Source organism: Oncorhynchus nerka, linkage group LG13 (genome assembly GCF_034236695.1).
Source record: "Oncorhynchus nerka isolate Pitt River linkage group LG13, Oner_Uvic_2.0, whole genome shotgun sequence".
Classification (NCBI taxonomy): Eukaryota; Metazoa; Chordata; class Actinopteri; order Salmoniformes; family Salmonidae; genus Oncorhynchus; species Oncorhynchus nerka.
In genome coordinates this window covers 92,655,494-92,791,846 of record NC_088408.1, presented here as the reverse complement: position 1 = coordinate 92,791,846, position 136,353 = coordinate 92,655,494, and the positions used below count along the sequence as shown (strand labels likewise).

The window sequence follows — 136,353 nt, the reverse complement described above, 5'->3', positions numbered from 1 at the left end:
CTATATTGAAAAAGAAAATGCTATTTATTAATTCCATGTGTGGCGAGAGAGGGGGGAAAGTGTCTGTTGGTTTTTGTATTTTTGGATATTCGTGTCAAGGTATATAGTAGATTAGTGGTCTTTATGAGGTTCTTCAGACTTCTATGGGGAAGGTGTAAATAAAAGACAGATAGTGTTTTAGCTAGGGGCTTCTCCTTTTCCCCCGAAGATGCCAATGGATTCATCAGGGATGGACCACCAGTGTGTGTTGTAAGACAATCAATGTGATGATGATGATGAATGTGACATGTGTAGGGTACATTACTATAACGGGGACTGTGAGCCCTTTCCTGCTTTCAGATGGACTGGGGAATGGGGACTGGGGTGAGAGGTCCTGGTCTAAGATTTTGGGGTGGAAAAACTGAAAGGTTTGTTTCTGTCTGTGTGACCAAGTGACAATCGGAACAGTAACCTAATTAGAAAAATGCCTCCTGTCCTGACAGATATACCTATATATATATATGTGTGTTTATAATTGACTATTTATTTTGCATAAAATTCAAGTTGTATATTTTTGAGATTTTTTTTTTCTTTTTTTTTTCGCATTGTAAATTTTGTTGTCTGTGTTTTATAATCTAACATTTTCATTGAGAATATTGTCTTTATCACGATGAGATTCCTTTTAAATGTAGCAGTTGAACGCGGTGGTTGACAGCCAGTCCAGTGCACAGTGAATCCGTTTTACGCTTTGGTCTTCTAGACCCATCTCATCAGTCCTAAATCATATCTTCTATTTCCCAGACCTGTCCTGCACATTTGCCCATGTATTGAATAACACTGTGACATTATCATTTTACCAAGTCTATAGTAGTTGTCCAAATTAACAGCATTGTTATACCAAATAATCAATGAATATTTCCTCTCAATTCTATATGAAATGTTTTACATACCAAACAAAGCACAGTACCACTGCAGGTTCCACAAAAAGGACACCGTCACCAAAGGGATATATTCTCTGAAGTAATATCTTTGTGCTGGACTGGTATGGGCCAACCCTCAACTCCTTTAAAACAAGTGTTCACATTGATCATGGAACCAGAACTGGGCTGGACTCTCCTGAAAGGGAATGATCAAGCACTTTTTTTTCTACAACATTATTTTTCATTTTTAATAGTTGGGATGTGGTGTAGTTATGAATCCAAAGGATGTGGATGAATACTGTGGAGAAAAAATAAATAAAAATCTCTTTTTTTTCTCTTTTTTTTAAAAAATAAATTGGAATGATTCAGGGTTAATATGTTATGTTGAACTGTACACCTTGTTCAGAGCAAATGTGACTCAGTGGTCTAGACAGACACAGGGAATATTAAAAATGACTTCAAATATATGTTTCCCTGTGACATCAATGCATGATTTAAGATTACGTCCCAATTATTATTATTCTTTTTTTGCACACTCGTTGTGGATGTAAAAGCATAGGATTGATGTAAACATTGGCAAAAGGGAGTTTCCACCATTTGCTAAATCCATGCAAGAGACTACGCAAGTGCACACTTGTGGAGAATTGGGACATGACCTATGTGACAATTGGACATAAGTAAGTAGAAGGATAGGATTTGGTCTGACAGTAGCTCTCCAGGAACAGGGTTGGAGTGGAAACCTACAGGACAGTAACTCTCCAGGAACAGGGTTGGAGTGAAAACCTACAGGACAGTAGCTCTCCAGGAACAGGGTTGGAGTGGAAACCTACAGGCCAGTAGCTCTCCAGTAACAGGGTTGGAGTGGAAACCTACAATACAGTAGCTCTCCAGGAACAGGGTTGGAGTGGAAACCTACAGGACAGTAGCTCTCCAGTAACAGGGTTGGAGTGGAAACCTACAGGACAGTAGCTCTCCAGGAACAGGGTTGGAGTGGAAACCTACAGGACAGTAGCTCTCCAGGAACAGGGTTGGAGTGGAAACCTACAGGACAGTAGCTCTCCAGTAACAGGGTTGGAGTGGAAACCTACAGGACAGTAGCTCTCCAGTAACAGGGTTGGAGTGGAAACCTACAGGACAGTAGCTCTCCAGTAACAGGGTTGGAGTGGAAACCTACAGGACAGTAGCTCTCCAGTAACAGGGTTGGAGTGGAAACCTACAGGACAGTAGCTCTCCAGGAACAGGGTTGGAGTGGAAACCTACAGTAACAGGGTTGGAGTGGAAACCTACAGGACAGTAGCTCTCCAGTAACAGGGTTGGAGTGAAAACCTACAGTAACAGGGTTGGAGTGGAAACCTACAGGACAGTAGCTCTCCAGTAACAGGGTTGGAGTGGAAACCTACAGTAACAGGGTTGGAGTGGAAACCTACAGGACAGTAGCTCTCCAGTAACAGGGTTGGAGTGAAAACCTACAGTAACAGGGTTGGAGTGGAAACCTACAGGACAGTAGCTCTCCAGTAACAGGGTTGGAGTGAAAACCTACAGTAACAGGGTTGGAGTGGAAACCTACAGGACAGTAGCTCTCCAGTAACAGGGTTGGAGTGGAAAGCTACAGTAACAGGGTTGGAGTGGAAACCTACAGTAACAGGGTTGGAGTGGAAACCTACAGGACAGTAGCTCTCCAGTAACAGGGTTGGAGTGAAAACCTACAGTAACAGGGTTGGAGTGGAAACCTACAGGACAGTAGCTCTCCAGTAACAGGGTTGGAGTGAAAACCTACAGTAACAGGGTTGGAGTGGAAACCTACAGGACAGTAGCTCTCCAGTAACAGGGTTGGAGTGAAAACCTACAGTAACAGGGTTGGAGTGGAAACCTACAGTAACAGGGTTGGAGTGGAAACCTACAGTAACAGGGTTGGAGTGGAAACCTACAGTAACAGGGTTGGAGTGGAAACCTACAGTAACAGGGTTGGAGTGGAAACCTACAGTAACAGGGTTGGAGTGGAAACCTACAGTAACAGGGTTGGAGAGGAAACCTACAGTAACAGGGTTGGAGTGGAAACCTACAGTAACAGGGTTGGAGTGGAAACCTCCAGTAACAGGGTTGGAGTGGAAACCTACAGTAACAGGGTTGGAGTGGAAACCTACAGTAACAGGGTTGGAGTGGAAACCTACAGTAACAGGGTTGGAGTGGAAACCTACAGTAACAGGGTTGGAGTGGAAACCTCCAGTAACAGGGTTGGAGTGGAAACCTACAGTAACAGGGTTGGAGTGGAAACCTACAGTAACAGGGTTGGAGAGGAAACCTACAGTAACAGGGTTGGAGAGGAAACCTACAGTAACAGGGTTGGAGTGGAAACCTACAGTAACAGGGCTGGAGTGGAAACCTACAGTAACAGGGTTGGAGTGGAAACCTCCAGTAACAGGGTTGGAGTGGAAACCTCCAGTAACAGGGTTGGAGTGAAACCTACAGTAACAGGGTTGGAGTGGAAACCTACAGTAACAGGGTTGGAGTGGAAACCTACAGTAACAGGGTTGGAGTGGAAACCTACAGTAACAGGGTTGGAGTGAAACCTACAGTAACAGGGTTGGAGAGGAAACCTACAGTAACAGGGTTGGAGAGGAAACCTACAGTAACAGGGTTGGAGTGGAAACCTACAGTAACAGGGTTGGAGTGAAAACCTACAGTAACAGGGTTGGAGTGGAAACCTACAGTAACAGGGTTGGAGTGAAAACCTACAGTAACAGGGTTGGAGTGGAAACCTACAGTAACAGGGTTGGAGAGGAAACCTACAGTAACAGGGTTGGAGAGGAAACCTACAGTAACAGGGTTGGAGTGGAAACCTACAGTAACAGGGTTGGAGTGGAAACCTACAGTAACAGGGTTGGAGTGGAAACCTACAGTAACAGGGTTGGAGTGGAAACCTACAGTAACAGGGTTGGAGAGGAAACCTACAGTAACAGGGTTGGAGTGGAAACCTACAGTAACAGGGTTTGAGTGAAAACCTACAGTAACAGGGTTTGAGTGAAAACCTACAGTAACAGGGTTGGAGTGGAAACCTACAGTAACAGGGTTGGAGAGGAAACCTACAGTAACAGGGTTGGAGTGGAAACCTACAGTAACAGGGTTGGAGTGGAAACCTACAGTAACAGGGTTGGAGTGGAAACCTACAGTAACAGGGTTGGAGTGGAAACCTACAGTAACAGGGTTGGAGAGGAAACCTACAGTAACAGGGTTGGAGTGAAAACCTACAGTAACAGGGTTGGAGTGGAAACCTACAGTAACAGGGTTGGAGTGGAAACCTACAGTAACAGGGTTGGAGTGGAAACCTACAGTAACAGGGTTGGAGAGGAAACCTACAGTAACAGGGTTGGAGAGCTCTACCCCAGAGTGATACTGTCATCTGTTTAAACTGAGTAATGGCCATGAGTTGTATCACATAAATTCCCCTGCAGGGCTCTAACTTTCTAGGAACTCTGAAATGACCTTTGCAATATCATCATTACGCTGATTCTGTTGCTCAACGTTTCCTATATGGAAGCTAGTGGAACAAAACTGTGAGGGACCTAGCTGAATTTGTCCAATAGAAACTCTTGTTTGGACTAAGGATTTAACCCCTATAGTGGCCCTTACTTCAATTCTAATGACTTTTCAATATCACCTGGGATAACAGGAAACAACAGAACTCTTAAGGTTGTGTCCTAACTACAACGTAAAAAAAAAAAATCAGTTATGCATTAATATCAATGGGCCGGTTTATCAGACAGATTTAGTACTCTGTTCAATCTGTAAAGCTGAAGCGTTACAGATTGCACCATAGAAATGTAAAGGTCATTTTAAATTCAGCCGCCATACAGTGCATTCGTAAAGTATTGATTGATTAAATTGTATTTTTTCCTCGTCAATCTACACACAATACCCCATAATGAAATCAGACCCTTTACTCTCGCTGTACTTTGTTGAAGCACCTTTGGCAGTGATTACAGGCTTGAGTCTTCTTGGGTATGACGCTATAAGCTTGGCACACCTGTATTTGGGGAGTTTCTCCCGTTCTTCTCTGCAGATCCTCTCAAGCTCTGTCGGGTTGGATGGGGAGCGTCGCTGCACAGCTATTTTCAGGTCTCTCCAGAGATGTTTGTTCGGGTTCAAGTTTGGACTCTAGCTAGGCCACTCAAGGACATTCAAAGACTTGTCCCGAAGCAACTCCTGCGTTTTCTTGGCTGTGAGCTTGGGTTGTTGTCCTGTTGGAAGGTGAACCTTCGCCCCAGTCTGAGGTCCTGAGCGCTCTAGAGCAGGTTTTCATCAAGGATCTCTCTGTACTTTGCTCCGTTTTAGCTTTCCCTTGATCCTGACTAGTCTCCCAGTCCCTGCTGCTGAAAAACATCCCCACAGCATGATGCTGCCACCACCATGCTTCACCGTAGGGATGGTGCCAGGTTTCATCCAGATGTGAAACTTGGCATTCAGTTCAATCTTGGTTTCATCAGACCAGAAAATCTTGTCTTTAGGTGCCTTTTGTCAAACTCCAAGCGAGCTGTCATGTGCCTTTTTACTGAAGAGTGGTTTCTGTCTGGCCACTCTACCATAAAGGCCTGATTGGTGGAGTACTGCAGAGATGGTTGTCCTTCTGGAATGTTTTCCCATCTCCACAGAGGAATTCTGGAGCTCTGTCAGAGTGACCATCGGGTACCTGGTCATCTTCTTAACCAAGACCCTTCTCACCTGATTGCTCAGTTCGGCCGGACAGCCAGCTCTAAGAAGAGTCTTGGTGTTTCCAAACTTCTTTCATTTAAGAATGATGGAGGTCACTGTGTTCTTGGGGACATTCAATGCTGCAGAATGATGGAGGTCACTGTGTTCTTGGGGACATTCAATGCTGCAGAATGATGGAGGTCACTGTGTTCTTGGGGACCTTCAATGCTGCAGAATGATGGAGGTCACTGTGTTCTTGGGGACCTTCAATGCTGCAGAATGATGGAGGCCACTGTGTTCTTGGGGACCTTCAATGCTGCAGAATGATGGAGGCCACTGTGTTCTTGGGGACCTTCAATGCTGCAGAATGGAGGCCATTGTGTTCTTGGGGGCCTTCAATGCTGCAGACCTTTTTTGTTACCCTTCCCCAGATCTGTGCCTCGACACAATCCTGTCTCTGAGCTCTACGGACAATTCCTTTGACCTCATGGCTTGGTTTTTGCTCTGACATACACTGTCAACTGTGGGACCTTATATAGACAGGTGTGTGCCTTTCCAAATCATGTCCAATCAATTTAATTTCCCACAGGTGGACTCCAAGTCGTAGAATCATCTCAATGATGATCAATGGAATCAGTATGCAAATGAGCTCAATTTCAATTCTCATAGCAAAGTGTCTGAATACTTATTTCTGTTTTTAATTTTTAATACATTTGCAAACATTTTGAAAAACCTGTTTTTGCTTTGTCATTATGGGGTATTGGGTGTAGATTGAGGGGGAAAAAATGTTTTAATCAATTTTAGAATAAAGCTGTGAAAAAAGTAAGGGTCTGAATACTTTCCGAATGCCCTGTACATTAGTTTAAAGTCAAACTATATGTAGCAACTAAAAATTATAGTTTTAAGTTAGGATTCACCCCTTAGAAAAAAAAGGGACAAACCTTTTACCCTCTGTAGTAGAACTAGTTATTGTTCTGGGTAGAACCCTTCCACGGGTTGGCAGGGTAGCCTAGTGGTTAGAGCGTTAACCGGAAGGTTGCAAGTTCAACCCCCCGAGCTGACAAGGTACAAATCTGTCGTTCTGCACCTGAACAACTGGCCGTCATTGAAAATAAGAATTTGTTCTTAACTGACTTGCCTGGTTAAATAAAGGTCAAATAAAAATAAAACCTACAGAACCCTTTTAGAGTTTAGCCAGCCAGTACTCTCATCTGTTGTGGACTTTAAATCAAACCGTATAGTCAGTCACTCTCAAGAAGACTTACCTTCACACACTACCAGAAAAGACTCTATTCTTTTCATTCCAGGTCTTTACAGATCCTCCCGTCTCCCTTCAGAAAGCAGATCAACCGTGGGTTGTTTTAGTTTTCTATCTATCTGGGTCTGTAGAGATTGCTATGGCATGTGTCCTAAATGGTACCCTGTTCCCTATATAGTGTGCTCCTTTTGACAAGTGCCCTCTGGGAATGGGGTGCCATTGGGGACACAACACGTGTGTCCTCAAGACTCTTGTTAATGTACCTGTTGACTTGTGTCCAGTCCACCCCCAACCTGACCCCATCCCAAAGTGTACATGGTTTGGGTTCAGTATGCGCATTGAGTCTCTGGTCGCTTATTTTTGTACCTCAGAACACCGTCAGTAATCGCGGTAAAGCAATCGTGATCATTATTGTCTTTATGGGGTCTTTATGGGGTGAGCCGATGGGGTGACTTGTTTATGAATTGGCTGAAACATGTAGTCTGGTCCCCGGTCTGTTTGTGCTTTCATGTCAACCCCTTGTCCTGCTAATGTTTGATATGACAAGTAATTAACCTGTTAGCACAAATCAATCTGGGGCCAGGTTATAAAAACATGCATAAGTCCTCTGTTTTCTCTGGTACGCTTTAATGTAAATGATAATGTGTACATATTGTTTTATAATTACTGTCTTAGCGTGTTTTGAAGATGAAGAATGTTAATAAACCTGATTTATTTTCTGGTTCTACTTTTTATTTGGTCCTGATTTCTTCTCAAATGAGTACGATCGACAGTGTGTATTCTTTACTTTTAAAGTTAAAGTTAAAATCAACGTCAATTTCTGGTTGATATTTAATTGACTTGTAAACGTTTGCTTTTTCGGTCCTGCTTTCTGTTCAGTTGTCTCATCAAAAGCCTTTGCTTTTCATTTTAGCATGTTTTAATGATACACTGTGAGTATGAACCCCCCTAATGTTTGAATTACACACTATGAATATGAACCTGCTTGACCAATTGATGAGGAATGATGTTATGAGTTGTATCATACATGGTATGTGACATGGGCTAAAGCCATTCAGATTTTAACATTTACATTTACATTTAAGTCATTTAGCAGACGCTCTTATCCAGAGCGACTTACAGATTGGTGCTTTCACCTTATGACATCCAGTGGAACAGCCACTTTACAATAGTGCATCTAAAATAATATTACACTTACGAACACGCTATGCAGACACATCGACTGACACAACTTCTTCAAACATGAATGAGGTGTCATTGTGTGACAATCTGTGGTCTCTTTTTGTGTATTCTTTTTTTCTGTTGTCAGAAATGGCATGGCCTGTAAACCGATACCATGTGTGTAAATCAGGAAGTGAAATTCAAAGATTAAGAGCTGAAGTGCGGTAGTGCCTGTCAAATATCATCTTGAGAAATACTTGACATGTTTCCAAAGATGTTGCATCACTGGGAATTCTGTTCCTTGTTCAGTTCTGGGATATCCAAAACAACAAAGACCCAAGTCTGAATCCAAAATGGCACCCTATTCCCTAAATAGTGTTCTACTTTTAAAGGAGGTGGGGAAATAATAGAGTAAGTTCATTGTGACTTCACAATATGACGAGCCGAGATGATAAAAGGAACTATCTCACATCTGAAAGTCCTCGAAATGTAAGCAGGCTTGACATCACAGGATATTTTGATTGACGATATTAAGAAATTATAGAATAGAATCAAAACTTCTTTCATTTCACCTGAGGAAACAACATGCTCACTCTCCATTTAGCTCTATGACCTCGGACGTCTTCAGAAATGAAGTTTCATTTCCGAGGCCTTTAGGAAGAAAGGTTGTGATTTAAACATTTAGTAGATGCAGTGGTGTAGTGCAATTTGTATTTTTTTTAATGATGTCAATTTCTCAATCAAAGTTTGTACCGACAGATGTAGCCTATTGAATATTGTAGAATAGGCCCACATACAGTGGGGCAAAAAAGTACTCAGTCAGCCACCAATTGTGCAAGTTCTCCCACTTAAAAAGATGAGAGGCCTGTAATTCATCATAGGTACACTTCAACTATGACAGACAAAATGAGGGGAAAAAATCCAGAAAATCACATTGTAGGATTTTTAATGAATTTATTTGCAAATTATGGTGGAAAATAAGTATTTGGTCACCTACAAACAAGCAAGATTTCTGGCTCTCACAGACCTGTAACGTCTTCTTTAAGAGGCTCCTCTGTCCTCCACTCGTTACCTGTATTAATGGCACCTGTTTGAACTTGTTATCAGTATAAAAGACACCTGTCCACAACCTCAAACAGTCACACTCCAAACTCCACTATGGCCAAGACCAAAGAGCTGTCAAAGGACACCAGAAACCAAATTGTAGACCTGCACCTGGCTGGGAAGACTGAATCTGCAATAGGTAAGCAGCTTGGTTTGAAGAAATCAACTGTGGGAGCAATTATTAGGAAATGGAAGACATACAAGACCACTATAATCTCCCTCGATCTGGGGCTCCACGCAAGATCTCACCCCGTGGGGTCAAAATGATCACAAGAACGGTGAGCAAAAATCCCAGAACCACACGGGGGGACCTAGTGAATGACCTGCAGAGAGCTGGGACCAAAGTAACAAAGCCTACCATCAGTAACACACTATGCCGCCAGGGACTCAAATCCTGCAGTGCCAGACGTGTCCCCCTGCTTAAGCCAGTACATGTCCAGGCCCGTCTGAAGTTTTCTAGAGAGCATTTGGATGATCCAGAAGAAGTTTGGGAGAATGTCATATGGTCAGATGAAACCAAAATATAACTTTTTGGTAAAAACTCAACTCGTCGTGTTTGGAGGACAAAGAATGCTGAGTTGCATCCAAAGGACACCATACCTACTGTGAAGCATGGGGGTGGAAACATCATGCTATGGGGCTGTTATTCTGCAAAGGGACCAGGACGACTGATCCGTGTAAAGGAAAGAATGAATGGGGCCATGTATCGTGAGATTTTGAGTGAAAACCTCCTTCCATCAGCAAGGGCATTGAAGATGAAACGTTGCTGTGTCTTTCAGCATGACAATGATCCCAAACACACAGCCCGGGCAATGAAGGAGTGGCTTCGTAAGAAGCATTTCAAGGTCCTGGAGTGGCCTAGCCAGTCTCCAGATCTCAACCCCATAGAAAATCTTTGGAGGGAGTTAAAAGTCTGTGTTGCCCAGCAACAGCCCCAAAACATCACTGCTCTAGAGGAGATCTGCATGGAGGAATGGGCCAAAATACCAGCAACAGTGTGTGAAAACCTTGTGAAGACTTACAGAAAACGTTTGACCTCTGTCATTGCCAACAAAGGGTATATAACAAAGTATTGAGAAACTTTTATTTTATTGACCAAATACTTAGTTTCCACCATAATTTGCAAATAAATTCATTAAAAATCCTACAATGTGATTTTTCTGGATTTTTTTCTCTCATTTTGTTTGTCATAGTTGAAGTGTACCTATGATGAAATTTACAGGCCTCTCTCATATTTTTAAGTGGGAGAACTTGCACAATTGGTGGCTGACTAAATACTTTTTTGCCCCACTGTATATTGTTAGAAGGACATTTTTCTATTTTTGAAAACCCTCAAAAACCAAAATAGGCCATCGCTGTCGATCATGAATGATAATATCAGAAAGTGAAATTCCAATTTTGAGAGCAAAAGCAGGGTAGTCAAGTATCATCTTGAGAAATCCTTGACGTGTTCCCACACGTTGCAACACTGGGAATTCCGTTGCTGATCCGGTTCTGTAACATCCATAACAGCGAAAGACCCAGGATGCGTCCGAAATGGAGCCCTATTCACTACGTAGTGAACATATGTTTTATTCGACCAGGGTTCATATTCCCCTATAGGCCCAGGTCAAAAGTAGCGTGTTGTACAGGGAATAGGATTGGCATTTCAGACACACCCCAGATATACATTGGGATGGTTCTGGGATGTAGTCAACATTCTAATGCCATGTGTTTCACCCAGTTTACAGGGCTGATTAGGATTGATTTACTGTTACACCACTTTTTTTTATTCAGAGTACAGTAGTTATTCTTTCCAGGTGAAACTTTATTGAGCCAAACACAATATACTAGAATAATACTTGTTTTGTGGTATATTATTGAACATACTGCCCGGATATTAAGCATAGCTCCATAGGGAGCCTACATATTATAGACATAGTCCTGATATTTGAGTGAATTGGGGAGATTCCCCTGAACGAGTCTTAAAAATGTCTAACACCTTATTGGCAAGGGTAAAGGCTAATATAGTAGTAGGAAGTTGGACACAGTCCAAGAGTCTGCCCGTCTGTACTGGAAATCTATCCAGCTGGCAGATTCTAGACTCTCGTGACATCATACAGGAAGTGAGGAAATAATGTAGTCAGTTCCTTGTTATTTCACAATATGGTGAGGAATTTTCTCACATCTGAAAGTCCATGAAATGTAAGCAAGCTTCGCAGAATATTTGATTGACAATATTAGGAAATTAAAGAATAGAACCAAAATGTTGATGTCAAAGGGAAACATAGAAACTCAGACATCTTTAGAAATGGTTGAAGTTTAGTTTCCTAGGACTTTAGAAAAAAAGGTAATGATTAAAACACAGTATATTGTATTAGCACTTACATTTGCATTATATGATATTTCAGTCATTTAGCAGAGGCTCTTATCCAGAGCGACTGACAGTCAGTGCATTCATCTAAGTTTAGTAGGAAAAAACAACCACATGATATCACAGTCATTTCAAGTGTAGACCCGTCCAGTAGCGGATTTAGGTATAGGTGACATGGGCAGCCGTCCAGGTCGGCATCTTGCCGGGGGCGACACGGGGCGCCCACACAAAAACATTTGGAACAGTGACATTCGCGCGATCGGTTTTCTATCGCTCATTTGAAGGTCACGTCAATGATATCATGTCACCGTGTGGGACTGTGGGTCAGTTAACCTTGTGGAAGTGGGCGCCCTGATTCTAGTTTGTGAGCTAGGCAGGTTACTGCCTGGGAAGGTCTCCCACTCAGAAGTACGAGATGGGGAGGGGGCGGGGGTAGATTGACCTCAGGTCTCTCCACTGGAAGTCCGAGGTAGGGGGCGGGGGTAGGTTGACCTCAGGTCTCTCCACTGGAAGCCCGAGGTAGGGGGGCGGGGGTAGGTTGACCTCAGGTCTCCCCACTGGAAGCCCGAGGTAGGGGGGCGGGGGTAGGTTGACCTCATGTCTCTCCACTGGAAGCCCGAGGTAGGGGGGCGGGGGTAGGTTGACCTCAGGTCTCCCCACTGGAAGCCCGAGGTAGGGGTAGGGGTAGGTTGACCTCAGGTCTCCCCACCGGAAGTCTGAGGTAGGGGTAGGGGTAGGTTGACCTCAGGTCTTCCCACTGGAAGCCCGAGGTAGGGGGGCGGGTGAATCTATCAAATAGCGAGCCTCTAACTTTGTACAGTACTAATGGAATTAGTCAAATCTGTCACACTACGAAATGCTACCAAATAAACCACAATTCATCCATAATACTGTGAATATATAGCTTCACAGACATATTGTTGCATTGTTTCCTGGTTTGTGTGAAATCGTTAAGAATAATATAAAACCAGTCTGCACACTACCAAGGTGAATTGGCTTAGTCATGACTCAGTGTTGTGGGATGAGTAATGTATTGATGCTCGAGTGCCAAATCAACACATATTTGTTTCTATTTGTCTTTGTTACTTATTTTTTTGTTGTCTTATTTTAGTATGTATTTTTATATTTATATAGTTTTAAATGTTATGATTTATTTATTTGTGTTGTTCCAAATGTCTGAATAAATTGGTTAGTGCAGAACGGTGCTTTTCTATTTTGGTAGGGGGGTTGAAGGAGAGGTTCATCCAGGCAGCCATACAAGCTAGAACTGCCACTGAAAACCGTCTTAGAAAATAGCCCTTCTAAGAAAATAGCCGTTATCAACACGTTAAACGTTAAAGTGTAGCATAATGTATGAGAAGTTATGCAAGGTATATTATAATACAGACATGTACATTTGTCTAATCGTAACTCATTTTACGTAGTGTTGACATGAACCATATTTAATATTTTGTTCTTCCAGTAATATTGAGATCTGAAATACAATTTCTCAGGGAATCCTGGCCAAGAACAGCATGAAAACACAACATCAATTCTTTGAATAAAGTATATTGGCAATATTACAAAACAATTACACCCCATCCCCCCATCCTGTTGGGTGTGAGTCCAGTATTTCATCACCAAAGTCATTAAAAAATACCTTGTCACTCATTGGTCTGGTGAGACTAAACCATCGTCCTTCCTCCCGTGTGCGTAGAGGGGAATTTCTGGAGAGTGTGCCCAGGATGTATATAAGACATACAGGTTACCACATGTAGTCAGAAAACATTGGTTCAGAGAACAAGTTGGGACTCACAACAAGGACCAAGGACTAGAAACAAGACGTTAGTACCTACTATCTACAAACTACCAAACAGCCAACTACAAACCTATTCATCCAGGTAAATGAAATGTAGAGTCTGTTTATATTCACATTGGCAACCATAAACTTACTCTTACTGTACGGCTGACCATATATTATGTTGTTGATCTGTTGTGGCAGTCTTTATTTCTATATAGTGTTTAGTAAACACTTTTATTTAGGACTAACTGTATATATGATTGCCTGTTTACACCAGATCTCTGAATGTGTTTTCAGATCTTGGCCATCTTTAAGCAACTGACTAAGCATGATACAATCTATGATGGACAGGAGTTTTAAAATATCTGTTTTTATTTTCCAGATCTAACTACAAAGACAATATGGAATTTGAGTCAAACTGCAGTCTAATGAAGGTGAGTCCCAACTTAGACATGATGATAAGACAGACCTACAATATTCAGGCATGACAGACATTCAAATGTTATTATACAGTAAACGTTAAAACAGGAGAAAGGAACAAAACAGACCAACCACAATTCTCCATACACTGATGCAACAATGTTAGATGAATGTTAAATCGACTTTCTCTGTCCTGGTCAGAACACCTCTGCCAGTGTAGCATGGAGCTCCAAACTGCCTCAGGGTCTGGATGTGGAGATATCCCATCATCCCATCACCCTGCGCTGTGTGGCCAACCTCATCATCGCCATGGAGAGGCTAAATGGTGGCAAGGGGTTTCCCCTGAGAGGAGATGAGGACCTGTTAAATTTCTTGCTAGAGAGTGCAGTGGAAGGTAGGTCAAAGATCACTGGACTGGATTAGAGGAGCCCCTTCGGGGCTAGCCTGGCCCCATGTCTGATTGTACTGTCTTGCTTCTGATGACAATGACCATAGGAGTTGACAAGACAGCACAAACAGAACGGGGTATTTTCAATGTGTACCACTATAATACCATTAGCTATCACCACTGGGCTATGTTCCAATGTTCACACTATAGAATACCACTTAGAATGCATGCCCAACACATCGCTTAATTCTAACTGGCATACTGCTAGTGTGGATATCTTAGCACAACTCACGGACTAGTAGTTCTGGAATTCAATCAAGCGTATTTATTCAATAATTCACTCATCTCCTACATGCTTTCTGCTCTCTCTCTCTCCTCATCAAAACATATAGTGTTGGAGTTGGAGTCGGAGCGCACTGAAGCCAGCAGCAGAGCTGCAGGGTTCAGCAGTAAAGGAGAGTACGAGTGTAGTGTCACTGACTCTGAGAATAAGTGCTGGGTGCTCAACAAAGGGTCTATGGAGCTGCATGCTATGATGCTGCAGGGAGGCAGCAGCTACCATAAAGGTATGTTAACAACCAAGGCTCTGTACCAATTTGCATTTGTCTTAACATAGTGCGTTACATTTTGCCAAAGAATTTTGAGTGTGTTCTTTGGCGACCATAGATCATTAAATTAATGAAATTACAATTTGCCTTGGGGCACTAAGCAGTGGCACTTCCTATGAATCTGAAATAATTGGAAAGGTTAGGTACATATGAGCAATATGAGATTCAGTGGAGAGGTTAAAACCAACCCCACCCTGAGACTGACAGATAGGTAGCGTACTTAGTTCACAGTTGAGTTCTGATGAATGATGCTGACTGACTCTCTTCTCCTTTCCTCTGTCCTCAGTGCATTTGAACCTGTCTACGTACATCACGCCTGTCCCCAGTGAGACTAAAGCAAGACCTGTAGCCCTGGGCATCAAGGGATCCAACCTCTACCTATCCTGCATCACATCAGAAGGAACGCCCACCCTGCACCTAGAGGTAAATAGCACTACTACTGCTGAATATATTGTGATTCAGTATTGATAGATAGGATCATTGTCTGTTGAGGCTGGAGTTGTTTGAGTCAGACCTGGACCGTATCATGCACCACGTAGAGATGGAGATGGTGTCTGAGCTGAAGAATGCTGACATCATCAACATTGTGTCTGAATCATATGTGGAATGTAAAAGGTTGAGTTGCAGTGTAATTAAAGGAAACTGCCAGAGAGACCAAGAGAGACCGACCCTGGTGAAATGTGACTGGGAATGGGATGCAGCAAGGATGACTATTAATTAGTCCTGGAGAGTGACAGTGTGTCGGCTTGTTCCAACCAATGATGTGTTGATTATATAAGTCATTGGTTCCAACAGCCACAAACTCAAACCAATAGCCAGAGTAACATTTCTATCCACCCCTGGTGTATGACATTTGACCCCTGGTGTATGACATTTGACCCCTGGTGTATGACATTTGACCCCTGGTGTATGACATTTGACCTTTAAGTCAGTTTTGAGTCTGACCATTGATTTTAACCCCCTGACCATCTATCTCTCTCTCTCCAGGAGGTGGCAGACAAGGAGCAGCTGAAGTCCATCAACCGTGAGAGCGACATGGTACGCTTCCTCTTCTACAAACAGGACACCGGAGTTGACATCAGTACCCTGGAGTCTGCCCATTACAGGAACTGGTTCATCAGCACGGCCCTACAGCAGGACAACACCAAGATGGTGAACATGTGCCAGTTGGCAACCCCCAACCGCTTCACCACATTCACTGTCCAGCGCCACAACTAAGGTGGGTGCCGAAACGGACACCACAGATCTCTCATAGAGATCCTATATAATTCAATGTTATTTTTATGTGGTCAGAGATGGATTGTCACTTTCTGTACGTCTAAAGATTAGGTGTATGTTTGTAAGACACAATAACTTCTTCAGGTTGTATGTATGTATGTATGTATGTATGTGTGTACTACTAGAGCAATTCACCATTGTGGTGTATTGACTTGGTCAGATTTTACCACAAGATGGCGCCGTTGAGTCAGATTGTGGCAAGCGCCCATTATATTTATGGTCCTGTATTTATTGCTGAAAGCCAAAATGAACTTATTGCTTACTGTAATTACATTTCTACGAATCATAATATTGTTCTACTATTTATTAATGTATTTATATTTCAGTGATTATACTTATTCATCATTGTATTTATTTGTCAATATGTTGCACTTATTCATTGATGCATGCAAACATTTGAATTGTCCTACATATGTGCTCTTTTGAATAAATATTCAAATAGAAATTGATGTTCTCTGTCATCGATTATTATGGTTGGCTACTGTAATAACATGGTTATTGGAAGAACAATGTGAAGAATCAGACAACATCCATCAAATACCAGAACCACAACAAGAACAAATATGAGAGGTATACCTACATTATACCAGTAATAATATCAGTGGTGTAAAGTTAAACTACTTTAAAGTACTACTTAAGGAGTTTTCTGGGGTATCTGTACTTCAGTACTTATATTTTTGACAACTTTTCCTTTTACTTCAATACATTCCTAATGAAAATACTGTACTTTTTTACATTTACATTTAAGTCATTTAGCAGACGCTCTTATCCAGAGCGACTTACAAATTGGTGCTTTCACCTTAAGACATCCAGTGGAACAGCCACTTTACAATAGTGCATCTAAATCTTTTAAGGGGGGTGAGAAGGATTACTTTATCCTATCCTAGGTATTCCTGAAAGAGGTGGGGTTTCAGGTGTCTCCGGAAGGTGGTGATTGACTCCGCTGTCCTGGCGTCGTGAGGGAGTTTGTTCCACCATTGGGGGGCCAGAGCAGCGAACAGTTTTGACTGGGCTGCGCGGGAACTGTACTTCCTCAGTGGTAGGGAGGCGAGCAGGCCAGAGGTGGATGAACGCAGTGCCCTTGTTTGGGTGTAGGGCCTGATGAGAGCCTGGAGGTACTGAGGTGCCGTTCCCCTCACAGCTCCGTAGGCAAGCACCATGGTCTTGTAGCGGATGCGAGCTTCAACTGGAAGCCAGTGGAGAGAGCGGAGGAGCGGGGTTATGTGAGAGAACTTGGGAAGGTTGAACACCAGACGGGCTGCGGCGTTCTGGATGAGTTGTAGGGGTTTAATGGCACAGGCAGGGAGCCCAGCCAACAGCGAGTTGCAGTAATCCAGACGGGAGATGACAAGTGCCTGGATTAGGACCTGCGCTGCTTCCTGTGTGAGGCAGGGTCGTACTCTGCGGATGTTGTAGAGCATGAACCTACAAGAACGGGCCACCGCCTTGATGTTAGTTGAGAACGACAGGGTGTTGTCCAGGATCACGCCAAGGTTCTTAGCGCTCTGAGAGGAGGACACAATGGAGTTGTCAACCGTGATGGCGAGATCATGGAACGGGCAGTCCTTCCCCGGGAGGAAGAGCAGCTCCGTCTTGCCGAGGTTCAGCTTGAGGTGGTGATCCGTCATCCACACTGATATGTCTGCCAGACATGCAGAGATGCGATTCGCCATCTGGTCATCAGAAGGGGGAAAGGAGAAGATTAATTGTGTGTCGTCTGCATAGCAATGATAGGAGAGACCATGTGAGGTTATGACAGAGCCAAGTGACTTGGTGTATAGCGAGAATAGGAGAGGGCCTAGAACAGAGCCCTGGGGACGCCAGTGGTGAGAGCGCGTGGTGAGGAGACAGATTCTCGCCACGCCACCTGGTAGGAGCGACCTGTCAGGTAGGACGCAATCCAAGCGTGGGCCGCGCCGGAGATGCCCAACTCGGAGAGGGTGGAGAGGAGGATCTGATGGTTCACAGTATCGAAGGCAGCCGATAGGTCTAGAAGGATGAGAGCAGAGGAGAGAGAGTTAGCTTTAGCAGTGCGGAGGGCCTCCGTGATACAGAGAAGAGCAGTCTCAGTTGAATGACTAGTCTTGAAACCTGACTGATTTGGATCAAGAAGGTCATTCTGAGAGAGATAGCGGGAGAGCTGGCCAAGGACGGCACGTTCAAGAGTTTTGGAGAGAAAAGAAAGAAGGGATACTGGTCTGTAGTTGTTGACATCGGAGGGATCGAGTGTAGGTTTTTTCAGAAGGGGTGCAACTCTCGCTCTCTTGAAGACAGAAGGGACGTAGCCAGCGGTCAGGGATGAGTTGATGAGCGAGGTGAGGTAAGGGAGAAGGTCTCCGGAAATGGTCTGGAGAAGAGAGGAGGGAATAGGGTCAAGCGGGCAGGTTGTTGGGCGGCCGGCCGTCACAAGACGCGAGATTTCATCTGGAGAGAGAGGGGAGAAAGAGGTCAGAGCACAGGGTAGGGCAGTGTGAGCAGAACCAGCGGTTTTTACTCCATATATTTTCCCTGACACCCAAACGTACTTGTTACATTTTGAAAACTTAGCAGGACTGGAAAATGGTCCAATTCACTCACTTATCAAGAGAACATCCAGGCTCTTAAAATTCCTAATGTTGAGATGGAATTCTTCATCAGTAAAGCAGAAGCCAAGGGATTAGTAAAAACAGAGGTTACAAATGAGTGGCAAGAGTTGTGGAACAGGAAGTAAGGGAAGACACCTGTATAAGATCCAGGAAAAGGTGGGGGCAGGGGGGGGGGGAGTATAGGCACAAGGCTGAGACTGGGACACAAGGCTGAGACTGGGACACACAAGGCTGAGACTGGGACACACAAGGCTCAATAGTACGTTGAAAGTGGTGGGGAAACATGATCATCGTCACACCTCTCAGATGGAGACAGTGGAACATGTTCTCTTTCAGTGCCAGAAATACATGAGACAAAGGGAGCGGTTGTTATTAGATTTGAGGAGTAATGGGTGTTGAATAGCCTGGATTAAGTGAACTGCTGGGGAAATCTTCAGGGGATGATTTGAAATCCTACCCAATAATCTCGTCTCCCTAACTAAACTAAATACATCATTAAAAACTACATCACCTAAAGATTTCCCCCAAAATGCACTTAATCCTGGCTCTTCAACCCCACTACTCCTCAAATCTAATAACAATCGCTCCCTTTGTCTCATATTTCTGGCACTGAAATAGAACATGTTCCATCATCTCCTCCTGACAAAGATCACACCTCCCAGTCAGACGTTCCCCACCACGTTCAATGTTACCATCCATATAAAACCTACAGAATTAAAAGAAGCATTGGAGTAACTGTCTGATTGGGCGTGGGGTTTTTTTTCAAATATTTGAACGAGCCAATGGGAGAAGAGTTGCGTTGCCCCGGCAATTTCAAAACAGACCACGAAATGGGTGAAGTCGGTTTGTTTATGTTAGCTCGCTAGCAAACCATAACTTGTATTCCACTAAAATAGCGAAACATTTAGCTAGCTACACTAAAATAACATGTCTCAAGTGACTAGATTACAAATAGCAATGGACGCGGAAGAAATTGTTGCCCAACTTAACAAAAAAGGTATGGTGTAGCTAACATTAACTAATATTCCGCTAGCTCTATTATTTGCTTGCTAACAATGCCTGCTAGCTTGTTAGCAGGCTTCTTCAGCTTACTAACTATAGTTGTCGCTAGTTATAATACAATGTAAACAACACGTTTTTTTATTTATCATTCGGTCAAGTTGCAGTGGAAAAACTAGATATAGGCTAGGGTACACACTAACGTTAGCTTAGTTCAGAGGAAACTATTGGAGTCTTTTGGGACATTGGGCTGTCTTATTGACTCCCTAAACGAGTAACGTTAGCGTAACTAGCTAGAACCATCACCTGTTAGAACAACAATGTTGCAGCTAGGGCTAGCTGTCTGACGTTGGCCAGCTAATTTAATGGTAATGTTAACTAGCTAGCTATCGTTGCCACTATTGACCAAATAGTGGAGGAGTAAATTAAGGGTTTGTTTTAAAGTTGCTTCTTGTCTTTCACAGAATTGCGCAAGCAGCAGTTGATAGAGTACTTAGCAGCAAAAGGAAGACTGAAGCCACCAAACCCAAAGTAAGAAATCATCACGGCTTGACGGCTATCTTCTTGACCATTATATAGCCTATATACGATGATTCATTCATTCAATGTTTATACAAATGTCTATATGTTTATACAACATCAGTCAAACAAACAATAGTCCAAACCCCATGTCTCTACCATATATGGTTTAAAAGTTGCCGAAGATTTACTCTGAGAATTTAGCGTTAATGGAATTGTTACGATCAAAATCTGGTCATTGCTCCGCGGCAACCGCTAACTACGAACGTCAAACTGACAAACTATCTAGTGGCTGCAGGTTCGTGAGTGAAAACATGGCATTTTTCAAAATTAAATCCGCTGAATAGAAAACTGAATCGCTTTGTAAATAAATGATTAACCCTAACGGACTGAATTGCAATATCCATCCTCCGCGAAGACAATCGGTTCTTGTTTGCATTGTATATTATTATTATTCTGTGGATTTATATGGCGGTTGGTAACCAACTTTAAACTGCATTAATTCCACCAACTGGACTGGGGCGTGGATCAGAGACAGTGAAGGTCTAAATCCAACCCAATAATTTTCTCCCCCTAAGGAAACAAAATACATAATTAAATACTTCATCCCCTGAAGATTTCCCCAGCAGTTTACTTAATCCAGGCTATTCAACACCCATTACTCCTCAAATCTAATAACAACCGCTCCCTTTGTCTCATGTATTTCTGGCACTGAAAGAGAACATGTTCCACTGTCTCCATCTGAGAGGTGTGACGATGATCATGTTTCCCCACCACTTTCAACTTACTATTGAGCCTTGTGTGTCCCAGTCTCAGCCTTGTACCTATACTTTCCTCCCTTCTCTCTCCCCCTGCCCCCACCTTTTCCTGGATCTTATACAGGTGTCTTCCCTTACTCTTCCTGTTCCACAACTCTTGCCACTCATTTGTAACCTCTGTTTTTACGAATCCCTTGGCTTCTGCTTTACTGAAATGATGAAAGCCAAGGATCTGGAGGTGAATCATCTCCAAATGATACCATCTCACAACCCCTTAAATGAAAGGGATACAACCAAGAGAGGCGCCGTTTAAACTAGTAACGGTCACAGCAAATGAACGTTCTTATTTCATCAACACTGTCAAGTACTAGTATGTTAACGTTGTTCTCTACAATATTATAATCTAATGATTATTGGCACTTTGGGACATCGGCTGATGTAAAAGGAGAAAAAAAGGGCTTGATAAATAAATTCGATTAATTATATGTAATTTATAATGACATCAGGCAACGAGAATGACGTTTTCACATTCATTTTGGTGCTCCCTCTTGAATTGCCCTGTTTTTCTATACATGGTATTGTATTGCAGCGAGTGAAAGACCTACGCTATTAACTAGTTGCAATATGTTTTATCCATAGTCTTTTGTAAATAATGTCCCATCACACATGACTGATTTCAGACCTTATCTTCGAGATGCCGTTAAAGCAAAGCAGATCACCATGTCTACCGTGAAGGATAATGTAAGTATTGTAGCCAATCACTTTCCTCTCCTTGACACCATCTCTCGCAAAGCAAACCTATCAATTATATAGTGAGGCTTGAATTATAGTAGGTACCGTGTGGCTCAGTTGATTGGACACGGCGCTTGCAATGTCAGGTTTGTGGTTTTGATTCCAACGAGGGACCAGTATGGACATTTTTTAAATTAAAAAGTGTGTACTCACTACTGCATCTGTTAAGTGGCATCTAAAATACTAATTAACTGACACGTTGAGGTGTCTTTAAGCAGGAAATAGTTACTAACTATATCAACTGATATTGTTTTGTAATTACAGCTGGACCCGGGAAAAGAGAACCGGGGTCCAAATGCTCTCAAGATGAAAAAGAGAGTGGTGAAGGTTCAACCTCTGATGGCCAACGCCGTTTCCCAAACCACAGGCACCTTCTGCAGTACCACCAACAAACAGAGCTCCGCCAACGGTCTCCTCTCTGCAGCATCGAGTACCGCACGTCTCAACGTGCTCAAAGGCGTTACAAAGCCTTCTGCGGTTGCCCCAAGTCACTCAACCAGCCTGAAGACGGCTCCAGCCAGATCACAATCCACTGTCCCTACCAAAAGATGCCCAGGCACCACCAACCAACCCAGAACCCAGCCTAATCCAGCTGTTAAAGTCGGCAACACACGCCCTAGCTCAGCCATACCCCTGGCAAACGCTGGTAGAACACATTCAGCCAACACAACCAGACCAAAGTCAAATATTACTGGGAAACCCGCTAACACTCTCCACACAGCCGGCACGCGGCCCAGCACAGCCGGCACGCGGCCCAGCACAGCCGGCACGCGGCCCAGCACAGCCGGCACGCGGCCCAGCACAGCCGGCACGCGGCCCAACACAGCCGGCACGCGGCCCAACACAGCCGGCCCTGCTCCAGCATCAGTCTCCTTCACCCCCCTGGTCTTGAACAGAGCATGCCCAAGCACCAGCCCAGTCCCAGCTGTGACCCAAAAGCCACCAGTTACTACTCAGAGGAGAACGAATCCCTTCACTGGCGTGAGTGAGACTAACCAGAGGACAACTGCCTTGGCTGCGGACAATGGGCAAAGGAGGAGCCAAGCTGTGAGCAGGACTGATTCCAAACCACTCCCAGAGAGATCCAGTAAACCAGCAGGGCAGAAACAACCTGTCACTGGACCTAAACCCATCATCCAAGGCCCTACTGGTCCTGGGCACAAGACTGCAGCTACGAAGCCAGGTGATATTCAGAGGGCTGCATCACAGCACAGGGCCGAGGCTAGAGGAGCAGGAGCCAGCACTCGGATATGGAAGGCTGCCTCTCGAGCCTCCACCGGGATAACAGGAAGCCAATGGCAGAACACTGCTCTGAGTAGGGCCATGCATGCAGCTGTGGCTGCGATGGGACAGAAAAGCAGCGCTGAGGAAAACCGAGACATGGAGAGCGGGTCGGCAGACACCGACACCAAGAATGAACCCAATGCTCCATCGCCCTCATCAACATCTCCGGCGTGTTGGCCTAGGCCTCACAGCAGCACAGCAAGTGGTGTGTGGATCCCCCAGACGGTGCCTCGCTCTGCCAAAAAGTCCAGCTATGGCCAGGAGGAGGTGGGGTGGGAGGCTGGTGTTGGCCTTAAGACACCCAGAGACCAGGCCAGGGTCGTGCCCAAGACCGAGGGCCGCAGGAAGATGACAGCTGCCCAGGAAGAGAGAATGTCAGTTTTTGTTTTTTTATTGTCAATTAGATAAGTACTAGGAGGCAGAATATAGTAAATTTCAATTTTTGTGATTTTAGCAGACAATCTTATACAGAACGACTTGAAGTCTTAAAATATTAAACTCTAGACTGGTTGAATAAGGCCTTGGATTACACAGTGCACATAACTACTGTGATTTTGTTTGTTGAAATAACAAAATAACACCAAGATAATATTGTCATTTCACTTCAGTAAAAGGTATGTGTGTTGGTATCGTAGCATATGAATGTGCTGGGTCTTTTCCATTATACCACCATATTCTTTCCACCCAGCACCTCATTTAATAGTGTGGTTGAATTGGACTACAAACATCTGACTTTACGCCAACATTTTACTGAACAACCTTATATTCCACTCTGTGTGTGTCTTCAGGCAGAAGCTCCAGGAATGGCGTGAGAACAGGGGCATCTCCTACAAGCGTCCCCCCATGCCGGTGAGGCCTCCTCGGGTGCGGCGCACCTTGGCCCTTCCTCAGGCTTACTGGGACGGTATGGAGGAGGAAGTTGAGGCCAGGTCTCTGGTTGAAGCTGTGGACCGGTGCCTGGCTGACTGCATCAAACTGCTGAATGAGGTGTGGCAGAGGAATGGGTTGGGTTAGATTACATGAATTGACAGGAATTGAAAATGTATGACAAATCAACTGTCAATTGTGATCTGCCTGGAGCCGTCTTCAGGCTGGTTGAATGACTTGGGGTAACCGCAGAAGGGCGGCAGGGTAGCCTAGTGGTTAGAGCGTTCTGTCGTTCTGCCCCTGAACAGGCAGTTAACCCACTGTTCCTAGGCCGTCATTGAAAAATAAGAATGTGTCCTTAACTGACTTGCCTAGTTAAATAAAGGTAAAATAAATCAATAACAACTGGGGGGGTTGATTGTTGCTCTGTTGGCGTTGTGGCCGTTCACATGGCGTTTTCCCTCACTCAGCCCCCCTCACTCAGCCCACCTCACTCAGCCCACCCGCACATTCTCCCGACCGGCAACACTCAGCCCACCCGCACATTCTCCCGACCGGCAACACTCAGCCCACCCGCACATTCTCCCGACCGGCAACACTCAGCCCACCCGCACATTCTCCCGACCGGCAACACTCAGCCCACCCGCACATTCTCCCGACCGGCAACACTCAGCCCACCCGCACATTCTCCCGACCGGCAACACTCAGCCCACCCGCACATTCTCCCGACCGGCAACACTCAGCCCACCCGCACATTCTCCCGACCGGCAACACTAAAGCTGCCAGTCGTCAGCAAGAAACTTTTTCGTAGCTATTAAGTAGTAGATTACCAAATTCCCATTAAAAATAGTAATTAAATAGAATTGTGTAGTAATGTGAATAGGTAATATCCCTAAACTCTCATCACTACTCAAATGACAAAATCATCAGTACTGACTTTACCCCTCATGTACACGTAGTAAAGAAGTAGTGAAACAACATTGTTGTTGAGTAGAACTTGTAAGGGAGTGATGAACACTAGGTTCATTTTATTCTTCATGGGATTATGGTGATATAATGCCATCTGGTGGCAAGTAGGAACTATTGCAATGTTTTTTTGGTGTTTTTTTTTACTATTACAAATTGAGTTAACAGTCCTTGAATTTGACTTGTCACTGTCTATATGAACCCTGTAGAAATTCTGTTAGCTTCCTCATACCAGCAACCAGTGTGTTTCCACTAGAGGTCGACCGATTAATTGGAATGGCCGATTAATTAGGGCCGATTTCAAGTTTTCATTACAATCGGAAATCCATATTTTTGGGTGTCGATTTTGCTCATTTGTTTTTTATTTAACTAGGCAAGTCAGTTAAGAACACATTCTTACTTTCAATGACGGCCTAGGAACAGTGGTTTAACTGCCTTGTTCAGGGGCAGAATGACAGATTTTCACCTTGTCAGCTCGGGGGATCCAATCTTGCAACCTTAACTAGTCCAACACAATAACGACCTGCCTCTTTCTCGTTGCACTCCACAAGGAGGCTGCCTGTTATGCGAATGCAGTAAGCCAAGGTAAGTTGCTAGCTAGCATTAAACTTATCTTACAAAAAACAATCAATCATAATCACTAGTTAACTACACATGGTTGATGATATTATCTAGCGTGTCCTGCGTTGCATATAATCTGACTGAGTATACAAGTATCTGACTGAGCGGTGGTAGGCAGAAGCAGGCGCGTAAACATTCATTCAAACAGCAATTTCATGCGTTTTGCCAGCAGCTCTTCGTTGTGCGTCAAGCATTGCGCTGTTTATGACTTCAAGCCTATCAACTCTCAAGATGAGGCTCGTGTAACAGAAGTGAAATGGCTAGCTAGTTAGCTCGCGCTAATTGTTGTTGTGTTGCTGGTTCGAGCCCAGGGAGGAGAGGGACGGAAGCTATACTGTTACACTGGCAATACTAAAGTGCCTGTAAGAACATCCAATAGTCAAAGGTTAATGAAATACAAATGGTAGAGGGAAATAGTCCTATAATTCCTATAGTAACTACAACCTAAAAACTTCTTACCTGGGAATATTGAAGACTCATGTTAAAAGGAACCACCAGCTTTCATATGTTCTCATGTTCTGAGCAAGGAACTGAAACTTTACCTTTCTTACATGGCACATATTACTTTCTTCTCCAACACTTTGTTTTTGCATTATTTAAACCAAATTGAACATGTTTCATTATTTACTTGAGGCTAAATTGATTTTATTGATGTATTATATTAAGTTAAAATAAGTTAATTCAGTATTGTTGTTATTGTCATTATTACACTTTTTTTTTTAAATCGGCCGATTTAATCGGTATCGGCTTTTATGGTCCTCCAATAATCGGTATCGGTGTTTAAAAATTATAATTTGTCGACCTCTAGTTTCCACTGCTTTTCCAGTTACTGTTCTGCCTGTCTAACGTCCAGTCTAGACCACGTCCTGTGTGTCTCAGTTGGTAAAACATGCAACGGTTGTTGGTTCAATTCCCACGGGGTACCAGTACAATAATATATGCCCTCACTACTGTAAGTCGCTCTGGATAAGTGACTGTTACTGGATCCCTTCTGTGACATTCCTCTGGGACCGATGGGGTGGTGCGTTTCAGTGGAAGAGACCAGCACAGCAGCTGAATGTAGACCCAGCCCTTCTTACACAATGTGTTTCGAGGTTGATTGGCCGGTTGCTTTGTGTGTTTTGTGCTTTGTGTGTCGCCATTAATCCAAAACATGGTCAGGTCAGATGACGTAGTTTCTATTATTCAGGGAATAATGGCCTAGTATAACAGACAGGGCTTTGGTCAAAAGTAGTGCACTACTTAGTGCGGTGGTTCTCTAACCTTTCCTTTGGGACCCACAGATGTTTTGCAATTTTGCTGTCCCCAAATGGCTCACCTTGGTGATTCAGTGAGTCGGGTGTGGTTAGTAGAGAACCACTGATGTAGGGCATAGGGTGACATTTGGAACACAGCCTCTGCCTTCACTGCGAGAGCAAGACACTTGAAGGAACAGGTATATTGTTCCGCAGGTGCTATTCATTCGTGGTGCAACCCTTCCAGGTTGTGTAAGACATGTACATTAACTCAACAAAAAAAGAAACATCCTCTCATTGTCAACTGCGTTTATTTTCAGGAAACTTAACGTGTAAATATGAATAAGTAATGTCGTTATCATTAGTAGGCTTTGTATAGCAGCCTTGTATAACCACCCCTTCGAGCTGTAGGCTTAAGAACGCGTCCTGTTAAGTCTTCAAACAGTAACTTACTTAGGCCTATATTTCTATATAAACTCAGCAAAAGAAGAAACCTCCTCTCACTGTCAACTGCTTTTATTTTCAGGAAACTTGACGTGTGTAAATATTTGTATGAACATAACAAGATTCAACATCTGAGACATAAACTGAACAAGTTCCACAGACATGTGACTAACAAATGGATTAATGTGTCCCTGAACAAAGGGGGGGTCAAAATCAAAAGTAACAGTCAGTATCTAGTGTGGCCACCAGCTGCATTAAGTACTGCAGTGCATCTCCTCCTGATGGACTGCACCAGATTTGCCAGTTCTTGCTGTGAGATGTTAACCCACTCTTCCACCAAGGCGCCTGCAAGTTCCCGGACATTTCTGGGAGGAATGGCCCTAGCCCTCACCCTCCAATCCAACAGGTCCCAGACGTGCTCAATGGGATTGAGATCCTGGCTCTTTGCTGGCCATGGTAGAACAGACATTCCTGTCTTGCAGGAAATCACACACAGAACGAGCAGTATGTCTGGTGGCATTGTCATGCTGGAGGGTCATGTCAGGATGAGCCTGCAGGAAGGGTACCACATGAGGGAGGATGATGTCTTCCCTGTAACACACAGCGTTGAGATTGCCTGCAATGACAACAAGCTCAGTCCGATGATGCTGTGACACACCGCCCCAGACCATGATGGACCCTCCACCTCCCAATTGATCCCCCTCCAGAGTACAGGCCTCGGTGTAACGCTCATTCCTTCTACGATAAACGCAAATCCAACCATCACCCCTGGTGAGACAAAACTCGTCAGTGAAGAGCACTTTTTGCCAGTCTGTCTGGTCCAGCGACGTTGTTGCCGATGATGTCTTGTGAGGACCTGTCTTACAACAGGCCTACAAGCCCTCAGTCCAGCCTCTCAGCCTATTGCAGACAGTCTGAGCACTGATGGAGGGATTGTGCGATCCTGGTGTAACTCAGGTAGTTGTTGATGCCATCCTGTACCTGCCCCGCAGGTGTGGTGTTCGGATGTACCAATCCTGTGCAGGTGTTGTTACACGTGGTCAGCCACTGTGAGGACGATCAGCTGTCCGTCCTGTCTCCCTGTAGCGCTGTCTTAGGCGTCAGTGAGGACATAAAAAAATATATATTATTATTATTTCAGCTTTATTTAACCAGGTAGGCAAGTTGAGAACAGTCATTTACAATTGCGTCCGGGCCAAGACAAAGCAAAGCAGTTCGACACATACAACAACAGAGTTACACGTGGAGTAAAACAAACATACTGTCAATAATACAGTAGAAAAATAAGTCTATATACAATGTGAGATAAGGGGGGTAAGGGGAAAAAAGGCCATGGTGGCAAAGTAAATGAAATATAGCAAGTAAAACACTGGAATGGTGGATTTGCAGTGGAAGAATGTGCAAAGTAGAGAGAGAAATAATGGGGTGCAAAGGAGCAAAATAAATAAATATAGTAGGGAAAGAGGTAGCTATTTGGGATCAATTATAGATGGGCTATGTACAGGTGCAGTAATCTGTGAGCTGGTGAGGGAGAAGTGTTTCCAGTTTGAGATTTTTGTAGTTCGTTCCAGTCATTGGCAGCAGAGAACTGGAAGAAGAGGCGGCCAGAGGAAGAGTTGGTTTTGGGGGTGACCAGAGAGATATACCTGCTGGAGCGCGTGCTACAGGTGGGTGCTGCTATGGTGACCAGCAAGCTGAGATAAGGGGGGGACTTGACCTAGCAGGGTCTTGTAGATGACCTGGAGCCAGTGGGTTTGGTGATGAGTATGAAGCGAGGGCCAGCCAACGAGAGCGTACAGGTCGCAGTGGTGGGTAGTATATGGGGCTTTGGTGACAAAACGGATGGCACTGTGATAGACTGCATCCAATTTATTGAGTAGGGTATTGGAGGCTATTTTGTAAATGACATCGCCAAAGTCGAGGATTGGTAGGATGGTCAGTTTTACAAGGGTATATTTGGCAGCATGAGTGAAGGATGCTTTGCTGCGAAATAGGAAGCCAATTCTAGATTTAACTTTGGATTGGAGATGTTTGATGTGAGTCTGGAAGTAGAGTTTACAGTCTAACCAGACACCTAGGTATTTGCAGTTGTCCACATATTCTAAGTCCGAACCGTCCAGAGTAGTGATGTTGGACGGGCGGGCAGGTGCAGGCAGCGATCGGTTGAAGAGCATGCATTTAGTTTTACTTGTATTTAAGAGCAATTGGTGGCCACGGAAGGAGAGTTGTATGGCATTGAAGCTCGTCTGGAGGGTTGTAAACAGTGTCCAAAGAAGGGCCAGAAGTATACAGAATGGTGTCGTCTGCGTAGAGGTGGATCAGAGACTCACCAGCAGCAAGAGCGACATCATTGATGAATACAGAGAAGAGTCGGTCCAAGAATTGAACCCTGTGGCACCCCCAGAGAGACTGGACAACAGGCCCTCCGATTTGACACACTGAACTCTATCAGAGAAGTAGTTGGTGAACCAGGCGAGGCAATCATTTGAGAAACCAAGGCTATCGAGTCTGCCGATGAGGATGTGGTGATTGACAGAGTCGAAAGCCTTGGCCAGGTCAATGAATACGGCTGCACAGTATTGTTTCTTATCGATGGCGGTTAAGATATCATTTAGGACCTTGAGCGTGGCTGAGGTGCACCCATGACCAGCTCTGAAACCAGTTTGCATAGCGGAGAAGGTGCAGTGGTATTCGAAATGGTCGGTAATCTGTTTGTTAAATTGGCTTTCGAAGACCTTAGAAAGGCAGGGTGGGATAGATATAGCTCTGTAGTAGAGGTCGACCGATTACGCCGATACCGATTATTGGAGGACCAAAAAAGCTGATACCGATTAATCAAATGATTTATTATTTTTTTTTCAAATTTATTTATCTGTAATAATGACAATTACATCAATACTGAATGAACACTTATTTTAACTTAATATAATACATCAATAAAATCAATTTAGCCACAAATAAATAAACATGTTCAATTTGGTTTAAATAATGCATAAACAAAGTGTTGGAGAAGAAAGTAAAAGTGCAGTATGTGCCATGTAAGAAAGCTAACGTTTAAATTCTTTGCTCAGAACATGAGAACATATGAAAGCTGGTGGTTCCTTTTAACATTGTCACAAACCGGCTCAAAGCCCGTAACAAAAGGGAGACAACGTGGAGATAAGGCGTAACAAAATATATATTTATTAACTAAAGCAACTAAGGAAAATATACAATGGTGTGTGTAATCAGTAATCAGTATTGTAAGTGAGTGTTTTGCATGCACGAATGTGATAATGCAGGGTGTTGAAAAGATGCTAAAGCAAACAACTCAAAAACCACCAAGAAACACAAAATCTATAAAGGTGTCTGCATGGAGAGAGTCTCCTCCATGAATGGGGAAGTGGTGTATTCATCCTGGGAGACACCGGGCCCAGGTGTTTCCCATGTAGCTGACGACCCTCCCAACTCCTCCCACCGGCATCCTAATAAGGAAACAACAAAGAGAGAATAAGGCAGACAGAGTGGGAGGGTCGTCACAACATCCGTCTTAAATATTCCCAGGTAAGAAGTTTTAGGTTGTAGTTATTATAGGAATTATAGGACTATTTCCCTCTATTCCATTTGTATTTCATATACCTTTGACTATTGGATGTTCTTATAGGCACTTTAATATTGCCAGTGTAATTGTATAGCTTCCTTCCTTCGCCTCGCTCCTCCCTGGGCTCGAACCAGGAACACAACGACAACAGCCACCCTCGAAGCAGCATTACCCATGCAGAGCAAGGGGAAACAACCACTCCAAGGCTCAGAGCGAGTGACGTTTGAAACGCTATTAGCGCGCGCTAACTAGCTAGCCATTTCACTTTGGTTACACCAGCCTCATCTCGGGAGTTGATAGGCTTGAAGTCATAAACAGCACAATGCTTGACGCACAACGAAGAGCTGCTGGCAAAATGCACGAAAGTGCTGTTTGAATGAATGTTTACACGCCTGCATACTTGTATGCTCAGTCAGATGCTTGTATGCTCAGTCAGATTATATGCAACGCAGGACACGCTAGATAATATCTAGTAATATCAGAAACCATGTGCACTTAACTAGTGATTATGATTGATTGATTGTTTTTCATAAGATAAGTTTAATGCTAGCTAGCAATTTACCTTGGCTTACTGCATTCGCATAACAGGCAGTCTCTTTGTGGAGTGCACAAGGACTAGTTAACTGTAAGGTTGCAAGATTGGTCCCCCGAGCTGACAAGGGGGAAAATCTGTCGTTCTGCCCATGAACGAGGCAGTTAACCCACCGTTCCTAGGCCGTCATTGAAAATAAGAACGTGTTCTTAACTGACTTGCCTAGTTAAATAAAGGTGTAAAAAAATATATATATTTTTTTTAAATGGCAAAATGGGTGTCCAAAAATACAGATTTCTGATTGTAATGAAAACTTGAAATCGGCCCTAATTAATCGGCCATTCCGATTAATCGTCGACCTCCAGTCTGTAGCAGTTTGGGTTAAGAGTGTCCCCGCCCTTTGAAGAGGTTGATGACCCAGCTGCTTTCTAATCTTTGGGAATCTCAGACGACACGAAAGGGAGGTTGAACAGGCTAGTAATAGGGGTGGCAACAATTTCGGCAGATCATTTTAGAAAGAAAGGGTCCAGATTGTCTAGCCCGGCTGATCTGTCGGGGTCCAGATTTTGCAGCTCTTTCAGAACATCAGCTGACTGGATTTGGGAGAAGGAGAAATGGGGAAGGCTTGGGCGAGTTGCTGTGGGGGGTGCTTTGCTGTTGCCAGGTGGAAAGCATGGCCAGCCGTAGAAAAATGCTTATTGAAATTCTCAATTATAGTGGATTTATCAGTGGTGACAGTGTTTCCTATCTTCAGTGCAGTGGGCAGCTGGGAGGAGGTGTTCTTATTCTCCATGGACTTCAGTGTCCCGGAACTTGTTTGAGTTAGTGTTGCAGGAAGCAAATTTCTGCTTGAAAAAGCTAGCCTTGGATTTTCTAACTGCCTGTGTATATTGGTTTCTAGCTTCCCTGAAAAGCTGCATATCACGGGGGCTGTTCGATGCTAATGCAGAACGCCATATGATGTTTTTGTGTTGGTTAAGGGAAGTCAGGTCTGGGGAGAACCATGGGCTATATCTGTTCCTGGTTCTAAATTTCTTGAATGGGGCATGCTTATTTAAGATGGTTAGGAAGGCATTTAAAAAAATTAAAAATAGCCAGGCATCCTCTACTGACAGGATGAGATCAATATCCTTCTAGGGTACCCCGCCAAGGTCGATTCGAAAGGCCTGCTCGCTGAAGTGTTTCAGGGAGCGTTTGACAGTGATGAGTGGAGGTCGTTTGACCGCTGACCCATTACGGATGCAGGCAATGAGGCAGTGATCGCTGAGATCTTGGTTGAAAACAACAGAGGTGTATTTAGAGGGCAATATGGTAGGACGATATCTATGAGGGTGGCCGTGTTTATGACTTTGGGGTGGTACCTGGTAGGTTCATTGATCATTTGTGTGAGATTGAGGGAATCAAGCTTAGATTGTAGGATGGCTAGGGTGTTAAGCATGTTCCAGTTTAGGTCGCCTAGCAGCACGAACTCTGAAGATAGATGGGGGGCAATCAGTTCTAGAGGTCGACCGATTTATGATTTTTCAACGCCGATACCGATTATTGGGGGACCAAAAAAGCTTGTTTAAAAATAAATAGAAGTTTTATTTGTAATATTGACAATTACAGCGATACTGAATTAACACTTATTTTAATTTAAAACATCAATAAAATAAATTTGGCCTCAAATAAATAATGAAACATGTTAAATTTGGTCTAAGTAATGCAAAAACAAAGTGTTGGAGAAGAAAGTAATATGTGCCATGTAAAAATGTGTGCCATGTAAAAAAGCTAACGTTTCAGTTCCTTGCTCAGAACATGAGAACATATGAAATTTGGTGGTTCCTTTTAACATGAGACTTCAATATTCCAAGGTAAGAGGTTTTAGGTTGTAGTTAATATAGTATTTATAGGACTATTTCTCTCTATACCATTTGTATTTCATATACCTTTGACTATTGGATGTTCTTATAGGCACTATAGTATTGCCAGTGTAACAGTATAGCTTCCGTCCCCCTCCTTGCCCCTACCTGGGCTCGAACCAGGAACACAAAGACAACAGCCACACTCTAAGCATCGTTACCCATCGCTCCACAAAAGCCGCGGCCCTTGCAGCGCAAGGGGAATAACTACTCCAAATCTAAAAGCGAGTCGAGTGACGTTTGAAACAGTATTGGCGGACACCCAGCTAACTAGGTAGCCATTTCACATTGGTTACACCAGTCATTAGGCTGATAGGCTTGAAGTCATAAACAGCCCTGTGCTTGCGTAGAGCTGCTGGCAAAACGCACAAAAGTGCTGTTTGAATGAATGATTACAGGCCTGCTGCTGCTCAGTCAGACTGCTCTATCAAATCAGACTTAATTATAACATAATAACACACAGAAATACGAGCCTTTGGTCATTAATATGATCGAATTCTTGTTACATTGCACAACCTTCAATGTATGTTATAATTACGTAAAATTCTGGCAAATTAGTTTGCAATGAGCCAGGCAGCCCAAACTGTTGCATATACCCTGACTCTGTGTGCAATGAACGCAAGAGAAATGACACAATTTCACCTGGTTAATATTGCCTGCTAAACTGGATAAGTAGTTATAACTAGTGATTATGATTGATTGTTTTTTATAAGATAAGTTTAATGCTAGCTAGCAATTTACCTTGGCTTCTACTACATTCGCGTAACAGGCAGGCTACTCGTGGAATGCAATGGTTAGAGCGTTGGACTAGATAACTGTGCGGTTGCAAGATTGGAACCCCTGAGCTGACAAGGTGAAAATCTGTCGTTCTGCCCCTGAACAAGGCAGTGAACCCACAGTTCCTAGGCAGTCATTGAAAATAAGAATCTGTTCTTAACTGACTTGCCTAGTTAAATAAAAGGTATAAAAGAAAATCTTAAATCTGATATCGGCGCCCAAAAATACAGATTTCCAATTGTTATGAAGACTTGAAATCGTCCCTAATTAATCGGCCATTCCGATTAATCGGTCGACCTCTAATCTGTTCACATATGGTGTCCAGAGCACAGCTGGGGGCAGAGGGTGGTCTATAGCAGGCGGCAACGGTGAGAGACTTGTTTTTAGAGAGGTGGATTTTTAAAAGTAGAAGTTCAATTAATTGCCCTGGCCACATCTGCGGTCCTCATGCCTCCTTGCAGCATGCCTAAGGCACGTTCACGCAGATGAGTAGGGACCCTGGGCATCTTTCTTTAGGTGTTTTTCAGAGTCCGTAGAAAGGCCTCTTTAGTGTCCTAAATTTTCATAACTGTGACCTTAATTGACTACCGTCTGTAAGCTGTTAGTGCCTTAACAAGTGTTCCACAGGTGCATGTTCATTAAATGTTTATGGTTCATTGAACAAGCATGGGAAACGGTGTTTAAACCCTTAACAAGTAGGCAGGGTAGCCTAGTGGTTAGAGCGTTGGACTAGTAACCGGAAGGTTGCAAGTTCAAATCCCCGAGCTGACAAGGTACAAATCTGTCGTTCTGCCCCTGAACAGGCAGTTAACCCACTGTTCCTAGGCTGTCATTGATAATAAGAATTAGTTCTTAACTGACTTGCCTAGTTAAATAAAAAAAATCAAATAAACAATGAAAATCTGTGAAGCTATTTGGATTTTTACTAATTATCTTTGAAAGACAGGGTCCTGAAAAGGGGATGTTTATTTTTTTTGCAGAATTTAGATAACCTAGGGCTACTAACGTCACCTGATGGACTTCCCCTTGGTTTTCTTGCCATGGAGGAATTTTGTGTGAGGTGTGCGATTTTAATTTCTCGTAGCAAGATTAGTGAGGGGGAACATGATCCATAAATGATCCATTTGATTATATATTTCAATATGTTTTTTGCGCTAGTTGGCTGTACTTGCACCAAAATGTTTCCTTCATAGCTTGTTCTCCATCTTCTTTTTAAATAGTGAGCCCATTTTCTTTTCAGCACTTATTTCCATGACTTATCAAAAGACATTTTCTCATGGCTCTCTTGTCCCTTTGCAGCAGACATATGGTGAGCAATATGTTTGGAACATCAAATCGTAATATAATTGGGATAAGTTTTGTATTGTTCGGTACCTGGCAATTCCCAGCCCTGGCATGAATAGAACTTCCTGAAGGTCACATAGTTTCCCGTAGCAATTTTGAAGCCGTTAAGTTGTTTACAGTAATGCGATGGGAAAGTGACGAGCCATTTTGTGTTTTTTTGCTTGAAGACCATTCAAAAAAGTTAATGGATGTGGTCCCACATCCCATGATATTGTAAACTGACTATGGTTGTCTCTGCTCTCTGTTTTCCAGTCTAGTAACATGACCTGTGGTTGTCCTGGAAAGGAGGTGTGCGTCACGATATCTCCTTTCACCTGAAGTGTGCGGTTATTTCCACATTTGTGATGCCATTCGTTTCCTTTCAAGTCAGTGAAAGGGAAGGGAACACTTGCATACTTTGGGAGGAAGCCAAGATAATTTGGACATAACCTCACTACTTTTTGTTGTTTGATCTGTTCCAACACACACTGTAAACCTTGAGACCAAACAGAAGAGTTGGTTGACCCCTCATCTTTCCAGCGTGGTCTGCCTGATGGCCCCCCTTTACTGAATAGCACATTTGGCCATCATTAGCTGTAGGCTACTGATAATAGCTCACCTAATATTTTTTGTAATTTGTTAACAGCCTTAAAGATTTGGGTAAACAGACTTAAATGTCTCTGACTTTTTCTGTGTCTGACTCTGCTTTGTCTATACTGATGTTTAGCCTGTTTTATCACAGAGGGAATAACTACACTGTTTGTATTCGGCCATATTCATAGTCACCTTGCCATGGTTAAATGCGGTGGTTCGCGCGACTGCTCCCATCTATCCACGGTATGATACAATCCCTGATGTCTCTCTGGAAGGAAATCCTCACCCTGAGCTCGTCAACTTTATTATCCAGACACTGAACATTTAGTAATATACTCTGAAGTTGTGGGTGGTATGCGCGCCCCCTGAGTGGGACTAGAAGTTTACTTGGAGTACGTCTTCTCCACTGGTAATGTTTTGGATCAGCCTTTGGAATCAGTTCAATTGCCTGGGGGGGTACGAACAAAGGGTACGATTTGGGAAAGTTGTACTCCTCAAATCAAATTTTATTTGTCACATACACATGGTTAGCAGATGTTAATGCGACTGTAGCGAAATGTTTGCTTCTAGTTCCGACAATGCAGTAATAACCAACAAGTAATCTAAGGGGATAAAGAATATGTACATAAAGATATATGATGAGTTACCGCCGCTCTGATATCCAAAAGTTCTTCCCGGGCTGTATGTAATAACACAACATTTGCGGTATTTACTTTGTATTATTTCCTACATTATTAGGCAAGCAGAGTGGCCAAGGGGCTAGAAGCACGGCTGCTCTCTATCGACGCCATCTATGTTTCTGACTGCTCCTGTGTCTGACTGACTGCTCCTGTGTCTGACTTTCTGTGTTTCTGACTGTTTCCCCCACCCCCTACAGGGCTGCCAGTCCTCCCAGGTGCAGGAGATGCTGTCCACTGTGCCCATGGCCGAGAAGTTCTCCAAGTACTGGATCTGCCAGGCCCGTCTGATGGAGCGCCAGGGCAACCTGGAGGTGCTGCCGCTGTTTGAAGAGGCTGTACGAGTGGTGTTAGAGGTATAGCATACTCCCTTTACCTCACCCCTCGCTCTCTCTATACCTCTACCTCTCCATCTATTCCCCATGCCTCTCTATCTGCTGCCCCTGTTAGGAGGCAGGCCTAGTCTTCCTACAGGTGAAAACTACTCTCATCCCTCTCTGCTCTGTTTTTCTTTTATCATTCTCTCCTTCCCCACCATGGGGAATCTTAGTCTAGCAACATCAATCCTCTCTCTCTCTAGCTCTGTGTGTGTGTGTTTGATTAGACCTCTGAAGAATTCTCTAAACTAAATTTAGAGCTGCCTACTTTGGTATCTATTTAATTTAAACTAGTAATATGATGGTTTGGTATCTATTTCCTCTCTTTCAGCCAGTAGACGAGCTGCGGACTGTGGTGTTTGAGATGCTGAAAAAGAAGGAAGAGACACAAGGTAATGAGGAAACTAGAAGGCAGCAACATCCCTAAGAGACACTTAGTCTCTGTCTCGATTCATGTCGATTCCTCACATCCTATCTCCTTGCCACTTTCTCAAAAGGTATTGGAGAAGAAGGTCAGAGGGCAGGGACCTTGGACCTTCTCCTCCAATATGGTTGAAAAGGAAGCGAGGAAAGACAAATTGAGATAGAAATTTGAACCAGTCTGCATTTGATTCCCCATCTAAACTTCATGCCCCTACAAGGTCTGTCTCACTAATGTGACAGTTTTTACACTTGTTTAGGATACTTTGTTCCTGCCAAAACCAGCACGTAGATCTAGGAAGACACACTGCTGTGTCCATGAATTTCTCTTTCTGTTGGCCGTACCAGGGTCACACATCTTGAAAATGTTCAAATCAGGTTGCTGCTGTATTTGCTGTTATAGAAAATATGAAGTAAATATTCTTTCCACTGTCAAGATTTGTGGAAGGAATCCAACCGAGGCTCAAATCCTAAAAATCCTAAAAGAATGTATTATAGCTACATTGCCTTGCTGTTCCATGTGTTGAGTCAGTTCCAGTATTCTTATCGTATGTTAATCATGTTGTCATGGATTTTGACTGTTAAGTTATAATGGGGGGGGAAGTGTCCAGACATGCAGTGAATAGCTGTGGTTCATAATTACTGAACATCTGCTGAAAGCACCGAGACGTTTTATTTCACAAGAGAGCAGGTTTCTGACTCATGTTACTAGTGAATAATATCATTGCGAGGGGTTAAGTATGGATGTTGTTGTTGTTATTATTCGTGTCAGGAGTATAGGTCGACCTACTATGATTTTTCAACGCCGATACCGATTATTGGAGGACCCCAAAAAAGCCGATACCGATTAATCGGCCGATTTGTATATATTTTTTTATGTATACAGTGGGGGGGGTTTAGTCAGCCACCAATTGTGCAAGTTCTCCCACTTAAAAAGATGAGGCCTGTAATTTCCATCATAGGTACACTTCAACTATGACAGACAAAAAGAGAGAGAAAAAGTCCAGAAAATCACATTGTAGGATTTTTAATGAATTTATTTGCAAATTATGGTGGAAAATAAGTATTTGGTGACCTACAAACAAGCAAGATTTCTGGCTCTCACAGACCTGTAACTTCTTCTTTAAGAGGCTCCTCTGTCCTCCACTTGTTACCTGTATTAATGGCACCTGTTTGAACTTGTTATCAGAATAAAAGACACCTGTCCACAACCTCAAACAGTCACACTCCAAACTCCACTATGGCCAAGACCAAAGAGCTGTCAAAGGACACCAGAAACAAAATTGTAGACCTGCACCAGACTGGGAAGACTGAATCTGCAATAGGTAAGCAGCTTGGTTTGATGAAATCAACTGTGGGAGCAATTATTAGGAAATGGAAGACCTACAAGACCACGGATAATCTACCTCAATCTTGGGCTCCACGCAAGATCTCACCCCGTGGGGTCAAAATGATCACAAGAACGGTGAGCAAAAATCCCGGAACCACACGGGGGGGCCTAGTGAATGACCTGCAGAGAGCTGGGACCAAAGTAACGAAGCCTACCATCAGTAACACACTATGCCGCCAGGGACTCAAATCCTGCAGTGCCAGACGTGTCCCCCTGCTTAAGCCAGTACATGTCCAGGCCCGTCTGAAGTTTGCTAGAGAGCAATTGGATGATCCAGAAGAAGATTGGGAGAATGTCATATGGTCAGATGAAACCAAAATATAAAGTTTTGGTAAAAACTCAACTCATTGTGTTTGGAGGACAAAGAATGCTGAGTTGCATCCAAAGAACCTACTGTGAAGCATGGGGGTGGAAACATCATGCTTTGGGGCTGTTTTTCTGCAAAGGGACCAGGACGACTGATCCGTGTAAAGGAAAGAATGAATGGGGCCATGTATCGTGAGATTTTGAATGAAAACCTCCTTCCATCAACAAGGGCATTGAAGATGAAAAGTGGCTGGGTCTTTCAGCATGACAATGATCCCAAACACACCGCCCGGGCAACAAAGGAGTGGCTTCGTAAGAAGCATTTCAAGGTCCTGGAGAGGCCTAGCCAGTCTCCAGATCTCAACCCCATAGAAAATCTTTGGGGGGAGTTGAAAGTCCGTGTTGCCCAGCAACAGCCCCAAAACATCACTGCTCTAGAGGAGATCTGCATGGAGGAATGGGCCAAAATACCAGCAACAGTGTGTGAAAACCTTGTGAAGACTTACAGAAAACGTTTGACCTCTGTCATTGCCAACAAAGGGTATATAACAGTATTGAGAAACTTTTGTTATTGACCAAATACTTATTTTCCACCATAATTTGCAAATAAATTCATAAAAAATCCTACAATGTGATTTTCTGGGGGGGAAAAATATAATTTTGTCGGTCATAGTTGAAGTGTACCTATGATGAAAATTACAGGCCTCATCTTTTTAAGTGGGAGAACTTGCACAATTGGTGGCTGACTAAATACTTTTTTGCCCCACTGTGTGTATGTATATATATATATATATTTATTTGTAATTACAATTACACCAATACACACTTATTTTAACTTAATGTAATACATAAATAAATGAAACATGCTCAATTTGGTTTAAATAATGCAAAAACAGTTGGAGAAGAAAGTAAAAGTGCAATATGTGCCATGTAAAACAAGCTAACGTTTAAGTTTCTTGCTCATAACATATGAAAGCTGGTGGTTCAATATTCCCAGTTAAGTAGTTTTAGTTTGTAGTTATAGGAATTATGACGCGTCGACTATTTCTCTCTACAATTTGTATTTCATATACCTTTTGACTATTGGATGTTCTTATAGGCACTATAGTATTGCCAGCCTAATCTCTGGAGTTGATAGGCTTGAAGTCATAAACAGCACTTTGCCTCAAGCATTGCTAAGAGCTGCTTGCAAACGCAGTAAAGTGTTGTTTGAATGAATGTTTATGAGCATGCTGCTGTCTACCACCGCTCAGTCCGACTGCTCTATCAAATATCAAATCGTAGACTTAATTATAATATAATAAACACAGAAATACGAGCCTTAGGTCATTAATAATGGTAAAATCTGGAAACTATAATTTCGAAAACAAAACGTTTATTCTTCATTTTATCGAACGGGTGGCAACCCTAAGTCTAAATATTGCTGTTACATTGCACAACCTTCAATGTTATGTCATAATTATGTACAATTCTGGGAAATGAATTAACGGTCACACAGTTCGCAACGAGCCAGGCGACCCAAACTGTTGCATATTCCCTAACTCTGCTTGCACTGAACGCAAGAGAAGTGACCCAATTTCTCTAGTTAATATTTCCTGCTAACATGAATTTATTTTAACTAAATATGCAGGTTTAAAAAAATATATACTTCTGTGTATTGATTTTATGAAAGGCGTTGATGTTTGTCAGGTACATTTTTTACCCCTTTGGCGAAGTTGAAGTAGGCTGTGATTTGATGATAAAATGAACAGGCACCGCATTGATTATATGCAATGCAGGACTAGCTAGTTAACCTAGTAATATCATTAACCATGTGTAGTTTACTAGTGATAATGTGAATATTGATGTTTTTTTATAAGATAAGTTTAAAGCTAGCTAGCAACTTACCTTGGCTCCTTGTCGCCACAAGGTCCTTTTTACCCTGCACTCGCGTAACAGGTGGTCAGCCTGCCACGCAGTTTCCTTGTGGATTGCAATGTAATCGCCGTCCAAAAAGGCCTATTACCGATTGTTATGAGAACTTGAAATTGTCGCGATTCTAAACCAAAGTTTGAAGGCAACATTTTTGTGACAGTAGATGATGCAAACTAGCCACTTGTGAAATGCACTCAAAAAATAATAAAAACTCCATCTCGCTCGCTAGCTAGCTAGCTACTACGTTGTCTGGTCATCACTGGTTACCACAGCCACAAAGTCATTAACTCTGCCTATTTCTAAAAATGTATCTTCTTAAAATCTGATGTTAAACCTAACCTTAACCACACTGCTAACCTTATGCCTAACCTTAAATGATGAACAAAAATGACATTTTTGTTTTCCAGATTTTCTTCCCCCGATATAACCAATTTACAATTTTATGGCTGTTGTAACTAGTGGAAACCTATCCGGCTAGGATGTTTGCACTAGGGCAACAACTGGATAAGGTAGCTTGCCTGTTCTGAAGACTCCTCTCTGTCCCAATTAGTGGCCCAACGTTCCTAGCCGCTAGGGTACCTGCCCCAACCAACGGTTGTGACTCGAGGGATTACAGCTACGACCAGAAGTGACATTTCGTAGCAGGTTAGGAGAATGTTTTAGCTAACCCTAATCCTTTTCCTATTATTAACCTTAGTCACCTAACCTGCCACATTAATTATCCTAACCTGCTATGAAAAAGTCACTTCCAGTTGAAGCTGTGTTCCCTCTTGTCACAACCGTTGGTGGGTATGGAAACCAATTCACATTTTGCACATAGTTTTGGGCTCCCAAGTGGCACAGCAGTCTAAGGCATTGCATCTCAGTGTAAGAGGTGTCACTACAGACACCCTGAATCGATTCCAGGCTGTTTCACAACCGGCCCCGATTGGGAGTCCCATAGGGTGGCGCACAATTGGCCCAGGGTCGTTTATCAATGATAGAGGTACATATGGTCATAAAGATTTATATCCGTTTAGAATCTAAACGTTGTCAATAAAGCAGTGAATTTGGAGCATAAAAACAGTGTGCAGCCCTTCATACCTCCCACAGTGTACCAATGTTCCATCTTAAATGTCTTAACCTGTGTCAGTTGGGACAGGTTCTGACTAGAAAGGGAAAGGGGTTACAAACAGTTGTCAGTTGCACAACTGAATGCATTCTACCAGAACGCAGGTGAAATAAATACTTTCACAATTTCCTGTGATTTAGCCACAACAAATGTCTTTGCTAGCAAGTGCGACAGTGTCTTGCCAAACTGCAAGGTGTGTCCAGCGATTTTTAAATTTTGACGTTCTATGATTTCTCCACTTTCCAAGCGTATAATATGTTAGGTTCTAAATGAACCGTGTAAAAACTCACAGATGATTATTAAAGCTCAAACCAAGTTTATTCACCCAACGGGTCAGACAGCTGGTCAGAGCAAGGCATGTTCCCACCAGCACAAGTGTGTGTGTATATATACTAAAGGCTGACCGATTAAATCGGAATGGCCGATTAATTGGGGCCGATTTCAAGTTTTCATAACAATCGGAAATTGGTCATTTTGGACGCCGATTTAAATAGATGTTTTAAAAAAACGAGGCAAGTCAGTTAAGAACACATTCTTATTTTCAATGACGGCCTAGGAACGGTGGGTTAACTGTCTTGTTCAGGGGCAGAACGACTGATTTTTACCTTGTCAGCTCAGGGGTTCCAATCTTGCAACCTTACGGTTAACTAGTCCAACGCTCTAACGAGGAGCCTGTTACCTCATGAGGAGCCTGTTACGCGAATGCAGTAAGAAGCCAAGGTAAGTTGCTAGCTAGCATTGAACTTAATCAATCATAATTACTAGTTATAACTACACATGGTTGATGATATTACTAGTTTATCTAGCGTGTTCTGCGTTGCATATAATCGATGCAGTGCTCATTCGTGAAAAAGGACTGTCGTTGCTCCAACGTGTACCTAACCATAAACACCAATGCCTTTCTTAAAATCAATACACAGAAGTATATATTTTTAAACCTGCATATTTAGCTAAAAGAAATCCAGGTTAGCAGGCAATATTAACCAGGTGAAATTGTGTCACTTCTCTTGCGTTCATTGCACGCAGAGTCAGGGTATATGCAACCGTTTGGGCAGCCTGGCTCATTGCAAACTAATTTGCCAGAATTTTACGTAATTATGACATACATTGAAGGTTGTGCAATGTAACAGGAATATTTAGACTTATTGATGCCACCTGTTAGATAAAATACAGAACGGTTCCGTATTTCACTGAAATGATAAACGTTTTGTTTTCGAGATGATAGTTTCCGGATTCGACCATATTAATGTCCAAAGGCACGTATTTCTGTGGGTTATTATGTTATAATTAAGTCTGATTTGATAGAGCAGTCTGACTGAGCGATGGTAGGCACCAGCAGGCTCATAAGCATTCGTTCAAACAGCACTTTCGTGCGTTTTGCCAGCAGCTCTGCTCTTTATTTCTTCAAGCCTATCAACTCCCGAGATTAGGTTGGTGTAACAATATGATGTGAAATGGCTAGCTAGTTAGCGGTGTGCGCGCTAATAGCGTTTCAAACGTCACTCACTCTGAGACTTGGAGTGGTTGTTCCTCTTGCTCTGCATGAAACGCTGCTGCGAGGGTGGTTGTTGTCGTGTTCCTGGTTCGAGCCCAGGGTGGAACGAGGAGAGGTACGGAAGCTTATACTGTTACACTGGCAATACTAAAGTGCCTATAAGAACATCCAATAGTCAAAGGTATATGAAATACAAATGGTATAGAGAGAAATAGACCTATAGTTCCTATAATAACTACAACCTAAAACTTCTTACCTGGGAATATTGAAGACGCATGTTAAAAGGAACCATCTGCTTTCATATGTTCTCATGGTCTGAGCAAGGAACTTAAACGTCAGCTTTCTGACATGGCACATATTGCACTTTTACTTTCTTCTCCAACACTTTGTTTTTGCATTATTTAAACCAAATGGAACATGTTTCATTATTTATTTGAGGCTAAATTAATTTTATAATGTATTATATTAAGTTAAAATTGGTGTTCATTCAGTATTGTTGTAATTGTCATTATTACAAATACAATTTTTTTTTTTTTTTAAATTGGCCAATTAATCGGTATCGGCTTTTTTGTGTCCTCCAATAATCGGAATCTGTATCTGCGTTGAAAAATCATAATCGGTCGACCTCTAATATATACCCCTAATTTAGATGAAGTCTCCTTCCCACTAAACATCTTCCTGTCTAGCAATAAAGCTGTAAAGTGATGTGGGTAATAAACTTCCTTCTCTTACTGTGACCTGAGCTCAGCCCACATTCCTCACTAATCTACAGCTCTCCACCCTTATCAGTGACCGCAACCATGTTATTGCCTTTCCCTTACCCAGTAACATTCCAAGCCCTGGCTCATATCCAACCTTAATTGACTCCATCTTATACATTCCTCCTACAGATAACCATTCACTTCTGGTGTAGCAAGTATTTCAAATTACAACCCAACAACTAATTGGAGTACTGATTGGGGTGGCAGGTAGCCTAGTGGTTGGGTGTTGGGCCAGTAACCGGAAGGTTGCTAGATCGAATCCCCGAGCTGACAAGGTAAAAATCTGTCGTTCTGCCCCTGAACAAGACAGTTAACCCACTGTTCCTAGGCCGTCATTGAAAATAAGAATTTGTTCTTAACTGACTTGCCTAGTTAAAGGTTAAATTTTAAAAAATGTATTAAAACTGAAACCCGACTGGTCTTTCTCCTCTCCAGTATATTTCATATTTCCAGTTAAGAAGTCAGAATCCATCAAATAGAATATAGTTTCGGTGGTGGTGTCATGAATGAGTTTACGACACCAGGACATTGTGATATCCTGAAGAGGTGGGTGGATATATTTGAAAGGGGACTTGTGTGCACACATCTCAGTAGGTGACTATAACATTCTTCTTCTTATTGCTACTCCTTCCAGGTCAGTCTCCCGTAACATCGGCGCAGCAGGATGACTTTATGGAGCTTCACTCTACACCAGACCCCATGGCCACACCCACAGCCGTCAAAGCCCTGATCCGTGGTGACCGAGGAGGCTCGTCTGTGGTCAAGTACAAGATCACCGCCACTCCAGGGTACTCGTATGACCTCAGACCTGACTGCCTATGGCCTCTTCCTCCTGTTTTGATCTTTCTCTGATCCGGGTTACCATCAACCATTTTAAAGCTACAACCTGATATTTGAAAAACAAAAAGGCAGCCCCATTACTTGTTTATATATACAGTCATTTTACCTTAAGCAGAGACTTGTATCTCTAGTCTGGCAGGTCCTTGCCTGCGTTAAAACCTTACAAAAAGTAGAAATTGACCTACAGTGCATTCAGAAGGTATTCAGACCCCTTCTTCTCTGCAGATTCGCTCAAGCTCTGTCAGGTTGGATGGGGAGCATCACTGCACAGCTATTTTCAGGAATCTCCAGAGATGTTTAATCATTTTCAAGTCCGGGCTCTGGCTGGGCCACTCAAGGACATTCAAAGACTTGTCCTGAAGCAGGTTTTCATCAAGGATCTCTCTGTACTTTCCTCTGTTCATCTTTCCCTCAAGTCTGAATAGTCTCCAAGTCCTTGCCGCTGAAAAAGAGCCCCACAGCATGATGCTGCAGCCACCACCATGCTTCACCGTAGGGATGTGCCAGGTTTCCTCCAGACATGACGCTTGGCATTCCGGCCAAAGAGTTCAATCTTGGTTTCATCATGGTCGGAGAGTCCTTTAGCTGCCTTTTGGCAAACTCCAAGCGGGCTGTCGTGCCTTTTACTGAGGAGTGGCTTCTGTCTGGCCACTTTACCATAAAGGCCTGATTGGTGGATTGCTGAAGAGATGGTTGTCCTTCTGGAAGGTTCTCCCATCTCCACAGAGGAACTCTGGAGCTCTGTCAGAGTGACCATCGGGTTCTTGGTCACCTCACTGACCAAGGCCCTTCTTCCCCAATTGCTCAGTTTGGCCGGAAAGCCAGCTCTAGTCTTAGTGGTTCCAAACTTCTTCCATTTAAGAATGATCAAGGCCACTGTGTTCTTGGGGACCTTCAATGCTGCAGAACATATTTTTTTTCGTTCCCATCCCCAGATTTGTGCCTCGACACAATCCTGCCTCGACACAATCCTGTCTCGGTGCTCTACGGACAATTCCTTCGACCTCATGGCTTGTTTTTTTTCTGACATGCACTGTCGACTGTGGGACCTTATATAGACAGCTGTGTGCCTTTCCAAATCATGTCCAATCAATTGAATTTACTACAGGTGGACTCCAAGTTGTGGAAACATCTCAAGGGTGATCAATAGACACAGGATGAACCTGAGCTCAGTTTTGAGTTTCATATCAAGGGTTCTGAATACTTATGTAAATAAGGTGTTTTATACGGTATTTAAATAGTTTTTTTTATTAAATTATGAAAAAATGGCAACTTTTTTTTGCTTTGTCATTGTGGGGTATTGTGTGTCGATTGAGGAACGTATATTTCATAGAATAAGGCTGTAAAGTAACAAAATGCGGAAAAAGGAAGGGGTCTGAATACTTTCCGAATGCACCGTGGGTATTCCTCTTATCTAGTTGTGTGAGGGCAGTGTGGAGTGAAATTCAGATTATGCCATCAATGGATCTGTGGGGGTAAGTATACATATCGGAGTAGGTAAGGCATGGAGTTGTTTGCCATAACCAGCCTCTCAAAGCACTTCATGATTACCGATGTGAGTGATAGGTCTAACTGGTTTCTCCAAGGGGGCTGACCCCATTTAGTCAACTGGTTTGATTGTTTGGTCGATAGGCTCTTGGTCGACCAAGATTTCTTTAGTCGAGCAGTCGCTATTTTTATTTTCTTTCTCCATTGTGCACAAGACACCTGTCTGAGTCGCGCCTGTCTGGACTAATCCATTGGAGGCCACGGGGGTGGCACAGTCACTCTTACGACGTGATTCTGAAATTGTCTTTGGTTATGTATAAATAATGGTGCAACACTCAAATCTAATATTATTTTATAATACGCTTTCTCCCACTTTGTATTGGTCGCGGTCCACGGTTCAGAAACATAATATTCAGTGTGTCGTTACTATGTGCATAATAGCAGAATTAACCAGCATATTGGGATTGAGAACAATGTGGAGGAGGAAACTGCCTTAGCTTTTAAATACCTATTCGGACTGGATTCGTTTTTCTGGGGATGGTCTGGGGATTTTAATTATGTGCACAAACACCACATCTGTCATTTTAGTCCCGTCCGAATCTGCCATGTCAGTAATTTGTACAGGGCAGGAGAGTAACAATGCCAGCCAAAATAACCTCCATTTTTTTGGTGAACTCTAAAGGTTCTCTCGACATCCTTGTGTTTTGAGAGAAATGTCTGAGTTTGACAGGTGTTGCTCACGGTTTGAGCAAGAAAACTATAACTGATTTGATAAATTGAACGAACTGTTACCCATAGCCTATTCTGTAACCCTTGCTGTTAATAGATTGCGAAGCAGCATACAACTGACCTAAATGTTTGGAAATGATGTATTCACTTTCTCATCCATAGCCTTAAAACGCACGCAAAGTGTACGTTTAGCTCACATCTGAAGGCTATGGGACAACTTTTTACTGCAGAGCGCAAAAATATCCTAATGATTATGATCACACTTCCACAATTGAAATATAATGGTGACACTATAACAAAGCTGATTTTGGTATGGTTTAGAAGCCCTGTTATTGTCTGGACTTGTTGAAATTTCTTCATGCCTAGAAAGATCAAATCCAGGCTTCTGTCATAACTGTCAATTGTCTTGGAGAAAATAATTATAAATACAGGGTGCGGTTTCGGAAAAAAGAATCCCGTCCGTATTGTCCTCTGGAATAACAGACATTCTGGAGTAATAATTGCATGACCAACATTCTCCTGTAATACTTAAAAAAAAAAGTTTTTATTTTACCTTTATTTAACTAGGCAAGTCGGTTAAGAACAAATTCTTATTTTCAATGACGGCTGAGGAACAGTGGGTTAACTGCCTGTTCAGGGGCAGAACGACAGATTTGTACCTTGTTAGCTCAGGGATTTGAACTTGCAACCTTCCGGTCACTAGTCCAACGCTCTAACCACTAGGCTACCCTGCCGCCCCACTACTAGTCCTGTGCACATATGACTTAGCCTTAATGTCTAAGAAAATTGTGGAGTGGGCAAACCCCAACTTAATTAGGTCTATAATAAATAACCTAACTGTTAAATGTGCCTGGCTTTTACAAATTACCCATATACAATACCAGTCAAAAGTTAGGACACATCTACTCATTACAGAAGTTTGAATTTTTTACATATTTTTACATTGTAGAATAATAAGACATCAAAACCATGAAATAACACGTGGAATCATGTAGTAACCAAAAAAGTGTTAAACAAATCAAAATATATTTGAGATTCTTCAAAGTAGCCACACTTTGCCTTTGACAGCTTTGCACATGAACAGGTGTGCCTTGTTAATTTGTGGAATTTCTTTCCTTCTTAATGCATTCAAGCCAATCAGTTGTGTTGTGACAGGGTAGGGGTGGTATACAGAAGATGGCCCTATTTGGTAAAAGACCAAGTCCAAATTATAGCAAGAACAGCTCAAATAGGCAAAGAGAAACAACAGTCAATCATTACTTTGACTGACCTCCATGTCTTTTAATCTGGAACATTTCAAAAACGTTTAAAACTTAGAGTGCTGTTGCAAAAACCATCAAACGCTATGATGAAACTGGTTCTCATGAGGACCGCCACAGGAAAGGAAGACCCAGAGTTACCTCTGCTGCAGAGGATAAGTTCATTAGAGTTACCAGCCTCAGAAATCAGCAATTAAATGCACCTCAGATTGCAGCCCAAATAAATGCTTCAAGTAACAGACACATCTCAACATCAACTGTTCAGAGGAGACTGTGTGAATCAGGTCTTTGTGGTCAAATTGCTGCAAAGAGAAACCACTACTAAAGGACAGAAATAAGAAAAGATTTGCATGGGCCAAGAAACATGAGCAATGGACATTAGACCGGTGGAAATCTGTCCGCAAATTTGAGATTTTTGGTTCTAACTGCCATGTCTTTGTGAGACGCAGAGTCGGTGAACGGATGATCTCTCCTCATGTGTGTTCCCACCTTTAAGCATGGAGGAGGTGGTGTGATGGCGCTTTGCTGGTGACACTGCCAGGGATTTATTTAAAATTCAAGGCACACTTAACCAGCATGGTTACCACAGCATTCTGCAGCGATACGCCATCCCACCTGGTTTGCGATTAGTGGGACGATCATTTGTTTTTCAGCAGGACAATGACCCAAAACACACCTTCAGGCTGTGTAAGGGCTATTTGACCAAGAATGATGGGGTGCTGCATCAGATGACCTGGCCCCACAAATCACCCAACATCAACCCAATTAAGATGATTTGGGATGAGTTGAACCACAGAGGGAAGGAAAAGCAGCAAACAAATGTTCAGCATATGTGGGAACTCCTTCAAGACTGTTGGGAAAGCATTCCAGGTGACGCTGGTTGAGGGAATGCCAAGAGTGTGCAAAGCTGTCATGGCAACGGGTGGCTACTTTGAAGAATCTCAAATATACATATAATATATTCTGATTTGTTTAACACTTCTTTGGTTACTACATGATTCCATATGTGTCATTTCATAGTTTGGATGTCTTCACTATTATTCTTGAATGAGTAGGATTGTGTCCCAACTTTCGATTGGTACTGTATATCTACAAAAATAAGACAATCTTGCTTCTGTTGCCTGTTTGAGTGTTTTGCAACGGCAAAATGTCGGATAAAGATATTTTCACAGATTTGGCTGTTTTTAATCATGGTTGAGCTTGACCATTTTTTCCCCCCACTAAAACAGCCTGGTATTTGTTATAATTTTAGTGTTTACACTGTTCCAAACAGGCAGAAAAATACGATTGTAATCTAACTGCACCTGTTTGTCACATGTACACAGCTCTAGCTCCTATACCCTCCTTTTTCTTGTTCTCTTTCTTATTAATAAGTAATGTTGTTATCATTAGTAGGCTTTGTATAGCAGCCTTGTATAACCACCCCTTCGAGCTGTAGGCCTAAGAACGCATCCTGTTAAGTCTTCAAACAGTAACTAACTTAGGCCTATATTTCTATATAAACTCAGCAAATGAAGAAATGTCCTCTCACTGTCAACTGCGTTTATTTTCAGGAAACTTGACATGTGTAAATATTTGTATGAACATAACAAGATTCAACAACTGAGACATAAACTGAACAAGTTCCACAGACATGTGACAAATAGAATAATGTGTCCCTGAACAAAATCAGAAGTAACATTCAGTATCTGGTGTGGCCACCAAGCTGCATTAAGTACTGCAGTGCATCTCCTCCTCATGGACTGCACCACATTTTCCAGTTCTTGTTGTGAGATGTTAACCCACTCTTCCACCAAGGCACCTGCAAGTTTCTGGACATTTCTGGGGGGAATGGCCCTAGCCCTCACCCTCCAATCCAACAGGTCCCAGAGGTCTTTGCTGGCTATGGCAGAACACTGACATTCCTGTCTTGCAGGAAATCACTCACAGAACGAGCAGTATGGCTGGTGGCATTGTCATGCTGGAGGGTCATGTCAGGATGAGCCTGCAGGAAGGGTACCACATGAGAGAGGAGGATGTCTTCCCTGTAATGCACAGCGTTGAGATTGCAGGTAATGACAACAAGCTCAGTCCGATGGCGCCGCCCCAGACCACGACGGACCCTCCACCTCCAAATCGATCCCACTCCAGAGTACAGGCCTCGGTGTAATGCTAATTCCTTTGACGGTAAACGTGAATCCAACCATCACCCCTGGTGAGACAAAACCGCGACTCGTCAGTGAAGAGCACTTTTTGCCAGTCCTGTCTGGTCCAGCGACGGTGGGTTTGTGCCCATAGGCGACTTTATTGCCGGTGATGTCTGGTGAGGACCTGTCTTACAACAGGCCTACAAGCCCTCAGTCCAGCCTCTCAGCCTATTGCAGACAGTCTGAGCACTGATGGAGGGATTGTGCGTTCCTGGTGTAACTCAGGTAGTTGTTGGTGCCATCGTGTACCTGCCCCGCAGGTGTGATGTTCGGATGTACCAATCCTGTGCAGGTGTTGTTACACGTGGTCAGCCACTGTGAGGACGATCAGCTGTCCGTCCTGTCTCCCTGTAGCGCTGTCTTAGGTGTCTCACAGTACGGACATTGCAATTTATTACCCTGTTAACATGTGCATTCCTCCTTACAGCATGCCTAAGGCACGTTCACACAGATGAGCAGGGACACTGGGAATCGTTATTTTGGTGTTTTTCAGAGTCACTAGAACGGCCTCTTTACTGTTCTAAGTTTTCATAACTGTGACCTTAATTGCCTACCGTCTGTAAGCTGTTAGTGTCTTAACGACCGTTCCACAGGTGCATGTTCATTAATCGAACAAGCATGATAAACCATGTTTAAACCCTTTACAATGAAGATCTGTGAAGCTATTTGGATGTTTGATTATCTTTGAAAGACGGTCCTAAAAAGGGTGTGTGTGTGTACACAGTTAGTCGGAAGTTTGCATACACCTTAGCCAAACACATTAATTCAGTTTCACGATTCCTGACATTTAATCCTAGTTAAAATGCCCCGTCTTAGGTCAGATAGAATCTCCACTTTTATTTTCAGAATGATAGTAAAGGAAAACTATTTATTTCAGATTTTATGTCTTTCATCACATTCCCAGTGAGTCAGAAGTTTACATACACTCAATTAGTATTTGGTAGCATTGCCATTTAAATTGTTTAACTTGGGTCAAACGTTTCAGGTTGCCTTCCACAAGCTTCCCACAATAAGTTGGGTGAATTTGTCACATACCTCCTTACTGTGCTTTTGTAACTGAGTCAGGTTTCTAGGCCTCCTTGCTCGCACACGCCTTTTCAGTTCTGCCCACACATTTTCTATGGGATTGAGGTCAGGGCTTTGTGATGGCCACTCCAATACCTACACTTTGTTGTCCTTAAGCTATTTTGCCACAACTTTGGAAGTATGCTTGGGGTCATTGTCCATTTGGAAGACCCATTTGCGACCAAGGTTTAACTTCCTGACTGATGTCTTGAGTTGTTGCTTCAATATATCCACATCATTTTCTCTCCTCGTGATGCCATCTATTTTGTGTAGTACCTCCTGCAGCAAAGCACCCCCACAACATGATGCTTGCAAGCCTCCCCCTTTTTCCTCCAAATATAACGTTGGTCATTATGGCCAAACAGTTCTCTGGTCTGATGAAATAACAATAGGACATTTCTCCAAAAAGTACGAGCTTTGTCCCCATGTGCAGTTGCAAACCATAATCTGGCTTTTTTTATGGTGGTTCTGGAGCAGTGGCTTTTTCATTGCTGAGCGGCCTTTCAGGTTATGTCAATATAGGACTTGTTTTGCTGTGGAAATAGATACTTTTGTACCTGTTTCCTGCAGCGACTTGACAAGATCCTTTGCTGTTGTTCTGGGATTGAAAGTACGTCTCCTTCCTGAGCGGTATGACGGCTGCGTGGTCCCATGGTGTTTGTACAGATGAACGTGGTACCTTCAGGCGTTTGGAAATTTCTCCCAAGAATGAATCAGACTTTTTTTTCCTGAGGTCTTGGCTGATTTATTTGTATGTTCCCATGATGTCAAGCAAAAGGGCACTGAGTTTGAAGGTAGGCCTTGAAAGCCATGATGTCATTTTCTGGAATTTTCCAAGCTGTTTAAAGGCACAGTCAACTTAGTGTATGTAAACTTCTGACTTACTGGAATTGTGATCCAGTGAAATAATCTGTCTAAACAATTGTTGGAAAAATTACTTGTGTCATGCACAAAGTAGATGTCGTAACCGACTTGCAAAAACGACAGTTTGTTAACAAGAAATGTGTGCAGTGGTTCAAAAAAGTAGTTTTAATGCCTCCAACCTAAGTGTATGTAAACTTCTGACTTCAATTCAGAACTGATGTTAGTCAAAACCAATACTGCGCTGTGATCATGTATATGTTACTGTGCTCATCAGTGTCCAAATGTTTCAACTCTTATATGGATCCAAGTGTAAAGGGCTACCACACTGAATAGGGCTTCATTTTTACCACATCCTTGTACCCAGACACTAACACTGCCATTGGCAACAGGTTGTCCGGTTCGGGCATGTCCCGTATTCCCATCCATTTTTATTGAACCTTTATTGAATTAGGCAAGTCAGTTAAGAACAAATTCTTATTTACAATGACAGCCTAGGAACAGTGGGGTGACTGCCTTGTTTAGGGGCAGAATTACAGCTTTTTACCTCTGCTCAGGGATTTGATCTAGCAACCTTTCGGATACTGGCCCAACGCCTAACCACTAGGCTTCCTGTCGCCCCAATCACCTTGTCTATGTTCCGATTGGCACCCTATTCCCTATATTAGGGCTGTCCCCGACTAGCAAACATCTTGGTTGGCCGAAAGTAGTCTGTTCTTTCGACCAAATCGAATAGTCTACATTTTAAACGCGTATTTTCCGTACAGACACACCCTATGTGTTTTAATAAGACAAAGAACAATTAGAACGTAACCCGACAACTATTCTCCTCCTGCTGGCTTTCTTGGGTCTGTCTTGAAGCTTGGCTCGTGAACATGAAACGTTGCATAACATATTCTGGACCCTCAGTTTCTTGCACCAGTGAACTCGGGACAGACACAGCTGTTGGCTATATGTGCTCGTGTAAGGGGTCCTATGTGTGTAGCTGGTGTTAGAGTCCGGCGCAGGACAGCAGATGATGAGTAATCAAAGTATTTTACTCATAAAATACAAATATACAAGGCAAACATGAAAGCCCCGTATCACAAATAAACAATCACTCACGAACACAACATGGGGAACAGAGGGTTAAATAATAAAGTAATTGGTGAGTGAAGCCAGGTGTGAATAGGCACAGACATGAAAAGTGGATCGGCGGTGGCTAGAAAGCCGGTGACATCAAACGCCTCCCGAACAAGGAAGAGGGACCGACTTCGGCGGAGGTCGTGACAGCCCGACTTTGGCAGGAGCTCACCAGAGCTGTGAAACGGCACGTGAAATGTTCTACTGCTTGACTTCCTCTTTTTATAAAATATTACACTAAATATAAACTGCACCTAAATATAAACAGTACCGGCACCCAAAATCCATACCGGAACCTATTTCAGTTCATGTCCTGCACTGATAACAAGTAAATAAGTCGGCCTATTTTATGACGTTTCAGAGCATTACATTTTTCCCTTTCAAGCTGAGTGGTTATTGAAAGGGAGAGAGCTTGAAATATATTGAGGAACTATTGTCATTCTCAATGGATGTAAAAACAGACTTTGTTTGCCTGCTGTTTGAGGTGGTGAAAACATTACGTCGATCTCCACAGGTCATTAGTGGTGGTGAAGACATTACGTCGATCTCCACAGGTCATTAGTGGTGGTGAAGACATTACGTCGATCTCCACAGGTCATTAGTGGTGGTGAAGACATTACGTCGATCTCCACAGGTCATTAGTGGTGGTGAAGACATTACGTCGATCTCCACAGGTCATTAGTGGTGGTGAAGACATTACGTCGATCTCCACAGGTCATTAGTGGTGGTGAAGACATTACGTCGATCTCCACAGGTCATTAGTGGTGGTGCGTTAAGCCAATAAGAAATATCAGATCCTCAAATGGGCACATTTTATATGCCCACGTTTGCCTGCTGGCCAGGTAGTCTATAGGCCCACTTCTACTCAACATTGACAGGAGGCCCCTCAAAGGACACTGACTAAATTGACAAAACTGGTAAATGGAAATAAGCCTAAATGTGTTAATGACAAGTGTAGCATAGGTTGTGCACTCTGACAATGATAGCTGGAAGACTGGAATAATAATATCGATTGCATTAACAGAAATGACCATAACCAAAGTAACAAACATTGTAGATTTAGATATATTATAGGAATTAACTGGGGATGTGTGTAATGGGGAATTGATAGACGCTAACAATCAACACAAACAATTCACACAATGAAGTTATAAAACAATGAATGTGCACATATTGGCAGGAGAGGCAAGTGCATTGTGCATCTGGGCGCATGGTCAATCTGACATCTGCTTTGGCCATGCAGCATTTACAGTGATACGGCCTCAGAAGTCAGGGCTGTCGTCAAGGAAGTGAGTGTGTTTTCTACAGGATGTACCGTCCCCACCTAGCCGTCAACCAATCATGTCAATTACGGAGATATACAGAGCCCTCTGCATTGTCCCACCCTCCCATATGGAGCCTCTGACCACATTTTAGTCTAGGCCTCCACAATGGATTAGTTCACTGAGATGGGTGCAAATGTATAGAGAGATATTTGTTACTGCTGGACTAAACAAAAAACATCTTGGTCGACCAACAGCGTTACGACCAAACAATTGACCTGTCGACTAATTGGGGGCAGTCCTACCCTATATAGTGCACAACTATTGACAAGAGCTGCCATTTCAGTCCCATCACCATGTGTACTGTTATTTAACCCGTGTTCTGGGATTCAAACCCATCACCGCGTGTACTGTTATTTAACCCTTGTTCTGGGATTCAAACCCATCACCGTGTGTACTGTTATTTAACCCATGTTCTGGGATTAAAACCCATCACTGCGTGTACTGTTATTTAACCTGTGTTCTGGGATTCAAACCCATCACCGCGTGTACTGTTATTTAACCCGTGTTCTGGGATTCAAACCCATCACTGTGTGTGTACTGTATTTAACGTGTGCTCTGGGCTTGTAAGCCATCGCCATGTGTATGTACTGTTCATACTGTAACCGGTTCTCTCTGATCTCTCCCACCCACAGTGGTTTCAGGAGCCAGAAGAGGGAGTCGGCGGTGGCCCGCGTGTTGGACGGACAGGAGCTGAGATTCTTCACGCCCGTCAGGCGCTCGGTGAGGATCGAGAGGTCCGCGCTCTTCTACCCCGCCTCCCTGCAGGAGCACGACCTATGTGTGGCCTCCTTCAATGACCTGATGGCCCAACAGGATGAGAGAGAGGGGGAAGGAGAGAGGGAGGGAGACAAAGAGGGGGGAGGCAGCGCCGGGCCCGTCCCAAACGGTCATCTGTACGTGTACAGAGAGAACAGTGCACTGAGAGACAAGGTCAACATCCAGCTGGTCTACGCTGAGGAAGAAGACTAACGGTCCAAGTAGTGTAAAGTGGCTTCCTCTCCTGCTTTAGCCTGATCTACCAGTACAGGAATAGGGAGGTGCTGGATATGATGCCCACTCACCATCTGGGAATGTAGCTTACACCTGTCCAGTTGTATGTCCTTCAGTGCATGGTCACATTCCTTAGTGGCGAGCTGTAGTAAAACAAACAGTTCTGAAAGACACCTGGGGGGGTGAGTTTGTCAATCTAAACTTTTCTGTACAGAATCGTGCAGGAAGAGCCTGTCGATCCATCTGTCTGGGGGTCATGCATAGATGGGTTTCCAACTCGACAGTTACTCATTTGTATGTCAAACCAAAAGCATCCATTGACTTTTTAGATGGACTTTTGTTTTTTAATGCAAACTGTGGTAAGGTTTTTTTTTAAAGATTGTACATACAGTTGAAGTGGGAAGTTTACTTAAATGTAAGTTGGAGTCAAAAAAACTCGTTTTTCAACCACTCCACAAAATTCTTGTTAACAAACTATAGTTTTGGCAAGTCGGTTAGGACATCTACTTTGTACATGACACAAGTAATTTTTCCAACAATTGTTTACAGACATATTATTTCACTTATAATTCACTGTGTCAGAAGTTTACATACACTAAGTTAACTGCCTTTAAAAAGCTTGGAAAATTCCAGAAAATGGCGATGGCTTTAGGAGCTTCTGATAGGCTAATTGACATCGTTTGAGTCAATTGGAGGTGCACCTGTGGATGTATTTCAAGGCCTACCTTCAAACTCCGCCTCCGCTTGACATCATGGGAAAATTGTACAAATAAAATAAAATTTGTAGACCTCCACAATTCATCCTTGGGAGCAACTTCCAAACGCCTAAAGGTACCACGTTCATATGTACAAACAATAGTATGCAAGTATAAACACCATGGGACCACGCAGCCGTCATACCGCTCAGGAAGGAGACTCATTCTGTCTCCTAGAGATTAACGTACTTTGGTGCGAGAAGTGTAATCAATCCCAGAACAACAGCAAAGGACACTGATGCTGGAGGAAACGGGTTCAAAATATCTATATCCACAGTAAAACGTGTCCAATATAACCTGAAAGGCCGCTCAGCAAGGAAGAAGCCACTGCTCCAAAACCACCATAAAAAAGCCAGACTACGGTTTGCAACAAAAGCTCAGGACAACTGAGCTTTGGAGGAATATGCAGATTTAAAGAGGAGTCCGTAATTTGCTTTCTAATGATAATGTTCTTTTCCTCAAAGAAGTTCTTGAATGTATCACTGCTGAAGTAAAAGCCATCCTCTGCTTTTTAGTTAGCTTTGCGACAGTATCAAAAATACATTTCGGATTGTTCTTATTTTCCTCAATTAAGTTGGAAAAAATAGGATGATCGAGCCGCAGTAAGGGCTCTTCGGTACTGCACGGTACTGTCTTTCCAAGCTAGTCGGACGACTTCCAGTTTGGTGTGGCGCCATTTCCGTTCCAATTTTCTGGAAGCTTGCTTCAGAGCTCGGGTATTTTCTGTGTACCAGGGAGCTAGTTTCTTATGACAAATGTTTTTAGGGGTGCAACTGCCTCTAGGGTATTGGGCAAGGTTAAATTGAGTTCCTCAGCTAGGTGGTTAACTGATTTTTGTCCTCTGACGTCCTTGGGTAGACAGAGGGAGTCTGGAAGGGCATCAATGAATCTTTGGGTTATCTGAGAATTTATAGCACGACTTTTGATGCTCCTTGGTTGGGGTCTGAGCAGCTTTTTTGTTGCGATTGCAAAAGTAATACAACGGTGGTCCGATAGTCCAGGATTATGAGGAATAGCTAAGGGGATAGCTGAGCTGACTACACTGACTGCTAGTGGCAGACTCCAGTAAGCTGACAGGCTGGCTAACAGCCTGCTGCCTGGCCTGCACCCTATTTCATTGTGGAGCTAGAGGAGTTAAAGCCCTGTCTATGTTGGTAGATAAGATGAGAGCACCCCTCCAGCTAGGATGGAGTCCGTCACTCCTCAACAGGCCAGGCTCGGTCCTGTTTGTGGGTGAGTCCCAGAAAGGGGGACAATTATCTACAATTTTTATCTTTTGGGAGGGGCAGAAAACAGTTTTCAACCAGCAATTGATTTGTGAGACTGCTGTAGAGCTCATCACTCCCCCTAACTGGGAGGGGGCCAGAGACAATTACTCGATGCCGACACATCTTTCTAGCTAATTTACACGCTGAAGCTATGTTGCGCTTGGTGACCTCTGACTGTTTCGTCCTAACATCGTTGTTGCTGATGTGGATAACAATATCTCTATACTCTCTACACTCGCCAGTTTTAGCTTTAGCACCATCTTCAGATTAGCCTTAACGTCGGTAGCCCTGCCCCCTGGTAAACAATGTACTGTATGATCGCTGGATGATTAGTTTTAAGTCTAATACTGCGGGTAATGGAGTCACCAATGACTAGGGTTTTCAAATATGTCAGAGCTAATGGTGGGAGGCTTCGGCGTCTGACCCCGTACTGGGAGGAGTAGAGGCCAGGGAAGGCTTGGCTTCTGACTCCGACTCGCTGCTTAATGGCGAGAACCGGTTGAAAGTTTCTGTCTGCTGAATGAGTGACACCGGTTGAGCATTCCTACAGCATTTCCCTCCAGAAGCCATGAGAAAGTTGTCCGGCTGCGCGGACCGTGCCAGGGGATATATATCACTATGTGTACTTACTGGTGGCAGTAACGCTGTTTCATCATTTCCTACACTGAAATTACCCTTGCCTAACGAATGGGACAAAATTCACCCAACTGATTGTGGGAAGCTTGTGGAAGGCTACCAGAAACGTTTGACCCAAGTTAAACAATTTAAAGGCAATGCTACCAAATACTAATTCAGTGAATGTAAACTTCTGGCCCAGTGGGAATGTGATGAAAGAAAGAAAATCTGAAATACATAATTCCCTCTGCTATTATTCTGACGTTTCACATTCTTAAAATAAAGTGGTGATCTTAACTGACCTAAAATGGGGTTTTTACTGGATTAAATGTCAGTAATTGTGAAAAACTGAGTTTTTAAATGTATTTGGCTAAGGTGTATGTAAACTTCCGACTTCAACTGTACCTGCTTTGTTTTTTAATGTCGTTTTTTTTGTAATTTAGAGGCATGAATGATGTCTGTATTTATGTATAATAAATAATTAACTTTGGTAATGTCAGTGTCCGTCAATTTTATAACTGAAAGCATTTTGTTAGTCCTAACCATACTTGTGTTTTCACCTCACCATGAACGAAGCCTGGGAAGGAGGCTTGTCCTAACCAGACTGACTAATTGTCAAACTATTGAAATCAATTAATTGGATGTGCTGATGCAAACAGAATGAATGCTGGGGAATTAGTGAGTTCTCACAAACTAACATACACATTTTACATTCCAAAGTTAATTCCAGAGCTGATACATTTAGGACCCACTAAATACATCATATTCCAGATTCTGTTTTACCCGTGAATGTCATTCTAGAAGACAATCATATATGTGTGTGTTGCAACTGTTTGACTCTAACCCAAGACTGGCAAAACAAGACATCTCTACATACTGTCATTTACATGCCAAACTGCCGTCCCACCCTTCCATATAAAATGTACTTGGAATGCTCAATATAGTTTATAAATTATGTTTCTGGTTTAACTTGTCGATATTCACCAATCTGGGTGCCATTTGCTTGTTACCGTCGATACTCACCAATCTGGGTGCCATTTGCGTGCGAATGCTTTCGCATTCCGGTGTGCGCTCTATAAAATTGTTGGGGGGCGCGGTGAGCGTGCAGACATTGCAGATCCTACAACCAAGAAAGCACAACAGCATTGCAGCACCAAACTTTTACAACTCAGCAGCCACAAGACGAGGCAACGGAGAAAGTATGTCAATTCCTCTTTCTCTAACTTATTTTTTAACAAGTGTATTTTATTCGTTTAGAATGATTTGTTTTTATTCTACAGAATGTGATATTTGCAGCATAGAATTGTCCTGTTTTGGACCCCAGGAATCCCAATAAAATACTAACCATTTCTAGACGTATTTTCTTTATCAATTATTTTATTTAATGGATTGGATTCATTGCCATTTGTGTAAATGAAGAAACGTGTTATTTAATCATATACGTTTATAAAGGTTATAAAATGTAAAGGTGCAAGTTGCAATATTTCCTGCTGTTCAGAGTTATTTTTATTAATGATATAGTTTACACATTGATTGCTGGAGAATACAACTTGGTTGGGTTGTTCCACCTCTTGCCGTTCGAAAAGTATAACATTCTGTCATAAAGAGCTCATGTTGAACTTAATAAAAAAACACGTTCTCTCATTTCGAGAGGTTAAATAAATAAATCAAAATACTGCAGTAAATGCCTATTAAGTGCCAAATAAAGTATCAGGGTTGTTGATTTCATCTTAAATCAGGCATAAATCCCCTTGGGACAGGAGGAAATGGAAGGTTCATACGTGCACAGGGAGGGGCCATTGAATGCAAGCTTCACGAAAATATAGAATGCTGTGACTACATTATTTGCTCAAGGTGTTTAAAATGCTGAAACCAAAGAGAGGAAATTATGGTTTAAAAGACAAACAATAGACCATATAGAATGATAGAGAGCTATAGTGGCCAATTTTTTTTAAACTTTACCTTTATTTTACTAGGCAAGTCAGTTAAGAACAAATTCTTATTTTCAATGACGGCCTAGGAACAGTGGGTTAACTGCCTGTTCAGGGGCAGAACGACAGATTTGTACCTTGTCAGCTTGGGGATTTGAATTTGCAACCTTTCAGTTACTAGTCCAAAGCTCTAACCACTAGGCTACCCTGACTCATTAGCATGGACAGTGCCATTAAGGACGTCCATTTTTTATTTCATTTTGGCAACTGGGTGGGACTTCCAACTTCATAATGTTTTTAAGCTGGGCAGAAGTGTGTTTGCATATACTTTTTTCCAGATAAAGAGTATTTATGCCGGCCTGCCTTTAAGGAGGTTGGCAGATTGCTACACTAGGCTTAACCTTTCAGCATGAATGACCAAATCACATTTTATTTGTCAAATGCGTGGAATACAAAGGCTGTAGACCTGACAGTGAAATGCTTACTTACAAGCCCTTAACCAACAATGCAGTTGTAAGAAAAAATATGTGTTAAGACTAAAATAGACAAGTACATTTAAAAAAAAAAATTAAAAAAAATGAAAGTAACAAATAATTAAAGAGCAGCAGTAAAATAACAATAGAGAGGCTATATACAGGGGGTACCGGTACAGAGTCAATGTGGAGGCTATATACAGGGGGTACCGGTACAGAGTCAATGTGGAGGCTATATACAGGGGGTACCGGTACAGAGTCAATGTGGAGGCTATATACAGGGGGTACCGGTACAGAGTCAATGTGGAGGCTATATACAGGGGGTACCGGTACAGAGTCAATGTGGAGGCTATATACAGGGGGTACCGGTACAGAGTCAATGTGGAGGCTATATACAGGGGGTACCGGTATAGAGTCAATGTGGAGGCTATATACAGGGGGTACCGGTATAGAGTCAATGTGGAGGCTATATACAGGGGGTACCGGTATAGAGTCAATGTGGAGGCTATATACAGGGGGTACCGGTTGTCTCCAGGTTTTTATACACCTGTCAACAATGGGTGTGGCTGAAATAGCCCAATCAACTAATTTGAAGGGGTGTCCACATACACATAAAATCCTGTCTCTCTCTGTGCAGTTTCTCTACCTCGCTACTGTAGTGGGCAGTAGTTTGTCAAGGTCACAACAACGCTACTGTAGTGGGCAGTAGCTTGTCAAGGTCACAACAACGCTACTGTAGTGGGCAGTAGCTTGTCAAGGTCACAACAACGCTACTGTAGTGGGCAGTAGCTTGTCAAGGTCACAACAATGCTACTGTAGTGGGCAGTAAGCTTGTCAAGGTCACAACAATGCTACTGTAGTGGGAAGTAGCTTGTCAAGGTCACAACAACGCTACTGTAGTGGGAAGTAGCTTGTCAAGGTCACAACAACGCTACTGTAGTGGGAAGTAGCTTGTCAAGGTCACAACAACGCTACTGTAGTGGGAAGTAGCTTGTCAAGGTCACAACAACGCTACTGTAGTGGGCAGTAGCTTGTCAAGGTCACAACAACGCTACTGTAGTGGGCAGTAGCTTGTCAAGGTCACAACAACGCTACTGTAGTGGGCAGTAGCTTGTCAAGGTCACAACAACGCTACTGTAGTGGGCAGTAGCTTGTCAAGGTCACAACAACGCTACTGTAGTGGGCAGTAGCTTGTCAAGGTCACAACAACGCTACTGATATAGACAAACTTGGAGAGGCAACAGTTTAGATGAAACCTGAGCTGCTCTTGTTTTAGAGTTGATGATGACTCTTATTACAACCTGTGTTGTCATCATTATGTAATAATCAGTATATAAATCATGTTTCACACATTCCTTTGGTAACACTTTATTTGAATCAGTATATTTTATGCAGGAACTAATTTATGTGTATTTCAATTGACATAGATGGTTCTAATGTAATGTAGTTATTTTAGAAACCACTATATGTAAATGATGAGATAGGAGGCCAGTGGTCAGGCAGTAAGCTGACTGGTCAGGGCTCTCTGTGCACTTAGAGAAAGGAACATAAACAGTAAACATCAGCTCTGGAGATGGTTACAGAACAGAACCCACCCTCTCTCTGGGCTACAGCACACTGGCATATATCTGTCTTCTCACAGTGTAGGGGCTGTTGTCTTTGATGTTGTCACAATGTACAGCACTCTGTGTTTATGTTGTCACAATGTACAGCACTCTGTGTTTATGTTGTCACAATGTACAGAACTCTGTGTTTATGTTGTCACAATGTACAGAACTCTGTGTTTATGTTGTCACAATGTACAGAACTCTGTGTTTATGTTGTCACAATGTACAGAACTCTGTGTTTATGTTATCACAATGTACAGAACTCTGTGTTTATGTGGTCACAATGTACAGAACTCTGTGTTTATGTTGTCACAATGTACAGAACTCTGTGTTTATGTTGTCACAATGTACAGAACTCTGTGTTTATGTTGTCACAATGTACAGAACTCTGTGTTTATGTTGTCACAATGTACAGAACTCTGTGTTTATGTTGTCACAATGTACAGAACTCTGTGTTTATGTTGTCACAATGTACAGAACTCTGTGTTTATGTTATCAAAATGTACAGAACTATGTGTTTATGTTGTCACAATGTACAGAACTCTGTGTTTATGTTATCAAAATGTATTGTACGTGGAGAACATGGAATTCTGTTTTTGTGGTGTCACCATGTTCTTTAGGGACAGGTTGAAATGTACTGGGTGAGAGGTGGTCCAAAATAGGGGAGGGTGATCAAACTTATTTTTTTGCTTTGGGGAGGGTTGTGTGTTTTTAGGGGTAGGGGCACAGGGGAGGGTTGTGTGTTTTTAGGGGTAGGGGCACAGGGGGTTGTGTGTTTTGGGGTAGGGGCACAAGGGAGGGTTGTGTGTTTTTAGGGGTAGGGGCACAGGGAGGGTTGTGTGTCTTTAGGGGTAGGGGCCCAGGGGGTTGTGTGTTTTGGGGTAGGGGCACAGGGAGGGTTGTGTGTTTTTAGGGGTAGGGGCACAGGGGAGGGTTGTGTGTTTTTAGGGGTAGGGGCACAGGGGAGGGTTGTGTGTTTTTAGGGGTAGGGGCACAGGGGAGGGTTGTGTGTTTTTAGGGGTAGGGGCACAGGGGAGGGTTGTGTGTTTTTAGGGGTAGGGGCACAGGGGAGGGTTGTGTGTTTTTAGGGGTAGGGATACAGGGGAGGGTTGTGTGTTTTTTGGGGTAGGGGCACATGGGAGGGTAGTGCGTTTTTTCCCTGGTTTACATTTGCTGTTTTGCTCGTATTTCCCCTAGAAGCAATAGCTTGACTTACTTTTGATATTACCCGAGTAAAGTTTAGAAACGTTGGTGAAGGTGTGGTATGGTGTGGCTATTATTAAGCTTTATTTACTACAGGCCTAAGATATGAAGGCAGATCCTGACAGTTGAAAATTACGTGTAAAAGTTACTTCTATAATCTAACAACAAAATATTTGTATTGAAAATGTACGAATGACCCTCCTGTACGTCTATATATATTAATATCATACATTGGAAACCTAAACCTATAGGCCTCTGCAACGTCCTGATACATCTAGTTAGATTGTTCCGGAGTTCCAAATTGAGCAGCTGCTGAAAAATGAGCTCCTGTATATATTGAGATTTAAATGTTTTTTTAGAGTGAAGTACATCGAAAAAATCAAGAGAAAACTGCAAGACTCAATAGAAGACAAAACAAGGAACAAACCAAAAAGACAGGCTTTTGAAGAAGTAACTATTTTTCATAAAATTGTACAGTTATCTTAGCTAGCTGAATTGCTAGCTGAATTGTTTACTTGTTGCTAAGCAGTTGCTAGGGACTCTCCTGGAAGAAGCTAGCTAGCTTACAAAGAATAACAACAAAAAATATCTAGTTAACAGAAGAAAGGAAGACAAAATAAGGACAGAAGAAAAAGGAAAAGAAAAAGCCTGTCAACTATGTGTCTGTCTATCCCTGTTCTCTCCTCTCTGCACAGACCATACAAACGCTCCACACCGCGTGGCCGCGGCCACTCTAATCTGGTGGTCCCAGCGCGCACGACCCACGTGGAGTTCCAGGTCTCCGGTAGCCTCTGGAACTGCCGATCTGCGGTCAACAAGGCAGAGTTCATCTCAGCCTATGCCTCCCTCCAGTCCCTCGACTTCTTGGCACTGACGGAAACATGGATCACCACAGATAACACTGCTACTCCTACTGCTCTCTCTTCGTCCGCCCACGTGTTCTCGCACACCCGAGAGCTTCTGGTCAGCGGGTGGTGGCACCGGGATCCTCATCTCTCCCAAGTGATCATTCTCTCTTTCTCCCCTTACCCATCTGTCTATCGCCTCCTTTGAATTCCATGCTGTCACAGTTACCAGCCCTTTCAAGCTTAACATCCTTATCATTTATCGCCCTCCAGGTTCCCTCGAGAGTTCATCAATGAGCTTGATGTCTTGATAAGCTCCTTTCCTGAGGACGGCTCACCTCTCACAGTTCTGGGCGACTTTAACCTCCCCACGTCTACCTTTGACTCATTCCTCTCTGCCTCCTTCTTTCCACTCCTCTCCTCTTTTGACCTCACCCTCTCACCTTCCCCTCTACTCACAAGGCAGGCAATACGCTCGACCTCATCTTTACTAGATGCTGTTCTTCCACTAATCTCACTGCAACTCCCCTCCAAGTCTCCGACCACTACCTTGTATCCTTTTCCTCTTGCTCTCATCCAACACTTCCCACACTGCCCCTACTCGGATGGTATCGCGCCGTCCCAATCTTCGCTCTCTCTCCCCGCTACTCTCTCCTCTTCCATCCTATCATCTCTTCCCTCTGCTCAAACCTTCTCCAACCTATCTCCTGATTCTGCCTCCTCAACCCTCCTCTCCTCCCTTTCTGCATCCCTTGATTCTCTATGTCCCCTATCCTCCAGGCCGGCTCGGTCCTCCCCTCCTGCTCCGTGGCTCGACGACTCATTGCGAGCTCACAGAACAGGGCTCCGGGCAGCCGAGCGGAAATGGTGGAAAACTCGCCTCCCTGCGGACCTGGCATCCTTTCACTCCCTCCTCTCTACATTTTCCTCTTCTGTCTCTGCTGCTAAAGCCACTTTCTACCACTCTAAAGTCCAAGCATCTGCCTCTAACCCTAGGAAGCTCTTCGCCACCTTCTCCTCCCTCCTGAATCCTCCTCCCCCTCCTCCCTCTCTGCAGATGACTTCGTCAACCATTTTGAAAAGAAGGTCGACGACATCCGATCCTCGTTTGCTAAGTCAAACGACACCGCTGGTTCTGCTCACACTGCCCTACCCTGTGCTCTGACCTCTTTCTCCCCTCTCTCCAGATGAAATCTCGCGTCTTGTGACGGCCGGCCGCCCAACAACCTGCCCGCTTGACCCTATTCCCTCCTCTCTTCTCCAGACCATTTCCGGAGACCTTCTCCCTTACCTCACCTCGCTCATCAACTCATCCCTGACCGCTGGCTACGTCCCTTCTGTCTTCAAGAGAGCGAGAGTTGCACCCTTCTGAAAAAAAACCTACACTCGATCCCTCCGATGTCAACAACTACAGACCAGTATCCCTTCTTTCTTTTCTCTCCAAAACTCTTGAACGTGCCGTCCTTGGCCAGCTCTCCCGCTATCTCTCTCAGAATGACCTTCTTGATCCAAATCAGTCAGGTTTCAAGACTAGTCATTCAACTGAGACTGCTCTTCTCTGTATCACGGAGGCACTCCGCACTGCTAAAGCTAACTCTCTCTCCTCTGCTCTCATCCTTCTAGACCTATCGGCTGCCTTCGATACTGTGAACCATCAGATCCTCCTCTCCACCCTCTCCGAGTTGGGCATCTCCGGCGCGGCCCACGCTTGATTGCGTCCTACCTGACAGGTCGCTCCTACCAGGTGGCGTGGCGAGAATCTGTCTCCTCACCACGCGCTCTCACCACTGGCGTCCCCCAGGGCTCTGTTCTAGGCCCTCTCCTATTCTCGCTATACACCAAGTCACTTGGCTCTGTCATAACCTCACATGGTCTCTCCTATCATTGCTATGCAGACGACACACAATTAATCTTCTCCTTTCCCCTTCTGATGACCAGGTGGCGAATCGCATCTCTGCATGTCTGGCAGACATATCAGTGTGGATGACGGATCACCACCTCAAGCTGAACCTCGGCAAGACGGAGCTGCTCTTCCTCCCGGGAAGGACTGCCCGTTCCATGATCTCGCCATCACGGTTGACAACCCGTTGTGTCCTCCTCCCAGAGCGCTAAGAACCTTGTCGTGATCCTGACAACACCCTGTCGTTCTCAACTAACATCAAGGCGGTGGCCCGTTCTTGTAGGTTCATGCTCTACAACATCCGCAGAGTACGACCCTGCCTCACACAGGAAGCGGCGCAGGTCCTAATCCAGGCACTTGTCATCTCCCGTCTGGATTACTGCAACTCGCTGTTGGCTGGGCTCCCTGCCTGTGCCATTAAACCCCTACAACTCATCCAGAACGCCGCAGCCCGTCTGGTGTTCAACCTTCCCAAGTTCTCTCACGCCACCCCGCTCCTCCGCTCTCTCCACTGGCTTCCAGTTGAAGCTCGCATCCACTACAAGACCATGGTGCTTGCCTACGGAGCTGTGAGGGGAACGGCACCTCAGTACCTCCAGGCTCTGATCAGGCCCTACACCCAAACAAGGGCACTGCGTTCATCCACCTCTGGCCTGCTCGCCTCCCTACCACTGAGGAAGTACAGTTCCCGCGCAGCCCAGTCAAAACTGTTCGCTGCTCTGGCCCCCCAATGGTGGAACAAACTCCCTCACGACGCCAGGACAGCGGAGTCAATCACCACCTTCCGGAGACACCTGAAACCCCACCTCTTTCAGGAATACCTAGGATAGGATAAAGTAATCCTTCTCACCCCCTTGAAAGATTTAGATGCACTATTGTAAAGTGGCTGTTCCACTGGATGTCTTAAGGTGAACGCACCAATTTGTAAGTCGCTCTGGATAAGAGCGTCTGCTAAATGACTTAAATGTAAATGTAAATCTAGTTGTCACGTCTCAGCTGGGAAATGGAATGTTGTTTTTGTTGTCACAATGTTCTTAGAGGGGAAAGAATTCTGGGTACTTGTGATGTCACAATATTTTTGGAGGATGTGGAATTGTGTGTGCTTGTTATCATAATGCTTGTTAAGCAGAATGTTGTGTTTGTGATTTCAGAAAGAACACAGACAGGCTGTCTGTGTGTTTAGAGATACTGTACAACTCCTGTTTGTACAGAACTTCCTCACTAATGGGTGTGTGTGTGTGTGTGTGTGTGTGTGTGTGTGTGTGTGTGTGTGTGTGTCCACTCCATTCCTCACACACACACACACACACACACACACACACACACACACATTTCTACTTTCACAATCCTCCTCAGACCTCAGCACAGTCTCACTCTTCTTGTTCACCACAGATCGACACCATAGAGACCTCTTGTCAAATGGTACCCTATTCCCTATGTAGTGCACTACTTTTGGCCAGGGCTCTGGTCAGTATATAGAGAATAGGGTGCCATTTGGGACACAGTCCCTGCTCCCAGCTCCACTCACACTCTGAGACCCAACATGTCTGTTAAACCATGTTTGTCTGAAACCTAAGGCCACTGCTGTGCTTTGAGGCCGAGGCACCTCTGCTGTAAAGCTTTAAACCAGTTCTGGTTTCAATCTCCTTGTGAAGTGGTAAATATGTGGCCGGGCGTGTTCAACGGCCAGCGACTGACACCCTGGCATCTGGCATCTGACACCCTGGCATCTGACACCCTGGCATCTGGCATCTGGAATATTCATTTTTTTTTAGGACATACAACATATGACCAGTCCTCAAAGTAAACTAGTACCAGTACTTGGCATCAAAAGACAACGTTCTAGTGGCCTTATCAGGAAACACATGTGTTATTGTTGTCCCTAACCTTCGTCAGTATGGTAAGGTCAAGCCTGAATGCCTGGAGTTGTTTTTTCATTAGTTATAGATGTGTTGCAGCTGTATTATATATGTTACAGCTGTATTATAGATGTTACAGTGGTATTATATATGTTACAGCTGTATTATAGATGTGTTACAGCTGTATTATAGATGTTGCATCTGTATTATATGTGTTGCAGCTGTATTATAGATGTTACAGCTGTATTATAGATGTTATAGCTGTATTATAATGTTGCAGCTGTATTATAGATGTGTTACAGCTGTATTATAGATATTACAGCTGTATTATAGATGTTACAGCTGTATTATAGATGTGTTACAGCTGTATTATAGATGTGTTACAGCTGTATTATAGATGTTGCAGCTGTATTATATGTGTTATAGCTGTATTATAGATGTTACAGCTGTATTATAGATGTCACAGCTGTATTATAGATGTTACAGCTGTATTGTAGATGTGTTACAGCTGTATTATAATGTTGCAGCTGTATTATAGATGTTACAGCTGTATTATAGATGTGTTACAGCTGTATTATAATAGGGCTGTTGGGAGGATGGTTGTCTTGTAGATGAGCTGTTGGGAGGATGGTTGTCTTGTAGATGAGCTGTTGGGAGGATGGTTGTCTTGTAGAGGAGCTGTTGGGAGGATGGTTGTCTTGTAGATGAGCTGTTGGGAGGATGGTTGTCTTGTAGAGAAGCTGTTGGGAGGATGGTTGTCTTGTAGATGAGCTGTTGGGAGGATGGTTGTCTTGTAGAGAAGCTGTTGGGAGGATGGTTGTCTTGTAGAGGAGCTGTTGGGAGGATGGTTGTCTTGTAGAGGAGCTGTTGGGAGGATGGTTGTCTTGTAGAGGAGCTGTTGGGAGGATGGTTGTCTTGTAGAGGAGCTGTTGGGAGGATTGTTGTCCTGTAGAGGAGCTGTTGTGAAGAGACTACTTACTGACTTAGATATCTACAATGACGGGATTCGATTCATCTGACCCGGGCTCCTGGGTAGGCGTGTTTTGCACCGGGGGAAAGTTGATTACAATAGTTTTGGAACCAGGCGGACTCCAGGGTGTGAGCCAGGTGCCCTGTTGAAAGCCCACGGCGAAGTCGGCTCAAAGTGACGTAATTAAGCAAGTGGGGTAATAAGTAGGATTCTGTGCTCTTCAGGGCTAGCTTAGCTTAGCTACTGTAACACTGCCTGGGCTCTTCAGGGCTAGCTTAGTTTAGCTACTGTAACACTGCCTGGGTTCAGGGCTAGCTTAGTTTAGCTACTGTAACACTGCCTGGGCTCTTCAGGGCTAGCTTAGTTTAGCTACTGTAACACTGCCTGGGCTCTTCAGGGCTAGCTTAGTTTAGCTACTGTAACACAGCCTGGGCTCTTCAGGACTAGCTTAGTTTAGCTACTGTAACACTGCCTGGGCTCTTCAGGGCTAGCTTAGTTTAGCTACTGTACCACTGCCTGGGCTCTTCAGGGCTAGCTTAGTTTAGCTACTGTACCACTGCCTGGGCTCTTCAGGGCTAGCTTAGTTTAACTACTGTAACACAGCCTGGGCTCTTCAGGGCTAGCCTACAAGACCATGGTGCTTGCCTACGGAGCTGTGAGGGGAACGGCACCTCAGTACCTCCAGGCTCTGATCAGGCCCTACACCCAAACAAGGGCACTGCGTTCATCCACCTCTGGCCTGCTCGCCTCCCTACCACTGAGGAAGTACAGTTCCCGCTCAGCCCAGTCAAAACTGTTCGCTGCTCTGGCCCCCCAATGGTGGAACAAACTCCCTCACGACGCCAGGACAGCGGTGTCAATCACCACCTTCCGGAGACACCTGAAACCCCACCTCTTTAAGGAATACCTAGGATAGGATAAAGTAATCCTTCTCACCCCCCTTAAAAGATTTAGATGCACTATTGTAAAGTGGCTGCTCCACTGGATGTCATAAGGTGAATGCACCAATTTGTAAGTCGCTCTGGATAAGAGCGTCTGCTAAATGACTTAAATGTAAATGTAAATATACAGGGGGTACCGGTATAGAGTCAATGTGGAGGCTATATACAGGGGTACCGGTATAGAGTCAATGTGGAGGCTATATACAAGGGGTACCGGTATAGAGTCAATGTGCGGGGGCACCGGTTAGTCAAGGTAATTGAGGTAATATATACATGTAGGTAGAGTTATTAAAGTGACTATGTATAGATAATAACAGAGAGTAGCAGCAGCGTAAAAGATGGGGGGGGGGGCAATGTAAATAGTCTGGGTAGCCATTTGATTAGCTGATCAGTAGTCTTATGGCTTGGGGGTAGAAACTGCAGTACCGCTTGCCATGTGGTAGCAGAGAGAACAGTCTATGACTGGGGTCACTGGAGTCTGACAATTTTTTAGGGACTTCATCTGACACCACCTGGTATAGAGGTCCTGGATCACAGGAAGCTTGGCACCAGTGATGTACTGGGCCGTACGCACTACCCTCTAGTGCCTTGCGGTTGGAGGCCAAGCAGTTGCCATACCAGGCAGTGATGCAACCAGTCAGCAGGATGCTCTCAATGGTGCAGCTGTAGAACTTGAGGATCTGAGGGCCCATGCCAAATATTTTCAGATTCTTGAGGGGGAATAGGCTTTGTCGTGCCCTCTTCACGACTGTCTTGGTGTGTTTGGACCATGATAGTTTGTTGGTGATGTGGACGCTAAGGAACTTGAAGCTCTCAACCTGATCCACTACAGCCCCGTTGATGAGAATGGGGGCGTGCTCGGTCCTCCTTTTCCTGTAGGCCACAATCCTCTCCTTTGTCTTGATCACATTGAGGGAGAGGTTGTTGTCCAGGCATCACACAGCCAGGTGTGACCTCATCCCTATAGGCTGTCTCATCGTGGTCGGTGATCAGGCATACCACTCTTGTGTCATCGGCAAACTTGGTGTTGGAGTTGTGCCTGGCCATGCAGTCATGAGTGTACAGTAGGGGACTGAGCACACACCCCTGAGGGGCCTCCAGTGTTGAGGATCAGCGTGGCAGATGTGTTGTTACCTACCCTTAACACCTGGGGTCGGACCGTCAGGAAGTCCAGGATCCAGTTGTTTAGTCCTTAGCTTAGTGATGAGCTTTGTGGGCACTATGGTGTTGAACGCTGAGCTGTCGTCAATGAATAGCATTCTCACATAGGTGTTCCTTTGGTCCAGGTGGGAAAGGGCATTGTGGAGCGGAGATTGCGTCATCTGTGGATCTGTTAGGGCTGTATGCAAATTGGAGTGGGTCTAGGGTTTCTGGGATAATGGGGTTGATGTGAGCCATGACCAGCCTTTCAAAGCACTTCATGGCTACAAACGTGAGTGCTACGGGTCGGTAGTCATGTATGCCTGTTACCTTAGTGTTCTTGGGGACAGGGACTCGGTGGTCTGCTTAAAACATGTTGGTATTACTGACTCAGTCAGGGACAGGTTGAAAAGGTCAGGGAAGATACTTGCCAGTTGGTCGGCGCATTCTCGGAGTACACGTCCTGGTAATCCGCCTGCCGCCTTGTGGATGTTGACCTGTTTAAAGGTCTTACTCGCATCGGCTACGGAGAGCGTGATCACACAGTCGTCCGGAACAGCTGATGCTCTCATACATGTTTCAGTGTTACTTGCCTCGAAGCGAGCATATACGTAATTTAGCTCGTATGGTAGGTGAGATTCCTGCTCCTGCATCCGGGATAGAATCCTGCTCTTTGAAAGTGGCAGCTCTACCCTTTAGCTCAGTCCGGATGTTGCCTGTAATCCATGGCTTCTGTTTGGGGTATGTACGTAAAATCACTAAGGGGACAACGTCATCAATGCACTTATTGATGAAGCCAGTGATTGATGTGGTGTACTCGTCAATGCCATTGGAAGAATACTGGAACTTATTCTAGTCTGTGCTAGCAAACCAGTCATGTAGCTTAGCATCTGCTTCATCTGACCACTTTTTATTGACCTAGTCAGTGGTGTTTCCTGCTTTAGTTTTTGCTTGTTAGCAGGAATCAGGAGGATATAATTATGGTCAGCGACGGTGGGTTTGTGCCCATAGGTGACATTGTTTACATTTACATTTAAGTCATTTAGCAGACGCTCTTATCCAGAGCGACTTACAAATTGGTGCATTCACCTTATGACCTCCAGTGGAACAGTAGTGCATCTAAATCTTTTCAGGGGGAGGGGGGGTGAGAGGGATTACTTTATCCTATCCTAGGTATTCCTTAAAGAGGTGGGGTTTCAGGTGTCTCCGGAAGGTGGTGATTGACTCCGCTGTCCTGGCGTCGTGAGGGAGTTTGTTCCACCATTGGGGGGCCAGAGCAGCGAACAGTTTTGACTGGGCTGAGCGGGAACTGTACTTCCTCAGTGGTAGGGAGGCGAGCAGGCCAGAGGTGGATGAACGCAGTGCCCTTGTTTGGGTGTAGGGCCTGATCAGAGCCTGGAGGTACTGAGGTGCCGTTCCCCTCACAGCTCCGTAGGCAAGCACCATGGTCTTGTAGCGGATGCGAGCTTCAACTGGAAGCCAGTGGAGGGAGCGGAGGAGCGGGGTGACGTGAGAGAACTTGGGAAGGTTGAACACCAGACGGGCTGCGGCGTTCTGGATGAGTTGTAGGGGTTTAATGGCACAGGCAGGGAGCCCAGCCAACAGCGAGTTGCAGTAATCCAGACGGGAGATGACAAGTGCCTGGATTAGGACCTGCGCCGCTTCCTGTGTGAGGCAGGGTCGTACTCTGCGGATGTTGTAGAGCATGAACCTACAGGAACGGGCCACCGCCTTGATGTTAGTTGAGAACGACAGGGTGTTGTCCAGGATCACGCCAAGGTTCTTAGCGCTCTGGGAGGAGGACACAATGGAGTTGTCAACCGTGATGGCGAGATCATGGAACGGGCAGTCCTTCCCCGGGAGGAAGAGCAGTTCCGTCTTGCCGAGGTTCAGCTTGAGGTGGTGATCCGTCATCCACACGGATATGTCTGCCAGACATGCAGAGATGCGATTCGCCACCTGGTCATCAGAAGGGGGAAAGGAGAAGATTAATTGTGTGTCGTCTGCATAGCAATGATAGGAGAGACCATGTGAGGTTATGACAGAGCCAAGTGACTTGGTGTATAGCGAGAATAGGAGAGGGCCTAGAACAGAGCCCTGGGGGACACCAGTGGTGAGAGCACGTGGTGTGGAGACGGATTCTCGCCACGCCACCTGGTAGGAGCGACCTGTCAGGTAGGACGCAATCCAAGCGTGGGCCGCGCCGGAGATGCCCAACTCGGAGAGGGTGGAGAGGAGGATCTGATGGTTCACAGTATCGAAGGCAGCCGATAGGTCTAGAAGGATGAGAGCAGAGGAGAGAGAGTTAGCTTTAGCAGTGCGGAGCGCCTCCGTGATACAGAGAAGAGCAGTCTCAGTTGAATGACTAGTCTTGAAACCTGACTGATTTGGATCAAGAAGGTCATTCTGAGAGAGATAGCGGGAGAGCTGGCCAAGGACGGCACGTTCAAGAGTTTTGAGAGAAAAGAAAGAAGGGATACTGGTCTGTAGTTGTTGACATCGGAGGGATCGAGTGTAGGTTTTTTCAGAAGGGGTGCAACTCTCGCTCTCTTGAAGACGGAAGGGACGTAGCCAGCGGTCAGGGATGAGTTGATGAGCGAGGTGAGGTAGGGGGAGGAGGTCTCCGGAAATGGTCTGGAGAAGAGAGGAGGGGATAGGGTCAAGCGGGCAGGTTGTAGGGCGGCCGGCCGTCACAAGACGCGAGATTTCATCTGGAGAGAGAGGGGAGAAAGAGGTCAGAGCACAGGGTAGGGCAGTGTGAGCAGAACCAGCGGTGTCGTTTGACTTAGCAAACGAGGATCGGATGTCGTCGACCTTCTTTTCAAAATGGTTGACGAAGTCATCTGCAGAGAGGGAGGAGGGGGAGGGGGAGGAGGATTCAGGAGGGAGGAGAAGGTTGCAAAGAGCTTCCTAGGGTTAGAGGCAGATGCTTGGAATTTAGAGTGGTAGAAAGTGGCTTTAGCAGCAGAGAGAGAAGAGGAAAATGTAGAGAGGAGGGAGTGAAAGGATGTCAGGTCCGCAGGGAGGCGAGTTTTCCTCCATTTCCGCTCGGCTGCCCGGAGCCCTGTTCTGTGAGCTCGCAATGAGTCGTCGAGCCACGGAGCGGGAGGGGAAGACCGAGCGGCCTGGAGGATAGGGGACATAGAGAGTCAAAGGATGCAGAAAGGGAGGAGAGGAGGGTTGAGGAGGCAGAATCAGGAGATAGGTTGGAGAAGGTTTGAGCAGAGGGAAGAGATGATAGGATGGAAGAGGAGAGAGTAGCGGGGGAGAGAGAGCGAAGGTTGGGACGGCGCGATACCATCCGAGTAGGGGCAGTGTGGGAAGTGTTGGATGAGAGCGAGAGGGAAAAGGATACAAGGTAGTGGTCGGAGACTTGGAGGGGAGTTGCAACGAGGTTAGTGGAAGAACAGCATCTAGTAAAGATGAGGTCGAGCGTATTTCCTGCCTTGTGAGTAGGGGGAAGGTGAGAGGGTGAGGTCAAAAGAGGAGAGGAGTGGAAAGAAGGAGGCAGAGAGGAATGAGTCAAAGGTAGGCGTGGGGAGGTTAAAGTCGCCCAGAACTGTGAGAGGTGAGCCGTCCTCAGGAAAGGAGCTTATCAAGGCATCAAGCTCATTGATGAACTCTCCGAGGGAACCTGGAGGGCGATAAATGATAAGGATGTTAAGCTTGAAAGGGCTGGTAACTGTGACAGCATGGAATTCAAAGGAGGCGATAGACAGATGGGTAAGGGGAGAAAGAGAGAATGACCACTTGGGAGAGATGAGGATCCCGGTGCCACCACCCCGCTGACCAGAAGCTCTCGGGTGTGCGAGAACACGTGGGCAGACGAAGAGAGAGCAGTAGGAGTAGCAGTGTTGTCTGTGGTGATCCATGTTTCCGTCAGTGCCAAGAAGTCGAGGGACTGGAGGGAGACATAGGCGGAGATGAACTCTGCCTTGTTGGCCGCAGATCGGCAGTTCCAGAGGCTACCGGAGACCTGGAACTCCACGTGGGTCGTGCGCGCTGGGACCACCAGATTAGGGTGGCCGCGGCCACGCGGTGTGGAGCGTTTGTATGGTCTGTGCAGAGAGGAGAGAACAGGGATAGACAGACACATAGTTGACAGGCTACACAAGAGGCTACGCTAATGCAAAGGAGATTGGAATGACAAGTGGACTACACGTCACGAGTGTTCAGAGAGTTAAGCTTACGTAGCAAGAATCTTATTGACTAAAATGAATAAAATGATACAGTACTGCTGAAGTAGGCTAGCTGGCAGAGGCTGCGTTGTTGACTAAGTAGGCTAGTTGGCATTGGCTGCGTTGTTGACACTACACTAATCAAGTCGTTCCGTTGAGTGTAATAGTTTCTACTGTGCTGCTATTCGGGGCTAGCTGGCTAGCTAGCAGTGTTGATTACGTTACGTTGCGTTAAAAGAACGACAATAGCTGGCTAACTAACCTAGGAAGTCGCTCTAGACTACACAATTATCTTTGATACAAAGACGGCTGTGTAGCTAGCTATGTAGCTAGCTACGATCAAACAAATCAAGCCGTTGTACTGTAATGAAATGAAATGAAAAATGTGATACTACCTGTGGAGCGAAGCGAAATGCGACCGGATTGTTGCCGGTGATGTCTGGTGAGGACCTGCCTTACAACAGGCCTACAAGCCCTCAGTCCAGCCTCTCTCAGCCTATTGTAGGCAGTCTGAGAACCGATGGAGGGATTGATGTTCAGATGTACCGATTCTGTGCAGGTGTTGTTACATGTGGTCTGCCACTGGATAATCAGCTGTCCGTCCTGTCTCCCTGTAGCGCTGTCTTTGGCGTCTCACAGTACGGACATTGCAATTTATTGCCCTGGCCACATGTGCAGTCCTCATGCCTCCTTACAGCATGCATAAGGCACATTCACGCAGATGAGTAGGGACCCTGGGCATCTTTCTTTTGGTGTTTTTCAGAGTCACTAGAAAGGCCTCTTTAGTGTCCTAAGTTTTCATAACTGTGACCTTAATTGCCTACCGTCTGTAAGCTGTTAGTGTCTTAACAACCATTCCACAGGTGCATGTTCATTAATTGCATGGGAAACAGTGTTAAAACCCTTTACAATGAAGATCTGTGAAGTTATTTGGATTATTGAGTTTAGAAGCTATTTTAGGTCATAAGAGACAGTGGCAGAAACACTATGTACAAAATAAGTAAAAAATAATGAGAAAAAGCACACAATAGCACAATTGGTTGGGGGACCGTAAAATGTCAGCCCTCTCCTACTGCTCCATTACTAGGAGGGAATGATTCATCAGCGCTTAGGCTATCAGATCTACGCAGGAACTAGTGCTTCTTTTTCTTCAATCTCCCGGGTTGTCCCCAGTTGAAATGTCCTGGGGTAAGGAATGAGAGTGTCCTGGGGTAAGGAATGAGAGTGTCCTGGGGTAAGGAATGAGCGTGTCCTGGGGTAAGGAATGAGCGTGTCCTGGGGTAAGGAATGAGCGTGTCCTGGGGTAAGGAATGAGCGTGTCCTGGGGTAAGGAATGAGCGTGTCCTGGGGTAAGGAATGAGAGTGTCCTGGGGTAAGGAATGAGCGTGTCCTGGGGTAAGGAATGAGCGTGTCCTGGGGTAAGGAATGAGCGTGTCCTGGGGTAAGGAATGAGCGTGTCCTGGGGTAAGGAATGAGCGTGTCCTGGGGTAAGGAATGAGCGTGTCCTGGGGTAAGGAATGAGCGTGTCCTGGGGTAAGGAATGAGCGTGTCCTGGGGTAAGGAATGAGCGTGTCCTGGGGTAAGGAATGAGCGTGTCCTGGGGTAAGGAATGAGCGTGTCCTGGGGTAAGGAATGAGCGTGTCCTGGGGTAAGGAATGAGAGTGTCCTGGGGTAAGGAATGAGAGTGTCCTGGGGTAAGGAATGAGCGTGTCCTGGGGTAAGGAATGAGCGTGTCCTGGGGTAAGGAATGAGCGTGTCCTGGGGTAAGGAATGAGCGTGTCCTGGGGTAAGGAATGAGCGTGTCCTGGGGTAAGGAATGAGCGTGTCCTGGGGTAAGGAATGAGCGTGTCCTGGGGTAAGGAATGAGAGTGTCCTGGGGTAAGGAATGAGAGTGTCCTGGGGTAAGGAATGAGCGTGTCCTGGGGTAAGGAATGAGCGTGTCCTGGGGTAAGGAATGAGCGTGTCCTGGGGTAAGGAATGAGCGTGTCCTGGGGTAAGGAATGAGCGTGTCCTGGGGTAAGGAATGAGCGTGTCCTGGGGTAAGGAATGAGCGTGTCCTGGGGTAAGGAATGAGAGTGTCCTGGGGTAAGGAATGAGCGTGTCCTGGGGTAAGGAATGTTTTTTTTGATACTCTGACTTATCTGTTCCTTCTCCAAATGTTCCAGGTCCCTGGTCAAAACATTAATCAAGGTTATCTACTCTGGGTCAGAGACAGAGTAGACCATATATTTGAAAGTGCCTATAACTGGGTTACAGCTATTGGCCTTACCCAATTAGCTCATTACTTGGTGAACACCCTACTTTGTGGCAGTGAAAGGCGCTGCATGGTCAATCCGACCTCTGCATAGGCCGTGCAGTATTTACGGTGATACGGCCTTTGCAGAAGTCAGGTCATTCATACTGCTTGCGCTTCACGGAGCAGCGCAGAGCTGTTGTGAAGGAACTTGTCATGGATGTGAGTTTGTGTTTATACAAGACCTCCCATCCTCAACGAGTCATGTCAATGCAGAGCTATACGGGAGTCCTCCGCATTGTTACAACATGCAAGCAATATGATACGGAGCTCAATTTGGTCTTGGCATGTCTCCGCAGGCTCTGCAATTGAATCACACCCTCCATGCAGTGCCTCCGACCACATTGTCAGATCAAGCATATATTTGTTTTAAACATATCAGGTTTGCGGAGGCGAGTCATGGTAGGGCGAGTGTAACCTAATGGGCCAATGGACGGCTGTGGTGTGCGTAGGAGAGTCTGGCTGTGAGCTGGGTGTAACAGACAGTAGACAGTGACAGACAGTGACAGACAGTAGACAGTGACAGACAGTGACAGACAGTATCAGACAGGAACAGACAGTAACAGACAGTAGACAGTGACAGACAGTGACAGAGAGTAACAGACAGTGACAGACAGTAGACAGTGACAGACAGGGACAGACAGTGACAGACAGTGACAGACAGTAACAGACAGTGACAGACAGGGACAGACAGTATCAGAGAGTAACAGACAGTAACAGACAGGGACAGACAGTGACAGACAGAATCAGACAGTGACAGACAGAATCAGACAGTGACAGACAGTAGACAGACAGGGACAGACAGGGACAGACAGTAACAGACAGTAACAGACAGTAGACAGTAACAGACAGTGACAGACAGGGACAGACAGTAACAGACAGTAGACAGTAACAGACAGGGACAGACAGTAGACAGTGATAGACAGTAGACAGGAACAGACAGTAGACAGGAACAGACCATGACAGTAACAGACAGTAGACGGTAACAGACAGTAGACAGGAACAGACAGTAGACAGGAACAGACAGTAGACAGGAACAGACAGTAGACAGGAACAGACAGTGACAGACAGTAGACAGGAACAGACAGTAGACAGGAACAGACAGTAGACGGGAACAGACGGTAACAGACAGTAGACAGGAACAGACGGTAACAGACGGTAACAGACAGTAGACAGGAACAGACAGTAGACGGTAACAGACAGTAGACGGTAACAGACAGTAGACGGTAACAGACAGTAGACAGGAACAGACAGTAGACAGGAACAGACAGTAGACAGGAACAGACAGTAGACAGTGACAGACAGGGACAGACAGGGACAGACAGGGACAGACAGAATCAGACAGTGACAGACAGTAGACAGTGATAGACAGTAGACAGGAACAGACAGTAGACAGGAACAGACAGTAGACAGTAACAGACAGTAGACAGTAACAGACAGTAGACGGTAACAGACAGTAGACGGTAACAGACAGTAGACGGTAACAGACAGTAGACAGGAACAGACAGTAACAGACAGTAGACAGGGACAGACAGTAGACAGTATCAGACAGGAACAGACAGTAACAGACAGTAGACAGTAACAGACAGGGACAGACAGTAGACAGGGACAGACAGTAGACAGTAACAGACAGTAACAGACAGTAGACAGGGACAGACAGTAGACAGTATCAGACAGGAACAGACAGTAACAGACAGTAGACAGTAACAGACAGAATCAGACAGTATCAGAGAGTAACAGACAGTAGACAATAACAGACAGTAACAGACAGTGACAGACAGTGGACAGTATCAGACAGGAACAGACAGTAACAGACAGTAGACAGTGACAGACAGTAGACAGTGACAGACAGTAACAGACAGTAGATGGCAACAGATGGTAACAGACAGTAACAGACAGTAGACAGAGACAGACAGGGACAGACAGGGACAGACAGTGACAGACAGTAACAGACAGGGACAGACAGTATCAGACAGTAGACAATAACAGACAGTAACAGACAGTGACAGACAGTGGACAGTATCAGACAGGAACAGACAGTAACAGACAGTAGACAGTAACAGACAGGGACAGTGACAGACAGTAGACAGACAGTGACAGACAGTAACAGACAGTAACAGACAGTAACAGACAGTAGACAGACAGGGACAGACAGTATCAGACAGTAACAGACAGTAACAGACAGTAGACAGTAACAGACAGGGACAGACAGTAGACAGTGATAGACAGTAGACAGGAACAGACAGTAGACAGGAACAGACCATAACAGACAGTAACAGACAGTAGACGGTAACAGACGGTAACAGACAGTAGACAGGAACAGACAGTAGACAGGAACAGACAGTAGACAGGAACAGACAGTAGACAGGAACAGACAGTAGACAGTAACAGACAGTAGACAGTGACAGACAGGGACAGACAGGGACAGACAGGGACAGACAGAATCAGACAGTGACAGACAGTAGACAGTGATAGACAGTAGACAGGAACAGACAGTAGACAGGAACAGACAGTAGACAGTAACAGACAGTAGACAGGGACAGACAGTAGACAGTATCAGACAGGAACAGACAGTAACAGACAGTAGACAGTAACAGACAGGGACAGACAGTAGACAGGGACAGACAGTAGACAGTAACAGACAGTAACAGACAGTAGACAGGGACAGACAGTAGACAGTATCAGACAGGAACAGACAGTAACAGACAGTAGACAGTAACAGACAGAATCAGACAGTATCAGAGAGTAACAGACAGTAACAGACAGTAGACAATAACAGACAGTAACAGACAGTGACAGACAGTGGACAGTATCAGACAGGAACAGACAGTAACAGACAGTAGACAGTGACAGACAGTAGACAGTGACAGACAGTAACAGACAGTAGATGGCAACAGATGGTAACAGACAGTAACAGACAGTAGACAGAGACAGACAGGGACAGACAGGGACAGACAGTGACAGACAGTAACAGACAGGGACAGACAGTATCAGACAGTAGACAATAACAGACAGTAACAGACAGTGACAGACAGTGGACAGTATCAGACAGGAACAGACAGTAACAGACAGTAGACAGTAACAGACAGGGACAGTGACAGACAGTAGACAGACAGTGACAGACAGTAACAGACAGTAACAGACAGTAGACAGACAGGGACAGACAGTATCAGACAGTAACAGACAGTAACAGACAGTAGACAGTAACAGACAGGGACAGACAGTAGACAGTGATAGACAGTAGACAGGAACAGACAGTAGACAGGAACAGACCATAACAGACAGTAACAGACAGTAGACGGTAACAGACGGTAACAGACAGTAGACAGGAACAGACAGTAGACAGGAACAGACAGTAGACAGGAACAGACAGTAGACAGGAACAGACAGTGACAGACAGTAGACAGTGACAGACAGTAGACAGGAACAGACCATAACAGACAGTAGACAGTAACAGACAGTAGACGGTAACAGACGGTAGACAGGAACAGACAGTAGACAGGAACAGACAGTAACAGACAGTAGACAGTAACAGACAGTAGACAGTAACAGACAGTGACAGACAGTAGACAGGGACAGACAATAACAGACAGTAACAGACAGTGACAGACAGTGGACAGTATCAGACAGGAACAGACAGTAGACAGGAAAAGACAGTAACAGACAGTGTCGTGGAGGATCGTTTCAAAATATAACACTTACAAGAACTTGTGAATTCAAGATAGGCTTTTAATACAAACATATCAGAAGCCTCGATGGTCCGCGGAACACACACTTTCCCAGACAGTAGACAGGAACAGACAGTAGACAGGAACAGACAGTAGACAGGAACAGACAGTGACAGACAGTAGACAGTGATAGACAGTAGACAGGAACAGACAGTAGACAGGAACAGACAGTAGACGGGAACAGACAGTAGACGGGAACAGACAGTAGACAGTAACAGACAGTAGACGGTAACAGACAGTAGACGGTAACAGACAGTAGACAGGAACAGACAGTAACAGACAGTAGACAGGGACAGACAATAACAGACAGTAACAGACAGTGACAGACAGTGGACAGTATCAGACAGGAACAGACAGTAGACAGGAAAAGACAGTAACAGACAGTGTCGTGGAGGATCGTTTCAAAATATAACACTTACAAGAACTTGTGAATTCAAGATAGGCTTTTAATACAAACATATCAGAAGCCTCGATGGTCCGCGGAACACACACTTTCCCAGAGCACTGGCTCTGTCTTTATACACACACAGTATATGAGTCCATTCCATATGTTAATGGAGTTACTTCCCTCAGGTCATCGGCCACCATTATCTTTCAGTCCAGGCTTCCTCCATGTTCATGCCTAATAACGCCTGTATCCGCTCTTGATTAGATTACAATGGTGGCAGGACCCTCGTGTCCTAAAATTAATATATGTCTATCTTACCCTAAGCACTTATGTCCTTTACCCTAAGCACTTATGTCCTTTACCCTAAGCACTTATGTCCTTTACCCTAAGCACTTATGTCCTTTACCCTAAGCACTTATGGCCTTTACCCTAAGCACTTATGTCCTTTACCCTAAGCACTTATGGCCTTTGCCCTAAGCACTTATGTCCTTTACCCTAAGCACTTATGTCCTTTACCCTAAGCACTTATGTCCTTTACCCTAAGCACTTATGTCCTTTACCCTAAGCACTTATGTTTGTTCCTCTCTATCTAATCTTTATAATGATGTCCTCCTCTTTCCATAATAGATAATGTATTTAAGGGTCACCTCCTCCTCTTTTTATTTATTTATTTATTTATTTCACCTTTATTTAACCAGGTAAGCAAGTTGAGAACAAGTTCTCATTTACAATTGCGACCTGGCCAAGATAAAGCAAAGCAGTTCGACACATACAACGACACAGAGTTACACATGGAGTAAAACAAACATACAGTCAATAATACAGTAAAAAAAAACAAGTCTATATACAATGTGAGCAAATTAGGTGAGAAGGGAGGTAAAGGCAAAAAAGGCCATGGTGGCAAAGTAAATACAATATAGCAAGTAAAACACTGGAATGGTAGTTTTGCAATGGAAGAATGTGCAAAGTAGAAAAAAAATAATGGGGTGCAAAGGAGCAAAATAAATAAATAAATTAAATACAGTTGGGAAAGAGGTAGTTGTTTGGGCTAAATTATAGGTGGGCTATGTACAGGTGCAGTAATCTGTAAGATGCTCTGACAGTTGGTGCTTAAAGCTAGTGAGGGAGATAAGTGTTTCCAATTTAAGAGATTTTTGTAGTTCGTTCCAGTCATTGGCAGCAGAGAACTGGAAGGAGAGGCGGCCAAAGAAAGAATTGGTTTTGGGGTGACTAGAGAGATATACCTGCTGGAGCGTGTGCTACAGGTGGGAGATGCTATGGTGACCAGCGAGCTGAGATAAGGGGGACTTTACCTAGCAGGGTCTTGTAGATGACATGGAGCCAGTGGGTTTGGCGACGAGTATGAAGCGAGGGCCAGCCAACGAGAGCGTACAGGTCGCAATGGTGGGTAGTATATGGGGATTTGGTGACAAAACGGATTGCACTGTGATAGACTGCATCCAATTTGTTGAGTAGGGTATTGGAGGCTATTTTGTAAAATGACATCGCCAAAGTCGAGGATTGGTAGGATGGTCAATTTTACAAGGGTATGTTTGGCAGCATGAGTGAAGGATGCTTTGTTGCGAAATAGGAAGCCAATTCTAGATTTAACTTTGGATTGGAGATGTTTGATATGGGTCTGGAAGGAGAGTTTACAGTCTAACCAGACACCTAAGTATTTGTAGTTGTCCACGTATTCTAAGTCAGAGCCGTCCAGAGTAGTGATGTTGGACAGGCAGGTAGGTGCAGGTAGCGATCGGTTGAAGAGCATGCATTTAGTTTTACTTGTATTTAAGAGCAATTGGAGGCCACGGAAGGAGAGTTGTATGGCATTGAAGCTTGCCTGGAGGGTTGTTAACACAGTGTCCAAAGAAGGGCCGGAAGTATACAGAATGGTGTCGTCTGCGTAGAGGTGGATCAGAGACTCACCAGCAGCAAGAGCGACCTCATTGATGTATACAGAGAAGAGAGTCGGTCCAAGAATTGAACCCTGTGGCACCCCATAGAGACTGCCAGAGGTCCGGACAGCAGACCCTCCGATTTGACACACTGAACTCTATCAGAGAAGTAGTTGGTGAACCAGGCGAGGCAATCATTTGAGAAACCAAGGCTGTCGAGTCTGCCGATGAGGATGCGGTGGTTGACAGAGTCGAAAGCCTTGGCCAGATCAATGAATACGGCTGCACAGTAATGTTTCTTATCGATGGCGGTTAAGATATCGTTTAGGACCTTGAGCGTGGCTGAGGTGCACCCATGACCAGCTCTGAAACCAGATTGCATAGCAGAGAAGGTATGGTGAGATTCGAAATGGTCGGTAATCTGTTTGTTGACTTGGCTTTCGAAGACCTTAGAAAGGCATGGTAGGATAGATATAGGTCTGTAACAGTTTGGGTCAAGAGTGTCCCCCCTTTGAAGAGGGGGATGACCGCAGCTGCTTTCCAATCTTTGGGAATCTCAGATGACACGAAAGAGAGGTTGAACAGGCTAGTAATAGGGGTGGCAACAATTTGGCAGATAATTTTAGAAAGAAAGGGTCCAGATTGTCTAGCCCGGCTGATTTGTAGGGGTCCAGATTTTTCAGCTCTTTCAGAACTTCAGCTGAATGGATTTGGGAGAAGGAGAAATGGGGAAGGCTTGGGCGAGTTGCTGTTGGGGGTGCAGTGCTGTTGACCGGGGTAGGAGTTGCCAGGTGGAAAGCATGGCCAGCCGTAGAAAAATGCTTATTGAAATTCTCAATTATGGTGGATTTATAAGTGGTGACAGTGTTTCCTATCTTCAGTGCAGTGGGCAGCTGGGAGGAGGTGTTCTTATTCTCCATGGACTTTACAGTGTCCCAGAACTTTTTGAGTTAGTGTTGCAGGAAGCAAATTTCTGCTTGAAAAGCTAGCCTTGGCTTTTCTAACTGCCTGTGTATAATGGTTTCTAGCTTCCCTGAACAGCTGCATATCACGGGGCTGTTCGATGCTAATGCAGAACGCCATAGGATGTTTTTGTGTTGGTTAAGGGCAGTCAGGTCTGGGGAGAACCAAGGGCTATATCTGTTCCTGGTTCTAATTTTCTTGAATGGGGCATGTTTATTTAAGATTGTTAGGAAGGCATTTTAAAAAAATATCCAGGCATCCTCTACTGACGGGATGAGATCAATATCCTTCCAGGACACCCCGGCCAGGTCGATTAGAAAGGCCTGCTCGCTGAAGTGTTTCAGGGAGCGTTTTACAGTGATGAGTGGAGGTCGTTTGACCGCTGACCCATTACGGATGCAGGCAATGAGGCAGTGATCGCTGAGATCTTGGTTGAAGACAGCAGAGGTGTATTTAGAGGGGAAGTTGGTTAGGATGATATCTATGAGGGTGCCCGTGTTTAAGGCTTTGGGGAGGTACCTGGTAGGTTCATTGATAATTTGTGTGAGATTGAGGGCATCAAGTTTAGATTGTAGGATGGCTGGGGTGTTAAGCATGTTCCAGTTTAGGTCGCCTAGCAGCACGAGCTCTGAAGATAGATGGGGGGCAATCAGTTCACATATGGTGTCCAGAGCACAGCTGGGGGCAGAGGGTGGTCTATAGCAGTCGGCAACGGTGAGAGACTTGTTTTTAGAGAGGTGGATTTTTAAAAGTAGAAGTTCAAATTGTTTGGGTACTCTTTGCCCTAAGCCCTTATGCACAGTAAAGCACGTATGGCTTCGGCCATTACACTTATGTCTGTTTAATCTGTGGTTTCCTGTCCGCTTTCTGTTTTTGGTCTAATGTACACCTATCTTTGCTCAATAGTGTCATATCTGTCTCTATATGTAACAATAACTACAACAACAGTAACAGACAGGATACAGTAACAGACAGTAGACAGTAACAGACAGTATCAGACAGTAACAGACAGTGACAGACAGTAGACAGGAACAGACAGTAACAGACAGTAGACAGTATCAGACAGTAGACAGTGACAGACAGTGACAGACAGTAGACAGGAACAGACAGTGACAGACAGTAACAGACAGTAGACAGGAACAGACAGGAACAGACAGTAGACAGTGACAGACAGTGACAGAAAGTGACAGACAGGAACAGACAGTATCAGACAGTAGACAGTGACAGACAGTAACAGACAGCAGACAGTAACAGACAGTAGACAGTGACAGACAGGAACAGACAGTAACAGACAGTAGTCAGTGACAGACAGTGACAGAGAGTAACAGACAGTGACAGACAGTATCAGACAGGAACAGACAGTATCAGACAGTAGACAGTGACAGACAGTGACAGAGAGTAACAGACAGTGACAGACAGTGACAGACAGTATCAGACAGTATCAGACAGTAACAGACAGTAGACAGTGACAGAGAGTAACAGACAGTGACAGACAGTATCAGACAGGAACAGACAGTATCAGACAGGAACAGACAGTAACAGACAGTAGACAGTGACAGACAGTGACAGAGAGTAACAGACAGGAACCGACAGTATCAGACAGGAACAGACAGTATCAGACAGTAACAGACAGTAGACAGTGACAGACAGTAACAGACAGCAGACAGTAACAGACAGTAGACAGTGACAGACAGTGACAGACAGTGACAGACAGTAACAGACAGTAACAGACAGTAACAGACAGTAGACAGTAACAGACAGTGACAGACAGTAGACAGTATCAGACAGGAACAGACAGTAACAGACAGTAGACAGCAACAGACAGTTAAACAGTGACAGACAGTAGACAGTAACAGACAGAAGACAGTAACAGACAGTAACAGACAGTGACAGACAGTAGACAGTATCAGACAGGAACAGACAGCAACAGACAGTTAAACAGTGACAGACAGTAGACAGTGACAGACAGGAACAGACAGTAGACAGTAACAGACAGTAGACGGCAACAGATAGTAACAGACAGTAGACAGTAACAGACAGCAGACAGTAGACAGGAACAGACAGTAGACAGCAGCAGACAGTAGACAGTAACAGACAGCAGACAGTAGCAGACAGTAGACAGTAACAGACAGTAACAGACAGCAGACAGTAACAGACAGCAGACAGTAGACAGTAACAGACAGTAGACAGTAATAGACAGTAGACAGTAGCAGACAGTAGACAGTAACAGACAGTAGACAGTGACAGACAGTAACAGACAGACAGTGACAGACAGTAGACAGTAACAGACAGTAGACAGGAACAGACAATAACAGACAGTGTCATGTGAATTCAAGATAGGCTTTTAATACAAACATATCAGAAGCCTAGATGGTCCGCGGAACACACCCTTTCCCAGAGCACTGGCTCTGTCTTTATACACACACAGTATATGAGTCCATTCCATATGTTAATGGGGTTACTTCCCTCAGGTCATCGGCCACCATTATCTTTCAGTCCAGGCTTCCTCCATGTTCATGCCTAATAACGCCTGTATCCGCTCTTGATTAGATTACAATGGTGGCAGGACCCTCGTGTCCTAAAATTAATATATGTCTATCTTACCCTAAGCACTTATGTCCTTTACCCTAAGCACTTATGTCCTTTACCCTAAGCACTTATGTCCTTTACCCTAAGCACTTATGTCCTTTACCCTAAGCACTTATGTCCTTTACCCTAAGCACTTATGGCCTTTGCCCTAAGCGCTTATGTCCTTTACCCTAAGCACTTATGTCCTTTACCCTAAGCACTTATGTCCTTTACCCTAAGCACTTATGTCCTTTACCCTAAGCACTTATGTCCTTTACCCTAAGCACTTATGTTTGTTCCTCTCTATCTAATCTTTATAATGATGTCCTCCTCTTTCCATAATAGATAATGTATTTAAGGGTCACCTCCTCCTCTTTGCCCTAAGCCCTTATGCACAGTAAAGCACGTATGGCTTCGGCCATTACACTTATGTCTGTTTAATCTGTGGTTTCCTGTCCGCTTTCTGTTTGTGGTCTAATGTACACCTATCTTTGCTCAATAGTGTCATATCTGTCTCTATATGTAACAATAACTACAACAACAGTGACAGACAGTAACAGACAGGATACAGTAACAGACAGTAGACAGTAACAGACAGTGACAGACAGTATCAGACAGTGACAGACAGTAACAGACAGCAGACAGTAACAGACAGTGACAGACAGTAGACAGGAACAGACAGTAACAGACAGTAGACAGTATCAGACAGTAGACAGTGACAGACAGTAGACAGGAACAGACAGTGACAGACAGTAACAGACAGTAGACAGGAACAGACAGGGAACAGACAGTAGACAGTGACAGAGAGTAACAGACAGTGACAGACAGTATCAGACAGGAACAGACAGTATCAGACAGTAGACAGTGACAGACAGTAACAGACAGCAGACAGTAACAGACAGTAGACAGTGACAGACAGGAACAGACTGTAACAGACAGTAGACAGTGACAGACAGTGACAGAGAGTAACAGACAGTGACAGACAGTAGACAGCAACATATAGTAACAGACAGTAGACAGTAACAGACAGTAGACAGTAACAGACAGTAGACAGTCCATAACAGACAGTAGACAGTAACAGACAGTAGACAGCAACATATAGTAACAGACAGTATACAGTAACAGACAGTAGACAGGAACAGACAGTAGACAGTAACAGACAGTAGACAGCAACATATAGTAACAGACAGTAGACAGTAACAGACAGTAGACAGTAACAGACAGTAGACAGCAACATATAGTAACAGACAGTATACAGTAACAGACAGTAGACAGGAACAGACAGTAGACAGGAACAGACAGTAGATAGTAACAGACAGTGACAGACAGTAGACATTAACAGACAGTAGACATTAACAGACAGTAGACAGTGACAGACAGTAGACAGTGACAGACAGCAACAGACAGTAGACAGCAACAGACAGTAGACAGTAACAGACAGTAGACAGCAACAGACAGTAGACAGACAGTGACAGACAGTAGACAGTAACAGACAGTAGACAGTGACAGATAGTAACAGACAGTAGACAGCAACAGACAGTAGACAGCAACAGACAGTAGACAGACAGTGACAGACAGTAGACATTAACAGACAGTAGACAGTGACAGATAGTAACAGACAGTAGACAGTAACAGACAGTAGACAGTGACAGATAGTAACAGACAGTGACAGACAGTAGACAGGAACAGACAGTAGACAGTGACAGACAGTAGACAGCAACAGACAGTAGACAGCAACAGACAGTAGACAGTAACAGACAGTAGACAGCAACAGACAGTAGACAGCAACAGACAGTAGACAGGAACAGACAGTAGACAGTAACAGACAGTGACAGACAGTAGACAGCAACAGACAGTAGACAGCAACAGACAGTAGACAGGAACAGACAGTAGACAGCAACAGACAGTAGACAGTAACAGACAGTAGACAGGAACAGACAGTAGACAGTGACAGATAGTAACAGACAGTAGACAGCAACAGACAGTAGACAGGAACAGACAGTAGACAGTGACAGACAGTAGACAGTAACAGACAGTAGACAGTGACAGATAGTAACAGTAACAGACAGTAGACAGTGACAGATAGTAACAGTAACAGACAGTAGACAGGAACAGACAGTAACAGACAGTAGACAGGAACAGACAGTAGACAGGAACAGACAGTAGACAGGAACAGACAGTAGACAGTGACAGATAGTAACAATAACAGACAGTAGACAGTGACAGATAGTAACAGTAACAGACAGTAGACAGTGACAGATAGTAACAGACAGTAGACAGGAACAGACAGTAGACAGTGACAGATAGTAACAGTAACAGACAGTAGACAGTGACAGATAGTAACAGTCGCGCTGTTTCCCACTACTGTTGATTCCATCTTAAAAGTAAGATAATGTGGAGAGTATGTATGTACTGCTGAGTCCATAAACAACGTGTTGAGATAGTGGTGTAATGTGGAGAGTATGTATGTACTGCTGAGTCCATAAACAACGTGTTGAGATAGTGGTGTAATGTGGAGAGTATGTATGTACTGCTGAGTCCATAAACAACGTGTTGAGATAGTGGTGTAATGTGGAGAGTATGTATGTACTGCTGAGTCCATAAACAACGTGTTGAGATAGTGGTTTGTAATTGTGTTATGGGTAATGTGGAGAGTATGTATGTACTGCTGAGTCCATAAACAACGTGTTGAGATAGTGGTTTGTAATTGTGTTATGGGTAATGTGGAGAGTATGTATGTACTGCTGAGTCCATAAACAACGTGTTGAGATAGTGGTGTAATGTGGAGAGTATGTATGTACTGCTGAGTCCATAAACAACGTGTTGAGATAGTGGTGTAATGTGGAGAGTATGTATGTACTGCTGAGTCCATAAACAACGTGTTGAGATAGTGGTGTAATGTGGAGAGTATGTATGTACTGCTGAGTTCATAAACAACGTGTTGAGATAGTGGTGTAATGTGGAGAGTATGTATGTACTGCTGAGTCCATAAACAACGTGTTGAGATAGTGGTGTAATGTGGAGAGTATGTATGTACTGCTGAGTCCATAAACAACGTGTTGAGATAGTGGTGTAATGTGGAGAGTATGTATGTACTGCTGAGTTCATAAACAACGTGTTGAGATAGTGGTGTAATGTGGAGAGTATGTATGTACTGCTGAGTCCATAAACAACGTGTTGAGATAGTGGTGTAATGTGGAGAGTATGTATGTACTGCTGAGTCCATAAACAACGTGTTGAGATAGTGGTGTAATGTGGAGAGTATGTATGTACTGCTGAGTCCATAAACAACGTGTTGAGATAGTGGTTTGTAATTGTGTTATGGGTAATGTGGAGAGTATGTATGTACTGCTGAGTCCATAAACAACGTGTTGAGATAGTGGTGCAATGTGGAGAGTATGTATGTACTGCTGAGTCCATAAACAACGTGTTGAGATAGTGGTGTAATGTGGAGAGTATGTATGTACTGCTGAGTCCATAAACAACGTGTTGAGATAGTGGTGTAATGTGGAGAGTATGTATGTACTGCTGAGTCCATAAACAACGTGTTGAGATAGTGGTGTAATGTGGAGAGTATGTATGTACTGCTGAGTCCATAAACAACGTGTTGAGATAGTGGTGTAATTGTGTTATGGGTAATGTGGAGAGTATGTATGTACTGCTGAGTCCATAAACAACGTGTTGAGATAGTGGTTTGTAATTGTGTTATGGGTAATGTGGAGAGTATGTATGTACTGCTGAGTCCATAAACAACGTGTTGAGATAGTGGTTTGTAATTGTGTTATGGGTAATGTGGAGAGTATGTATGTACTGCTGAGTCCATAAACAACGTGTTGAGATAGTGGTGTAATGTGGAGAGTATGTATGTACTGCTGAGTCCATAAACAACGTGTTGAGATAGTGGTGTAATGTGGAGAGTATGTATGTACTGCTGAGTTCATAAACAACGTGTTGAGATAGTGGTGTAATGTGGAGAGTATGTATGTACTGCTGAGTCCATAAACAACGTGTTGAGATAGTGGTGTAATGTGGAGAGTATGTATGTACTGCTGAGTCCATAAACAACGTGTTGAGATAGTGGTTTGTAATTGTGTTATGGGTAATGTGGAGAGTATGTATGTACTGCTGAGTCCATAAACAACGTGTTGAGATAGTGGTGCAATGTGGAGAGTATGTATGTACTGCTGAGTCCATAAACAACGTGTTGAGATAGTGGTGTAATGTGGAGAGTATGTATGTACTGCTGAGTCCATAAACAACGTGTTGAGATAGTGGTGTAATGTGGAGAGTATGTATGTACTGCTGAGTCCATAAACAACGTGTTGAGATAGTGGTGTAATTGTGTTATGGGTAATGGAGAGTATGTATGTACTGCTGAGTCCATAAACAACGTGTTGAGATAGTGGTGTAATTGTGTTATGGGTAATGTGGAGAGTATGTATGTACTGCTGAGTCCATAAACAACGTGTTGAGATAGTGGTTTGTAATTGTGTTATGGGTAATGTGGAGAGTATGTATGTACTGCTGAGTCCATAAACAACGTGTTGAGATAGTGGTTTGTAATTGTGTTATGGGTAATGTGGAGAGTATGTATGTACTGCTGAGTCCATAAACAACGTGTTGAGATAGTGGTGTAATGTGGAGAGTATGTATGTACTGCTGAGTCCATAAACAACGTGTTGAGATAGTGGTGTAATGTGGAGAGTATATATGTACTGCTGAGTCCATAAACAACGTGTTGAGATAGTGGTGTAATGTGGAGAGTATGTATGTACTGCTGAGTTCATAAACAACGTGTTGAGATAGTGGTGTAATGTGGAGAGTATGTATGTACTGCTGAGTCCATAAACAACGTGTTGAGATAGTGGTGTAATGTGGAGAGTATGTATGTACTGCTGAGTCCATAAACAACGTGTTGAGATAGTGGTGTAATGTGGAGAGTATGTATGTACTGCTGAGTCCATAAACAACGTGTTGAGATAGTGGTGTAATGTGGAGAGTATGTATGTACTGCTGAGTCCATAAACAACGTGTTGAGATAGTGGTGTAATGTGGAGAGTATGTATGTACTGCTGAGTCCATAAACAACGTGTTGAGATAGTGGTGTAATGTGGAGAGTATGTATGTACTGCTGAGTCCATAAACAACGTGTTGAGATAGTGGTTTGTAATTGTGTTATGGGTAATGTGGAGAGTATGTATGTACTGCTGAGTCCATAAACAACGTGTTGAGATAGTGGTGCAATGTGGAGAGTATGTATGTACTGCTGAGTCCATAAACAACGTGTTGAGATAGTGGTGTAATGTGGAGAGTATGTATGTACTGCTGAGTCCATAAACAACGTGTTGAGATAGTGGTGTAATTGTGTTATGGGTAATGTGGAGAGTATGTATGTACTGCTGAGTCCATAAACAACGTGTTGAGATAGTGGTGTAATGTGGAGAGTATGTATGTACTGCTGAGTCCATAAACAACGTGTTGAGATAGTGGTGTAATGTGGAGAGTATGTATGTACTGCTGAGTCCATAAACAACGTGTTGAGATAGTGGTTTGTAATTGTGTTATGGGTAATGTGGAGAGTATGTATGTACTGCTGAGTCCATAAACAACGTGTTGAGATAGTGGTGTAATGTGGAGAGTATGTATGTACTGCTGAGTCCATAAACAACGTGTTGAGATAGTGGTGTAATGTGGAGAGTATGTATGTACTGCTGAGTTCATAAACAAAGTGTTGAGATAGTGGTGTAATGTGGAGAGTATGTATGTACTGCTGAGTCCATAAACAACGTGTTGAGATAGTGGTGTAATGTGGAGAGTATGTATGTACTGCTGAGTCCATAAACAACGTGTTGAGATAGTGGTGTAATGTGGAGAGTATGTATGTACTGCTGAGTCCATAAACAAAGTGTTGAGATAGTGGTGTAATTGTGTTATGGGTAATGTGGAGAGTATGTATGTACTGCTGAGTCCATAAACAACGTGTTGAGATAGTGGTGTAATGTGGAGAGTATGTATGTACTGCTGAGTTCATAAACAAAGTGTTGAGATAGTGGTTTGTAATTGTGTTATGGGTAATGCCCTTACATGTTTTTTTTGGCCAGGTCGCAGTTGCAAATGAGAACTTGTTCTCAACTAGCCTACCTGGTTAAATAAAGGTGTTCTCAACTATCCTACCTGGTTAAATAAAGGTGTTCTCAACTATCCTACCTGGTTAAATAAAGGTGTTCTCAACTATCCTACCTGGTTAAATAAAGGTGAAATAATAAAAAGAAAATGCAAGAACCTACTGAGACCAACAATCGTTTTTTTCACCCATTTTGTTGCGTTACAATGTGGGATTGAAATAGATTCAGGTGGGGATTCCTGCGTCAACAAGCAAAGGAAAGGACTAATTTGAGTTAAAATGGAGTTGGAGCACTCAACAAAAACAAGGAAGAGATTCATGTATTTTTGCTCACGTTAACCCATTGTACAGGATGCGAACAGGTGACTGGCGTCTCGACGTCAAGCTGACGTCGTCCTCAAAGCGACCTGACCATTGCACATAGCTCCTATTTATAGCCTAGTGGCTCATTGAGACACAACCATGTAAAGAAATACATCATTATAATACGTTCGGGTAAATTATTACACAACTTAATAAAATAAATTGTGTGTCTCGTTAATCAACAGGTCAAATTATACATAGCTGATATTTGGGTGTCTGTGAATCCGGAGAGACAGAGACCCCAAAGAACAAGGCAACAACATTATAGAAACAAGAACAGTGAAAAATCCTCATTTAGCCCCTTTGGGTACTGAGTACTGCCATAATGCCAGTCTTTGTTTTAGTTTACGCACGGTCAGTGGGGACCCGTCTTTCAGGGTCGGTGGGGCAGTACCCCAGCTGTTTTGAGCCCCGTCTTTCAGGGCCGGTGGGGCAGTACCCCAGCTGTTTTGAGCCCCGTCTTTCTGGGCCGGTGGGGCAGTACCCCAGCTGTTTTGAGCCCCGTCTTTCAGGGCCGGTGGGGCAGTACCCCAGCTGTTTTGAGCCCCGTCTTTCTGGGCCGGTGGGGCAGTACCCCAGCTGTTTTGAGCCCCGTCTTTCAGGGCCAGTGGGGCAGTACCCCAGCTGTTTTGAGCCCCGTCTGTTTAGCTAAAACGTGTGTATGTGTGTGTTATTATTTAATAAAGTTTTGTTGCCTGTTTTTCATGTTATTTTGGCATTAATGTGTCATGTATCAGTTTGCAAACACTATAAAAAAGTTTTTAAAAGTTCTCAAATTTTTCCAAGAACATTAAGAACACTTTCCATAAATGTTTTAGAATGTTCCTGAACTTTACTAAGAATGTTATTTAAAAACATATACATTCCTCGGCATCAACAAAACTTTCTCCATCCTGTATCTTGTTAATTGATCGTTTGTTGTTCTACAGATCTACCATGTCAGGAGAAGAAATAATCCACACCACCTACAAGCACATGGAAGTAACAGGGAAGATAGCGTCAGTCAGAAATTCCTTATCTCGAAACCAACCAGTCATCATTGTCAAGGATAAGCAAATTAATGAGAAAATCAATCATGAAGGTAGGAGTATGAATTAAAGTGGTGCTGTTTGCTGCATTGTGTAAAATGTGTGATTTCTGCAGAAGACCCATAAAGAATAGTGTATTTTGTCCCTTTAAAGCAGAGGGGTGTTAAATTCACTTCCTGGAGTGGAGGTGGATTTTGGCTCCTCCCCTTGTACTTTATCATTGATTAGTTAGGAACTCCCCTTACATATTTTTTTTAGGTCTTAATTGAACACACATCGAAATGAAGAAAAAAAACAGCAGACACATGGCCCTCCACACCTGCTTTAAAGGGACATTCCAAGTGAATTCATTACTTAGTTGATTGTTTTTTGTGGCAACAAGAAGAAAAAAAAATACAACTATTGGTGGAAAAAAATGTGCAGATCTTTATCACACCCTAGGAAGTAAAGAATGCTTATTTCGCTTTTCAGTGACCGTCTACCACTTGAAAAGGGATTCGAAATCTGTTGGATTGGCGTTCAGTTTCCGGCATAATGATCAGACCGTTTTCTCTGTTGTCGACGGGGATGATGTGAAGGTAATACATATATTTCATTGCATTTGAAAATACGTTTGTTGCGGACTCTTTTGGAATTGACCAACTCCATAGAAGTCAGAGAGTGTTATGTGCAGGACCTATGGGGCCTGGCCCGCCCAACCTCCTTACCCGTACAAATAAAATATTGATCATTTATTTGACCGAGACGCACGCTGACATAAAGACTTATCAGTCTCAGATAAAGCCTCCGATTGAGCAGAACAGCACCGCTCTGTCTCCGTAGACCACGTATCTGATGCGGTCTGGACAATAGGAGTATGGCATGGCTTTTTTTGGCCAGACAGCATCAGATAGTAAGATAGAGGGGCGCTGTTTCACTCGCTAATTTTAGCAGAGAGGAAGAGGAGAAGCAAGATGGCTCACTCTTGCCAAAATCTATCCCCAATAAGCCCAATGCGTTTATGGGCATAATATGCAAATCTAAGCTTGTCACCTGCATTCCCACCTTTGGGACAATGACTCACATTGTTAGGGCGGAAACATGAGCATCTCGTCATCATTTCTCTGGTTTCAGCTAAGCTAATTAGAACAGAGAGTTGGCGGTTGCACAGTGCACTGTTTGGATGTTGGCTTACCCTAAAGTAAATTGATGGTTTGCCAAAATTATATAATTACCCCCGTCCAAATAAAATCATTTAAAATACTTTACCAGAGAGCTTGACTTAGATCATTAGCTTCTTATTTATTTATTTATTTGGCTATGTATTGTTTCAAATCACAGGTACGTTGGCCTGGTTGGGCAGCCACGCTGCTGTTTGACTTGTGGCTGTCAGTGAAAAGCATCTATTATGTGTGAAGATGGTTTCTTGAGTATAATTTAAAATGTTGAGACAAGGGGAGGGGTGTGTGGCGAAGATATGGGCGTCGCTCTCCAAAATGTACACCAATGTCTTCTGCCAATTCTTACACATTCATTGTCTGAATTGTTTGCCATTTGATATTTTTTATTGGATCAATTCCACCTTATATTTGTAACCATAAGGACTAGTAGATGTAATGTCAATCCCCATCATGTGGTATTAGTAATTTACTGTTCTTAAAAAAAAAATATATATATATATATATATAACTCAGCAAAACAAATTACTGGAAGTTCTTTGTTTCTGGCCATTCTGAGCCTGTAAACAAACCCACAAATGCTGATGTTCCAGATTCTCAGCTAGTCTAAAGGCCAGTTTTATTGCTTCTTTAATCAGAAAAGTTTTCAGCTGTGCCATGTCACAAACTGGCTCAAAGTGCGTAACAAAAAGGGAGACGACTTGGAGATTAGTTAATATATTTTTTTATTCCTTAAGTAAACTAAATAAGAATGAATAGTGTGTGTAGTCAGTAGTGTAAGTGAGTGGTTGCATGCATAAATGTGATAATGAGGGGTGTTGAAAGGTGCCAACGCAAACAGCCAAACTTTTGAAAGGTAGTGTGTGTGTGTGTGTGTGTGTGTGTGTGTATGTACAGTTGAAGTCAGAAGTTTACATACACTTAGGTTGGAGTCATTAAAACTTGTTTTTCAACCACTCCACAAATTTCTTGTAAACAAACTATAGTTTTGTCAAGTCGGTTAGGACAAGTCAGCTAGTGCATGACACTAGTAAATTGTCCAACAATTGTTTACAGACAGATTATGGGCAGAACTGAAAAAGCGTGTGCGAGCAAGGAGGCCTACAAACCTGACTCAGTTACACCAGCTATGTCAGGAGGAATGGGCCAAAACTCACTCATCGTATTGTGGGAAGCTTGTGGAAGGCTACCAGACACATTTGACCCAAGTTAAACCATTTTAAACGCAATGTTACCAAATACTAATTGAGTGCATGTAAACTTCTGAGCCACTGGGAATGTGATGAAAGAAATAAAAGCTGAAATAAATCATTCTCTCTATTATTCTGACATTTCACATTTAAAATAAAGTGGTGATCCTAACTGACCTAAGACAGGGAATTTTTACAATGGTTAAATGTCAGGAATTGTGAAACTGAGATTAAGGTATATGTAAACTTCCAACTTCAACAGTATGTATGTTTGTTTGTATATATTCTCCATTCCATATGTAACTAGTAGGCATATCTGCTGTACTTGAGAAACAAGTATTTGTTCATTTCATAACTGTAATTTAAAGATTTTTGTCTCCAGTTTTCATTATTTTGTCTCTGTCCTGATAGCATGTACCTCCGACGTTGAGTTGACATGTTGATGCACTTCACTAGCCATAGCTCAAATCAAGGCAGATTAGAAAGGGAGGCAGACAGGCAGAGTTGAGTTTTAAAGAACCTGAATTTATCAGTATATTTTCTACATGTTTTATTTATTTTGTCTTTAGGCCTATGTATTTTACTTAGTTGATCATGGAAGTTGTAGGTATACTGTTGCATTGGCCTATAGGCTGAGTTCCATGCACTAATTTCACTAGATGCCAATGGATCACGGTGTATCAATGTGTCCAGATGTCAAAGGGTGTTGTTCTAGCATTAGTTGAATTTTAAGTTTTAGATTTTTATCATTTTTTCATTCATATTTTTATTATGAACCACCTGACAATTAATTTTGAGCAAAGAAAATGTTATTGAAATGAAACTGTTCCATTAAAAACATCCATGTAAAAAGAATCATAAGTGGCAAACAGATTGGCAGCATAAATTGTGAACTTCCCCAAACTATAAACCTACGGTCTTTATTATAACACCTGTTAACAATGGGTCCACCTATGTAAATCTAATGCCAGTCCAACTGATTCATTCTGGCCCGGCCCTGGCACCAGCAGCACATAGAAGCCTTTGGTAGCACCAGCATATCTAATCTACATTTCAGACGCACTAGTACCATGTCTTGGATTTAAGTACCTCTCAGACATTGTTGCACGTGCAGCAGAAGAAGCACAATATGTACAGCAATTTTTTTTGACCATGCTGCGGGAGAAAAACAATAATGGCGGCCAGTAGCCTGTTTCCCCTTACTGGGGAGTCCATCTATAATTGTTTTGGGACCATGCTACAGGAGAAAAACAATAATGCCGGCCAGTAGCCTATTTCCCCTTACTGGGGAGTCCATCTATAATTGTTTTGGGACCATGCTACAGGAGAAAAACAATAATGGCGGCCAGTAGCCTATTTCCCCTTACTGGGGAGTCCATCTATAATTGTTTTGGGACCATGCTACAGGAGAAAAACAATAATGGCGGCCAGTAGCCTGTTTCCCCTTACTGGGGAGTCCATCTATAATTGTTTTGGGACCATGCTACAGGAGAAAAACAATAATGGCGGCCAGTAGCCTGTTTCCCCTTACTGGGGAGTCCATCTATAATTGTTTTGGGACCATGCTACAGGAGAAAAACAATAATGCCGGCCAGTAGCCTATTTCCCCTTACTGGGGAGTCCATCTATAATTGTTTTGGGACCATGCTACAGGAGAAAAACAATAATGCCGGCCAGTAGCCTATTTCCCCTTACTGGGGAGTCCATCTATAATTATTTTGGGACCATGCTACAGGAGAAAAACAATAATGGCGGCCAGTAGCCTATTTCCCCTTACTGGGGAGTCCATCTATAATTGAGGCTAACGATAGTTTAATGGGTGTGACTATTTTGACACAGCAGGAACGTGGCAGATGTAGCGCTTGACAAGTCCTACTGGAGCTAAAACTAAATGATCATCCAAATCACTAAAACTAAACGATGAACCAAATCACTAAAAGGAAAGAAAGGCCACGTGGCAAGCAAATGAAAAACTGCTGTTTTGTATTATCTCACTCCTGTGTGCTTGTCGTATGCCACTTGAATGATCGGTCCCCAGGATAAGAGTTGGCTGGTGGACAAGTGTATCAGCCTTGTCTGAGCCAGAAGGCCAGGATCCTGTTTCTAGCATGAGACGGGCCCTGTATGTTAAGTTAACACCCAATCCATCTCCTGAGTGACAGTCTTTGGTTGGGCTTGACAGGGATCGAACCCCCACACTAGAGCGGCAGACACTCTTACCACAAGGCCACTGAGTTTGTTGAGGTGTTTGTACTTATGCTCTCTCTATATCCACAGCTAGAGATGAAACCAGACGTGAAGACAGCCTGTTCAGACGAGAATTGCCTGTTCCAGTGGCATGAGAAGATGGGGGAGTGGGGCATCCTGAAATCTGTGGCGGAACCTCAAAAGTACCTCTGTATCGTCAACAACAAGGTCACCGTCGGCCCACTGGAAAAGATGGTTAAATTTCGGCTGACATCAAAGTGAATCAGTACATTAGACATCTTGACAGTTGTCTGCATAGATGATAGAGGAATTCTAAATTCCTTTTATTCTTTAATTGCCAAAATCAATTAGCACTCATTTCTAATTCATTAATGAATTATAAGTTCATTAATTATGCATGAAGTAGAATGAGACCAGTCTTAAAAGCCAAAGGTAACAGCGTTTATTACGAGAGAGTACTGACCCAAAATACAAAGAACATTACATTTTAAAGAAAGAAGACATAAAATGACGTCATCAGTTTCACACCCTCTCCCAGCCTTACAATGGCGTAGTATTCGGTCCTGGAGATCATAAACTACATTCCAACCTGTCTAAAGGATATACTTCTCTCCACTAATGGAATCCAACCAAAACATTCTTATCTGTTTGAAAAACTATCTTATCCCTCCTTCTTAAACTTTCCCAGGAGACACAGACACATTTCATTTCTGCTTACATTTTCAGTAACAGTTCAACTAAAAACCCATACTTTTCAAATCATAACATAATAGTATTAGCATAAATGGTTCTAATCATTAATGTATACATAATTGATCATCTAAACTATATTTTCCTCTAACAATCCTCCCTTTGATCAAATATTATACATTCAATTCTACATCTAGTTTTATTTAATCATAAAAAATGAAAGTATAAACGAACTTAACTAACCTTTTTATAGAGGTTTATCAGATTATCATATAAATAGACAAATAATCAACAAATCAATTATAAATGTTTATCCAACTCGTCACATTTCATTAATCAATTCTAACCTTAACTCCAACTGTTTTTAAACCTACATCAGAATCATAACCCTTCCTTCCGGATTTTCGTCACGACCTTCATTAAAAAAACAGTTTAATCATGGAAACCAATTACAATCTAATTCCCCTTCATCTCAACACTAGCCTCATCAAACATAAATTCCCCACAAATGACAGATCCGGATTCGTCCACTTCCTCTGTAGACATGCCTTCAGTCCTCCATGGGTCAGAACCTGGAATCGGCCCATAACGCACCATCTGTAGTGTCATTGATCTTTCCAGAGTCCTGGAAACAAGGCCTCGCACACAGGGAATTAGACAACAGCCGCATAAAATTAAAACAGTCATACAGGTAGATACAGCCCAAAACACCACATTTTTCCATAAATACTGTCTACCCAATTTAGTTCAGAGAATTATCCACCCCAGAGTTTCTGCCAACCCGTGAGCCAGGGTGGTCAAACCAGCTGAGGCTTCGGGCACTGATTCGTCCGGAGCTGTGCTACCTGGGATGTAAGACACGGTCCTGATTACCACGCCCACTTCCTCCTTTTATCTAATGCAATTCTATTCTGTCAGGTCTTCCAGCTGATTGCTTCAGTCTGTTCTACAAACCCTTTAATAACCCTTCTGGTAACTATAATTAATCCAGTCTACATTCTTATTAAGAGTAGACCACTCTAATCCTGCCAGTATCTGATTTCTTGCCTTGAACTCATCCGGCACACCTCGTGGAACCCCAATGTTATCAATATATACTCTTTCGCCAAAAGACCTAGATGGAGCATCTCTTCTCTCTCGTTTTGGCTAACTTCATGTCTTGGTGTTGTATGAGTGTAAAGGCATTCCTAAATGTACTAAAGCACATAGTCCAGTCCAATCAGTCGGCAATACCGCACAAACTCATTCCCCCGCACAACCACCAGATGTCGACACTGGCCCATTTTATTTTATTGAAGTCCCCAGAGTTCAACCAGCCTGTCAATTCAGACATGGTCTCGTCAGTGGTCATATTCTCTGTACCAACTTGGTTCCTGGGGATATAAATAGTGCAAATCAATACAACTGTCATTATTTGGCATTCCTGCTTTCATGAACAGCTTTACCATACATGCCATTCCCTTAGGGAATTAATTCCGTTCAGTGGAAAAGGGATAGTTGTTAACTGGGGTTTAGCGTTCGCACAGGCATAACATTCTTCTTTAGCCACTGATCTGGCCGTATATTGAATCCATTCCAACCATAAGTTGGACTCCCCAAACCCAGTCTCCACTTCTATAACTTCTTTGAGGTCTTTGGTCTGAACTATTCGTACCTTTATACAATACTTCCTCTGTTCAGGAACACAGTCCAAAACGCCAACCCTTACTATACTCCACCTGGTCCCAAATTGAGTGTATGGGTTTACGTAGCCATCCCTTTCAGTGTGAGCTATGACCTGTCCACGATCAATATGGTGATTTACACAAATACTTCCCATAGAGTCCCATGGTTCTAGACTGCCAAGGGGTGAATGACCCCAATTGATCTACACAAAATTCTACTGAGAGATCCTTGCCCAATTCCACCCTCACTTCCTTACTATTTTGTTTCAGTGACCTTCTGAGAATCTTAGGTAACATCCCATTTCCCTCATCTAGCACATGAGTCAAATTATCCTCTTTGGCACTTTCCGGGGGATCATGGTGAATCAGGAATATGGCCCCCGCAATAAAACAGCTCAGGACGGTCAGTGCGCACGTGAAGCCCCACCCTCTCCCCGAGAACACAAGCCATCACCTCACTTCTATGAACGCTCACAGCTGGGGAAAGGTCGGGTATAGGGAATCTTCAGAAGGAGTTTGACCCCCATTCCATATGGGTCACGGTTCCTCTCCTACTCCTGTGATCGTCCGACAGTGCTAGTGTGACTTACCCTCTTACAATGTGTGATATGTACCCAGGTAGCTCTTTCGGCTAATCTCACAGCGAAGGCAGTCACCAGTAGTACTTGGAATGGTCCCTCCCACCGAGGCTGCTTCCAGTTTTTTTTCTTTAGTGATTGGATCCAGATCCAGTCTCCTGGTTGAATCTCGTGTGCCACCTCCCTCTGTAGTTCTCCTGCTGGGCATAAAACTTTTGACCATACAGGTTTGGTTAATAAAACAGTTTCTTATTCGTCAAACCAATTAACAATTAAAAAAAAAAAATATTAGTTAATTATCCCGTAGGTCACATCCTATTCTAGAACACTATTTACCCATCCCCCTTTTGTTACCTGGCTCTGCCCAGGTAACAACCTTGCCTTATTCTTATACAATGACTTAGATAAGATTTAGTGAATTATCCTTATGTCTGAAATTCCATTTAGGAGTGTCCCTTTCATTTTCCACATGTCCAATTCTCACTTTTGTCTCCACTCAGTAACTTATCTACCCACTATGTTATCTTTGCTCGTCCTGGCCCCCCTTCTAAAGCTTCTCTGTTCTCCAACCTTCAAGGTCTCTGCAGTGCGGGGGAGGGCTCCTCTGTATGTTTCTCATGTTTTCCAAATTTGAACTACATGTCCCTTACTATTTGGCTCCATCCAAACCCATGGACCCTCTTTTAGAAAAAAAAAACATATCTATGAGCGGCTTTTCTCCAAATTCCTTAATCAATCTATCTTAATCCTAACAATAATCCTAACTCCTCATAGATGTCCTATATTCCTGTTAAATATAATACTATTTAAAAACTTATAATCTAATAAATGCTAACCATATTAAAAATCCTTCCTACACTAACAAGCCCTCTCCTTGGGGACCCTCAGTATTCTATCTGACAATAACATGGATTTAATGTGTTGCAAAGTGTGGATTAAAACTTTGGTCCTGTAAAACAGAGTAAAGCAGAACACAGCATTCTTATTACCCATCTGGTCCTCTCAGCTATTCCTATCCAGCACCAGGTGGGCACCATGCCACCCTTCACGACAGGGAGAACAAACATACATGGGTCATCCTCAGTCAGTCTTATCCTCCCCTCAAAGCATGCTTCACCTCAGCCTCTCCAACTGGAGCATCAAGCAAAGGCATCATGCCTGAAGCCTTCACCACATCTGTAACAGACTTCTTAAAACACGGTATGATGCAAGCAGCACATCACATCAATAACAAATAATACAAGAATTAGGATCAGAAATCCAGTAACCACCATACCAGTATACTTACCAAACCGGTCTCCCAACCAGGTGGACAGTCAGACTCCTCTACCCCCGCCATGGTCCTCATCTCAGCAGATAGTGCATCAAGCCCATTTAAGGCCCTTAGATATACTACCATCTGGACTGGTGTTATTAGGGATATACGTACAACATTGTTTACATTTACATTTACATTTAAGTCATTTAGCAGACGCTCTTATCCAGAGCGACTTATTGTTCACCGAACATCTTGCAGACTCCCCCCTGACTAGCAAGAAGCATATTCTAAGCAAGTCTATTCTGTATAAGACAGCCACAAATTGTCCCTACCATCAAAACCAGTCTCCGTGTCTAATTGATCAATAGCTGAATAGTCTAACATTAATTACCTGAATGGTATTTTTAACACAGTGGTGGTAGAGGAGTGTGTCCGGTTCGTCTGAGACCTCTGGTTTTGGCAGTACCTTAATAGAAAACACACCCATCATGTCTGTCCTCGTCCTTTGTAGTCCGAAGGTGTAAGTGCCTGCATCAGAGAGCTTAATAGTTTTGATGGTTAGTAGGATTTCATCACCTTTACAAAGTTCAACAGTCCTCCCAGGTTTCCCCATATCATGGAAAACCTATCCACCTTTGTGGGATCCCCCATGCCATAAAGATATCCTCTTCTCCAGTCCCAGAACTGTCCCAAGTTGGTTATCATGTAATCCCCATACGGACACCCTCCCCCATTACACAGGTAATGTCCCCCGTCTTTTGACACTCCTGTACACGGGTGTTAAAATCAAATAAAAATACCTCAATTCCTTCCCTGCCCTGTTGGCTCAAAATATGTTATCTTCCCCTATTTATTCTCAATGATGAATATGACTTTCTCTCTGTTACAATACCAACTCCCTAATAGCCCATCCAAAAAAAAAAAAACTTCACAGCTAATGTTATAAGACAGAATCCTGAACCACTTTCTCATTTGCGGTTCAAACAGTAATTCTAAACCCTCAACCAAAACTGCTTCATTTCTAATGAATTTACCTTAAAACTAGTAACTCAATATGACCCCATTCATTATACAAATGACTCTCCCCTGAGGCTGATCAGACCTCAGAAGCCAGTCATGATAAGGTCAAAAGGCCATACCATATTAGACATAAAGATCCCTTTATCCTTACAATAGAAATAGTCACCTGTATGATTCAAACCCATAAAAAAACATCTCATAAGGTTCCATATGTGAGCGTGCCTCTTTAAAATCTCCTTGCACTAAAACAAATCGTTCTAACAGTTGTTTTATATATATATAATTTGAAGACCTTTTTCAATTTGGTCGTTTAAAGCTGCACTCTCCCCCAAAATTATAATCCCAGGAGGCCTCTAAAAGTGAGCCACCACATCCCTAACTATCATTCACTAATGCTACCTCGAATCAGAAACTCAATAAGTGAACTATAACTAAAACCTAATGATAATTCCCCTTTGACTCAAATCAATAATCATAAGTTTTAAACATCGTCTACGGATATGTTTACTCAAATGACCATGCTACCTTTAGATACAATTCACCCGATAACATTATTATCCAATGCATTACTTTTTCTCTCTGCCGCAATGTCGTACATTTCACAGTGTAAGGAATCCGTAATTTAATCCCCGATATTTAATAAATATGCATTTTCATTCCCTCATGGCTCCTTTAATTTACTTACTTATGGGTAGCTTTCATCCGTTCCGGAACAAAGAGTTCTACCTAAACCCGCCAGAACACACTGTTCAATTAAGTTAAATCAAACCCAAAAATTGACTATAACCAATAAACAAATAAACAAAACACTTTTATCTCAACTTCTGAAAGGTTACTCGAAGCCTTGATACACACACTAACAGCCATACAGTTTGCTCCGTTATTCCCAGTCTCTGGTGACAAAAGTGTCGCGCTAGTGACGTCATCATCAAGCGCTCAACCTGCCAATTCGTAGCGACTTCAAATGGATTGTAAATAATTCTTGTTCGATTAACCAAACCTAATTTATCACATCTGTTCTAATCCTGAATTATAATTTACCACCCCAACCAACATCTCTAAATTCGCCAATTTTATAAAAGCTTTTCGATGGGCATAAACCATAATTGTCTCTTTGTTATCATTTAGAATCCATTTTGCTCTAAATACCTGTCTCGTCTTTGACTTAGTATTTTAATTACAACTCTATTCCCAATACGTTATTCACTTGTCTAATTACAACTCAGACCAGCATTAGTGAGTGCTCGCCTTAAAAATGCCTTGTCTCTGGGAACAGGGAAATCACCTTAACCCAAACATTTACTCCTACAATGACACCCAATAATTCTTATGATCCCTTCACGTCGTTCGTTTTAAATCTCTTGATGTATCATGTAACTTATTTTTCTCTCTTCGAATTGTCGTCCCACAATATTTTCCCACTGTCATACACTCAAACCACTGTGATTACCGTGCACTGTCCCTTTAAGATAAGACTTTTCATTTGTTCCCCGCAACGAGAACGGAAATCAGATCATTTTTAGAATACGTTACTTTTTGTTCAAATTCACTGGTGTTACCTTAACCAAAAATCAATAATCAGAAAAACAATCACAACTTCTTACGATTAAACTATTCTTACCTAATTTATAGTCCAAAGCGTTGCACTATATAGCCCCATTGAGTGTCTAGCAATTCCATTGCTTGGCTATAGACACAAATCTGCCCGCCTTTGTATAATATATATTCCCTATTCAGATTGAGTTACCCCCATTTAACTTTAGGTAACTCTCTCTCTTCTATGATACATCTATTTAATTACGACTCCTATCTCAATACATTATTCCACCAGATCATTTTGGGCGAAATAGCGTTTTACATCGAAATTGTTTCGCCGTTATTTTTAATGACTTCTTTTATCAATTCTATCTGGAACACATAATATCCGTTCAGTTATATCTTTTGCAAACACTGGCGACCGTATTTTTCAGGCAAAACATGCAAATAGGTCAATTACGATCTAAAAGCCACTATACTACCAGCGCTCTGAATTTGACCGAGACTCTCTGCAAATATACCCATTTTTACAGTTATCTGAAGTTGTTACTCCGACATCTAGACAACAGAAAATAACCCAAATTTAAACGCCCAAAGTTTTCCCTCAGTTCCCTTTCTTTACTCGATTGTCGCCTCTGACTTCCCCACAGTTAAATTACAAAATGTTGACGATTTTTTCGTGGGGTGCTACACTCCCGGGCGAAATGTCCAATTTTGTTACAATTAAAACATCTTGTATTTTTCTTTTGACTCACCTTGTTCATTTTTCTCGACTTGGGTTGCTCCAGCAGCCGTATTCTTATAAACACAAATTCGTCGACTGGATTATCTCCGCATTGTTGGTATAATCGAGGAAGATATAGTTTGTTACCCTCACGCCCACCCAATTGGTTAACTTCTCTATCTGCGGGAACAGTGGGTAGTGTCTCTCGAACCTTGTTAAATTTAATCTCTTTTTCGGCGCGTCCCATTCTCTTTTTTGCTTCCGAAAGCCAAACTCCGGCTGTGTATAACCCTTGTTTATCCTGCTTTTTCACATTATTACCACATTCCTTATGTATTTGTTTTATAAGCGATTCCAGCTTTTCTACATTTAGGCGGCCATCAAAATCGTATTTTTTTCTCCATCTTAGACCGAAATCGATGTTTCTCCTGTCTCTCTGTTCCATGTATCGCTCGTCTCCCGTTAGTTCCGGAGCTTTCTTTGAAGCCTTTCTATATAATTTTAAATTCTATGTGCGTGCAGTTCTATAAATTTGTAATTTACCGTTACTTAGTTACTTCTAGTTACTATTCTGCTAGCCTATGTGTGTGTCCCTTTAAAAATAATCAGTGTGTATTTTCCATCTCGGTCGGGTGCGTTTCTCATGATTTAAGTCTAGCTCTTTTATGGAAATCTTACCAATAGCTTTGACTTTTGAATCAGACTTTTAGGTCTAACCTAACAACTATAAGCCCAGGGTTTGTAAGGCCCAAGTTAAAATCTTATTTTCCGGTTGTGTCAGTAAAGAACTCTAATAATCGTTATCTCACGCCGCTAATTGTTAGATTTCCCTCTCGCATTAGATTTAAGTTACACTCTCCTCCTTATTCGGCTAAACAATCCTTCCTTTTCTGTCTTAATCTCTCATGATTAAGTTTAGCTCTTTTATGGAAATCTTACCAATAGTTTTGACTTTTGAATCAGACTTTTAGGTCTAACCTAACAACTATAAGCCCAGGGTTTGTAAGGCCCTAGTTAAAATCTTACTTTCTGGTTGTGTCAGTAAAGAACTCTAATAATTGTTATCTCACGCCGCTAATTGTTAGATTTCCCTCTCGCCTGGAACTGTCATGTCTAAAGAATGGCTTTTATCTCATTTCTTTAGATTTAAGTTTCCCTCTCCTCCTCATTTGGATATTTTCCGTAGTATTAGTTGAATCGGGACGGTGATCAATACTGCCACTATTCACATGACCAATCCAGTTATCTTGCGCTTGCCATCTCTCTACGCCCAGTATTTGTACAAGATCCCGTCCTATCTCCCAGTACCTATTTAATATCCCTTCTTAATCTCGGGCTGGTGTGCCACTCATGACTAAGTTTTAGTTTATTTTCGGTAGTGCACATTACCACAGGTTATTTTCGAACCTGCTTCCGTGTATATCGGTTCTACAAAACCCATTGTATGATGATCATACACCCCTGTGGGGATAGCAAAGTTCCCACTATTGAAAGAACTCAAATCCCCCCAAAATCAAGAATAAAGGCTACTTTACCTGGCTGCCGGCTGGGAAAAGCACTGTTCGTTTGAATCTAGTCACTCTCTCTGTCCTCTGTGATAATACGCAGGCCTGTTTAAATTTTTACCTCAATTCAGAGGTCAGGTCTTTAGTAAAACGAGTCAAAAAACTTGTCCGTGCACGATTTCCAGCGTATTATCCCAAGGCACAGTGAGAGTTATTTAGATCCGGCATTCGAAGGACCAAATTGATAGAGGAATTCTAAATTCCTTTTATTCTTTAATTGCCAAAATCAATTAGCACTCATTTCTAATTCATTAATGAATTATAAGTTCATTAATTATGCATGAAGTAGAATGAGACCAGTCTTAAAAGCCAAAGGTAACAGCGTTTATTACGAGAGAGTACTGACCCAAAATACAAAGAACATTACATTTTAAAGAAAGAAGACATAAAATGACGTCATCAGTTTCACACCCTCTCCCAGCCTTACAATGGCGTAGTATTCGGTCCTGGAGATAGTTTCACTCCCCTCATAAACTACATTCCAACCTGTCTAAAGGATATACTTCTCTCCACTAATGGAATCCAACCAAAACATTCTTATCTGTTTGAAAAACTATCTTATCCCTCCTTCTTAAACTTTCCCAGGAGACACAGACACAATTCATTTCTGCTTACATTTTCAGTAACAGTTCAACTAAAAACCCATACTTTTCAAATCATAACATAATAGTATTAGCATAAATGGTTCTAATCATTAATGAATACATAATTGATCATCTAAACTATAATTTCCTCTAACAATAGATAACCGGCTTGTCGCCTTCCGGGGTCAGAAGAATACTTGTCTTAGTGAATTATCCCTTTTAAATAGGATGATAAGCATCTTTGATTATTACAGGCCACTATTATATCTATGCTTACGTGTATTTTAGTCGAGCAAAACCGGTTGTGGAAGGTACTACCCTGCTTACAGACACCTGCACACTCAACATCAAGATTCAGTACATAGAGTTTGTCTCAGAATTTAATTCTAAATACAAGTTGAATTACTTTGTAAAAGGAATCATGGGAGAGAGAGAAACACTGTATATAGACATAATTACATTTGAAATGCTTTAATTATTTTGGAAATTTCAGTGTAAATTTGTTTTTAACTTTTGATATTGATTTCCCTTCCTTTGGCAATGTGAACATATGTTTCCAAGGGGGTGGGAGGGAGAGACTTTTATTAAAGAATGTGAAACAATATGTCTGTGTGCTGCATTTCATTAAAGAATGCAAAGCTGTTCTTTGTATGACCTAAAATAAATGTGTCCATAGGGGCAGAATATTATATACAGTTGAAGTGGGAAGTTTACATCCACTTAGGTTGGAGTCATTAAAACTCGCTTTTCAACCACTCCACATGTCTTGTTAACAAACGATAGTTTTGGCAAGTCGGTTAGGACATCTACTTTGTGCGTGACACAAGTAACTTGTCCAACAATTGTTCACAAACTGATTATTTCACTTATAATTCACTGTATCACAATTCCAGTGGGTCAGAGGTTTACATACACTAAGTGCCTTTAAACAGCTTGGAAAATTCAAGAAAATTATGTCATGGCTTTAGAAGCTTCTGATAGGCTAATTGACATAATTTGAGTCAATTGGAGGTGTACCTGTGGATGTATTTCAAGGCCTACCTTCAAACTCCATGCCTTTTCGCTTGACAGATGAACATGCTTTGGTGCAAAAAGTGCAAATCAATCCCAGAACAACAGCAAAGGACCCTGTGAAGATGCTGGAGGAAACGGGTACAAAAGTATCTATATCCACAGTAAAACGAGTCCTATATCGACATAACCTTAAGCTGCTCAGCAACGAAGGACACTGCAACAAAACCACCATAAAAAAAAGCCAGACTACGGTTTGCGACTGCACATTGGGGCAAAGCTTGTACTTTTTGGAGAAATGTCCTATGGTCTGATTAAATAAAAATATAACTGTTTGGCCATAATGACCATTGTTATGTTTGGAGGAAAAAGGGGGCGGCTTGCAAGCCAAAGAACACCATCCCAACCGTGAAGCACGGGGGTGGCAGCATCATGTTGTGGGGGTGCTTTGCTGCAGGAGGGACTGGTGCACTTCACAAAATAGATGGCATCATGAGGAGGAAAATTACGTGTATATATTGAAGCAACATCTCAAGACATCAGTCAGGAAGTTAAAGCTTGGTCGCAAATGGGTCTTCCAAATGAACAATGACCCCAAGCATACTTCCAAAGTTGTGGCAAAATGGCTTAAGGACAACAAAGTCAAGGTATTGGACTGGCCATCACAAAGACCTGACCTCAGTCCTATAGAACATTTGTGGGCAGAACTGAACAAATCAAATCAAATTTTATTTGTCACATACACATGGTTAGCAGATGTTAATGCGAGTGTAGCGAAATGCTTGTGCTTCTAGTTCCGACAATGCAGTAATAACCAACAAGTAATCTAACTAACAATTCCAAAACTACTGTCTTATACACAGTGTAAGGGGATAAAGAATATGTACATAAGGATATATGAATGAGTGATGGTACAGAGCAGCATAGGCAAGATACAGTAGATGGTATCGAGTACAGTATATACATATGAGATGAGTATGTAAACAAAGTGGCATAGTTAAAGTGTGTGCGAGCAAGGATGCCTACAAACCTGACTCAGTTACACCAGCTCTGTCAGGAGGAATGGGCCAAAATTCACCCAACTTATTGTGGGAAGCTTGTGGAAGGCTACAAGAAACGTTTGACCCAAGTTGAACATTTTAAAGGCAATGCTACCAAATACTAATTGAGTGTATGTACATTTCTGACCCAATGGGAATGTAATGAAATAAATCAAAGCTGAAATAAATAATTCTCTCTACTATTATTCTAACATTTCACATTCTTACAATAAAGTGGTGATCCTAACTGACCCAAGACAGGGAATTTTTTACTAGAATGAAATGTCAGGAATTGTGGAAAAACTGAGTTTAAATGTATTTGGCTAAGGTGTATGTAAACTTCTGACTTCAACTGTACATCCAAATCGGGTGAACGGTGTAGGAAATACAGCTCTTTTTATGTGGTCCCATCTTTTTAAGGGACCAAAAGTCATTTGACAATTGACTGCTCAGCTGTTCCATGGTCATGTGTGTTATTCCCTCATTAGTTCATTTACAAGTAATCAGATAAAAGGTCTAGAGTTGATTTCAAGTGTGACATTTGCATTTGGATTCTGTTGCTGTTTTAACCCTCAATATGAAGGCCGAAGAGCTGTCACTGCCAGTGAAGCAAGCCATCATTAGACTGAACAATCAAAACAAACCCATCAGAGAGATAGCAAAAACATGAGGTGTGTCCAAATCAACTATTTTAAACATTATTATTTTTTATTTTTTTTGTTGTTGTTGAATTTTACCCCTTTTTCTCCCCAATTTCGTGGTATCCAATTGTTTTAGTAGCTACTGTCTTGTCTCATCACTACAACTCCCGTACGGGATCGGGAGAGACAAAGGTTGAAAGTCATGTGTCCTCCGATACACAACCCAACCAACTGCTTCTTATCACAGCGCGCATCCAACCCGGAAGCCAGCCGCACCAATGTGTCGGAGGAAACACCGCGCAACCTTGGTTAGTGCGCACTGCGCCCGGCCCGCCACAGGAGTCACTGGTGCGCGATGAGACAAGGACATCCCTACCGGCCAAACCCTCCCTAACCCGGCCGACGCTAGGCCAATTGTGCGTCGCCCCACGGACCTCCCGGTCGCGGCCGGTTACGACAGAGCCTGGGCGCGAACCCAGAGTCTCTGATGGCACAGCTGGCACTGCAGTACGGCGCCCTTAACCACTGCGCCACCCGGGAGGCCTTATTTTAAACATTCATAAAATGAAAGAACGCACTGGTGAGCTCAGGAACACCAAAAGGCCTGAAAGTCAATGGAAAACAATTGTGGTGGATGACAGAAAAATGATTTCCCTGTTGAAGAAAAACCCCTTAACAACAGTTGGCCAAATCAAGAACTCTCTCCAGGAGGTCGTCATATCTGTGTCAAAGTCAACATTCAAGAGAAGACTTCACCAGACGTAAACCATAAACCATTGGTTTCTGAAATGATTGCCTCGCATGGTTCACCAACTACTTCTCAGATAGAGTTCAGTGTGTCAAATCGGAGGGCCTGTTGTCCGGACCTCTGGCAGTCTCTATGGGGGTACCACAGGGTTCAATTCTCAGGCCGACCATCTCTGGATATATCAATGATGTCGCTCTTGCTGCTGGTGATTCTCTGATCCACCTCTACGCAGACGACACCATTCTATACACATCTGGCCCTTCTTTGGACACTGTGCTAACTAACCTCCAAACGAGTTTCAATGTCATACAACACTCCTTCCGTGGCCTCCAACTGCTTTTAAATGCAAGTCAAACTAAATACATGCTCTTCAATTGATCGCTGCCTGCACCCACCCACCTGACTAGCATCACTACTTTGGACGGTTCTGAATATGTGGACAACTGCAAATACATAGGTGTTTGGTTAGACTGTAAACTCTCCTTCCAGACTCACAATAAGCATCTCCAATCCAAAATTAAATCTACAATCGGCTTCCTATTTCGCAACAAAGCCTCCTTCACTCATGCTGCCAAACATACCCTAGTAAAACTGACTATCCTACTGAACCTTGACTTCAGCGATGTCATTTACAAAATACTCTACTCAATAAATTGGATGCAGTCTATCACAGCGCCATCCGTTTTGTCACCAAAGCCCCATATACTACCCACCACTGCGACCTGTATGCTCTCGTTGGCTGGCCCTCACTACATATTCGTCACCAAACCCACTGGCTCCAGGTCATCTATAAGTGTTTACTAGGTAATGCCCACCTTATCTCAGCTCACTGGTTACCATAGCAACACCCACCCGTAGCACGCGCTCCAGCAGGTACAGTGCCTTGCGAAAGTATTCGGCCCCCTTGAACTTTGCGACCTTTTGCCACATTTCAGGCTTCAAACATAAAGATATAAAATTGTATTTTTTTGTGAAGAATCAACAACAAGTGGGACACAATCATGAAGTGGAACGACATTTATTATATATTTCAAACTTTTTTAACAAATCGAAAACTGAAAAATTGGGCGTGCAAAATTATTCAGCCCCTTTACTTTCAGTGCAGCAAACTCTCTCCAGAAGTTCAGTGAGGATCTCTGAATGATCCAATGTTGACCTAAATGACTAATGATGATAAATACAATCCACCTGTGTGTAATCAAGTCTCCGTATAAATGCACCTGCACTGTGATAGTCTCAGAGGTCCGTTAAAAGCGCAGAGAGCATCATGAAGAACAAGGAACACACCAGGCAGGTCCGAGATACTGTTGTGAAGAAGTTTAAAGCCGGATTTGGATACAAAAAGATTTCCCAAGTATTAAACATCCCAAGGAGCACTGTGCAAGCGATAATATTGAAATGGAAGGAGTATCAGACCACTGCAAATCTACCAAGACCTGGCCGTCCCTCTAAACTTTCAGCTCATACAAGGAGAAGACTGATCAGAGATGCAGCCAAGAGGCCCATGATCACTCTGGATGAACTGCAGAGATCTACAGCTGAGGTGGGAGACTCTGTCCATAGGACAACAATCAGTCGTATATTGCACAAATCTGGCCTTTATGGAAGAGTGGCAAGAAGAAAGCCATTTCTTAAAGATATCCATAAAAAGTGTTGTTTAAAGTTTGCCACAAGCCACCTGGGAGACACACCAAACATGTGGAAGAAGGTGCTCTGGTCAGATGAAACCAAAATTGAACTTTTTGGCAACAATGCAAAACGTTATGTTTGGCGTAAAAGCAACACAGCTCATCACCCTGAACACCCCATCCCCACTGTCAAACATGGTGGTGGCAGCATCATGGTTTGGGCCTGCTTTTCTTCAGCAGGGACAGGGAAGATGGTTAAAATTGATGGGAAGATGGATGGAGCCAAATACAGGACCATTCTGGAAGAAAACCTGATGGAGTCTGCAAAAGACCTGAGACTGGGACGGAGATTTGTCTTCCAACAAGACAATGATCCAAAACATAAAGCAAAATCTACAATGGAATGGTTCAAAAATAAACATATCCAGGTGTTAGAATGGCCAAGTCAAAGTCCAGACCTGAATCCAATCGAGAATCTGTGGAAAGAACTGAAAACTGCTGGTCACAAATGCTCTCCATCCAACCTCACTGAGCTCGAGCTGTTTTGCAAGGAGGAATGGGAAAAAATGTCAGTCTCTCAATGTGCAAAACTGATAGAGACATACCCCAAGCGACTTACAGCTGTAATTGCAGCAAAAGGTGGCGCTACAAAGTATTAACTTAAGGGGGCTGAATAATTTTGCACGCCCAATTTTTCAGTTTTTGATTTGTTAAAAAAGTTTGAAATATCCAATAAATGTCGTTCCACTTCATGATTGTGTCCCACTTGTTGTTGATTCTTCACAAAAAAATACAGTTTTATATCTTTATGTTTGAAGCCTGAAATGTGGCAAAAGGTCGCAAAGTTCAAGGGGGCCGAATACTTTCGCAAGGCACTGTATATACATATGAGATGAGTATGTAAACAAAGTGGCATAGTTAAAGTGGCTAGTGATACATGTATTACATAAGGATGCAGTAGATGATATAGAGTACAGTATATACGTATACATATGAGATGAATAATGTAGGGTATGTAAACATTATATTAGGTAGCATTGTTTAAAGTGGCTAGTGATATATTTTACATCATTTCCCATCAATTCCCATTATTAAAGTGGCTGGAGTTGAGTCAGTGTGTTGGCAGCAGCCACTCAATGTTAGTGGTGGCTGTTTATTTCACTGGTCATCCCCAAAGCCAACACCTCCTTTGGCCGCCTTTCCTTCCAGTTGTCTGATGCCAATGACTGGAACGAATTGCAAAAATCACTGAAGCTGGAGACTTATATCTGCCTCACAAACTTTAAGCATCACCTGTGAGAGTAGCTTATCGATCACTGTACCTGTACACAGCCCATCTGTAAATAGCACACCAAACTACCTCTTTTACTCTTTTGCACCCCAGTGTCTCTACTTGCACATCATCATCACACATCTATCACTCCAGTGTTAATGCTAAATTGTAATTATTTCACCTCTATGGCCTATTTATTGCCTTACCTCCCTAATCTTACTACATTTGCACACACTGTACATATCTTTTTCTATTGTGTCATTGACTGTACGTTTGTTTATGTGTAACTCTGTGTTGTTGTTTTTGTCGCACTGCTTTGCTCTATCTTGGCCAGGTCGCAGTTGTAAATGAAAACTTGTTCTCAACTGGCCTACCTGATTAAATAAAGGTGAAATAAAAAAATGAAAATAAAATTGGTAGGCCTCAACAGGAAGACCAGATTAGAGTTGGCCAAACAACATCTAAAAAAGCCTGTTCAATTCTGGAACAACATCCTATCAGCAGACGAGACAAAGATCAACTTGTACCAGAATGATGGGAATAGAAGAGTATGGAGAAGGGAGGGTACTGCTCATCATCAGAGCATACCACCTCATCTGTGAAGCATGGTGGAGGTAGTGTTATGGAGAAGGGAAGGTACTGCTCATCATCAGAACATACCACCTCATCTGTGAAGCATGGTGGAGGTAGTGTTATGGCGTGGGCATGTATGGCTGCCAATGGAACTGGTTCCCTTGTATTTATTGATGATGTGACTGCTGACAAGCAGCAGGATGATTTCTGGAAACATACAGGAGCTCAAATCCTTCTGTTCACCTGATTTAGAATTCCTCACAATCAAATGTAGACCGCATTATCTACCAAGAGAATTCTCTTCGATTATAATCACAGCCGTATATATTCCCCCCCAAGCAGACACATCGATGGCTCTGAACGAACTTTATTTAACTCTTTGCAAACTGGAAACCATTTATCCGGAGGCTGCATTCATTGTAGCTGGGGATTTTAACAAGGCTAATCTGAAAACAAGACTCCCTAAATTTTATCAGCATATCGATTGCGCAACCAGGGGTGGTAAAACCCTGGATCATTGTTACTCTAACTTCCGCGACGCATATAAGGCCCTGCCCCGCCCCCCTTTCGGAAAAGCTGACCACGACTCCATTTTGTTGATCCCTGCCTACAGACAGAAACTTAAACAAGAGGCTCCCACGCTGAGGTCTGTCCAACACTGGTCCGATCAAGCTGACTCCACACTCCAAGACTGCTTCCATCACGTGGACTGGGACATGTTTCGTATTGCGTCAGATAACAATATTGACGAATACGCTGATTCGGTGTGCGAGTTCATTAGAACGTGCGTTGAAGATGTCGTTCCCATAGCAACGATAAAAACATTCCCTAACCAGAAACCGTGGATTGATGGCAGCATTCGCGTGAAACTGAAAGCGCGAACCACTGCTTTTAATCAGGGCAAGGTGTCTGGTAACATGACCGAATACAAACAGTGCAGCTATTCCCTCCGCAAGGCTATCAAACAAGCTAAGCGTCAGTACAGAGACAAAGTAGAATCTCAAATCAACGGCTCAGACACAAGAGGCATGTGGCAGGGTCTACAGTCAATCACGGACTACAAGAAGAAACCCAGCCCAGTCACGGACCAGGATGTCTTGCTCCCAGGCAGACTAAATAACTTTTTTTGCCCGCTTTGAGGACAATACAGTGCCACTGACACGGCCTGCAACGAAAACATGCGGTCTCTCCTTCACTGCAGCCGAGGTGAGTAAGACATTTAAACGTGTTAACCCTCGCAAGGCTGCAGGCCCAGACGGCATCCCCAGCCGCGCCCTCAGAGCATGCGCAGACCAGCTGGCCCGGTGTGTTTACGGACATATTCAATCAATCCCTATACCAGTCTGCTGTTCCCACATGCTTCAAGAGGGCCACCATTGTTCCTGTTCCCAAGAAAGCTAAGGTAACTGAGCTAAACGACTACCACCCCGTAGCACTCACTTCCGTCATCATGAAGTGCTTTGAGAGACTAGTCAAGGACCATATCACCTCCACCCTACCTGACACCCTAGACCCACTCCAATTTGCTTACCGCCCAAATAGGTCCACAGACGATCTCAACCACACTGCACAATGCCCTAACCTATCTGGACAAGAGGAATACCTATGTGAGAATGCTGTTCATCGACTACAGCTCGGCATTCAACACCATAGTACCCTCCAAGCTCGTCATCAAGCTTGAGACCCTGGGTCTCGACCCCGCCCTGTGCAACTGGGTACTGGACTTCCTGACGGGCCGCCCCCAGGTGGTGAGGGTAGGCAACAACATCTCCTCCCCGCTGATCCTCAACACGGGGGCCCCACAAGGGTGCGTTCTGAGCCCTCTCCTGTACTCCCTGTTCACCCACGACTGCGTGGCCACGCACGCCCCCAACTCAATCATCAAGTTTGCGGACGACACAACAGTGGTAGGCTTGATTACCAACAACGACGAGACGGCCTACAGGGAGGAGGTGAGGGCCCTCGGAGTGTGGTGTCAGGAAAATAACCTCACACTCAACGTCAACAAAACTAAGGAGATGATTGTGGACTTCAGGAAACAGCAGAGGGAACACCCCCCTATCCACATCGATGGAACAGTAGTGGAGAGGGTAGCAAGTTTTAAGTTCCTCGGCATACACATCACAGACAAACTGAATTGGTCCACTCACACAGACAGCGTCGTGAAGAAGGCGCAGCAGCGCCTCTTCAACCTCAGGAGGCTGAAGAAATTCGGCTTGTCACCAAAAGCACTCACAAACTTCTACAGATGCACAATCGAGAGCATCCTGGCGGGCTGTATCACCGCCTGGTACGGCAACTGCTCCGCCCTCAACCGTAAGGCTCTCCAGAGGTAGTGAGGTCTGCACAACGCATCACCGGGGCAAACTACCTGCCCTCCAGGACACCTACACCACCCGATGTTACAGGAAGGCCATAAAGATCATCAAGGACATCAACCACCCGAGCCACTGCCTGTTCACCCCGCTATCATCCAGAAGGCGAGGTCAGTACAGGTGCATCAAAGCTGGGACCGAGAGACTGAAAAACAGCTTCTATCTCAAGGCCATCAGACTGTTAAACAGCCACCACTAACATTGAGTGGCTGCTGCCAACACACTGACATTGACGCTGATCCAACTCCAGCCACTTTAACAATGGGAATTGATGGGAAATTATGTAAATATATCACTAGCCACTTTAAACAATGCTACCTTATATAATGTTACTTACCCTACATTATTCATCTCATATGCATACGTATATACTGTACTCTATATCATCGACTGCATCCTTATGTAATACATGTATCACTAGCCACTTTAACTATGCCACTTTGTTTACTTTGTCTACATACTCATCTCATATGTATATACTGTACTCGATACCATCTACTGTATGCTGCCCTGTACCATCACTCATTCATATATCCTTATGTACGTATTATTTATCCCCTTACACTGTGTATAAGACAGTAGTTTTGGAATTGTTAGTTAGATTACTTGTTGGTTATTACTGCATTGTCGGAACTAGAAGCACAAGCATTTCGCTACACTCGCACTAACATCTGCTAACCATGTGTATGTGACAAATAAAATTTGATTTGATTGGATTTGAAATGCTTCAAAACTCATTGGACGGCGCTTCACAGTGCAGATGGACAATGACCCGAAGCATACTGCGAAAGCAACCCAAAACTTCTTTAAGGCAAAGAAGTGGATTGTTCTGCAATGGCCAAGTCTATCGCCTGACCTGAATCCAATTGAGAATGCATTTGTATTTGTATTTGTTAGTCCAAACACACCAAAGCACCCACATTACATATAGAACAAAACAAAAGATAAAACATTGAACTATGTTTGTACTGAATGAGCTAAAAATAAAACAGTACATCATATAACATCCCTACACTGCATACATAGACACACTGGCCTTACTCAAAGCCAGTAGCATGTCATTAGTAAAGATTGAAGAAAGCAATGGGCCTAAACAGCTTCCCTGGGGAATTCCTGAATCTAGTTGGATTATGTTTGAGAGGCTTCCATTAATGAACACCTTCTATGTTCTGTTAGACAAGTAACTTTTTATCCACATTATAGCAGGGGGTGTAAAGCCATAACAGATTCATTTTTCTAGCAGCAGACTATGATTGATAATGTCAAAAGCGGCACTGCAGTCTAACAAGATAGCCCTCACAATAATTGTATTATCAATTTCTCTCTGCCAATCATCAGTAATTTGTGTAAGTGCTGTGCTTGTTGAGTGTCCTTCCCAATAAGCGAGCTGCTAGTCTGTTGTCAATTTGTTTACTGTGAAATAGCATTGTATCTGGTCAAACACTATTTTTTCTAAGGGTTGCTAACAGGCTGATTGGTTGGCTATTTGAGCCAGTATAGGGGGCTTTACTATTCTTGGGTAGCGGAATGACTTTAGCTTCCCTCCAGGCCTGAGGGAACACACTTTCTAGTAGACTTCAATTTAATATGTGGCAAATAGGAGTGCCAATATTGTCCGCTATAAACCTAAGTCATTTCCCATCCAAGTTGTCAGACCCCGGTGGCTTGTCATTGTTGATAGACAACAATCATTTTTTTCACCTCTTCCACACCTCTTACTTTATGGAATTTGAAAGGATAATTATTGTATTTTATAATTTGGTCAGATATACTGGGATGTGTAGTGTCAGTGGTTTTTTGCTGTCATTTGTTTCATAGTGTAGTTTATTTTTTATTTAGTTTAGTCACATGATTTCTTAATTTGCAGTACGTTTGCCAGTCGGTTGTGCTGCTAGAATTATTTGCTATAGCTTTTGCCTCATCCCTCTCATTAGGCCCAGCCTTCGGGACTTTGGTTTTCCTAGACATGGCTATTATATTGTGATCACTACAGTCACGGACCAGGATGTCTTGCTCCCAGGCAGACTAAATAACTTTTTTGCCCGCTTTGAGGACAATAAAGTGCCACTGACACGGCCTGCAACGAAAACATGCGGTCTCTCCTTCACTGCAGCCGAGGTGAGTAAGACATTTAAACGTGTTAACCCTCGCAAGGCTGCAGGCCCAGACGGCATCCCCAGCCGCGCCCTCAGAGCATGCGCAGACCAGCTGGCCGGTGTGTTTACGGACATATTCAATCAATCCCTATACCAGTCTGCTGTTCCCACATGCTTCAAGAGGGCCACCATTGTTCCTGTTCCCAAGAAAGCTAAGGTAACTGAGCTAAACGACTACCGCCCCGTAGCACTCACTTCCGTCATCATGAAGTGCTTTGAGAGACTAGTCAAGGACCATATCACCTCCACCCCTACCTGACACCCTAGACCCACTCCAATTTGCTTACCGCCCAAATAGGTCCACAGACGATGCAATCTCAACCACACTGCACACTGCCCTAACCCACCTGGACAAGAGGAATACCTATGTGAGAATGCTGTTCATCGACTACAGCTCGGCATTCAACACCATAGTACCCTCCAAGCTCGTCATCAAGCTCGAGACCCTGGGTCTCGACCCCGCCCTGTGCAACTGGGTACTGGACTTCCTGACGGGCCGCCCCAGGTGGTGAGGGTAGGCAACAACATCTCCTCCCCGCTGATCCTCAACACGGGGCCCCACAAGGTGCGTTCTGAGCCCTCTCCTGTACTCCCTGTTCACCCACGACTGCGTGGCCACGCACGCTCCAACTCAATCATCAAGTTTGCGGACGACACAACAGTGGTAGGCTTGATTACCAACAACGACGAGACGGCCTACAGGGAGGAGGTGAGGGCCCTCGGAGTGTGGTGTCAGGAAAATAACCTCACACTCAACGTCAACAAAACTAAGGAGATGATTGTGGACTTCAGGAAACAGCAGAGGGAACACCCCCTATCCACATCGATGGAACAGTAGTGGAGAGGGTAGCAAGTTTTAAGTTCCTCGGCATACACATCACAGACAAACTGAATTGGTCCACTCACACTGACAGCGTCGTGAAGAAGGCGCAGCAGCGCCTCTTCAACCTCAGGAGGCTGAAGAAATTCGGCTTGTCACCAAAAGCACTCACAAACTTCTACAGATGCACAATCGAGAGCATCCTGGCGGGCTGTATCACCGCCTGGTACGGCAACTGCTCCGCCCTCAACCGTAAGGCTCTCCAGAGGGTAGTGAGGTCTGCACAACGCATCACCGGGGCAAACTACCTGCCCTCCAGGACACCTACACCACCCGATGTTACAGGAAGGCCATAAAGATCATCAAGGACATCAACCACCCGAACCACTGCCTGTTCACCCCGCTATCATCCAGAAGGCGAGGTCAGTACAGGTGCATCAAAGCTGGGACTGAGAGACTGAAAAACAGCTTCTATCTAAAGGCTATCAGACTGTTAAACAGCCACCATTGAGTGGCTGCTGCCAACACACTGTCATTGACACTGACCCAACTCCAGCCACTTTAATAATGGGAATTGATGGGAAATGATGTAAATATATCACTAGCCACTTTAAACAATGCTACCTTATATAATGTTACTTACCCTACATTATTCATCTCATATGCATACGTATATACTGTACTCTACATCATCGACTGCATCCTTATGTAATACATGTATCACTAGCCACTTTAACTATGCCACTTTGTTTACTTTGTCTACATACTCATCTCATATGTATATACTGTACTCGATACCATCTACTGTATGCTGCTCTGTACCATCACTCACTCATATATCCTTATGTACATATTCTTTATCCCCTTACACTGTGTATAAGACAGTAGTTTTAGAATTGTTAGTTAGATTACTTGTTGGTTATCACTGCATTGTCGGAACTAGAAGCACAAGCATTTCGCTACACTCGCATTAACATCTGCTAACCATGTGTATGTGACAAATAAAATTAGATTTGATTTGATTTAATTTCTGTGCTGTTTGTAAATACCCTGGTAGGTTGACTGACAACCTGAACCAGGTTGCAGGCACTGGTTACAGTTTGAAGTTTTCTCTTGAGTGGGCAGCTTGATGAAAGCCAGTCAATATTTTAAATCACCTAGAAAATATACTTCACTGTTATCTCATACATTATCAAGCATTTCACACATAGCAACTGTAGGTCTGTAGCAGCTTCCCACAAGAATGGGCTTTAGGTGAGACAGATTAACCTGTCGCCATGTTACTTTAACATTGTTTTACATTAGATCGTCTCTAAGCTTTACAGTTTTGCCTTCGCTTGCTGCAGTCATTGACTGCAATGGATTTGCAACCAATGTATTAAAACTCCCAATTTAATTTATGGTTATGTTATTTTGTCCAATTACTTTTGAGCCCCTAAAATTGGGGGGACCACATTCAAAGTGCTGTAATTCCTTCCCCGTTCACCTGATTTGGATGTAAATACCCTCAAATTAAAGCTGGAAGTCTACACTTTCAGGTCATCTTGATAGTCAAATCCATTGTGGTGGCGTACAGAGACAAAATTATAACTTGGTCAATGCACAAATATTTATGGCTCTGACTGTGTGTGTGACTAAAGGGTCCACCACCCAAAGGACATCCAACCAACTTGACACAACTGTGGGAAGCATTGGAGTCATCACTACTGAAGGAATCATGTTACAGAATTATAGAGATGGCCCCATCTCTACTGAAGGCATCATATTGCAGAACTATAAAGATAGCCCCATCTCTACTGAAGGCATCGTATTACAGAGCTATAGGAAGAGTCTTTGGTTTCTGCCTTTCGATGCCCTAATTATAAAAGCACATTTCCATGTCCCACTGCTACTGGTTGTATTCTATCAAAACACACAGGTCAAAGTTGGGCCTTTATTCAGCCTCCGTTTTATTTTCCCTCACAATCTACCCCTCCAACTGTACATTTGCCCATAGGTGAAGACTAAAGAATGATCCACATATACAACATTATAGATTTCCTGACCGTGTGGATTTCTCTAATGCCACGCTGGTGTTTATGTTTACACACAATGATAACAGCTATTCTATAGTTGCTGAGATGTGCCACTGCCGTGACATCATGCCTGTGTCCCAATTGACACCATATTCCCAACAATATGTAGTAATGCTTGCTTAATTTCCAACACATGAATTCTAGTCAACTCTTATTCAGCAATTGCGTAAGTGGATAAATAATATTGATCTTTTTCATGATTGTGATTCATTCATAAGGCTGGTATCAATAACTAAAGCATAAACCGTTTGTTTCGGTGTTAAAAAAACAAACTAAACATTGCTCAAGCTGTTAAAATTCCAGGAATCAGTTAATTGCGTCACAATGAAACTTTTCAGTGAATTGAATCAAAAAAGTGAATGTGAAATGTCAAACTGCTACTGAAAAGTAAGCGATGTTAATCCCTGCTCATCTTTTCCCGGTCTAGGCCGCCTGCCTAAACAACTCTGCTGCATCATCACAAAAATGCTGCTGCTGGATGACATGTTAGGCTATACCAAAATCACTCTGAGATGACCGTACCCCTTGGTACAGATCTATGATCAGCTTCCCCTTCCCAAATCCTAATGGAAACCATTAGCGCGGAAATTGCTAAATTGACCAAAGATCAGCGTCTAGGGCCAACTTCACTCTACTCCGACCAACGCCACATCCCATGGCAGTCATCACAACAGTAGGAAAGTTGATCCCCTCACTATCATGAACATCTAGTCATCCAATCACCCATCTGACAATGATATCTTTCTGATGGCAATGAAAGTTCAAGTACAATATTTCCAACACGTCAAATATGAGTGTACTAAACCACAACTTCCTCCCCATCATCAAGTATCAGAACGCCCTTTACACTCAGAACTGTCTGGGTAATCAGGTCAGGGGTCAGGAGAGAGGAGGGCCTGTATGTTTGTATCCCATATGGCACCCTATTCCCTACATAGTACACTCATGTTGAGCAGTAGTGGTCAAAAGTTGTGTGCTACATAGTGAATAGGGAGACATTTCAGACACCAATTTTATATAGCCTGTTTTTAATGATTTGCCCACAGTATCACTTCCCCTCTGTCCCAAATGGAACCTGATTCCATACCTAGTGCACTACTGTTGACTAGAGCCCTTGTAGGGAGGACAGTAATCATTTGGGACACAACCATTGATGAGGGAGAGGTACAGCTGACTGATGTTAGATCTCCCTCACACCATGACAACCACAGACACAACCCAGCAACCCTTTGCCTCTGACCCCCCTGATGGTCATCAGTGTCCATGGTGTCTCTCTCTGGGGCCCGGTTCACAAACAGCCTCTAGATCCTACCCCTTAGACTCGGGCCTAGCTGCTGTAGATCTGCCAGGAACAGAATATTCCACCTATCAGAAGGCAAGATGGGGCTACAGCCACGCTGTTTACACCTATGCAATTATTTTAGATCTAATTTAAAGTACGTAGTGTTGTTTCTGGACAGGGATTAAATATCATATTGTGGTCATATTGTCAATCTTATCTACTTATCCCGAGTCCCTAGTTTCAGGTATAACATACTCACTCCTTCTCTCTCCTCATCCCTACCTCTCATCCCTACATCTCATCACTACCTCTCATCCCTACCTCTCATCCTTACCTCTCATCACTACCTATCATCCTTACCTCTCATCCCTACCTCTCATCCCTACCTCTCATCACTACCTATCATCCTTACCTCTCATCCCTACCTCTCATCACTACCTATCATCCCTACCTCTCATCACTACCTCTCATCACTACCTATCATCCTTACCTCTCATCACTACCTCTCATCACTACCTATCATCCTTACCTCTCATCACTACCTCTCATCCCTACCTCTCATCGCTACCTATCTCCTTACCTCTCATCCCTACCTCTCATCCCGACCTCTCTCTACCTCTGGAGGTGTTGTCCCTGTTTGAAGCAACATCAATCCTCTCTCTCTCTAGCTCTGTGTGTGTGTGTGTGTGTTTGATTAGACCTCTGAAGAATTCTCTAAACTAAATTTAGAGCTGCCTACTTTGGTATCTATTTAATTTAAACTCGTAATATGATGGTTTGGTATCTATTTCCTCTCTTTCAGCCAGTAGACGAGCTGCGGACTGTTGTGTTTGAGATGCTGAAAAAGAAGGAAGAGACACAAGGTAATGAGGAAACTAGAAAGGCAGCAACATCCCTAATAAGTGTCTCTGTCTCGATTCCTCACATCCTATCTCCTTGCCACTTTCTCAAAGGGTATTGGAGAAGAAGGTCAGAGGGGAGGGACCTTGGACCTTCTCCTCCAATATGGTTGAAAAGGAAGCGAGGAAAGACAAATTGAGATAGAAATTTGAACCAGTCTGCATTTGATTCCCCATCTAAACTTCATGCCCCTACAAGGTCTGTCTCACTAATGTGACAGTTTTTACACTTGTTTGGGATACTTTGTTCCTGCCAAAACCAGCACGTAGATCTAGGAAGACACACTGCTGTGTCCATGAATTTCTCTTTCTGTTGGCCGTACCAGGGTCACACATCTTGAAAATGTTCAAATCAGGTTGCTGCTGTATTTGCTGTTATAGAAAATATGAAGTAAATATTCTTTCCACTGTCAAGATTTGTGGAAGGAATCCAACCGAGGCTCAAATCCTAAAAGAATGTATTATAGCTATTGCCTTGCTGTTCCATGTGTTGAGTCTGTTCCAGTATTCTTATCGTGTGTTAATCATGTTGTCGTCATGGATTTTGACTGTTAAGTTATAATGGAGGGGGAAATTGTCCAAACATGCAGTGAATAGCTGTGGTTAATAATTACTGAACATCTGCTGAAAGCCCCCGAGACGTTTGATTTCACAAGAGAGCAGATTTCTGACTCATGTTACCAGTTACTAGTGAATAATAAACTCAGCAAAAAAAGACGTCCTCTCACTGTCAACACGTATGTGTAAATATTTGTATGAACATAACAAGATTCAACAACTGAGACATAAACTGAACAAGTTCCACAGACATGTAACTAACAGAAATTGAATAATGTGTTCCTGAACAAAGGGGGGGGGGTCAAAATCAAAAGTAACAGTCAATATCTGGTGTGGCCACCAGCTGCATTAAGTAGTGCTGTGTATATCCTCCTCATGGACTGCACCAGATGTGCCAGTTCTTGCTGTGAGATGTTACCCACTCTATCACCAAGGCATCTGCAAGTTGCCGGATATTTCTGGGGGGAATGGCCCTAGCCCTCACCTTCCAATCCAACAGGTCCAAGACGTGCTCAATGGGATTAAAATCCGGGCTCTTCACTGGCCATGGCAGTACACTGACATTCATGTCTTGCAGGAAATCACGCACAGAACGAGCAGTATGGCTGGTGACATTGTCATGCTGGAGGGTCATGTCAGGATGAGCTTGCAGGAAGGGTACCACATGAGGGAGGAGGATGTCTTCCCTGTAACGCACAGCGTTGAGATTGCCTGCAATGACAACAAGCTCAGTCCGATGATGCTTTGACACACCGCCCCAGACCATGACGGACCCTCCACCACCAAATGGATCCCACTCCAGAGTACAGGCCTCGGTGTAACGCTCATTCCTTCGACGATAAACGTGAATCCGACCATCACCCCTGGTGAGACAAAACCGCGACTGACTGGTCCAGCAACAGTGGGTTTGTGCCCATAGGCGACGTTGTTGCCGATGATGTCTGGTGAAGACAACAGGTCTACAAGCCCTCAGTCCAGCCTCTCTCAGCCTATTGCGGACAGTCTGAACACTGATGGAGGGATTGTGCATTCCTGGTGTAACTCGGGCAGTTGTTGTTGCCATCCTGTACCTGTCCCGCAGGTGTGATGTTCGGATGTACTGATCCTGGTCTGCCACTGTGAGGACGATCAGCTGTCCGACCTGTCCCCCTGTAGTGCTGTCTTAGCAGTCTCACAGTATGGACAATGCAATGTATTGTCCTGGCCTCATCTGCAGTCCTCATGCCTCCTTGCAGCATGCTTAAGGCACGTTCACGCAGATGAGCAGGGACCCTGCGCATCTTTCTTTTGGTGTTTTTCAGAGTCAGTAGAAAGGCCTCTTTAGTGTCCTAAGTTTTCATAACTGTGACCATAATTTCCTACCGTCTGTAAGCTGTTAGTGTCTTAACGACCGTTCCACAGGTGCATGTTCATTAATTACATGGGAAACAGTGTTTAAACCATTTACAATGAAGATCTGTGAAGTTATTAGGATTTTTTACGAATTATCTTTGAAAGACCCGATCCTGAAATGGGGACGTTTCTTTTTTTGCTGAGTTTATAATTGAATAAATCAAATCAAATCAAATCCAAATCAAATCAAATGGATTTATATAGCCCTTCGTACATCAGCTGATATCTCAAAGTGCTGTACAGAAACCCAGCCTAAAACCCCAAACAGCAAGCAATGCAGGTGTAGAAGCACGGTGGCTAGGAAAAACTCCCTAGAAAGGCCCAAACCTAGGAAGAAACCTAGAGAGGAATCAGGCTATGTGGGGTGGCCAGTCCTCTTCTGGCTGTGCCGGGTGGAGATTATAACAGAACATGGCCAAGATGTTCAAATGTTCATAAATGACCAGCATGGTCGAATAATAATAAGGCAGAACAGTTGAAACTGGAGCAGCAGCACGGCCAGGTGGACTGGGGACAGCAAGGAGTCATCAGGCCAGGTAGTCCTGAGGCATGGTCCTATGGCTCCGGTCCTCCGAGAGAAGAGAGAGAGAAAGAGAAAGAGAGAGAAAAAGAGAGAGAGAATTAGAGGGAGCATATTTAAATTCACACAGGACACCGGATAAGATATGAGAAATACTCCAAATATACAGACTGACCTTAGCCCCCCGACACAAACTATTGCAACATAAATACTGGAGGAGTAGACAGGAGGGGTCGGGAGGCACGGTGGCCCTGTCTGATGATACCCCCGGACAAGGCCAAACAGGCAGGATATAACCCCACCCACTTTGCCGAAGCACAGCCCCCCACCAAGGGATATCTTCAACCACCAACCTACTACCCTGACACAAGGCTGAGTATAGCCCACAAAGACATCCCCCACGGCACGAACCCGAGGGGGGCGCCAATCCGGACAGGAAGATCACGTCAGTGACTCAACCCACTCAAGTGACGCACCCCTCCTAGGGACGGCATGGCAGAGCACCAGTAAGAGGTGGAGAGGGGAGAAAGGGGAACCAAGGGCAGTTCGTCGCTTCAGTGCCTTCACACCCCTGGGCCAGACTACACTCAATCATAGGACCTACTGAAGAGATGAGTCTTCAATGAAGACTTAAAGGTCGAGACCGAGTGTGTGTCTCTCAAATGGATAGGCAGAGAGACTAGTGGAAGCCTTAGGAAGTGCAACATAACCAATATCCCACTGTGTATTCAATAGGGGCTGGGTTGAAAATCGACCAACCTCAGATTTCCCACTTCCTGTTTGGATTTCTTCTCAGGTTTCTGCCTGCCATATGAGTTCTGTTATACTCACAGACATCATTCAAACAGTTCTAGAAACGTCAGAGTGTTTTCTATTCAATACTAATAATAATATGCATATATTAGCAACTGGGACTGAGGAGCAGCCCGTTTTCTCTGGGCACCTCTGTGCACCTTTCATCCAAGCTACTCAATACTGCCCCTGCAGCCATAAGAAGTTAAACAGACAGCTCGGTGCATTCAACATGTCAATAGTACTTCTTCACCGCCTGGTACGGCAACTGCTCCGCCCATAACCACAATGCTCTCCAGAGGGTAGTGAGGTCTGCACAACGCATCACCGGGGGCAAACTACCTGCCCTCCAGGACACCTACACCACCCGATGTCACAGGAAGGCCAAAAAGATCATCAAGGACAACAACCGCCCGAGCCACTGCCTGTTCACCCCGCTATCATCCAGAAGGCGAGGTCAGTACAGGTGCATCAAAGCAGGGACCGAGAGACTGAAAAACAGGTTATATCTCACGGCCATCAGACTGTAAACAGCCATCATTAACATTGAGTGGCTGCTGCCAACATACTTTTTCAAGTCTAGACACTTTAATAATGGAAAAATGTATGTAATCAAATGTTCACTAGTCACTTTAAACAATGCCACTTTATATAATGCTTACATACCCTACATACCCTACTGGAGCGGCAGGGTAGCCTAGTGGTTAGAGCGTTGGACTAGTAACTAGAAGGTTGCAAGTTCAAATGCCCAAGCTGACAAGGTACAAATCTGTCCCTGAACAGGCAGTTAACCCACTGCTCCTAGTCCGTCATTGAAAATAAGAATTTGTTGTTAACTGACTTGCCTAGTTAAATAAAGGTAAAATTACTAATGTAATCAAATCAAATTGTATTTGTCACATACACATGGTTAGCAGATGTTAGTGCGAGTGTAGCGAAATGCTTGTGCTTCTAGTTCCGACAATGCAGTAATAACCAACAAGTAATCTAGCTAACAATTCCAAAACTACTACCTTATAGACACAAGTGTAAGGGGATAAAGAATATGTACATAAAGATATATGAATGAGTGATGGTACAGAGCGGCATAGGCAAGATACAGTAGATGGTATTGAGTGCAGTACAGTGCCTTGCGAAAGTATTCGGCCCCCTTGAACTTTGCGACCTTTTGCCACATTTCAGGCTTCAAACATAAAGATATAAAACTGTATTTTTTTGTGAAGAATCAACAACAAGTGGGACACAATCATGAAGTGGAACGACATTTATTGGATATTTCAAACTTTTTTAACAAATCGAAAACTGAAAAATTGGGCGTGCAAAATTATTCAGCCCCTTTACTTTCAGTGCAGCAAACTCTCTCCAGAAGTTCAGTGAGGATCCAATGTTGACCTAAATGACTAATGATGATAAATACAATCCACCTGTGTGTAATCAAGTCTCCGTATAAATGCACCTGCACCTGTGATAGTCTCAGAGGTCCGTTAAAAGCGCAGAGAGCATCATGAAGAACAAGGAACACACCAGGCAGGTCCGAGATACTGTTGTGAAGAAGTTTAAAGCCGGATTTGGATACAAAAAGATTTCTCAAGCTTTAAACATACCAAGGAGCACTGTGCAAGCGATAATATTGAAATGGAAGGAGTATCAGACCACTGCAAATCTACCAAGACCTGGCCGTCCCTCTAAACTTTCAGCTCATACAAGGAGAAGACTGATCAGAGATGCAGCCAAGAGGCCCATGATCACTCTGGATGAACTGCAGAGATCTACAGCTGAGGTGGGAGACTCTGTCCATAGGACAACAATCAGTCGTATATTGCACAAATCTGGCCTTTATGGAAGAGTGGTAAGAAGAAAGCCATTTCTTAAAGATATCCATAAAAAGTGTCGTTTAAAGTTTGCCACAAGCCACCTGGGAGACACACCAAACATGTGGAAGAAGGTGCTCTGGTCAGATGAAACCAAAATTGAACTTTTTGGCAACAATGCAAAACGTTATGTTTGGCGTAAAAGCAACACAGCCCATCACCCTGAACACACCATCCCCACTGTCAAACATGGTGGTGGCAGCATCATGGTTTGGGCCTGCTTTTCTTCAGCAGGGACAGGGAAGATGGTTAAAATTGATGGGAAGATGGATGGAGCCAAATACAGGACCATTCTGGAAGAAAACCTGATGGAGTCTGCAAAAGACCTGAGACTGAGATTTGTCTTCCAACAAGACAATGATCCAAAACATAAAGCAAAATCTACAATGGAATGGTTCAAAAATAAACATATCCAGGTGTTAGAATGGCCAAGTCAAAGTCCAGACCTGAATCCAATCGAGAATCTGTGGAAAGAACTGAAAACTGCTGTTCACAAATGCTCTCCATCCAACCTCACTGAGCTCGAGCTGTTTTGCAAGGAGGAATGGGAAAAAATTTCAGTCTCTCGATGTGCAAAACTGATAGAGACATACCCCAAGCGACTTACAGCTGTAATCGCAGCAAAAGGTGGTGCTACAAAGTATTAACTTAAGGGGGCTGAATAATTTTGCACGCCCAATTTTTCAGTTTTTGATTTGTTAAAAAAGTTTGAAATATCCAATATATGTCATTCCACTTCATGATTGTGTCCCACTTGTTGTTGATTCTTCACAAAAAAATACAGTTTTATATCTTTATGTTTGAAGCCTGAAATGTGGCAAAAGGTCGCAAAGTTCAAGGGGGCCGAATACTTTCGCAAGGCACTGTATATACATATGAGATGAGTATGTAAACAAAGTGGCATAGTTAAAGTGGCTAGTGATACATGTATTACATAAGGATGCAGTAGATGATATAGAGTACAGTATATACGTATACATATGAGATGAATAATGTAGGGTATGTAAACATTATATTAGGTAGCATTGTTTAAAGTGGCTAGTGATATATTTTACATCATTTCCCATCAATTCCCATTATTAAAGTGGCTGGAGTTGAGTCAGTGTGTTGGCAGCAGCCACTCAATGTTAGTGGTGGCTGTTTAACAGTCTGATGGCCTTGAGATAGAAGCTGTTTTTCAGTCTCTCGGTCCCAGCTTTGATGCACCTGTACTGACCTCGCCTTCTGGATGATAGCGGGGTGAACAGGCAGTGGCTCGGGTGGTTGCTGTCCTTCATGATCTTTATGGCCTTCCTGTGACATCGGGTGGCGTAGGTGTCCTGGAGGGCAGGTATTTTGCCCCCGGTGATGCGTTGTGCAGACCTCACTACCCTCTGGAGAGCCTTACGGTTGTGGGCGGAGCAGTTGCCGTACCAGGCGGTGATACAGCCCGACAGGATGCTCTCGATTGTGCATATGTAAAATTGTGAGTGCTTTTGGCGTCAAGCCGAATTTCTTCAGCTTCCTGAGGTTGAAGAGGCGCTGCTGCGCCTTCTTCACGATGCTGTCTGTGTGGGTGGACCAATTCAGTTTGTCTGTGATGTGTACGCTGAGGAACTTAAAACTTACTACCCTCTCCACTACTGTTCCATCGATGTGGATAGGGGGGTGTTCCCTCTGCTGTTTCCTGAAGTCCACAATCATCTCCTTAGTTTTGTTGACGTTGAGTGTGAGGTTATTTTCCTGACACCACACTCCGAGGGCCCTCACCTCCTCCCTGTAGGCCGTCTCGTCCTTGTTGGTAATCAAGCCTACCACTGTTGTGTCGTCCGCAAACTTGATGATTGAGTTGGAGGCGTGCGTGGCCACGCAGTCGTGGGTGAACAGGGAGTACAGGAGAGGGCTCAAAACGCACCCTTGTGGGGCCCCAGTGTTGAGGATCAGCGGTGTTGAGGACGAGCTTCGAGGGCACTATGGTGTTAAATGCCGAGCTGTAGTCAATGAACAGCATTCTCACATAGGTATTCCTCTTGTACAGATGGGTTAGGGCAGTGTGCAGTGTGGTTGAGATTGCATCGTCTGTGGACCTATTTGTGCGGTAGGCAATTTGGAGTGGGTCTAGGGTGTCAGGTAGGGTGGAGGTGATATGGTCCTTGACTAGTCTCTCAAAGCACTCCATGATGACGGAAGTGAGTGCTACGGGGCGGTAGTCGTTTAGCTCAGTTACCTTAGCTTTCTTGGGAACAGGAACAATGGTGGCCCTCTTGAAGCATGTGGGAACAACAGACTGGGATAGGGACACCAGCCAGCTGGTCTGCGCATGCTCTGAGGGCGCGGCTGGGGATGCATACTGTACGCTATACCATCTACGCCATCTTGATGTAATTAAATGTATCACTAGCCACTTTAAACAATACCACTTTATATAATGTTTTCATACCCTACATTACTCATATCATATGTATATATTGTACTCTATACCATCTACTGCATCTTGCCTATGCCGTTCGGCCATCACTCATTCATATATTATTATGTACATATTCGCATGAATTCCTTTACACTTGTGTGTATAATGTAGTTGTTGTGAAATTGTTAGGTCATATTACTTGTTAGATATTACTGCATGGTCGGAACTAGAAGCACAAGCATTTCGCTACACTTGCATTAACATCTGCTAACCATGTGTATGTGACAAATAAGATTTGATTTGGAAACTCAGAATACTAGACAACGAGGACTCTGAGTCAGCAAATGTGAACGTGTACAAATCTAGAACAGTAATGGTACAGGGAAACCCCAAACAGTTTCAGCTGGACTTTCACATTATCATATATAATATATGATAGCTCAGCAGGATATGCTCTCGCTTGAAAAAGATACCCCCAACCCGAGCATGTCAGACCAGACCTTTTCATTAAACAACCCCAAGACCAGCAACCCCAAGCAGAAAGTCAATGCAGGTTGAGCTGAAACAGGAGGTGAACACACTCCAGTCAGCACAAAAAAGCATCCAGCTCAACAACACCCAGACCCAGAGAGCTGGAGGTGGAGAGAGACACTAAAACAATACAGAAATACACTATGGATAAAGAAGTAGCAGCACATCAGAAATGAGCTCAATGTAATTGAAGAATCCATAGAATCTAAACACTTCTGGGAAAATTGAAAAACACTAAACAAACAACAACACAAAGAGTTATCTTTCCAAAATGGAGATGTATGGGTAAAACACTTCTCCAATCTTTTTGGCCCTATAACAAAGAACAAGCAGCAAAAACATATACATGATCAAATACAAGTCTTAGAATCAACTATTAAAGACTACCAGAACCCACTGAATTCTCCAGTTACTTTGAATGAACTACAGGACAAAATACAAACCCTCCAACCCAAAAAGGCCTGTGGTGTTGATGGTATCCTCAATAAAATGATAAAATATACAGACAATAAATTACAATTGGCTATACTTAAACTCTTTAACAGCATCCTCAGCTCTGGCATCTTCCCCAATATTTGGAACAAAGGACTGATCACTCCAATCCATAAAAGTGGAGACAAATTTGACCCCAACGACTACCGTGGGATATGCGTCAAAAGCAACCTTTGGAAAATCCTCTGCATTATTGTTAACAGCAGACGTGTACATTTCCTCAGTGAAAACAATTATACTGAGCAAATCTCCAATTGGCTTTTTACCAAATTACCGTACGACAGACCACGTATTCACCCTGCACACCCTAATTGACAAACAAACAAACCAAAACAAAGTAAAAGTCTTCTTATGCTTTGTTGATTTCAAAAAAGTATTTGACTCAATTTGGCATGAGGGTCTGCTATACAAATTGATGGAAAGTGGTGTTGGGGGAAAAACGTACAACATTATAAAACACATGTACACAAACAAGTGTGCGGTTAAAATTGGCAGAAAACACACATTTCTTTCCACAGGGCCGTGGGGTGAGACAGGGATGTAGCTTAAGCCCCACCCTCTTCAACATATATATCAACAAATTGGCGAGGGCCAGTCCACAGGACCCGGCCTCACCCTATTAGAATCTGAAGTCAAATGTCTACTGTTTGCTGATGATCTGGTGCTTCTTTCACCAACCAAGGAGGGCCTACAGCAGCACCTAGATCTTCTTCACAGATTCAGCCAGAACAGGACCTAACAGTAAATCTCAGTAAGACAAAAATAGTCATGTTCCAAAAACGGTCCAGTCGCCAGGACCACAAATACAACTTCCATCTAGACACTGTTGCCCTGGAGCACTTAAGAAACAATATATTCCTCGGCCTAAACATCAGCACCACAGGTAACTTCCACAAAGCTGTGAACAAGCTGAGAGACAAGGCAAGAAGGGCCTTCTATGCCATCAAAAGGAACATAAAATTCGACATACCAATTAGAATCTGGCTAAAAATACTTGAATCAGTTATAGAACCCATTGCCCTTTGTGGTTGTGGGGTCTGGGGTCCGCTCACCAACCAATAATTCACAAAATGGGACAAACACCAAATGAAGACTCTGCATGCAAAATTCTGCTAAAATATCCTCTGTGTACAACATAAAACACCAAATAATGCATGCAGAGCAGAATTAGACCGATACACGCTAATTATCCAAATCCAGAAAAGTGCTGTTAAACTCTACAACCACCTAAAAGGAAGCGATTCCCAAACCTTAACAAAGCCATCACCTACAGAGAGATGAAACTGGAGAAGAGTCCCCTAAGCACGCTGGTACTGTGGCTCTATTCCCAAACACAAACACACGCCACAGAGCACCAGGACAGCAACACAATTAGACCCAACCAAATCCTGAGAAAACAAAAAGAGAATTACTTGGCACGTTGGAATGAATTAACAAACAAAAAAAACTGAGCAAACTAGAATGTTATTGGGCCCTAAACAGAGAGTACACAGTGGTAGAATACTTGACCACTGTGACTGACTCAAATTTAAGGGTTCTTTTGGAACTTCTGTGAGTGTCATGTTTACAGTTCATGTTCACTGTTGTTTATTATCTTTGAGTTTAGACTGTACTTATGATTCAGCGTTAGATTGTTATGAGCACACATTAATCACCAATTTGGCCCAGGGTTTGTGTGGGAGTGCTGACGCATTGCAGCTCCAACTCAGGATCCACAAGAAGAGTCAACAGAGAAAGTACAGTACGTTAGTAACACTTTCTGTCCTTCTCTCTGGTGTGATAAAAATACATGCCAAAGTGCCTCAGGACATGTTTTCCTAGCAAGTGTATTTTATTTGTTTGTATTCTGCTGAAAGTTATTTTAGGAGCATAGGCCTAATAATGTCTCATTTTGATACATCCATAGAGGTAGTTTGTATCAAAAACATTATTCAATGGATTGGATGCATTGTTATTTGTAAATGAAGAAAATTGTCTTGCCGAAATCCACCCCCCCCCTCTAATTTCCTTCATTTTGTGGCTAAATTCAAATACTTTCAGTGGC

General features: G+C 43.5%; 2 protein-coding genes across 4 annotated transcripts; both read left to right on the top strand.

Annotated features, from left to right (window-relative positions):
- The first annotated feature begins 13,214 nt into the window (after positions 1–13,214).
- LOC115115548 (interleukin-1 beta-like) lies at positions 13,215–16,387 on the top strand. Its single transcript, XM_029644031.1, has 6 exons — positions 13,215–13,344; positions 13,627–13,678; positions 13,866–14,058; positions 14,445–14,618; positions 14,947–15,083; positions 15,648–16,387. The coding sequence occupies exons 2-6, from the start codon at positions 13,646–13,648 to the stop codon at positions 15,876–15,878; spliced, it is 768 nt and encodes a 255-aa protein (XP_029499891.1). The 5' UTR covers positions 13,215–13,344; positions 13,627–13,645; the 3' UTR covers positions 15,879–16,387.
- Positions 16,388–19,335: 2,948 nt separating this feature from the next.
- ckap2l (cytoskeleton associated protein 2-like) lies at positions 19,336–109,847 on the top strand. 3 transcript variants are annotated; one of them, XM_065026844.1, is made up of 12 exons: positions 19,336–19,520; positions 19,987–20,053; positions 21,480–21,540; positions 21,856–23,249; positions 23,664–23,862; positions 36,593–36,748; positions 37,101–37,161; positions 44,801–44,954; positions 55,674–59,868; positions 94,971–95,122; positions 95,541–95,647; positions 99,694–109,847. In XM_065026844.1, exons 1-9 carry the CDS (start codon positions 19,451–19,453, stop codon positions 56,008–56,010), a joined length of 2,499 nt encoding a protein of 832 aa, XP_064882916.1. In that variant the 5' UTR covers positions 19,336–19,450; the 3' UTR covers positions 56,011–59,868; positions 94,971–95,122; positions 95,541–95,647; positions 99,694–109,847. The 3 variants fall into 3 exon arrangements, with proteins under 3 accessions (XP_064882916.1, XP_064882917.1, XP_064882918.1); XM_065026845.1 differs by lacking the exon at positions 19,987–20,053; XM_065026846.1 differs by lacking the exons at positions 94,971–95,122; positions 95,541–95,647; positions 99,694–109,847 and adding an exon at positions 50,398–50,533 and having other exon boundaries at positions 55,674–55,756.
- The last annotated feature ends 26,506 nt before the right edge of the window (positions 109,848–136,353 follow it).

What these genes read in the sequence shown, in the direction of transcription:
- LOC115115548 (XM_029644031.1), top strand. Translation starts at nt 13,646, where the DNA reads ATGGAATTTGAGTCAAACTGCAGTCTAATGAAG. An exon ending in CAAACTGCAGTCTAATGAAG is followed by an intron (nt 13,679 to 13,865) that starts GTGAGTCCCAAC and finishes TGTCCTGGTCAG; the next exon opens with AACACCTCTGCCAGTGTAGC. An exon ending in CGCCCACCCTGCACCTAGAG is followed by an intron (nt 15,084 to 15,647) that starts GTAAATAGCACT and finishes CTCTCTCTCCAG; the next exon opens with GAGGTGGCAGACAAGGAGCA.
- ckap2l (XM_065026844.1), top strand. Translation starts at nt 19,451, where the DNA reads ATGTCTCAAGTGACTAGATTACAAATAGCAATGGACGCGGAAGAAATT. An exon ending in CTGAAGCCACCAAACCCAAA is followed by an intron (nt 20,054 to 21,479) that starts GTAAGAAATCAT and finishes GACTGATTTCAG; the next exon opens with ACCTTATCTTCGAGATGCCG. An exon ending in CTGTACGAGTGGTGTTAGAG is followed by an intron (nt 36,749 to 37,100) that starts GTATAGCATACT and finishes CCTCTCTTTCAG; the next exon opens with CCAGTAGACGAGCTGCGGAC.